Genomic DNA, 144,179 nt, shown 5'->3' with positions numbered 1-144,179 from the left:
CGGCTCGACAACTTTGTCGTTCTGACCCAAGGACAAATTAGCACGTTAAAGATCCCCAGGTGGTCGAAATTATTCCGGACCCCTCCACTACGGCACCTCTTTCTTCCTTTTTTATTCACTCCATCCTTTATCCCTTCCCTTACGGCGCTGTTCAGCTGTCCAACGATATATAAGACAGATACTGCACCATTTCCTTTCCCTCAAAACCAATTATTATTATTATTATTATAACCAGCAGAATTACTTGTCGATGATATACATGTATGCGTACCGCGGCTCGACAACTGTGCCGTTCTGACTCAAGGACAAATTGGTATAAATTCTGGCGGCATTGTCGATCGTTAGCCATGAACAAAGCTCATGAATGCAAATGTTTGCTATGCTCAAGTATACTAGGCTAATATAATTGCTTGTTTGTTCAGTTAGGTGCAGCTGCGTTTGCTACACGCTGATGAAAGATTAAGAGAATTGCTTGTGCTGCCAAGAGGTGCAATCAATCAGGAAAAAGCAAAAAGGCACACAGTGCATAACGAGTTCAAAAGAGTTCAAAACTGTGTGCCTTAAAAACAGCGCTCGAAGTGGCCTTATCTTAGCATGGATGTGAAGAAGCTGGAAAAGGCAAAGAGTTTATAAACAGGTAAGGAAGTAATACAACGAAAAGAGAAATATTGATGCGCATATTTTGTGCAGGAAGTTTCGGCATGCTGCGTACCACCATATTGTCTGGTTAACGTGGAAGAGGCTGGTGGAGAACAACCGACGGATTCTACCAAGCTGTGTGCTGAGCGCTGTTCGAAAGAAGTACCATGCCAAAACTGGTTTACATACAGGCTTCAAGCATTACAGGGAACGCCCGAACGAGAGAAATTAAACGGCACTGGCAGAAGATTACGTTGATCTGTGATTCGCCAAAGCGCGGGCCGCAGCGAAGCAAGCGCAGCCTGGCGGCCGACCGACTCTCCGTGAATGGCGTCACTTCCGCCAGTTCTCCCTCTCTGCCGTCCCCCCACCCGGCGCTTCCGGAAGCGACGAGGGCGTGCCGGCGGCGGGTTTTTAAGAAGCGATTGCAGCAGACAGAATCCGGAAAAAATTTACACACATGATTTACAAGGTCCTTCCTGACCACAGCGTTTCATGCGATTTGAAAACCGTTTCAGCCTCCCTTAAAGTAAAGGCTGCAATAAAGCTTGGCAGTTAGTGAGCGTTGTGTTGGACGTGTTCCATCTCGCAGGACACTCCGCAGACGCATACGGCCTTCCCCCCCACCCTCTTACCCTGGCGGACACTTAAACGACGGTGAAGACGAATAGGGGCATGGGAGCAAATGAAGACGAAGTGTATGATGGTGCTTCGAGCCCAAAGAGCGCCGACAGTCCAAGTTGGTGCATTGCCTCTGAACACCACGACAATATACAAGAAAAAGCTAAAGAAAAATACAAAAACATATCACCCAAACAAAAAGGAAAAGTGAATTGCGAACCGTAAAGTAAACACGCATGGAATCTAGAAATTTAAAGGGAGATGCCCCTAGTGGGTCTCGCCCTTCACAATACAAGGCGGAGTCCCTCAGACCGGGATCCCGTTGGTCCTGACCGCTGCGCAGGTCCGCCGAACCAGGGCCTGTTGGGCCGATAGTTCCTGGCAGCCGAGCAGAGCCGCCTCCCAGGCCTCCCGGCTAGAGGAAGGGGTGATGGGGCGGGGGGAGAGAATTTTGCCTGCATGCCCAAATCATGCGAATGGTGTCGGCCACCTCCCCACAGAATGAGCAGCGGCCGTCAAAAGAAGAGTCAAAGTGCTTGAGAACCGCCGGGCACAGCGGGGTTTTGTAAACAGCCTAAGGAGAGTAAGTTCGCTAGCTTTACCCAGTCCCTTCAGAGGTACCGGGTAGCGCTGGTGTTCGGCACGATAGTGCTCAGTATAATATCTTGAAAAGAAAGAAGCGGGCTGTAATCTCGGTTAAGGTCCTTTCTTTCTTTCTTTCTTTCCTTTTTTCTTTCTTTCTTTCTTTCTTTCTTTCTTTCTTTCTTTCTTTCTTTCTTTCTTTCTTTCTTTCTTTCTTTCTTTCTTTCTTTCTTTCTTTCTTTCTTTCTTTCTTTCTTTCTTCCTTCCTTCCTTTCTTTACTTATTTCTCGCTTTCTTACCTTCTTTCTTTCGTTCTTTATTTCCTTTTCTCTTTCTTTCTTCCTTCTTTTCCTTCTTTCTTTCCCTCTCTCACTCCTCCTTTATCCCTTCCCTTACGGCGCGGTTCAGGCGTCTACCTAGATGTGAGACAGTTACTATGATAATACACTTCTTTTCCATAGGAAGGAAAGGAAGGAAAAAACTTGATTTTATTCAAGTACTGCAGTGCTTTTTCGGCGGCCTCATTTCGATGGAGGAGAAAAGCAAAGGCGCCCGTGTGCTGTGTGATGTCAGTGCACGTTAAAGATCCCCAGGTGGTGGAAATTATTTCGGAGCCCTCCACTATGGCACCTCTTTCTTCCTTTCTTCTTTTACTCCCTCCTTTATTCCTTCCCTCACGGCACGGTTCAGGTGTCGGCCGAGACGTGAGACAGATACTGCGCCATATCCTTTCCAGAAAAAACAATTGAATTTCATTTTTAGTGCCTCTTTCTGTGGTTTTCTAATATCCAGAAATGTTCTCACCTTGCTTGTAACCCCAGGAAACCTCTCTGTCGAAGTCCTTTCCAAAAAATAGATTTTCAAACAGCGTGTACGCTTTGTTTTCTAAATCCCGAATATGATACCTGCTGCGGTTGCTCAGTGGTTAGGACGCTCGGCTACTGATCCGAAATACCCGTGTTCGAACCGGAGCGCGGCGGTCTCATTTCGATGGAGGCGAAACGCAAAAAGCGCCTGTGTAATAATAATAATAATTGGGTTTGGGGGAAAGGAAGTGGCGCAGTATCTGTCTCATATATCGTTGGACACCTGAACCGCGTCGTAAGGGAAGGGGGAAAGGAGGGAGTGAAAGAAGAAAGGAAGAAAGAGGTACTGTAGTGGAGGGCTCCGGGATAAGTTCGATCTCCTGGGGATCTTTAACGTGCACTGACATCGCACAGCACACAAGCGCCTTAACGTTTTTCCTCCATAAAAACGCAGCCGCCGCGGTCGGGTACGAACCCGGCAACTCCGAATCAGTAGTCGAGCGCCCTAACCACTGAGCCACCGCGGCGGGGCGCGTGTGTGCTGTGCGACATCCGTGCACGTTAAAGGTCCCGAAGTGGTCGAAATTCTTCCGAAGACCTTCACTACGGCACCTCTTTCTGCCTTTCTACTTTCGCTGCCTCGATTACGTTACGTTTTTCACGTTATCCCTTCCCTTACCGTGTGCTGTGCGATGTCAGTGCACGTTAAAGATCCCCAGGTGGTCGAAATTATTCCGGAGACCTCCACTACGGCGCCTCTTTCTTCCGTTCTTCTTTCACTCCCTCCTTTATCCCTTCCCTTACGGCGCGATTCAAGTCTCCAACGATATATGAGACAGATACTGCGCCATATCCTTTCCCCAAAAACCAATTATTATTATTATTCCCTTATGGTGCGGTTTAGGTGATCACCGAGATAAACGAGACAGTTACTGCGTCATTCCCCTTCCCCGTAAAAAAAGAAAATGACCACATTTCACGAGCGCGTGGTGGAGGTGGTAGTGTTTTTTTTTTTTATTAAAATAATAGTAAAAAGGAAGGAAAAGATTTTTGCTAGCCCCGGCATCTGCCATCGATGCTGAAGCACCTGAGCTGGGGCAGCGGAAATAAAGGACAGCAGGCAGAATGGAGAAATGAAATTAAAGAGTAGAGGGGACAGGAAGAGAGGATAGGGGGAGAAGTAATATTTACAAACTATTTACACAATAAGAAATGTGTCCAGGTTGTGCGCATGATTAGTTCCTTATAGAGGAATTAAAACAAACGCGCACAGCACTGTGCTGGCTACAACTTGAGTGTGGCGTCCAGTTATTAATCGTTCAAGGTAGAACTCGCTGAGCGTTCGGTCACTGCGTGTAACTACCTGACGGAGAACAGACGGGACATCAAGCCCGTGTGTTCGAGGAATGCACAGAGGCTCACCAAAGTTCGTTCACGAGTGCGCGCACTGCCCTGCGGCCACAATAGCGTCTTGATGGAGTCTGGTAGTATGCCCTGCGCCCAATAGGCCACGAGCATATCGCGACGAGCATCGGCGAACGCGGCACGGTGAAGGAGCAGGTGTTCTAGTGGTTCCACTGCACCGCATCCGTCACACACATCACTCGTCGCGATTTCGTGACGCACCCGTCGTTCCCCTGGCCACACGCAGCCAATGCGCGCACGGAGGACTTACACGGCACGTTGTGACCGTGTAAGTCCGCGACAGCCGGTGATACTGTCGAAGCGTTCACCTCCTGCGATGCGTGGGTCGGGGTGCTGCTCTCGGAGATGGTCGTGGATGGCCGCACGCAAGTCGCACAGCAGAGCACTCCTTGGCGGCGGAGGGCTGAGGGTGAGCAGCAGGTCCAGCCCGAGCCGGATCCCCATCAACTCCGCCGTGGTGGAGGAGCCCAGGAAGGTTGCGTGTTGCTGGCTGTGCAGTCGCAGGGCGGGGATGGTAGCCGCCGCAGCAAGGGAGCAGCTGTCGCGGGCCACTGAGCCGTCGGTGTACACGAGGAGATGGTCCTGGAGCTCCTCCTGTATGACGGCTCTGGCCAGCTGCTGCAGAGCACAGAGGGGTGTGCTCCGCTTGCCCGCAATGCCGACGATCTCTCGCTGTACCTCCGAGGCAGCAGGCCAGGGCGCGCAGGAGCCGTAGGGGGGTGGGCCTTGAGTCAATTGCTCATACTCGAGCAGCGCCGCGCCCATTCGTGAGCGCGGGTGCCAGCGCATACGCTGCAGCAGCGAGCCGTCGTCCGGTGCCCGGTGAAGCCGGTCGATGTGATTCAGTGCCCTGCGCGCTGCTTGGAGCTCAAATGGCCACGCTCCTGCCTCGGCCAACGTTGCGGCACACTGCGAGTTTTTGGGCAGGCCTAGGCACACGCGCAGGGTCTTGCGGTGCTGAAGCTCGAGTTTCTTCCAGCACGGCTTGCGCACCGTGACGAGCGGCAGCGCATAGAGCACCGCCCCCGAAGCTGCGGCATTGTATAGCCGCAGCGCGGCTTGCTAGGAGATGCCCTGGCCTCGAGCGGTGAGCTTGTTCACGGCGGCGGTGATCTTATTCATCTGCAGACAGGCCTTGGTCGCCGCGGGGCGGAAGGAAAGGCGCCAGTCGATGTCTAGGCCAATGTACCGCACCGATTTACGCCAAGGAATTTGAGTCCCGTCCAGTGACAGTGGCGCAAGGTGCGCGCGCGAGCGCGAAACGCAGGCCATGGCCACCGATTTGCCCGCGCTCAGCGACGGACTAAGGCCGCGCAATCTGGCATCGATTGCGGTCAGGGCTCCCTGAAGGCACCCCCGCACGCGGAACGCCTCGCCCGGTGGTCCGCGGCACCACAGAGCTATGTCGTCTGCATATATGGACATGTACACATGGTGTCGCATCAATTGAGTCGCATCTCGGCGGACACCCACCCAAAGAGCGCCGTAAGGGAAGCGATAAAGGAGAGAGTGAAAGAAGAAGGGAAGAGGTGCCGTAGTGGAGGGCTCCGGAATAATTTCGACCACCTTGAGACCTTTAACGTGAACTGACATCGCACAGCACACGGGCGCCTTAGCGTTTTGCCTACATAAAAACGCAGCCGCTGCGGTCGGGTTCGAACGCTTGAACTCCGGATCAGTAGCCGAGGGATCCGAGCACCGAGCCACCGCGGCAAGCTGCAATTAACAGGAAAAGGTTAATTGGCCACCTGACGATGGAGAAAATCGAAGATTGGTTTTGGGGGAAAGGAAATGGCGCAGTATCTGACAAATCGGCGGACACCTGAACCGTGCCGTAAGGGGAGGGGTAAAGGAGGCCCTGAGAGAAGAAAGGAAGGAAGAGGGGCCGCAGTGGAGCGCTCCGGAATGATTTCGACCTCCTATAACGTGTACTGACTTCGCACAGCACACTAGCGCCTTTCTGTTTTGCCTCCATCGAAACGCGAAAGACAAAAGGAGCCCGCGTGCTAGTGTAGCATGTATTGAGTCTGCACCCAGGCTGCGCCTAATCAACCGAGGCCCAATTGCGGGGCCGACTCTCATGGTGCGCAAATGGATTCACTGTCGAAAGTGAATGTATCCAGTATGCAGGAACTAAGCCTCGCTGCCCTGTTCACCCGTTCTGTGCGGGAATAGGTGGGCAGCAGTCAGGTCACTGAAACGCTGCAGTCGGAACGGTGTCAACTTCCTACACCATCCGGTCCCACAATAGAAGGCATAATCAACCGCCAGTGATTGCACCTCTTTAATCGCTTGTCATCTACGAGCAGGACGAAAGAAAAGGGATGGAGACACAGAAGTGGAGAAGACGGGAGCTTTTTTTATTTTCTTTTGTTTTGTCTGACGCTGCCGGAGAGAGAGCCCATCACTCCTGAAGTTCTGCCTACATGTACTGACTGTACCGTGATGACAAACCAAGAGGAACGGTTGCGAAGTGAATTGAAGAGCGTATTGTAATTGCCGCAGTGGACGGTGCTAGGGTCGCGGCAGTGGTCGCCTATTTTTTCAATTTTTCATAACCTACGGTAGGAGTGAAATTTATTGATCACTAGCAGGGAATGTTTCATATGAGTTCAATAGGACAATGGCATGCCATCGCAACAAATACTCGCTCGTAGTCACATCAGCACTCAGAACGCGAGTTATGCTTACCAAAACATTTGTTTGTGCTTATCATTTCCGCTTATCCAATCTGTGAGAATTGTACGAACTTAAGAAAGCGTACGATATATTGTGGGTCGAATAAACACTGTCTTGAACTTATTTTACAACTGCATGTGTAATTTCGATGTTACGTGCATGAGCAATAAAGCCAACATGCAATGGTACTTTTCGTTTCGATTCAGGAAGTCTCAATAACGCTTCCGAAATGATTATTCAACAATTGTTTTCAATAGTACGCTGCTGTTGTTACGGAATGTCAGGAAAAGGTGACAAAAATGTTCTGGGTGACAACCAGTTTGCGATGTCGAAAGCAGCGAATTCCACTGGTCACATGCGGGAAAAAAATTTGAATGTGTTATCATGGAGCCTCTATTCGGTAAGATGCTTTGCAAGTTTCCTTCTAAAGAGGTGTGTACTTTGCTCAAGCAGATATCTGACCTTATAAAGTTTGGCGTTGTCATTCACGAGCAGGAAAATAAACTTAATGCCCAGCAATTCGCCTCGTGTCTAGATCGCACAGTGGGTGGCTTTTTGCAGAAGCTGTGCGGATGATTCATGACTACCATATTTATTGAATATAAATGTAAAGCTTTCAGCTTAACGTTCCCGAACCTATGGATATATTGGTCGGTGTGGTTTATTATACCGTTTAGCAAATATAAAACTGCATGAAGAAGATGGGACGGGAAAGAACACCAAGACGCACACTCAAAGTTCAGGACTTCCAACTTGATTTATTTCGTGAAAATATGGCACTTCTAAGCGTCTTTAACATAACAAGAAACGAACGCAAAGAAATCATGCACGAGGCAGAGACTAATAAAATACCAAGGACACGTGTTCATTGCAACCGATGGAGAGTCTGGATATGCCCGTCAATAATGCTATCGGTGATGTATATGCCTGTTGCAGCCTCTCTGTGAACAGGAGTTCTTTTAGGGTCCTGTTGTTTTTATTACTTGCATACTTGATCGCTGACAAGCTGGTAGGATATCGCTGCGACCTCAGCCAAGAGGGACAGCCGTTTCGTAAGAGACCCGGGTCGGCACTAAGACTGTCTTTAACAGCATTCCTTCGGCCCCACGCGGTTTCAACGCCTTGAATATACCGAATTAACAAAGCCCCCAGCGCATGAGCGTGCTTATCGGATATGTCCCGACTGCCTTTCTCATGAACGCCGTAATGACTGTCGTCAGCGCGGTGCGACCGACCCTCGGGGCTCCTGGTGTTTCTTTTAGTTGCGTCCCGCCGTTTGGGCCTCAGTGAAAAACTGACGCGCTCTGTATGCCCTTACGTGTTACACGCCATGTGACCTACGTGAAGTACGAGATCGCACCGTTGCAACCACAGTTCGCGTCCGCTACACCGCGCATGGGGGGCGGGGGGGGGAAGAGGGGTGCTACGTACGAATCCTAAACCCTTAAAGGACGATAAAATGACTACGTGTTCAAGTCGACGACGACGACGCGCGCTTGCGATTGTGTGAGGTCTACAACTACAACTAGTACATCTCGTGCACCAGGCCATCGGACCTTGGTCTCGCAGAGCAGAGTTGCAGCATAGCGCGATCTGCAATCCGCTACCGTGATCCGCTTCGCTGGTGCGCCATTGAGCATGCACAGTACGCCTGGAGAGCGCCAGTTGTCGCTACGTTCCCGGTCAGCTGGGGCTGCTATGCCCGGCGTGCCTTCCAGCCCAAACGGATTAAGAAGCGGACTCCCTCAACCAGAATTTTGAAGAAAACCAATGTGAAGGCGACTGAGTCTTCTGAAGAAACGCTGCTGCCTGTACTGGCAGAAGCAGCGGCAACAACGGCGGCACCACGTGGCCGAGTCTGCCATCGGGTCGCCGGACGGAGCGTTGCTTTCAACAGTCACGCGGGGGATGACAATTGACGGACGGCTGCGACTTCAAGTTCCCGCGTTTCGGACAACAGGCGTGGAAGTGCAAGGACACGTTCACCCCCCCCCCCCCCCCCCCCTGCTGGGAGGCAGCTGGACATTCTTTTCCCGCGGGGTCGCTGACCTAGCAGCTACTGGTTTGGTACCGAGAGACTCCCGACTGTGGAGAGACCCGCTTGCTGATGGGCCTGTCACACTCTAGGCCAACAGTCGGCCGATTCGGTCTGCCAAAACTGTGTCGTCGGGATGTCTGGCTCTATGTCACACTGCGCCGACTAAAACAGTCGGCTGAGTGTCGGCGCCGGCGCCAGGTTTCTCACAAGACGGCAGTTGGCCGATGGTCCACCGACTCCAATGTCACACTAGAGAGACAACGTGCGAGACCTCCTGCCGACTTGGCCCTTTCTCGTTCTCAATCTTTTTTTGACATTTCCTGCTATGCGAAATTCATGGGCCGGGACGCTTCATTTTTACTCTTTTAAATAAATCACACCATATTAAGACAAACTTCTTAACAATCCTGATTATGAACCCAGATTGAGTGTAGCCCAAACTGAACAGAACTGATTGCTGTGTCAGGAAGGCATGGCTCGAAAACTAATCCAGTCGCTCGCGTGTAAACAAGGCTGGAGAGATTATTAGACTAAAATAGTTAAAAAATTCTCAACCACGAGGATTCGAACTAGGGACCTCCGGATCAAAAACCTACTGCTATACGCATGACGCCATGGAGAACTTTTTGTCTTTATCGCCTCTTTATGACGCCATGGAGAACATAGCGATTAACTGGCTTCAGAAGTGCATATAAAAAACAGTCTGAAGTGTGACACTCGCGACAAAGTAGGCGACACATGTGCGCAAACTCGGCCGGCGCGCTGCACCGCTCGCCGCTTGCCAACTGCATGCAGCCCCATTCCACGCAGGGACACACGGAGCAGTAACCATCGCTGCGCCGCTCGCCTCAAGCACCCGAGCTCAAAGCGTACGCTATGCCACCGCGCAGCAGCGACTGACCACAGCTGCTTGGCTTGGTGTTGAAGTTCGCACCAGAAAAGACAAAATATCGACATTATCAGAAAGACCACCTGCTATACTCGAGCAGCGACAAAGCATGCTTGCGCTAGTAGCGAGCTTTCGGCAACGGCGCCACCCGCGGTCACGGCAGACGACGAACTGCGCTTCTGCATAGCTGCCCTGTTCGTCGCTAGGCCTATACATTGTTCCGCATCGAAGCCGCAGCGGACGCCGCTTCAAAAGTACCCTGCGCTATAATAAAAGGTCCACTATTACTATCGCTTTGCTGTTAACAGCATCATCTCACAATATCAAATTATAGCCAGTTTCCGCGATGCCTTTGGCTGCGGAGCTAGCGGACCGCCGCGGGCGCCAGGCGAGCCGGACCGCGACGGTGGGCCAGCAGCAGCTGCGAGGTGATTCTGGCGAGAAATTTTGCTGATATCAAAGTTGTTACTTCTACCAGAAAATCACTGTTGATCAACGATCCTCAGAAATGATATATTTGTCACATTTTTCTATCCCAGCGATTATGGTTTACGTCAAAAACAATGTCCACTTCATTTTTATTAGGCCGGCAGACGAGATCCAGGCTGGCCGGCCGGTGAGCAGGCTCGGTTTACTTCACGGTCGCACCAAAAAAGACAAAAAAGCCATGCAATCAGAAAGGCTACCTGCTACATTCGAGCAAAGATAGCATGCCTGCGCAATTGCCGCGTTTTCGGCAACGACGCCGCCTGCGGGAACGCCGGGCGACGAACTGCGCTGCTTCCCGGCGGCCCTGGTCGTCGCTAGGCCTAGCTGGTTCGGCTTCGATGCTGCAGCATGTCGGGTGAATGTTTTTTATCTAGGCGACCGACCTCGCGAAGGCACGGTCGACAGACGTATTGTCGGCGTCGCGGGCGCCCGGCTTGAAGACATCTGGTCGTCGGTCGCGCTGGTTTCGTTGTCGGCCTAGTGTGACAGCTTGGTCTGCCACACACGATCGGCCGACCCGGTCGGCCGATAATCGGTGCCGTTGTGTCTGCGTCGGCGCCATACCCGGTTAGCGTGACAGGTCCTTAAGAGACACTCGTTTCCTAAGAGACTCCCGTCCACTAAGAAGCTCCCTTTTAATGAGAGGCACTCTCAGTTACTCTTACTTGTACATTGTGTAAATACTTTGTATAAAGTTTTCTTGCCTTTGCCTTCTTAACCACGTCTTCGATCCTACTCGTCCCTTCTCCGGCCCGACCACGCTATAACCTTAATCTCAACAGCTCACTCCTTGCGCGCAGGGATCAACCACTTCTTGCCCTTTGGCGGGGCGCCGAAGTGGATCACGGCAGCGGATCGCAGCAGGCTGTAACTCTCTAATATCTTTGCCTGTAAATAATCATCGTGTACTATTATCTCACACGCATGCCGCACAATAATCAAAACGTTAATGAAGAAATTGACATTCAGTCGGTAACTAATGCAACACTTTCACTTTCGAGGATGCGAAATAGTAGTCCATTCGCGATGTACTGTCGTCATATATATCGACATGTGTTGAAGCTTGCGCGACTGCCGTTAGACCCGCACGGCAGGCGGGTAGTGAAGGTGCCCTAGTTGCGCAGCAGCGCCATGCATCGTTCGCCGAGCGCGTAGACGCCGCGCGTGCAGCCGAAGTGGCAGTGGAAGAGGACGAACACCGCCTTGGGCGAGAACCAGGTGGTGCGCAGAGCCGGCTTGTATTCGAACGAAAGCTGCTCCCAGGCCAGGTAGGCCAGCTGTGCCGCCATCACGTGCTCCAGCGCCGCGCCCTGCATGCTAGTGTCGTCTAGGCGATCCACCTTGGAATCCTGCAGGCATCATGGAACACACTCTGATTCGGCATTGCAGCACTTGGCCTACAGGTTCTCTTGACGGAAATAATGATGGCCTTTCTCGAGCACGGGCTTGCAGCTCTAAAGCACGCAACCCCCGACACCGCCTCTGAACGGATCTCACTTACGAACATACAGCTCACTCACCACCCCTAGTGAGATCTATAACGTTATAGCTATACATGCATCTCGCAAAGTGTTCGGACCCGAAGCTCCTCATGTAGCGGCTGCCAATATGTTCTCAATAGGCACCAGCGGCAAAGTCAGCCTCACAGATAACATTATCCCTTGAGCTGTTTGTTCTGCTCACCGTACATTCCGGGTAATTTGCCAAGACATCATCGAGGCTACGCTAAATAATAAGTAATAAGCTGTGTCCGAAAAGTTAACGAACATTGAAATGGCAGATCGTGCAATGTGGCTTTTATTCACAAAAACATCTATTTATGTGCTCTCTGGCGTCAGAATAGGAGGCGTCCTCCTTGGCTTAATTTAGGTCGGCATCAGTTAGCTAAATCCACACGGTGGATGGCTCTCTGTGTATACCGTCGGAACGAACGCTGTCTGCAGAACATTTCGCTTGCCAACTCGTTTCTGTTGTTCCCATAGACCTTGTCACCTTACGAATCACGCTGCATCTCTCATGCCTGTTGGTGCGAGAATATGTTAAAAATATAAAGTTATATAAGCGCGCAGCCGTTGAAGTGAAATTTTGTACATTTGTGAGCTCAAAAAGCAGAACAAGTTTCCTCAGTGTAACCGGTGCTATTGAGACATGACTTGATGAAATTCTTAAATTTGGACAGCCATTGGGAGGACCCAGCTCAGGCAGGTGCCGTGAAATTCTGCTTCTTCGGCTAAATTCTTGTGGTGGGACTACTGCCTCCTGGTTTATTTACGGTAGCTATCGAGAGAAGAGGCAGTGCAGCCGTGCCCACGTATCAGCTTGAGTGGCGCGCGCGCTCTCAAAACAAGTGATTGGCTATTCGGCTTCGGGAACTAGAATTCAGTTCACGCAGAAAGTTGGGCGAGTTGGCAGTTCACATTTTAAACATTGCAACAGAAGTTACCGATAGGAATGTATACCGAGATGGGTTACCCCCCTCCCTTCCCATTCTCCCCTCCATTCAAACCGCCCTGCTTACGCAGGAATGCTTTAAGACTCTTACGTCAGACATCCTCGATTACTTAGGCCAGTCGTTCCGAGCAACTTCCCCCTATTGTTTGCTAACTGGCGCTTATATTTCAATTGCGAAAAATGTGATCACTGGTCCACTCCTTTGTCGCCAAGTGTATTTGTTCTATTCGGTACTTGTTCTGTGGCACTGACCGTCACGGGCTACCACATCAGAGCTACCGTTAGCAGTGGATAGAACGAATTTTTTTCTATTTAAGGCTTCACAACCGGAAAGACAGAAATGGATCGCAAAAAGGAGGAAGCATTCAGTATATAGTTAACTCAACCGGTACAAAACAAGCCAGGCTACCCCAGGTGAAGGTTTATTAAAGCACGGTGTGATACACACTTACACAAAACTGCGTAATAAACATCCACGTGCACATACACGAAGTTATTCATAAGGATAACGTAACTACCGAGCCTTTTCACATCTCGAAAGAGCCTTCATTTTATGCATTACTGAGGCCGTGTTAAATGCTCAACCAAGTATGTACTTACATTATTAAGGCTGTGGCTAGAATTCCGATGTATACCCATATCCCGGCCTTCAATGATCTCCGTGACAATGAAAACGGGCCAAATATGAACAACATTCAAGTTCTTCGAGAACAGCGAGCTTTCGGCACGCTGGGGCTCGAGGTTGTTATACTTCGTTCAAGAAATAGTGAGCGCTAAGTGGAGGTAGAAGCAGAACAGATGCGATGGTGGTGTGCCGAGGCAAACGTTTCACCTTTAGCTGGTCAAGAATCTGATAATGTGATGATCCAGACAAGGCGAAACGACGACGAAGAAGACGCTGAAAGATAGCAGGCTGCCCGATAACTTCATTTTGTCTCGATGATCTCGGTCTTGAGCGCCAGCAAAGTTCAGAGATAAGATAGTTAGCCTGGCCGTCAGCATGCTGCAGAACGAAAACCAATGAGACTAGAACATATGGACTAGGCCAAAGGTGTCTTGAGAAATTTTGAAAAGCTCTGTTGGCGCGTGCACACATTCGCGTTTGAAGAATGTCCTTTCGACTAAGCATATTTATGGATCAGAAATATTTCACGCTTACCAACCATGTTTTGTGCCATGCCATCAGCGCCACGTTCTAGATCCTATTATGCGCATGCATGGGACGACGCAGTGCTGAAGGTGTTCAGGCCGCGCTAACCTGTGTTCACAAAATGAAATCGCCCGAAACTCGTCCACATTACCGCGTGTAATGTCATCTGACATGGTCAGTGACGGTAAAATAAGGAACTCGGTATTTAGTGTCCCAAAGCAACACGCTGGCTATTAAGGGACACTGTAGTGGGGGCTAGTGATTAGTCTCGCCTATATGGGGTTCTTTAACGTGCAGACACAACGTACAGTATACGAACATCTCGCATTTCGCCTCCACCGAAACGCGGCCAGCGCTGCCGTAATTATCCCTCGTCTTCAGGCTCTGGTGCTGAACGCTCTCACCACTGAGCTACCGCGGGAGTTTATGAGCAGAAGAAATTCCTGTGAACAAAAGTTTAGCAATACGGTTCGCTCGCCGTATAACTGTGCGAGGATAGCGAGGCTGTTTCCAATTCCTTTTAGTGGTCAGTTTTGAAGGGGAAAGGCTGGGTGAATTCTTTCAGCCTTAATTAAATTCTTATTTCTTGATGTTGTTTCCATGTCCAAAAGAAAAGAGCTCCCTCTCAAAACACGGAAACTAAAGCAAAGGAGTTAGTCCTGGTGTTGACATGTGGCCAAACACTGAAATAAGGGAAGCGATGAGTTGTCAAGCTCGTGGAGTGTTTTTGCCGAGAAATGTTTACACCAGGCATTGAAATTATGCAGGAGTATATAGCTTAAGGAAGGCATTTTCAATAAAAATGTAGCCAGCAGCTAACGTGAGGCTGCTGAGAACGCGTAGAATTTACTTTCACGGGCAATCAGAGAATTTCGGTTCGCGCTCGGCAAAGAAGAAATCTTTATGTACTTTGAGTGCCCCATTAAAAACACTGTAGAAACTATTTTGTTCGTCATCATCATCATCAGCCTGACTATGCCGACTGCAGGGCAAGGGCCTCTCCCATGTCTCTTCAATGAACCCAGTTCTTTGCCAGCTGTGCAAGACTCCTGTAATTCTTCGTCGCATCTCTTACTTTTCCCAACGCCACTTGCCCATGTACAGACTCTGACATAATAAACGAACAATGTCGTTCTGTTACAACTGAAATCACGCCTATTGCAACAGAAAGGATGTAGCAGAGCAGTGTCCTCGAGAAGTCCCATCAGCTACAATCACCAGCTAACAAATTCCATAACTCAGTTTCAACTAGACAGCGCGTAGATAGTGTTAGATGATAATAACGGGCCTCGTTTACCGTTGTCTGCAGCTTTCCCTACTTTCAGCGAACTAAAAATTAACAGTGCCTTAGCTCGGCTATGCCAGGATACACGTAGCGTGAGCTACGCTGAGCCGCTGAGCAGCAATTTCGCTCTCCTTCTCCATGGCTATACCACACTGGCAAACACCCCGCTATTCGTATACCCCCCCCTGATACATCTGTGCATGCGCACAAAAGAAGAGGCGCTATCAAGCGGCTCCGACGCGGCGTCAGACTTGGCTACTGCTCAACGGAGGCGCAAGCTGTGCACGCGCCGGCGCCAGTGCGTCTGCCGCGGCTATAAAGTCACTCCTCTGGAATGCGCAGATCGGCGAAGCGCGCGCGGCGGCGGCTCCGACGCGCCAGCTGTGCGCCGTATGACGTCACTGCTCCTCACGCATGCGTAGCACGGCTCTCCAGGAGCCACGCAAAACTGCTCAACCTCGGCCAGTGTAGCTCACGCTACAATATCTGAGGAAATAATCTCCAACTATGTTGTACCGCTTTGGCGATCTTCACTCTCAGATAAGCAACAGCGGCACTAAGCTGCCTACGTACGTTGCTTTCAGAGTCCAGTATGCAGTAGACGGTGTTGTAGTCCATGAGGCTCTTCCTTCTCCAGAATCTCTGCCATCTGGTGCGTTATTCTCTGTGCTCTGCATCGGCGGCCGCTGCAACCTCTTTCACTACTGCGCTCGCGAGCATCTGGCAGAGAAACAAGCAACAACGGAAAATTATACCAACCGATAAATAAGTCGGAATCGAAAAATGAAAACGGACTCAACGGGTAAATTGCTTCACCAAGTGTGGGTCATTGTATTTCTTTGCATAGATTTATTAAGCGTTCCAAATAATGGCTCTCGTGAAGCTATTCACCGCATGCAAAGGGCGTTTCGTTTTATTCAGTTTAGATTTGATCTCAAACAAATTCTTAGAGTTCAGTTTTGTAAATAAATACGAATTTAAAATGAAATACACGACCTTGCGTACAAACGCACTGCCTGCGTGATCACGTGAAGTATAACTGCATGCAGTCCTTTCCCGACGAACGTTTAGCTCGGAAACGATTGATTCTGAAAGTAACGTTGTGGAATTTCTGAATGCTTGCAAAAGAAACAGTAAAAATGTGTTTGCTTATGGGAAGAACAAAAATGAGGGGTGGAAGCGGTCTGAATTTGGCAGTGTTAGTGAAAGAAGAAAGCAATGGAAGGAGACAAATAACGGTACTAACCCTCACATAACCGTTGCATTAGCCCTTATGCGTGCATTCCTTCGAGCAATGGAGCTTAATCACTGGACTCAGAGGTACCATTCTGTGCAGTGAAGCTACGGGCGCGAGGCGCCGCGTTGCACAAGCGCGCACTTCTCACGCACTCACGAGCCAAATACAAAGACCTGTAAGCTGGCAACGCGCGCTCATTGCTTCAATGACATAGCTGCAGAATGTTGTACCCAAGGATTGTGAAAGAAGCTACGAATGCATAGTATGTTAAAACGCACAAAAAACAGGAAAAGTCCAATGGTTAGAAATACTGTTCGCAGACATTTAAATGTGTTGCAACCGCGATCGGAGGCGCTAGCAAATAGACAACTGCGAAGCAGAAAAAAATGGCTCTCGGTTTAGCATTGCTAAGCATGAAATATTGTGCGAAAGCACGGTGGGCCTCCCAAGCTTTGAGGATGGGCCAAACCTGTTCTGGGGGTGTCCTAGTTCCGAACGTTGATTGACTATTTTCAAATTTTTTAGGGCGGGCCATTAAAACTGCGGGGGATGCCAACCCAATTTTTGGACGTGGGAAAATTCTATTTTGAGACTTGGTCAAGCCTGCCTCCACAAGAGCACACCCGGATTCACCAGTAGGGGATTTCAAGGGTAAATTTCGGGCGGTAGATGCCATATTTGGGCATGGGCCGTGTAAGTGACGGGCCATACTACCTCTCAGAATCCCACTATTCAATATTAGCCGATTTCGACCATGGTTACCTCAAGGTCAAACTTTGGCTGGGCATGGATCATGTCAAGGTATCGCATCATCACATCCCAACGGTTTTCGCCGAGAAATGCAGCTACAAGTACTATCGCATTAAATACGCAAGTTGTGCCAAGATCTTTACTTTGCCATAGATCTGCCCGAAGAGCACTCGTTGCTTCATTATTTTTGATATGTATATACTAATTTGAGTTCAGTAGCAGGTTGTTCAATAATAAAGCTGATGGTCTCGTTTCCAGTCATGCCAAGCACGGACACAATCTTCTAAAAACTTAAAATCTAGTTGGCAGTATTTCTGCCACAGGGCCCATCCCATAGCCTCGTTCCGTTTAAAAGCTGCTCGCTGAGTTGTACTTTGCCTTTCTAGCAGGGGAAGGAACCAACCTGGCACTAGGTGCACTGACAAAACTAGAATGATAGTTATAACATGAGTGCGCCTCACTGGTTAGCCAATCACCAATACCAGGGAGAGAGGCTGAACCGCGTTGCTCTCTGTGTACTGCTCGGGAAGGGGCGCAATTGGCGGCCACAGTTGTTTGGCGATGGGTAGAAAATAAACTAAGCTTAGCCGAGCACGACACTCGCCTGTCCTAGCGTAGCGTAGTTATATGTAGAAGGGCCGAACTTATAATAGTACGGCGGATCGTAGAAATGGACCGGTCCTCGTCCCCCAGCCAAGGCCACCGATCACTGTCAAAGCGGCTCGCAGCAATGGGTCCATCTCGTTGAACCACTTTAAATCTTCGAGCCAATGGTACGGAAATCTCGGCTGTTTGGAGTCACGGTAAAAGTAATGGCTCGCCCAGGGATGTCTGCCGATGTTTGCGGTCCGAGCCGAGGCACGCTGTCTGAGTACATTGTCAGGATGTCTGGACGCTTTCGGGCCGGGCTCGTTGCGCACGACCGAGGCCAACGTGGTCATCAGGTCATTCAATAGGGCAGCTATATTCCAGATCCGTTTGGAGTTGAATCGTTCAGTGACTGCGATGGAAAACAGGAAACGAAAGAGTTAACGGCAAAGCCAGGATGGTGTAGGCAGGACAAGCATCGACAAGCAAATAAAATGACATTAGCCACAGCTCATTTTATTCTCTGCAACTACAGCCTTTGTACGTAAAGTTTCAAACACTGATTTATTTTCTTCTCTAGAAATGATTCCCCAAAACAACTGTTGATTCGTATGCGTAGCGCCATCTTTTCTTGATAACCTGAGCTATTTATGCTAATTGTTGTGGTATCCATTAGATGGCAGTGCATGTAAAAATACGTCACTAGTCGTCTGCGCATTCTACTGCGAGCGAATGTGGGGAGATGGACGCCCACCTCGAACAGCGCGTAAACATAAAATTCTGTGTGAAGCTTGGCAAGACAGCCACACAGACGTATGAGCTCCTTCGTGACGCCTACGGCAACGAGACATTATGGCGCGCGCGAGATTTGGAGTGGCACAAGAGGTTCGTTTCGGGGAGAACGTCGTTGGAAGACGACACAAGGCAGGGGCGCCCTTCAACCTCACGGATTGAAAACAACGTGGCTCGGATCAGGGAGATCGTACAGCAAGACCACACCTTTAAGCCTGGACTCCATGTACGCGAAAACTCACGCGAACGCGAAGGCGACGGCGGGAAGCGACGAGCGACGCCGTCGCGCGAAGCAAAATGCATGTGTCGCTTGCCGTGTCGCTCGGATCTGCACCCACAGAAAATTTCACTCGTCGCCCGGAAGTCCCCCACGCGACTGGCCAATCAGAGCCCCCCAAAGCCGTTTCCGGTTTGTCCATGGTTTCTCACGGGCACATCTCACGAAACCAGCCCGTCGTCTTGGTCATCGCCACCGTCGAGAAAATATTTGGTTTTGTAGCTGAGAGGCAGACCCGCACGATTTAAATAATTAAAACAATCTACTTGTTGGGTGCGGAGGGCTAACAGCATTTGGAGCGGGCTACGCGAGCGGGCGTACTGCAGGGAGAGATGCGTGTCGAGCCGCGGGTACCGGCGCTCGATCCACCGTGCCGCTGCGCTCCAACTGTGCAGAAACACTCGCGGCGCGCATTCTCAGTGGTATATTATAGTTTGCTCACTTACAATCAGTTTATGGGAGTGTTTTTACTAAGCCGGAGTGCACAGGCACCGAACGAAAGCACACCTCCCCCGTGAACCGGTGATGTGACTTCGTCTCCTCAAGCACGCCTTTGGCTATCTCCACTGCCGCTACACCGCTGCCGTAGAGGAAATATTCCTTTGGCCCTGACTATGAGGCACACTCACAAAATTTTAAGAGAGAGAACAGGTTACGGGCGTGTTTCTAAGCTTGAGTGCGCAAAGCACGGAATCCGCTGCGCACGTCGCGGGTTCGCGTCGCCTGCCGGCTTCGCTTGCATGGAGGTTGCCCACAAGCGACAGAGCAAACGCCAGCCGTCGCCACCGCCGTCGCCTTCGCGTTCGCGTGAGTTTTCGAGTACATGGAGTCCAGGCTTTACAGTCCGCATGGCATCAGATGCTCTCGACATTAGTAAGACAACATGCTACCAAATTTTGCTTCAGAACTTGAAAAAGGAAAGCCGAATGCCAGACTTGTGCTGCACTCCCTCGCACAGGACCAGCAGGACACGCAGGCATCAATGAGCGCTGATTGGCTTTCCGAGGCAGAGAAAGATACTACATTCGTCAACAGCATCATTACTGAAGACGAAACAAGGTATTTTCAATACGATCCTCAAACAATGAGGCAGAGCGCCGAGTGGCGGTCCACGAGCTCTCCGGCGTCGGGAAAGGTGCGCCGACAGAAGACAAAAACAAAGACGATGCTTATAGTTTTTTTCGATGCCAGAGGTGTCATACACCACGAGTTGGTCACACAAGGGCAGAGGGTGAATCAGGAGTTTTATATCCGCGTGCTCCAACACATGTGTGATGCACTGCGACGCCGTCGCCCTGACTTATGGGCATCTTAACAATGGAGCATTCTCCACGATAACGCAAGGCCGCACACTGCTCTCAGTGTGACAAAATTTCTCGCCAAGCCCAACATTACTGTACTTCCCCATCCCCCAAAATCGCCTGACCTCTGCCCGTGCGACTTTTTCTTGTTACCTCGTGTGAAGAGAGCCCTAAAAGGTCGCTGGATGGGTAGCGTGGAAGCCACTCAAGACGCCACGACAAAGGAGCTGACAGCGTTTACCAACTGTTTCCAAGACCTCAAGAAGCGTTGGAATCTATGTATAGACTGCAAGAGAGACTATTTTGAAGCGGTGCTGCACAAATCATCTCAATGTTAAACGCACTTTTTTTAATGTACTCAGTCTCGAAACTTTACGTACAAAGGTTGTAAAAGAATAAAATTGGAACACACTGTTTGAGCCTTTCTTGTCACTAGTCCGAATTATATTCCCCTCGCGAGACACGCAATGCTTTGTCTTCAGCCAGGTTCGAAAACTAAAAAGTGTAGCGGTACTTAATTTAAATGATGTATTTCGCGCTCATCCCCACTGGCAGTATTGCACGTTTTAATTCGTTATACAACAGGAGGTTCTTGCAGTCACGTTCAGCAGTTACAAAAGTAATGACTACGGCCGTAAGGACTACCGACTGCGGGACTTATAATGTAGTGCCGCCCGGTGTACCCTCCCAAACGGAAAGAGCCTTTCTTTACAATACATTATTTTCTGAGACAATAAAAGAATGAAAGCTACAAGAACCACATTCTTATTTGACGATTTAGATTATTTTTAAAAGGATAGCTGAGCGTCCTGCCAAACATTGGCGAAAGATATTGATAAGAGGAAAAAAAAAATTTGCACTTACTTTCACGGGCGCTGTACAAGCGCCCCCTTGGTGCGAAGCTCTCTGCGATACGCTGATCGCATGACTCCTTCGCTGTCATCTGCGCGTAAGAAAATTATGGATATAAAGAGTATAAAGAGCAACGAAGCAATTTAAATTTTTTTTCACAGCCATAGCTAAATGGTCATGTGGGCTGGGGCAAGGCCAGGCAGTGCGGACACAGTACGGCCGACGTCCACGGCAGACGCAGGACGCCGATGCTCCAGGACCATGATGGCGATGATTCCCCGCAACTCACATGAAATATTAAGTGACGGAAAGCCGATGAATACAGTACGGCATGACTTGATGTCGGATGGCCTGACATGCGCGCTCTCGCCCGCGCCACTGCTCTCTTCGGCGTCTTTTAGTCCGTCACAATATACTGCATTTTAAATAATACTTCAATGCAGTCATCCTAAACACTGCGTTGGTACTATGGAGGGTTTGCTAAATCTTCGCTGCATCAGCGGCATGCGATACGCTAAACCCGATATCTTGATTGCATTTTGGCGGCTGAAGGTTCTATTTGCGTGAGCTATCCTATATACCAACCTCAGTTTTTTTTTTACCATATCACGATGTTAGGGTGTCGACCAGTATGACAGATCAACGATTTTGGATGTAAATACGACAGATAACCTTCAGCTTATATTACCTTGAGTCGTGAGAGAGAGGTTTCTTATGAAGAACAGAGATTTTAGGCGGCGTTGGAATAGTGCTGACCTGGAATGTTTGAGAGAAAGAAAGAAAGAGGCGGTGAAAGAAGGGCGCAGAAAAATGTGGTCGCAAAAGTCATGTACGTGATGCGAGTTCTCGCTAGTGATATGCGCGCTTGTTTCATTTGCTTTTATTAGTAAAAGTAATGTGACTAAAGAAACCTTGAAAATGGAATCCTTGCGGCTGCGTTTTTATGGAGGAAAAACGCTAAGGCGCCCGTGTGCTGTGCGATGTCAGTGCACGTTAAAGATCCCCAGGTAGTCGGAATTATTCCGGAGCCCTCCACTACTGCACCCCTTTCTTCCTTTCTTCTTTCACTCCCTCCCTTATCCCTTCCCTTACGGCGCGGTTCAGGTGTACAAAGATATATGAGACAGATACTGCGCCTTTTTCTTTCCCCCCCAAACCAATTATTATTATTATTATTACAACTTCTTTTAAAGCGAAGTCTTAGGCGGTACCCCTGCTTCAAAAACGCGTGAAATGTGACGAAAAGAGAGCGCAAAACATGCACAAAAACTACCATTCTGGAAATTCTTGAACTCTTAGCTTCAATAAACTCGATAAACTACAATAATGACAAAAATATTGTTAAAAATCCCACAGGAAAAAAAAATTCACCGGAATACTTATTTCCATCGTGCGTTGGCAATTCGATTTCATTACCAGTTGTCGATGCCTTAACGGGAAGTGGCATCGCTTCCCTCTAGGAAATAGGAATTCTCCGTCCTGGTCTCATTTCCCTCCAACCAATAGACGAATTTTATGACCGGCGAAGAATTCGACCCCACGGGGCTTCAGTGCTATTACATTAGTCACATTTAGCATAACGAATACTGTGTTATTATTACCAGAGTACCAGGAGCCCTTCCACCACCAGTGCTCACGCGCTCTTTGATTCTATAAGACAGGCAAGCGCAAAGCATGATAGGCATGTTAGGTAAGGTATGGCCATGTCGAATTTTGCTTCCTGAATTTGTGCGCGAGATGTGTGATTTACCAGCAGTCGAAGGGCACCTTCTAGGCAATCTGAGCAAACGCACTGGCGACACGCGCGGTCCCGGTACTCCGGTAAAGGTAACGGCAACATGGTAAACGGCATGCTAAAGGTGTCCATTAAATGTAGGAATTTTTCAGAGGGGTGCAGGGATAAAGTGCCCAAAGGAGGGATATCTTAGCCTAAGCAAGGTAATTTTCGTTTCCGGCATAGAAAGTCGCTTCATTACGCATGCGGTTGATTTACCCAGTCTAGGGTGCCTCGATGCCAGCGCCGCCGGGGTGGAGACAACTTCAGCGGCGCCGCCATATTGAATCACACGGGATCAGCGGCGCTAGCGATTGTAACGGCGCCGTTCATGCTCTCGGCGCGCTTCAAAGTGCTTTAACTTGAACGGCCTTTTGCAGCGAGAGCTACACTGGGCTACCAGTCGAGCATTCCGTGGTACATGGGAGAGGCCAGTTGTGATTCAATATGGCGGCGTCGCTTAAGTTGTCTCCCCCCGGGGCGGACATCGAGGCACCCTAACCCAGTCGAGTTTGTCGCGACTACAGCGGCGCTAGTTTGGAGGTGGACAGTTGGTACGTGGAAGCAAAGTGGCCAACGGTACAGCGCGCTCTTGGGAGCCCTGGCATAACGCAGCGCTCCTGGTGAAAAATTGCTCCCTGTAGGCGGTCTTTCCTGCCACAGAACCGGCTTTGCAACGTTTGCATGAACTTTTCCGAACGCATCGGGTTGTACACAGCATGCAGGTTGGAAGACTAAGCGCTATCCATTTATGCTTACGACGGTTCGATAGGCGAACTTCAGCCGTATAAACAGACTCGACTCACTTAAGTCGTGTTTCTCGGCATTGGTGTTCACATTTTCCTTGCTAGCGACGTTGCGAACGCTCTTCACTGACTGTAACAGAGTCCGATATACCGCTCCTTGAGAGAAGCGCTGTCATTGAACTTCACAGTTAATGTTTCAAACGGCAGCTGTTACCTGTGACAAATTACCCGATTAGCCAGCATGGACGGCATGTTAGGTAAGGTATGGACATGTTGAATTTTGCTTCCAGAAGTTGTACGCGGGTCGTGTGACGTACACGCACTCGAGGGGTTCGGAATAATTCCGCCACGCTGAGGTTGTTTACGTGCACTGACACTGCACATCACAGGGGTGTCATAGCATTTAATCTCCATCTTAAATCCGTTGTGTGTACGATTCGATCCAGCGACCTTGGGATGACTAGGCGAACGTGGGAGCCACTGAGCTGTAGTTAGACAGTGGTCGTACAATATGCAGGATGTGCCTAAACAAAAAATAGCGAGGCGGAAAAGCAATTAAAAAAACGGAGCCTCTCCCTACAGCACTAATATTTTGCAGGCTATAAATGTGCCACCAGCGTTAAAGGTGCACAAAAGAGGAATCTGAGCTCGTCTTTTCACCTCGGCAACTCAGGGCACTCTTAGAAACTTCGAATTATTGTGCTGTGCGGCCGATTGCCCTAATTAAATCGGATTACATATCCTGGCTCCCCAATTTTTTTTTTTTAAATCAACGTGGTACGTAGGCAGATTCAACCAACACGTGGAGTGCCTTTCAGCCAGTCCAGTGGCGGCTTCGCGTTCGCTTTTATTCAGTTTTACAAGTTTCTGTGAATAAACAGTTTCAGTCACAGACAACATAGCCGCAAATTAGGCCCACGGAAATAAAAATACACGTGGACTCTGATTTACGTATCACTCCGCCGATGGCAGAGCGGAAAACCGCCACGGGACTGGATGACGCGTTGGTTGACTCCTACCTACCGCGTTGAGTTAAAAAAGAAAAGGCGGGAGCCGGGACGTTTAATCTGATTTAATAAGGGCGATCGGCTGCACAGGACAATAATTCAAAGTTTCTAAGAATGCCCGGAACGTGTGACCGGAAGAATGCCGCCTGCCTACCGCGTTGAGCTAAAGAAAAAGGCGGGAGCCGGGACGATTAATTTGATTTAATGAGTGCAATCGGCAGTACAGAACAATAAATCTCACTTTTTGAAAATGCCCGGAAAATGTAGTGTTCCCGTGGTAAAAAGACGAGTTCAAATTCCTCTTTAGTGCACCTTTAAGGATAGGGAAGTGCAAATGGTCCATTTGAAGCCGCTCCGATGGAGCGGCCAAAAGCGCCTCATCGAGACGCATATAGTGTCTGGTCTTGAGATATAGTTAAGATGGAGCCTGGTCATTCTCACAAAATGCGAGCTTTTGCCGTTGTTTCTTTGAACGAACACATTAATACACGTACGTTTCATTTCTTAGCTGTTAATCAGCCGCCTGCTGATTTAATCCCGTAGTGCACATGTTGTGCGCACAATTTAGTGACGCTACAAGCCAACACCCTTCTCGTTTCTGAAATCCTGAGATTTTTTAGTTCATATTTCTACAATTAGTCATTGACGTAAAAAAAAAGGCTGGTTCTTTCTTTTTAAAAGATTTCCGTGGAACGCTTTGTTAAAGATACACCAATCACGTCGAAATAAAAGCGATGGTTTCTGGTATTTATCACCGCAACGACAATCCACAGGTTAAATAAAGCCAATAGACGATATGCGAAACTGCTTGGATGTCAGGCAACACCGCGCCCACAACTTCCGGTTTCTATCTTTGTTCGATCCAGCTCGTCGAGGTCGTGCTTCGGTTGCTATGCGTACTTTTTTGACACCACGGTGTAGCTATAATGAATTTCGCGAGTGTAATTTCAAAAGCTACGCTTCACCCACCCACTGAATTGCTTGCACTGCTTATCTTTTACTAAATGTAGGACCTTTCAGGTAAAGCCAGCATGCTCGTACCGCGTCCTCAGCTTTGCGTGCAGTTTGGCTTTGATGATGGCGATAATCGGCACTGCAAAGTGAGCTGAAAAGTCAAACACTGTGCCGTTGTTGTTTTAATGCGCATTTTAGAGCACTGGTTCAAGCGTACCGCCTTATCATCGCAATTTTACTTTCAATTTTACAAAAATCATTTTCACAATCATCTGGCAGGGTAGCGAGAGGTTATTTTGCGCTGAACTTGCACAGATGTGTTAACCAACCATTGTGGCAGGGCAAACTAACGTGCGCGCTGACGCTAGCAGCTACGTGCATTGCACTATAATCAAACAAGGCCTTCGGCCAGCTGCGCAATACCATTCCTTTAACTGCGATGTGCAATGCATATCCGCGGTTTTCAGTGTCACCGTTTCAGAGCTCAGCGCCTTCGCTAGTGTTTATTCAGCAAGGAAAACGCCTCGTTGAAAGGCGCATTTGAAGTCTATTTTGAGCGGTTAGCAGTCGATATTAACAAGGAGGAAGATTACGCATATGTAATTCAAAATATTTTAAGCAAAGATGCAGATATCTGCGGCGACAAGCTTTTGTCACCGCGGATATCGATTGCAGTAATCCTGAAAAAATAAAACGTTCAAACCTCACTTTTATCAACAGTGTGTTTTACATCACAAAGGCATATTAGCGCGCATAACATGCTGGCGCGATCGCACGACATTGGAGGAAAACAGCTAGTAGGACCTTGCAACCGCTCAACGGTTGAGAGAGCTTCTAGCCCTTCTAAAAGTAATTGATCATGAGAAAAGTTCGAGAGAATACGTAGAAAACTAAGCAGCAATGGGCATATGATTCTATGAGCGCACTTAGGTCGCCACGGCATGACCGATCGAGGTTTGTAGACGAAACGCGCTGAGTGCCCATGGCCGCGAAACGCCGGTAATTTAATGAATTCGTTTCTTCGTGACTAAACTACAGGCTTGAGCAACACGGCCCTAGGCCGGCAGAAAAAATTTGCCACCTCTACTACGCTGTTCAAGTCGGCGTCGATATCTATAATTTACGTCCGACCGCTGTGCGCTATCGGAAAGTGAGTAAATGCTTGAAATCGGCTTTATATTTGGTAGAAAGAACAAAGACCCTGATCCGTATCTTAGTTGAAAGGCAAATCACCTATAAAGCTTCGTGAAAAAATGAGCGCAGAAACCGAAAGCTATACGCACTGGTAGGCGTGCTGACAGATGTTACTTCGCGTGGGATATTGTACTGGAAACCTTGGCACACACAAAAAATTAAATAAGCGAGAAGCTGAAATGTACCTTGTTCCTACACGCATCGTAGCGTCCTCGCAGAGTGCACAGCGTAGCGCAATAGTGCACTGCCATTTCCCATTGTTGTAGGCGTTACCGAAAAAAAGTATCTAAATACGTTACTCGTTACGCCAAGAAAAAAGGAACTCGTTACTCCCCTACGTTACCTACAAAAAAAAGTACCGCACGTTACTTTGTCTTTACTCCATGGCCATAAATTTTAGTTAGCACGTCTACGCCTTAAGAACTCACGATAACAATTTCATAAAGCTCATATTTCACACAAACCTTCTAGCCAAAACAACAATTTTACGCGAGATCCTGATTTAGCGAGAATATTTTGCATAAATGTGCAGGAGCTTAGCAATATTATAGTGGCCTAAAGTTGCCTGTAGAGTTGTATGTGATGGATTCTAAATTTGTGGCACATGGTGAAGACATTTTCTGAACGTGACATTAAACACAAAATGACACTTCATCATCAATTCTAACTTCACAAAGAAAACATTGCTGAACTCTCAACAAATTTACAGTAATTCTGAAAAATGTCATGTGCAAAAACGCTCGGCATGCTTCCATTCTGTAGAGAGTTGTGTGTGCGAGTGGTTCGGGAAGGGGAGGTAGGTTAAGGCAAGTGCGTGAATGCGCGTTCGTGCACGTGTTACGTGCTTTATGGGTATTCTGTCTCTTTTTTTAGTTGGGTGCGTCGTCAAGAGCAGGTGTTTTCTGGCATGCATGTGAGCCGCAACAGAGGTCGCCGAGGGCACCTGTTTGTTTATTTGCAGCCTCAATTCTCTGCGTTTTTTTCTAAAAAAAGGGGGCAGAGTGGGGGACAACTGGAACAAAAAGTAACTAGTAACGTGACACCTCACGTTACCGAAAAATGTTAACGTAAGTACGTTACCCGTTACAGTTCCCAAATTGTAACGTGGACGTTACTAAGTCATCGAAAAAAGGAACGCGTTACCGGTACCGCCGTTGCTTGTATCGCGTTACCGCCAGCATTGGCATTTCCCATTTTAAACGAATAATAATAATTGTTTTTTTGGGGGGAAAGGAAATGGCGCAGTATCTGTCTCATATATCGTTGGACACCTGAACCGCGCCGTATGGGAAGGGATAAGAGAGGGAGTGAAGGAAGAAAGGAATAAATAGGTGCCGTAGTGGAGGGCTCCGGATTAATTTCGACCACCTGGGGATCTTTAACGTGCACTGACATCGCACAGCACACGGGCGCCATAGCGTTTTTCCTCCATAAAAACGCAGCCGCCGCGGTCGGGTTCGAACCCGGGAAATCCGGCTCAGTAGTCGAGCGCCCTAACCACTGAGCCACCGCGGCGGGTATCATTTTAAACGAAGCGCAGCCGTTTTAACCGAACGCTGGGCAGCGGTTTCGTTTTCTCCACCGAACCAACATGGCGAGCATAGTTCTCGGAGCGCCAAGCGATGGCGCTGCGCCTTTCGCATATCGTCTATTGACATAATTATTTTGGAACCGACCTCACTTTGCACTCGGTGCTCATACAAATATACATTAGGGGTGCAGAAATCTATTAAAGAACAAAGGAAAACAAACCATTATGCGTGCTGATGCCGGCATTGTCCAATGGGAAAGCCACATTTAGGAGCTCGCTCTCACACTTTAGGTCTCAATCGTTCTTTCATATTTGCCTCAGTTGAGCACTGGCTTAGTTTCCGAATACTCTCCAGGTAAGGTAAAATGAGTTAATAGCCAAACTGAGCGTTGTACGCACGTACTGGACGATAACCCTGGAGTTTTTGTACGCCTTCAAGTGCCGTTTCCAAGGCCCTAATTATTTCTTCTGTGAACCTGATTAAAAAGAACACCACAATAAAATCATCAGCACGCGACCGCTCATGAGCATTTATTTTTCATGCATCTCTTAGAGAATGGTTGCATAAGAATAAACAATCCCAGAAAAGTAAAAAAAAAGACAGTCATAAAGTCAAGACAGCGTTACCAAATCGAGGAACGCTGCAAATGATTTTACATTTTTTAGCGGTAACCATATCTTACTTACCACACAACACCAACACATTCAGACGTGCCATAGCATTGCACGTAGTTGTGGTGCCATTACAGCTGTGAAATTAAAGTAACGACCACCATTCGACAGTAGGTGAATCAGGAAGATGGCATTAATAATAATAATTGGTTTTTTGGGGAAAGGAAATGGCGCATTATCTGTCTCATATATCGTTCGACACCTGAACCGCGCCGTAAGGGAAGGGATAAGGGAGAGAGTGAAAGAAGAAAGGAAGAAGGAGGTGCCGTAGTGGAGGGCTCCGGAATAATTTCGACCACCTGGGGATCTTTAACGTGCACTGACATCGCACAGCCCACGGGTGCATTAGCGTTTTTCCTCCATAAAAACGCAGCCACCGCGGTCGGGTTCGAACCCGGGAACTCCGGATCAGTAGTCGAGCGCCCTAACCACTGAGTCACCACGGCGGGTCAATGGCATTGAGAAAAATAAAATTAACAAGGCTCGCGAAGGGAGCCTCAGTTCGCTAGCGAATGTTTCGACAAGAGGACTTGCCTAAAGTGAGGTAATCATTGGCAGTGTTTGTTTGATTGGCAGTGTTTGAGGTCCCTTACTCCGAGTAAGGACCGGTGGGCGGGGGAGATGAGGACGTGGAAAAGGGAAAGTTCCCTTTCGGCTTCATTTCCACTCCCCTTTCTTCGCCCTTTCTTTTTATGTTCTTGCTTCCCTTTCCGTGCCTGCTTTAGAGTCTACGCCGCTCTTTCAGATCATCTTTGTTTGCTACGAGAACTGGGCGGCGGGAACCCAATGGGCACTGGAACTCCATTGGGCGTCCTGCGGACATCATCAACGTCCACAGGATGTCTGTGGAAGTTGTGATGCCTATTGGGATGAACGCGAGCCGGGAAGTTAGCTTCGAGGAAGTCGATGCGGGCAGACGTGCGTGACGCCAGCCAGGTATGTGGCTGGTAAGTGAGCCTCTAGCCGGAGTCTGATACATTGAGTACGGTCTCGGCAACTCCGAAGACGCGTGGCTCAAGCTGTCCCGCATCGGCGACACTCTATGGATCGGCTGGCAGCGAGCATCTGCAACCCGGTGATCCCTGGTACCGGACCTTGCCTCTCCGTAGATAAGCCATTTTTCCCTACCCCGCTCTCTCTGAGTCCTTTGTCCTCGCAGGTTGCCCTGTTTCTCGTTTCATAGTTATGCATCATCTTCCTTTAATCGCGTAACAATGTTGTTGACTCTTGTGGTAAGCCTGCTGTATCGTTAATACCGAGCTCTGACTCGTACGTATACTCTATCCCAGTACTTTCTTGCAGTATTACTAAAACTGGGATGAGTGTGCAGACGATGTCTGACGCTGCAGAATGTAGTGCCAGTATAAAATAGGCACATGTTTATATGGTATAGCGTTCTTTACAGTGCGCATGCGCCAAACACTATTTTATGGCAGCGATGGCGTAGAGGGAGAGCGCCCGCCTCGTGTGCAAGAGGACCGGGGTTCAAATAATAGTGCCGCGCAATTCTCCACTGGTTTTTTAGAAAAAAAACGCGTGTCGATGGAATTGCATTACGAGGCCTGGGGTGCGGCCTGATCTCGGTGACCAGAACCGACAACGCACTCCCTCACCAGAACAGGACTTGACCACCCTGGTGTAGTACTTCGCAACAACCTTCTATGAAAAAAACACTATTTCATATCGAGCCTTAAAGGGACACTGAGGAGAAATTGAAGTTGGCTTGTATCGTTAGAATACCAGCTCCTGATCACCAAAACGCCGCTCTTACTGAAAACAAAGCTCTTGTAAGGTAGAAAATAGCAAGAACTAAAATACAGGTATCGCCGCCACAGGCCAATCTCGCAACTACAAGCGTGGTGACGCCATAGGACAAGAGACGCCATCTTGGAGGAATTTTCCTTCTTACATGTAACGCAAATCTCTGAGGCTAACAAAGGTAGGTTGCGCGGTTCAATATTGAAGTAAGTTTTGTTTTAAAACCAAAAGTGCACTTTTATCACACAAGGAAGGTAGGCAAAAGACAACCTGAATGTTGGAAGCAAAGAAAACCGATGCTTGGCGGCGCCACAGGCAGCCAGGAGTTTCGATTTTTTTCTGGCGCTTCGCGTCTATGAGCTTTGCGTGCCCCGTGGTTTTGTTTTTGACGCGCCTCTATTTACAAGCGCCGAACAGCAGAGGAACTCCAAGTGCCGCTTCAAGTGCTAGTTAACCTTTGAAGGAGCCTGTTAAGGCTCGATAAAAAGCTATGATGGCACGATGGTCGGTGATCGTACAAGGCAGCACTTGTGTATTCGCACGCTTGCCCGGCGAAACATTCCCGGCTGTGCCAGTCAACTTCAAACTACTTAACGGAAATCGTTTATTAGGGACGGCAGACAAGGTACAAGGCAGTTCAAAAAATTGCTGATGGCCTAGCTCTGTTAGGCCAGAATACACCTAGCGAAAGCGCGGAGATTTCTGCATCAGAAGAGTTCATTCACTAGATGCGCCTTTATTGATGGCTGCAATTTGAGCCGTCGTGACGGAATGTTAGCGTCTCCGCCTCGAACGCCGAAGGCCCTGGTTCGATTCCGAACATCGGTACGGGAGTTCTTTTTTTTTATTCAGTGAGTGGGCGGGGGGTTTCAGTGGCTCCCATAGATGCCGCCGCAGAATACGTTGGTTAGCGTTTAAGCGCAGGCTCTGTTAAGGCGCGTTTATGCTGCGGCGAGGCGCGCGCGGGCGCTGCACGGCGAAGTCACGTCGGTTAAAGCGAGACCCTCTATACTCCAACTGCGCTTGACCGCCGACGCGTTCGGCGGCTTCGGCGCACTCTGACCGCACTGGCGGGGAGACTTGGAGCATGTCTCTATTTCGCGCCGAGTGCGCCAGCCGCCGGCGGCCCGGCCAGACTGATTCGGCTCCGCGGCGAGGTGCACGTTTTGACGTAATTCAATAGCTTCGGCAGTTGGGCGGAGCTGTTCTGTTCGAGCTCGTCTAATTTCATCCATTCACAGTACATATCTGAAGGTACATGCAAGTGGGCGAGAGAGCCCGATCCAGTGGACCCGTTGGATCTAGCGGAAGCCGTTGAAGCGTCGTGCGCCGGCTTTAGTTTCAAGCCGCCAACTTTAAACCTGACCGCCCTTGAGCACCCATCCGTTTTTTGTGGCAAAAAAAAAATAACTTGGCCCTTGCAACCGTAGGAAACCTCGACGCCGCCTGCTGCGCCGTGCAACCGCACCGGTCAAGGAATCGCAATCCTTTGGCCCCAAAGCCCCGGCCAGCCTCCGATGGGCGCAAGGCGCCAACCTTGTCCTGGCCCCTCGCGACTCCCCGCACTGGGGTTATGACATTTAGTTTGCAACGGCTGCTCACTGAGGAAGGGGGAAACGACCCGCCGGCGCCTAACCTAACCGTGCTCCCTCAAAAGCATCGCACGCTCTGTGGGGCTGAGGTCGCTGAAATTCAGGCAGTAGTCTTTGCGAAACTACGTCGCCGGGTTCGGGAACGGGATCCATCGTAACGCTGGCAAAACGCCGGTGCAAACGTAAACGAAGCGACGGTAGCGACCCCCGATAGATGCATTCAACGTGCGGCGGCGGTAGCTTTCATTTCGGCAGTTGCTAGACCGCACCGCTAGCCACCAGAAATCACGCAGTCTCCGTTTACGTCACGTTTCACGTCACTCCGCCCTGTTCCGTCATAAGAGTTCTCCGTGTCGTCATAAGAGTTCTCGAGTTTGAATCGGAGCGGCGGGAAAAACTTTTTCAACTTCGAATCCAAATTTCTTGGAAATAAATGCATCTTTCGCTCCCGGACAAGTGGCAACAAAGCCATGAAATGCCGAAATCTCAGATTTTGCTAACAAAAAAAATTGATCGGGTTCTCCTCAGTGTCCCTTTAACGTACGCCCTCGTTGCGTACGTAATTTAACAGTTCAGTCTGCGCGACTATTGCGTATGCTCAAACATCGTTTCCAAAATGGCGACCTGGCCCCTTTCGAAGCAGGACTCCTTGCCTCGGACATAATTCGTCGTTGTTACTGCAGTTTTCAACACGTTTACCGGCTGTAGATGGGCCACTGGGCTTTCGCTTCGTCTCATTTTGACCGTTACAGAACATATTAGCGATAAATTCGATTTATTTTTTTTCTAGTCCTAAGGGGAGTGTCAGTTCGTTGAAAAAAAATGGTTACCGTTCTGAAAACCAGAGGTTGCCATTGAGCTGAGCTTATCGTTGCTTATTCGTTTGCATGCGTTGAATTAAAAATACGAATGGGAAAAGTGCTTGCGTTCAGCCTAGTTGAGCGTGCATACGTTTATGGTACATTGTCAGTGCAGATTTAGGCTATTTTCTATACATACCTGCGTACGCCGCGAGCAAACGGCACGTCCCGGAGGAACACGTTTAAAGCAGTCTCCAGATGGGCTGAGGAGGTCTCTGCCTTCCATAGCGCTGCAAGCAGCTTATGAGATACAGTGTACATGACGCTATTTCTTGCTAGGTTTTGCGCTGCGTTATTTATTTGTTGCTATTTACTGAGAGGAAATTGCTTGCTTTCTATAATCGGTCTGCACCTCATGCCTCCGGTCAACGGCAAACGAACTATGGTCCCTTTCGCCAGTCAGCATTCCTAATCTTCTTCTTCCGAATGTGAAGTGGACTAGATTGTCGCTCCACCCCCTCAAAAATTATGGGCTGTGCGGCGGCGGGCAGGTTGGCCCGAATAATTACACGTTCGGCGCTAATAAACCTCTTATTCTCCCCAAGCACTACCAATGCACTGCTTAAAACATACACCATTAAAGTATGCAGCGAAAGTGTTATATCTTATTCTTCTTGAACAAATGAACTTTTGCAATGTGCATTGTTGCAGGTCTTGGTTAGCAGTTACGAGTGAAAAGAACCCCTGAAACATACGCCAATTTTTGCTATCAATCAGTCCTTTTAATTTTCCGCGTGCGCATCGCAGCTTTGAAGGACTGTTTCTACCGTTACCACAACCACTGAACTGGTCAACGCACCTATTGCACCCTCTGAAATAAATATTTTACCTGTTTGGTGTACACTGGCTCAGCGTAATTATTATTTTTTTATGAAGAAAAGCAGGATTGAGGCACGATGTCTCTATGTGAGGACGCGGCCGCATCTGCATAATAATTGTTCTGGAGCGATGCAACGTTTTTTTTCACCTACAGACACTTCAAACTTCAAAACCTGTAAGTATAGCATTTTTCTCCAGAGAACATCATAATTCGTGACTGAAAGGGGTAGAGTCGAAGACATGCAAATAAACCAGAGTACTTTAAACACACTTGTGACTAAACTGTGGACCAGGTTATAATAAATAAGTGACACAAAGAACCACTTATTTCACTGCTGCAGGTACAGGAACGCACAAGGAATCCACCGCACAAACTGAATTGCACAATAATATAGACACTAATACTATATTACATAATAGACACTACAACAATAGTACAATAATAGACACTGCACAAGAAGAGCACATACAGACAAAAGGCGTGACAATTAAGTCATTCACCTACCACAGCAGGCACTGTCTGAGGTTCAGCTCAGTAAAAAACAACAATGCACTTAATTGCAAAATATTTTAAAATTTCAGATTAAAAACAAAGAACTGTCATTTAAACTCTGGGCTAGAAAGCATGCATGACGCAAACAAAAGAAGGCTCATTGCACTACAACAGGCAGAAATTCGCCAATGAAATCACATGAGGAAACTGCAATAAAATACCTGCAGTGAAAATTTAAAGTAATTAAATGTGTGGTGTACAAGTTATGTAAAATTACTTTTCAAGAAAGATTTGGACTTTTCTGTTTTCTGCCTTCTGTTCTTTTATAATATGAAGTTGATCATTCCTTTGTTTGCATAAATTGTTAAGCATTGTTTGCTGCACAGTTTGCAACAAGTGTAACAAGGATCTCGTAGGCATGCCCGTTTTCACATGCATCTATGTCCTGAAGCCTCGGTAGAGAGTTGAGCGTCAGTTGCAGAACGACATTCCTTTGGTTGGGCCCATGGAGAAATTGTGCATAGGCACTTTGTGTCCCAAGCTTTGTAACTACTACCTCCGTGTACATGACTATTGTAATCACAAAGGCAGAGGGAAACTTGAGTCCACCTCGGTCCAGTTGTGCGATTAAGGAATGGGTGTCTTCTTCCATTTCCGTCTCACTTCCGGTAACAACCAAGTGTCCTCGGCAACTTTCACACTTTCATTGTAGCATGCGCACAATACCTTCCAACATAACCAATAACTGGCATTCGTTCTCTGAGTGCATCAAGGTCCTACATCTCTGACACTGTTTGTCTCTTCGATGTTTCTGAAGTCATCAGTGCTCATCTTTGGCACGGCATTTTGAAGGCGAATCCTGCTATCTGTCTCACAAAGCTGTCGAACAGATATGTGGTACTGCCCACCAGCCATTTGCCGGTACTGTCCAAAACGACTCTTGAGAGGGTCCGTTTGAACTTTCCCGAGTAGGACGTACTTAAAATGAAGCTTACTTATGCAGTACTTTGCCAATGCCAGTAAGGATTGAGCAGGTAGCCTTAGGGCACTCAATGTGTCCTGGGTACTGACCCCAGTGTCATGACCATAAAATTCCCAGACATCAAGCCAGGTAATGAAACCATTCAGAAAATCTACTTTTGGGTCATCTGTACTGCAAGACATGGGTTCTTCATAAACAGTACGATGATGGAAGCCTTTATTTGGCGTTTTTACGTTGACAATACTCCACCAGCGAAGAATAATTTTGATGAAATCTGCTGTTGCTGCCGCATGTTGAAAATCAGCTTCACCACTGCGAGCTGCCAGGGCTGTGGCTACGTGCGGATTAAAAACCTGCAGTAGCAGCTTCACATTTTGCCGTTCCATGTAGCTCGGATTTAGTGCCTTGGATGTCAAGCCATACCCAGACTTTATCAGTAGAGATGTCTCCTCTTTTTGTAAATCTCTCAAATTCTTAAATGAGGCAGTCATTTTGCATTCAAGACGAACATTATTGTTTGAAAGCTCAAAGCGTGGGTAGAAAAAGCAAGTCCCCGCAGTTTTCTGATTCAGTCAATTGTTTCTGATACACTTCAAAAGATGTACAGCATCTACCACATAAAATAATGGCCGATCTGGATCTGCCGGATGTGGATAAACATGAGGAAGCATTGGCTTTTGCAGAAACGTCATTACCTTTTGTTTAGGGAGCTATTGTCACAAACAACGGCTATGACCCTCTACCCAATCTCTTCTAAGCGTATGATCACCTTCTTCAGTATGGCATGAAGTTGGTCGCCCTGTATGGTTTTTACCGGAAGAATGTGTGCTACCTCCTTGAGTGAGCTCAGCAGACTTTGTATCATAAGCACGCGTAGAGATGTGGCTGCCTCGCTGGAATTCACTGCTGCACCACATATGCTGCACCCCTTGTAATCAAAACAAGGATTGTTATAAATTTCGTCAGGCATCAACGTCACTGTGTTTTCATGTGGCTGCAGATGTGTAAATCTCTGGGAAACATACTGAAGAAAAGTTTCATCACAAGAATCAATTTCTGGGCACATTTGTACAGATGAGCACACTTTTCTAATAGTGCTCGGATGGGGCAAGACTAGTGTACTTGTTTTTCTCAAATACTTGTAGGCATGCACCGATATTGTGTGGAGAATGCATACAAACACCATTACCTGTGTGCTGTACTGAACACGCTCGGCAGAGAGCAGTGTTAGCTGTTCCTTTAAAAATTTCACAGCCCCTTTTTTGTTTTCATTAATGCTTGCTTCCAATTTGTCTAGAAGAGAATTTACTGCAAGCGACAGCTGGCGAGAACTACAACGCTCGCCAGACTCGTCAGACAGCATGCACAGGTTGTTCAAAATTTTCAACAAGGAGCTAACTTTGCAAACCGAGTCTGGTACAACAGCGCTACCAAGATTCATGATCGCGTACCCTTTGCAGCAGGCTGTGACTTCGAGGTTTTCGAACACTGTCAATGACGCCTTCAACCAAGGTTCACGATCGTTGGTGATGTTCAAGAACATCGTACACTTTTCTTTATGAATCGCAGTCCACTGCACTGACACTGAGGCCACTTGCAGGCACGCCTTTAGTTCTTCGAGTGACGAAAATTGGTCTCTCTCCTGCTCCGCTTCATATGACGCCAGTGATCCTTTGACCGCTCGGGCGAGTTGGGAAGCTTCTAGTCGGCTTCTCTTAGCATCAGGTGCTTCTCTCTTGCTGTTGTCTTGTGCTGAAAGGTACGAAGGGCAGTTGGGAAATACGGTAGGCACCGATCCACGGCGAAACCGCGGTACTGGCAATCGAACTGTAAGAACATTTCCTGTTCCTTGATCCGTGTACGATGTCGTCATCTCGATGCATGAAGCGTCGAAATGATCGACGCAAACCTGCACAAACGTACAAACGTTTCGTAAACATCTCAGAATTCACTTATTAAAATAGCCTAATGCTAGCCCCATTGTCTATAAGCGTGTTTGCAGCAAAGAAATGTGGCCACAATCAATCCATCTGGGCTTCGGAAGTATCACAATACACGTGCTGATTAATTAAAAGCAACCAGGAGCACATAGCAGTACCATAAACATTACTCACCTTGGTTTACGAAGTGGGCACGTAGTCCTTCCTTGGAATGGCGCGTAACCACTTTTTGAAAGTGTCGTCATCTTTTGGGAAAGAAAACACTTGTTTCTTCCTGCCCGTATCGTAATTGCCGGTACACCCCGGCACACAACACTTGTTCAACATTTTAGTATCCATTGCACATCGCACACGGAAACAATTTCCGCAAAACAAAGACGAGAGACGACCAACGCGACCACGCCGCTGCAACCAACCAGCCCGCGCGGCGCAGGGAGCGTGAAAGAAAGAACAGCAGGGACTAAAATCATGTCGCTGGCGATACGGCTTCCGCAAGTGTCAGCCTGCCGGATGTGACGTAAAAGTTTTGGGCGCAGGCCTAGAAGCTGTTCAGGGGGTAATGCCTCAACTCGATTTTCGTGCAGCTTCCCATTCCCATTTCACTCTCCCAATGACGACATTCAGGGCGACCAATCAAAACAGCCTATCTTAGCATGTAGTAGAAGTATAGTGCCTAGAATATCTTACTAGTGTGTCGAGCGGAGCGCTCTCCTAAAGGTGTATCCAGACGACGGACCACGGACGTGTTTTGACCCGCGGACTAGCGGTCACGTGGAGTTTCGCTTCCGGTCTGCGAGGTCCGCTCATGGTCCGCGGGCCGGATCGCGCGAGAAATGCGAGAGCATTTTTTCTGGCGGCGGACCACGGACTTTTTAGCCTACTCGCACACATCGAGTCTGGCAACTACACCACACTGGTCTTTGCCGGCTCGGTGCTCCCGGCAGTCGAGGCGGCACCAGCGAAAGTCGTTTTGTTTCCACTGTTAACATGTCAACGTGGTCGGACGACGCTACGTTTTACTTTTTAGCCTTAGTACAGCTTGATGGCTCGATCATAATTGGGTATTCGGCGGCGAGAGTGAGCGAAATTAGTAGCAACGTCGGCGCTTGCGACGTGCACAGATATGGTTAGAAAAGAAAAATTGACGCTGCCTACGAGCCATAAGCGTATGCACTATCATGTACGCTAAACGCAGGTATTTTTCGGGACGTTACAGCACTTCTCACATTTCCCACTTTTAGCTCAGCGTATGCAAACCCAGACGGAAGGATATGCTCAGCCTTGTGGCGCCATCTAGTTGTCAGGCCGGGTAACTATTTCTGTCAACAAACGTACGCTCCGCTTAAGCCTAGAAGGGGTACAATCGTCACTCTAAATAAAAAATGAAACAAATATTTCACTCATATGTCTTCTTATTGGCGAGGTGAGACCAAGCGAGAAATGGGTGCGCCTTTTATTGCCAGTGAACGCAACAAAAAAGGCAGCAACAACGATGAATCCAGTCCGAAGCGAGCGGTCCTGCTTGGAAGCGCGCCGCCATGTTTGCCGCCGTGGGATTGCAACTTTCTCCTCACCGCGGCAGAAATCTGTCCCGTACCGATCGAGCTTTCCGCTGGTTATTTAGGCGGATCTCTGCCGCGGATTCCGCTTGTTCTCGCCGCCGAATGTCGAAGCGTGAGGCGAGCGTTCCTGCAGGCTGATCACGAGGCTTGGCCCGCCTTGTCGTCTGCTCTTCTGGTCTGTCGTGTGGACGCTGTCGCCGGCCAGACCCGGCCGGGCCTCGCGCGGTCGATCCCACGTGACCGGTCCGCAGGCCAGTCCGTGGCCCGCAGTCTGGATACACATTTAAGGGTGGCAGCGTGAGCAATGCCTTCCAACTTTGGCCGCGAGGGGCGCTGCTCGTCGTAAAGGTGCCGTCGCTGCCGGACATGCCGCAGTCGCTGCAGTTGCATCGGTCGTGCGCGGTGTGGATTATAGCATTTTGGTCGGATCTACGCTTTCTTCTGTTGTTTTCTCCGTGCTGTTCCACGTGAGGGAAAACCACAGCGACTAATGATGGTAAAGTCGAAGCATCAAGGCCAGGAACAAAACATATTTCGTGCCGCTCTGTCGGAGTGGCTACCCGTCGAATCCGGGCAAGGTTTCCATGTTCCGTGTGTCCTCGGACCCAACACGGCTTGCACGGAGCGGCTGATCAAAAGAGAGGACCGCAAGTTTACTCCAGCGTGTGTTGTCTGCGAGGAACATTTTGAAGACTGCCACATCGAGAGACGGTGAACGGTGTCGTCAGCGAGCTCGCCAGGGATAGACCACGCCTCATGCCCGATGTCATGCCAGCAGTATTCGACAACTATCCGAAATACCTTCTGCCTAAGAAGACATCGAAAAGAAAAGTGAGGAGCCTGTGTGACCAACCTGCCGCTAAAGGGCACACACGCAGTGCCGGTGCAGGCGTCAGCCATGGACCGTCAAGCACGCTCGACGATGTTTCCGACGAGCCGGCAGCAATAGAGGAGCCGACTGAGAGCTCATGCCCGCAGCAGCAGATGGGCTGTATTGCTGTTGATGATCAGCATACGTTGGACTCAATTTGTATCCCTGCAACCTGGACCAAAATATCTGAAACACCTGCTGCCTCTGTAGACTACGCACGTTATGGAGCAGAGAAAAACAACTTTGCCACTTTTTATATAGAAAGAATGCTAACATTTGGAAGCTTGATGCCAGAACGCAGCCTTGTAGTCGCTACAATGTATTTTCTCGGAAACGAACAAAGCAAGCGCGTGCTTACAACAAGCTCTGTTTTTTATCTGTTTTTATTGTATTCAAGATTTGTAAATAAGAATCAATATGGTACAATCACCATTTTCGTTTGTTCTGTTACAAAGGGAAGCGCAAGCTCATACACACCTGCATAAGTTGTATGAAGCAAGCTGTGATTAGCAAATCAAACACATCAATAGTGAGACCTATTCCAACTGCTTGTGTTGATCGTCGCATGCGATCTTTGAAGACGGAACCCGTGGTGGGAAAGAGCGAGAGTGCCCTGCTTTTCTTTTACCTATATTCGACGCCATTCCGGGTTTGATGTTCTGCTCGCCATTGTCAATGGGGGCCACGACTCGGTCTTTCCACCTGGACAGAGGTAGCCGAGCGCTCACTCAGCATGATGGTGTATACGATATCCTTCACCCGCGATCGCGATGCGTGGATCGCAATCGACTGGCCTCTAGTGGAATAAAATCTCGATTGGAAGTTTCCATGTAGCAACAATGAGTCCGAACCATACTCGATCGTTCAATCACAACAACGTAATGCGGCCAACGCATCAACTTTCGTTGCTTATTTCAAGTTGGATACCTCACTGAACATTAGGCAGTCAATATGACATCTGCTCAAGTCCTTCCGCGGTTCACCACAAAGAATAAACGAATAAAAATCGAGCAGACTGGACCTGGTGGTACGTGTGAAACGCTTCGGCGAGCGCTGTTACAGTCCAGGATTTTCTCCTGGTAATGCCAGGCCGGTTAGATTGTCTGAAGCCAGTAGTGTTTTTATGCAAAAAGTGCTCTCAAAGCGTTCAGAGACAGGCTTCCGTAGCGAAAAGCGCAGCGCAATTACGCAGCCTCGGCAGCGAACGCGGCGTGGTGGCACCTTAGCGAATGGCAGCGCCGCCACGCGGTGGCCGCAGGAAGGCATCACCGCAGCGGCCACGCGAGCGCGCTCCCTCGGCACACTAGCAAGTATATTCAAGGCACTATAGTAGAAGTTTGCACTCCATGGTTGCCTGTTCTCTGTAACTCGTTCATTCCAAGGCTGGCAGCGCCGTTTGCGTGGTTACAACAACCATGTGAACGCCCAGCTGACCCAGCGATGCTTCACCGTCACGTCGACGGCGCAGAAGGCAACACTGATCAATGACGTTCCCTTACTTATGGATCCGAACTCGAGCGCGAGGTACTGCGACGGTGTGACAGCCTGCGCAAGATATCAGACACATTTTGCATAGCACGTACCGCTACTGCTTACCGCCAACCATCGTCTGTCGCTCCTAGCGCGCTGGTTGGCCACGGCGAGCAAGGTGCGCGCGCTGTTGACGGGAACGTGGCGCCATCTTGCGCCGCCGCCCAGTGATCCTCCACAAGCTGACGATACACACTGCCAGCTAAATGTGAAACGAATGCATCCTTCCTTGGGACCGAAACGAACGCTTATAGAGTGCAATGGCTCGATCGGATCGATTCTGCAAAGAAGTTCTCAGATACATAGAGAGTAGCCATAAGTGTTTAGAGCAAGGTAGTAGGATGTTTACAGAGAGGCGCAACCTCCTTCGATGCAAAAAGTAGCCAGTGCCTCTGGTGGCGTGTTTTTATTTTACTGGATTTAGTGATTTTATCTAGGGCAAACAAGTTGGTTTTGTTAATGTAAGATAAAATACAAAAACTTGACAAAACATATCTCTAGTTATTAACGCAATTTGCAGTATATTTACTCTTTGTCCAATCAACAAGCTCGGACAAAGTGATGTCATATCCGCTGCTAAAAACCTCCACTATATGGTGACACCGTCAGCGCCACGAATTTGTTTTTGCGAGCTAATTAATATATTAAAAACCACAGTATACTCGGTACGACCGATGCTAATAGCATCACTATAACTCATTCTATGCAACCAACAGGCAAAACAATGCACTGAAAATGTGTTTCGGGCCCAATTTAGGAGGGAATGATCTCAGCCTTGAAAAAACACGCAAGTGCTCCTGAAATATGTCTCCACTTTAAGGGTGCATGTTTATCACTTTTTCATAAACTTTATCATCCCTCAGCAGTTGATAAAGACTTCTTTTGTTTGCCCTAAATTTTCGACCAACGTGGCAATCCTTAAAAATTTAAGGGCGTGCATATCATTCATTTACCTACGCCCATTCATTCATACCGGGCTTTATAACTGATTGGAACTTTCTGCCTTCACGTGTCGCGACTGCCACTGATCCGAATAAATTTTACAATCTAATGTCTGCCATCACTACGGTTAACTTCTGGCGTTTATTGTTTGAAATGAATGCATTGGGTCTTTTTGCTTTGTATTTTTATTTATGATGGTGGTTTGTGGTTTTTGGGGGTTTAACGTCCCAAAGCAACTCGGGCTATAAGGGACGCCGTAGTGAAAGGCTCCGGAGATTTCGACCACCTAGGGCTCTTTAACGTGCACGGACATCGCGCAGTACACGGGCCTCTAGAATTTCGCCTCCATAGAAATTCGACCGACGCGGCCGGTATCGAACCCGCATCTTTCGGTTCAGCAGCCGAGCGCCATAACCACTGAGCCGCCGCGACGGCTTTTAATAATGATGATTCACATTGTTTGATTTTAATGGCGTGATTTCCACGAAGTTGTATACTTTTTATAGGAGGTAATAATATTTCACTGTCTGCTGGTCTGTTCATTTTTCTCCCTTTCTTTATCTTGATTTCAAATTTCGCTAGAATGATGAATTATCACCACTGTGTATTTTATTGCAATATCCTATAATGTGTTTTTGTTTGTTTTTCTCGTTTATCTGTGGTATATTTTGCATATTTGATCAATTGCCTGTACCCCCCTGTGTAATACTCTCAGCCGTGAGGGCCTTTTTGTGTTTTTGAAATGAATGAATGAATAAATGAATGAATAAATAAATAAATAAATAAATAAATAAATAAATAAATAAATAAATAAATAAATAAATAAATAAATAAATAAACGTGTCCCCTCAAATATTTTACAGCCTAGAGATGTTTGTACCAGAGGTCTGGCCGTTCTGAAAAAAGAAAAAAAGTCTCTTCCAGCCGAGCAAGTGTTGTCCCCACCCTAAAATGACTCGCTGACAAGAAGGCAGCTAGCCTCCGCGAGCCAGCACTGAACCCGTTGGGACGCAGAACGCAGGGGAGGCTGGAGGCTTCTTCCGGTATTGTGGCTTGGAATTTTGACGGTGCGAAACCTGAAGGCACGCATAGTTGGTTTCTGCGCCAGATGGTTAAGCGCATCGCTTAACCGCTGCACCACTGCGCCAGGAGTGGCATGAAGACTCCCAAGGATCTATGAACGTTAAGTACAGAATGACCATTTCTGCATATATATGCATTCAGCCGTTACGCTATCGCGTCATACCCTTACGGCGGAGTTTAAGTGTACCCTCCAATTTTTATCTTCCGCTGGAGCTACTCGGAACTGCGAGACCTCTATTTGCTTGGAGAGATGCTCTAATTTATTCTGCTTTTTGTTTCGAAAATATTATGCGTGTCTGACTTAAGGTTTCATTCGGCAAACTGTACAGACGGCACCATTGCCAAAGGGGAAAGGAAGAATACCATTCTCAATGGAAAAATGTTATACATCAAGGTAGCGGGTTACTGTTCTCCCCTAAGCTGTACTATACGACGCAACGTCATGGCGCGCCTCCGCTTACGGTGTCAGTGGTGAAGGCCAGGTAGAAGATGGAGCTGGCCAGGAGTCCCATGACGACGCCCGAGATGAGGCAGTGCAGCGAACTGAAGCCCTCCTGCATGACGCTCGCGTTGCTGCCGCTCGTAGTCAGCCATGCCTTTCGTTTTGGTGTCGGAGGGAGACGCGGCCGGCTCTGGTCAACAAGGGTGGGAGACCTGCGCCAATCACGCAGCTGGCCTTCACGGATCTGGAGCTGCGAGCGTCAAACCTCCTAGATGCTAGATTAAGGATGCCTTTCGTCAAACAGGAAATATGTTGCAGTTACGTGATGTCTCGGTCTTGTGACGCAGAATGGCGCAAGTTGGTGCGGAGGAATACTGACCAAGCACTTTTCAAATATGAATGTACGACGGTTAGCGATCTTTTTCGGTAAAACTACGACTTGTTTCTGTTTTACATTGCAGCGACGGTTGTAGCCACCAGGTTTGGACTTTAGGCTTCGTGTGGATACTGGGTAACAAGTAGCAGCCAGATGAACTGAGAAATAAGTGCTTGCACATCGGTTCAAAATAGTTTTCTGTAGTGAAACGCTCGAACCTGTGACTAGAGAGGTTTAATTTTGATTTATTGATTTGGATTTAGAGACTCAAGTATAGAGCGCATGGAGTTTGGTTTTCGCAGTTTTACTTATTTTGGCCATGAATGCACGTGTCGATGTGCGCATTTATTCGTGAGCATTTTTGCATATATATGAGAAGCGGGTGCACGACGTTTGCTGTAAATTTACAACATTGGTAGCTGAAAAAAATGTTCTGGCTCTAACGTAGCCGTACCGAAAAAGCGACCATAAATACTGCGTCAGGATACCTGTAAAAACGAAGCGAGGCAGGCAAAAAACAAATTACGTCTCCTCAGAAATAGCATGGTAAAGTATATAGGATTTAACGTCCTAAAGCGGCATTGGCTAAGCGAATTGGGTTCTTTAACGAGACCTCCAGCCAGGGACTCCGTAACATTTACATGTATTTTATTTATTTATCAGTACCTAAATGCCCACTAGGGGAATTACATGAGAGGTGGGGTAGCATATCATTTAATTAGGCTAGTGATGAATGATTTGAAGGATTCCAGGCCAGGACGGATTTGTGTGGGGCGGGGGCAAGACTTTGAGCTTATTTTGTTATTTATTTAATGCTTTTTAGGTAATAAAATTTATATCGTTAATATTTTTTATTTTTAAATGTTCCAATGTTGATGCACGCTGTCACGTTGTGGTGACGACACTCCAGCAGTCAGGAAGACAAGAAAAGCTTTCACAAGATAGTGTTTAAAGGAGTATAGACACCTAAATTTCGTGGCATGTTTTCTTCTCTACAATGATATGAAAGACTCTACTACACATGAATCACAATGAGATGTTTGCCTACGACCGCTAAATCATTTATAACCGATTTTTTTCTGTCGTGCTCGTTCGGTTTAAACAGCCGAGCGATGGCTGTGACGTCAAAGAGTACTTTTGTGTCGCGTGAGACATGGAAAAGCATCCGTGTAATCGCTGCTTCATCGCTTTAATTTACTGCAGTGCTGAAGCCAGCCTTCCTCAAGAGCCAGAATGACAACTAATTAGGAAACAGCGATTATATGGACGTTTTTTCATGTCTCACGGGACCTGTAAGTACATGTTGACGTCAAAGGGCTCATTCGGCTGTTGAAACCGAACCGAAACAGCACGAGAAAGAAATGTGAGTATAAATTATTCACCGGTCGCTGGAGAATACCAGGTGGTAATCCATGTATAATAATGTTTTACGCATCATTACAAACAAGAATACACGCACCCAAAATTTAGGTGTCTATACTCCTTTAAGGTGCTGACTCGCGCCCACTAAGGACTGAATGACTCGGCGGCCGCGATAGCCACAAGTGTGCCCGGCGGTCATCGAGCTGAATGCCAGCAGCTTTTGACCGCTCTCAATTTAAAGTTAACATGGAACCTTCGAGATAAAGAACCAAAAGCAACTATGACAATCCGGAAAACTGTCGAAGCATATGCACGTGGCCACGATCAATGGAGAAAAGTCTGGTCGAATCTCGCATTACAAAGCAAAATGATAAAGAATGGGAAGTTTTACGCACGAGGTGTGATCAATTGCAATAAAAAAAGTTCGCGCGTAGTTTGTTTAAATTCTGCCAATCATGATCATGTAGACGGGTCAGACTGTCGACTTCCGTTGGGACATGACTGGTTTAGGTTACTCGCGTACGAAATGCTTTACAACTGGCCACGAAACCAAGTAGCTCAGTCTCATTGTGTTTTGCAATAAGAGTCCTAGAACTGAAGTGCTCAAGTGTCAGAAATCTGATCCAAGTGCAAGCAATTGGAGACATAAAACGGGGGGGGGGGGGGCACTTCCCTTTCTGGAAAAATGTTGGGGGTGGGAGAGGGCGACCACTTCCTCGCCTCGCCCCGCCCCCCTCCCTGTTCTTGGGTCCCTGCCTCCAGCAAACGGGCCTCCAGGAAATCCGCCGCCGCTGTAATTCTGCTTGATTACAGGAACATGGTAAGGAAAACTGTTTGTCTCTCCTCACGCACTATGCTTCAAGTAAAGGTGCCGTGGGCAGTCATTCCTTCATGTGAATAAAAGGCAAATCATAACAAGTGATGGACGTGGCCACAAGGTAACTGCGAGCCAAGGCTGAAGGCAGAAGGTTGCAGAAACCAATGCTCTTTAACGCGGCCCGTTTGCTCGCATTTCACATGGCCTATCGTTGCTTTTTGAAGGAGGTAACGGGAAAAAAATAAATAATCTTAAATGAGCCTTCGCTGAGAGGCGGCCATCGCTGCTGCGTTTTTCTTCTTCTTCTTCTGCTTCGATCCACGCGCTAGCGTGGAGACAGTCTTCTTCATTTTTCTTATCAAGGCGTACTCGGTAAAATCAATTTCAATAAAAGTAGTCATAATTTCTATTGCCCACAGAAAATAAGATGCAAGATACCACGGGTCAGTTCAATAAAACATTTTGCTGGGCGAGTTGGCTTATTTTGCTTGAGGGATGCTTGTAGTGCGACAAAAAACAGACAAGGGACAGAAGATGAACGGAACAAGCGATTGAACAACAACAACATCAAGCCCTCATGAACAGGAAGCGCTTGTCCCGTTAATGCTAGCAAATTGCTGGCATGTTTCCCATGCCTTTCCATCCAAGATCAAATGAACCTGCTACAGAGTTTCGAAATAAATCTCGACGGTATACAAATAGAGCTTCAGAAGCATGCCGAATTTTAATTAAAAGGTTTAATCATGCTACGCACCACCTTATAAACGTATGAGCAAAATGATTAAAAAATTAATGAATTAATGAAATTCGACATCAGGAAAGGCTGACTTGATATAGGCTTAGCAAGGTGTGGGTGCGGGTTAGTTGGTAATGCATTGTAAGATGAAAAGCGCGAAAAAAAAAACACATCGACGCAAAGAAAGACGAAGGACAGGCGCTAACTTCCAAGGGACGTTTATTAGAAGCATTGAAAGATATATAGGCACATGAAAGGGGGAAGACAAAAACTAACAATGACAGCAGCGTACAGAAAGTCGTGTCGCTCGATACCTGCTCAGATACATCATCTCCTTTTTTGAAAGGCCGATTGATGGCGTGCTTACGCAGCCACTGCCCATCCTATCAATCTCTAGCGCCTCCAATATCTCCCTTGTGATTTGCGAAGGATGCCGGTCGGCAATTACAGATTGTGAGAAATCCGGAGCACAATGGCCGCCACCATCATATTCACAGTCACGGCAGTGAATTGCCAAAGTTTCCCGCATTTGTTTCACATTGTTGGCATGTTCTCAGAAACGCTCGTTCACGCATCGTCCACTCTGCCCGACGTAGAAACGGCCGCATGTCAGTGGTATCTTATAAATGATGCCGTCAGTAAAAGCGGCATCCCTGTTGGCATGTCGTATTCGGCAGCCTGAATCTTGTTCTCCCGATGGCTTCGTCAGCCTACAGAGCCTGCTTAGTTTATGGGGCGCTGAAAGCACAACGTTGATATTCATTCTCCGAGCAATCTTCTTGAGATTGTGGGATAAAGTGTGAATATACGGCAATGCATAGACACTCTTTTTATATGGTTTTTCTTTTTCTTTTGCAAATTCACCACTGTAATCCTTGTGCTTCTTGAGGATGCCCTCCGCCACACAGCACAGAGCAGATGGGAGGGATAGCCGCTCGCCCTTAGGAGATGATGTATCTGAGCGGGTATCGAGTGACATGACTTTTTGTATGCTGCTGTCATTGTTAGTTTTTGTCTTCCCCCCTTTCATGTGCCTATATATCTTTCGATGTTTCTAATAAACGTCAGTTTGAAGTTCGCGCTTGTCATTGCGTCCGTGTGTTTGTTGCGCGCTTTTCGTCTTACAATTGATATAAGGTCTCTGCATAAGACATTTAATTAGGCCTAAAATGCTTGTTACCGAAGTGGTTATTCCCATTGTGCTTTCGGCAGACTTCCGCCGCGATGGCTAAGTGGTTATTGTGTTCGGCTACTGACCCGGAGTACGCGCGTCCAACCCGGCCGCTGTGGTCGCGTTTCGATGTGGCGAAACGCGAAAAGAGCCCGTGTGCTGCGGTCGAAATTATCCCGGTGTCCTCCACTACGGCACCTCTTTATTTCTTCACTCCCATCTTGCTCCCTCTTTTTATGGCGCGGTTGACGTGACTACCGAGAAATGAGGCAGTAACTGCGACGTTTCCTTTTCTCAAAACCAATAATCTCTCTTAGGATCATGCATTGTAAGTCAAGCTGATGTTTTTGAGTTCCAACGGAAGCTACAGGTGAAATAACCACGTATCCCTAGCTGGCTTCTCATAGCACATACAGTCGAGCCTAATTATAACAGACCTCATGGCGGCGGGGATCGCGTTCGTTGTATCCGAGGTCTGTAGTAAGTGGACTTCGCATACAGCGGCGAAAAATGTCAAGAGCGGCAAAAGTGGCGTGTCTTTCATGAAAAGGTGCGTTATTCACGTCCGCTTCTTCATGCTGGGCCTATCAAAGCGCTTTCTAAGCTCTCCAGAGTTGTCATGCGCTTATTGCCGAAATCATTTCTGCCGTCAAGCTGGTTTAGGAGCCAAGTAGAACTAACGGTGGTGTGAGCGTTACTGGCAACTGCTGGTTGGTCGGCCTCCGCGTCTCCGACCGCGGACAGATTTGTACGGATGGTAGTCGTGGTGGTGGCAAAACTTTATTGAGCAAGAGAATTTGAGGCTCGCAGGCCCCCTGGGCCTTCACAAGACATCACTCACGATATAAACGACCGTCCATGACGTATGCGGCCCGGCTGACGGCTATCTTTTGCCTGGCCGCATCCGCTGACTGCACTGAGGTCTCCCAGTCCTCTCAGGTTCGGAGAGGAACAGGGCGGGGGGCGGGGGAGGGGGGGGGGGGGAGCGGACGCCGGGCATGACAGGAGGATGTAAGAGTGGCCTTGGGGTGGGAGCACAAGCTGCATACTAGGAGGGTACCGGCATAATTTTAGAAAGATTGGCTGGTGTAGGCAGCGTTCGCGTCTGCAGGCGACGTCAAATTGCCTGTTCTCTGGTAGTGAGGGATGGATGGGGTGGTGGGTAGATGAGGCGCGTAGCGCGGGAGTTTGTGGTGAGCTCAACAAACGACTGAATACGCTCCTTTGATTCTCAATGGACTGCGGGCCGCGTGGGCGGCGCGCTGAGGATGCATGTTAGTGTGGAGTGCTTTTCATTTCTGCCTGACTTGCTCTGCCACGTAACGGATGTACATTTGTCAAAAGATCAGAAGCCAGGGGGCCTGCTTCTTAGCCTCGTAGTGGGGTTTCTGTAGCATTCGTGGAAGTTCTACACATTGAAGGAGACACGACCAAAAATCTTCTACCCTTCAGAAGATTTTGATCACTACGAATGCATTACAAGCAGCATGGTGTGGCTAAAAAGCAAACACCCTGGCCTCTAAACTTTTGACAAAGGATGTACGTGTCTGCTATGCATCACTACTTGCATTTTCGCTCGATCAGAGAGTACTAGAGTTATTTGACACAAATTGTTACTCGTTTACATGATATCCGAGGGTAGTCGATCAGACAGGTTACAAATTGGAAACTGACATTTGCAAGCAGAATCCTGCGCTCATTGGTCGTTTGTTGCTGTCTTCTGCGTAGGCTTCCGTATTTTATACGTTTGTTTTTATCACCTGTTGACAATTTTATGCACCAAGGGTGTAGATAGATTTATTGATTTGACTCGTGATGAATGAATGAATGAATGAATGAATGAATGAATGAATGAATGAATGAATGAAGGATGAAAGCTTTATTCGTCCACCGAGAAGGAGTCCCCAAATCCCCGGTCCCGGCACGCAGGCCTGATATGCGGGTAGGGGATGTTTCGCAGACTAAGGACTAGTAAAGTTACATTATTTCTTCATGGCCTCAGTCGCCAGGTTGGTGGCTTGCTGCTGGATGGCGGGACCCTCGCTCCGTAGTGAAACTTGCCGGGCTTCTTTACTGTTTATGTTTAAGCCGTCGCCTGGGGAATCGGCGCATTCACAAATTATGTGAACAAGAGTGCCTTTTATAACGCAATTTTCACATTTTAAATCGTTTTCATCCCCGGTCTGTGTCAGGTAGACCCAGACTGGGCAGATGTAACCGCCTCCAATTGCGCACCTCAATGCTGCAGAGAGACTGATCTGGGAGTGGAAATATCCTTCTATGTAATTTATAGCGTTCGGTAAGTGATGTGCAAATTGTACTTGGGCCGATGAGGTGCGCAATAGCTTATTCGGGCTAAACGAGCGCCTGAATAACCTAGGGTTTGCCTTCGTCATCCAAGCGATAAGCTTGGTATTGCTTGCATTGAGCACAGTTTGTGCAATAGAAGCCCAAGCTGCCAGTTCAATATGTTGCTTCCGCATGTCTAATAGCAGTCGGCGCGACAAAGGGCTGACGCTGTGCCTTTTTGCTTTTTGATATTTGCCTGAACTGCGGTGAAATATACACGATTTTATTACGTTCTATGAGACAGACGGTCTCAAACGGCAACGTAACGATGTCACATGCACCGAGAGCTTGCGAATAAAATAAACTCTTCGTTTGCCTGTAATAGTCGTGAAAGCTCACTCTGCTAACATGTGTGGAAGTTTTGGTGAAATGAAATGAGCACATGTTCGCTCTTATGCGCCAGCTGGCACCCTTTATTTGCACTTTTTGTTGGACTGTGCGGCAAAGTAAATTATGAGGAAAGATGTAGACCTTTCTGTACCTGACAAAGAAATTCAGCTAGGATAGGTTTGCCAGTGCAGCTTCGCTTTCCGTCGGTGTCCTGGTTATGCGAAAACTTTTACTGCGCTCGCTGGTTTCCTGACGCTCTAATCTTTCCGCCTCCAGTTTACATAGGTTACCATATTCAACCTTTCAGTTTTAACTTCAAACCACGCAAAATACGACTTCGTGTGGCTATTCAAAACATATAAGAACAAGTGTTTTAAAATTTCAACCGCTGCACTATACAATTCGCTTAATTGCTAAACCCCAATTAAACTCGAAGAAAAATGCTGTTTAAGCTCGACGAAAACTCAGTATTGGGGTCAGTGCTCCTAAAAAAATGAAAACGAAGCTTGGTTTGTGAGGAACAGAAATGACGCAGTAACTGTCTGACAAATGACACCCGAACCACGCCGTAAGAGAAGAAACACTGGAGGGATTGAAAGAAGAAAGGAAGAAAGAGGTGCCATAGTGGAGGTCTCCGAAATAATTTCGACCACCTGGGGATCTTCAACGTGCACTGGCATCGCACAGCACACGGGCGCCGTTTGCGTTTCGCCTCCATCGAAACACGGCCGCCGAAACACGGTACTCCGGCTCAGTAGACGGGCCGGTGTACCCGAGTTCGAAGTCGACCGCGGTGGCCGCTTTTAAATGGAGGCGAAACGCAATGCTGTCGGAGTGCTGTGAGATGTGAGCGCAAGTCAAATATCTCCAGGTGGTCGAAATTATCCGGAGCCCTCCACTATGACACCTAATAATAATTATAATTGGTTTTGGGGAGAAAGGAAATGGCGCTGTATCTGTCTCATATATCGTTGGACACCTGAACCGCGCCGTAAGGGAAGGGTAAAGGAGGGAGTGAAAGAAGAAAAGAAGAGAGAGGTGCCGTAGTGGAGGGATCCGGAATAATTTCGACCACCTGGGGATCTTTAACGTGCACTGACATCGCACAGCACACGGGCGCCTTAGCGTTTTTCCTCCATAAAAACGCAGTCGCCGCGGTCGGGTTCGAACCCGGGAACTCCGGATCAGTAGTCGAGCGCTCTAACCACTGAGCCACCGCGGCGGAGGAACCACTATGGCACCTCTTTCTTCATTTCTTCTTTCACTCCCTCCTTTACTGACTTCAACCTTTTGAATAAATTTTATAAATCGCCCAGTTAATTAACATGAAGGAGACGCGCACTGGCACAAGTTAGAGAGAAGCGCACGAATTCGGTCCTCTCCGTTTAGCGCTCCATGCAGCGGCACTGAACGCGCACGCTGCAAAACTGTAGTTCACGCTTGCCACCATCATAATCTCGACCGTCTCAATACAGCCTGCGTGCGGCCTCGCAGCTCTCGTTAATCATATTCCCGTTTTCATCTTGCACGAACACACCGAGTGACGTACATAACTGTGCAGCATTTACCACGGCGGAGAAGACCGGCTTATTAAATCCATCGGCCCTAACTATGACGTGCGCCGAAAGAGCGATACGTTTGCAGCAGTGGCTCCCTGGGTATGAAAAATTGTTTTGAGGCAAGGAAAGGAAACTGTCTCACTTCTTGGTGGACTCCTCAACCATGCCGTCAAAGAAGGGAAGGAATGAGTGAAATAAGAAAGAGACGCTGTAGTGAAGGGCTGCGGATAAATTCGCCCAGCTGGGTTTCTTTAACCTGCACTGACAACGCACAGCACACTGTCTTCTGGCAGTTCTGCTCCTTCGAAATGCGACCGCCGCGTCCGGGATCGAACCCGCGTCTTTGAGATCAACAGTCGAGCGCCATTTCTAGTGAGCCAACTCGGCAGCTAAGTAACGAAAGTAAATTTCTTGCTCATGTTTACTGATAGTAAGTGCTAAACAGCTACGAAGCCGGGGTTGAAATCTTCATTACCTCATCGCTGTTTGAGGTTTTCGACGCGTCTTTCGTGTTAAGCAGTACCTTTATCTGCTGCAGGTTTTAATTTCGGTTGCTTCATATTACATATCCATATTTTTGCACACAAGCTCTTCCCTTTCTTGGTTTTCCTATCTTTTGCCTCTTGCAAAAAATGCGTATGGAAAATCTAATTTCTGCGTATATTTGTCTCGCTATTTTGAACTATGGCTCAAGGAATTTTGCTGCGAGAATGGTCCCTCTACCATGTCCCAAAGCCAACATGGCTCCTTTTTGGTCTCGCTGATATCACAAAAATTTACACGGCTGTTAGTGTGAAAGTATTCCAAACCAAGCCACGTCTTCTCGTTTTATCTTGGCGAAGAGAGGAGTCGAACGCCACCGAAAAAAAAAAGTGACAAAGTCCCCACTTTTTTTATTCAAGTGCATTCTCTGTTGCATGAAAAATGTCCAACTTTTTTCTTAAGTTCTTTTATGCTTCGCTTTGGGATAAAGCAGCCGCATTTGTGTAAAGCTGTGTACTGAGAGACGGGGTGGCATGACGTGATAGGTTACCGCACAATTGTAGTGAACCAGAGAGGCATTACTTTGCCCAGAAGTGTTATCGTTGTCTTTACGATATGGCGACAGCGACCCTGACGGCCAGCCCAATCGCTTTTAGCAATATTATAGTCAATTACCTTCCTCAACTTGAATTCCCGCAGCATAACTAATAGGGCACCTGAAATGGAGGCTACTTTGATGGCTATTGAGCCTGACATCGTAACCATCACTGAAACATGGTTGCCTTGGCATTTCAGACTGTGAATTTGTCCCACCAGGATATACAGTTATACGCAAGGATAGACAATCTAGAGGTGGGGGCGTGGCAATTCTTCTTAAACAAGTAATAGTATACTCCATCATGCCGGAAGTGGCAGGTGTTGAGGCTGTATGGTGCAAGATCCATTTAACGGTGGCGTTGTTCACGTTGGAGCTGTCTACAGGCCTCCAAATGCCGATGCAATGTATCTAGACCCTTTGTTCGACTACATGCTTAGACATACCTCCGGCGGGAAAATTGTCATGGCTGGGGACTTTAATCTGCCAGATATTAACTGGAAATCTCTTAACCACGGAAATGCTACAAATAACCTGATGATAGACTTCTTGTTCACGTTCAACCTTACGCCGACTCGTGTCCATAACCAAACCAGTTCTATTCTAGACATATTTTTCGTTAGCGATCACTTTCCACGCAGTGCCATAGCAATAAACACTTCAAGGGCTATCAGACCATGAATTAATACTGAGTAAATTGCCTATAACTAACCTTGTTAGCCCGGATCGTACTGGAAAACGTGTCTTCGCATTTAATACAGCCAATGATGATGCTGTTATGACTTATTTCGTCCATGAATACGTGAACTTTTCCCGTTTTTGTCTCGGTAAGCAGTCAAGTAATGACAGCGTCTGGCAGTTTTTAAAAAATCTTGTTATGCATTGCATGGAATGCTTCATCCCTACAGTTCGAAAAGTCAAAACCAGAATTCCTGGATCACGCGTGAAAGCGGAACAAATTTCGCACCATCCCTGACTACCACTTTCGCTTTAATTCAATAAATAGGCAACCTAAACATGCAACTCGAATTGCAAAAGAACATTTCTGCAACACTACATTACAAAACCTTATTAAAACAGCACCAAGCAAAGTTTTACGTTACTTGAGCACAACTAAAAAGATAAGTCTTCCGATGTCATCTCTGGACGGCAAACGTAAAGCAGAATCGTTCAACAAATGATTCAGTCAGTCTGCACTGTTGTTAAAAACCACATTGGCCAGATGGCTCCACAACAATATAGCCACAAGCATATCGTCGGTACGCCTACAATTTCTGAGGCTGGTGTGCTATCCTTGCTTCTAAATATTGATGAAAAGAAAAGTAGTGGCCCAGATGACAATTGTAATGGTTTGCTAAAACGTTTTGCCGAGCCTTGTAGCAAATATCTTTGTCTCCTTTTTCCAGAAATCAATTCGTGAATGTCGTATTCTCTGTGAATGGAAAATCGCGAAAGTAATCCCTGTCCACAAATCAGGTGACGAACACTGCCAGAATAATTATCGAGCGATATCTATGACATGTACATGTCGGAAAATTCTGGAACAAATTATCCTAAAATTTCTGACTTAATACGTGGAGGCTAAAAAGCTAATCCACCTTTGCCAGCACGGGTTTAGAAATGGGCTATCCACTATAACACAACTTGTTGAATTCGTGCATGATCTTGCGCAAGCTATTAACAATCAGTGGCAATTTAACATAATTTTCCTTGACTTTTCCAAAGCGTCCGGGTTTCGCACCAAAAATTGATGTACAAACTCAAGTATTTAATTAGTGATGGTCCCGTCACACAATGGATCAGCAGTTTTTTATCTGAACGTTACCTATTTTTCCAATTCGACGGACATACCTCCGACATTATTCCCGTGGTACCTGGTGTCCCCCAAGGATCTGTACTGGCGGCTCTCTTTTTTTGCTGTTTATTAATGATATAACCAACCAAAATGATGTACAAATGAGATTGTTTGCACACGATTGCGTTCTTTATTATGAAATTAAATATCAGACTGACCAGATCAAACTAAATAGCGCTTTGAATAAAGTTTTCAGTGGTGTCATGATTGGAGTATGGTCATTAAGAAAGACAACACTGTTTCTATGTCCGTCACAAAGAAAAAAAATTCCGCTTAAGTTCACTTATGGTTCTGATAACACTGCGCTACGAACTGTTACGAAATACGGATATCTGGACATCCTTATCACATCCGACCTGAACTGGACAACGCACGTTCAGTATGTAGTAAATAAGGCGATGAACAAACTGTTTTTCTTCAAGCGTTCCTTGAATAACTCGCCTCTCGAAATAAAGCTTCTGGCAAACACCACGCTTATACGCCCGGTATTAGAATATGCTAACACACATGGTTCCCTCACACAGGTACTAGCGTAGCCGCACTGGAAAGTGTGCAGCGAAAAGCTGCGCGATTTATCTATAACCAGTACAGGCGCACAGATTCACCTGCTGAACTTTTGCTTCGCGCAGGGCTTCAGCCTTTATCTATCCGATCGAAACTGCAGCGCTTGAAATTCCTATACCTACTTTAGCACAATGCATTTAAGCTTAACACTGAAGACTTCGTCAATATAAACCACTCTACAATCACCCGCCACAAACACCCTATCACAATTGAAGAATTTTTTTTGTTGCAATAACTCAATCTATTTTTCCGTTTCTCCGCGAGCAGTGCGCGAATGGAATGCACTTGACGCTTCGATTGTAATGCAGCCGACAGTCCTCAAATTTTTGGATGTTGCCGAGCTGAGTATATTGCGACAAAACTGACTAAATATTGTTAAAATGTTTGTGATATATACTTTGTGCTGTATAACTGATTACCTCGAATTTGTTTGTTCTTGTCTTGCTTTAACTGAACCCATCCTTTTTATTGTACAACTGCTTAATGTTGTGAACCTGTTTTATCTGGAAGCTGTGTATTTTTTGAAGTGCGTCCACCCCTGTAAAAACCCCGGTTGGGGCTGACACTATATCGAAATAAAAAAAATGAAAAATAAAAAAATTACCGCGCATAAGAGCTTGACCAGACTTGACACCGCGATGTCGCTGCGTCGCTTTCTATCGTTCTTTCCTAACTATCACTTCCTTCCTCGTGCTGTTCAAACTGACCGTTTATCTTTTGGCGTTAACTCGGCGGTGTGATTTTGGCACGAAAGAAAGGCTTAAGCGACTAGGACTGACCTATGACTTCCCTTTTTCCACCCAACATATATATCTTTGTTGGCACCTTGCTGATCTTGTAACCGATTACGGGGGCCGCAAAATGCCATTTCAACTTCGGCACTTGCTACTCAAGACCACCGTTTTTGCTAAAAATTCTTGACATGCGCAGCAGATTTCATCTCACCGCTGGGGGGTGGGAGCGTCCAGGCAGTGGCTTCTTCCGGCCTTGATTCAACATTCAGGGAGAGCAGCTATAATGGACTTGTATTGCCCCGAGTCTTCTCGAATGGCTGCAACCGATAAGCCACCTTCAGAGACCAGCGTTCCAGACCGTCTTCTAGATTTCACTCAAGGACCTCAAGCAGCTGACAACAAAACCCCGGGACAGGAACATCAGTTGCAGGCAGCATCGTCGGATGTATGGGATCTCGAAGACGACGACATCGAGATTATCATCGAAGGCAACCAATCAGCAGCCTTGAAAGCAAAAAACAACGTAGCCGCCGTGAATTTGGCGCCGGCCGCGCCTATTTCCCCGATATACTTCGCCGACTCACCGCATTTCCAGCTCTATTATCCACCACCATCCGAGAGGCGCTCGAATGTACAGAACAGTTCTAGTGCCGTTTACGAAGAACCAGGCGTAGATCTACGAAGCCGCCGACAGGTACCATTCGACTCAGGTTTACAGGCCGCGTCCTCGGCTTCCAGTCCGAAGGAAGTGAGCGTTGCGGGGCAATTACCAGTATTCGCTGCGCCCACAATGCCTCGGCCCCACCAGGCCGAAAAGTCCCCGCACTCGCATAGAGGTCAAGGAATAAAATCTACTGCATCCCAGCTCCCAACTGCGAACGTTGCTGCTGTATTCTCAGTACCGGGTACACCGAAAGAATCCTTGTCCTACAATGAGTCCAAATCCTCGCCCTCGCAAAAAAGACAACGAACCGAATCCACCGCATCCCTGCTAGCACACAGGCAAGATGCTGGTCCATCCTTGGCGCCCTGTGCACGGGAAGAATTACGGTCTCACAACGTCGTCAACCAGCCGAACTTTCAGCCAAAACAAAGTGCTGAACCCGCAGCATCTCTACTACCGGCCACCAAGGTTTACACCCCACATTTGCCGTTGGGTACACTGGAAAATCCCCAGTACCACAACGTCGGCAATACTCCGCACCCGCAACGGAAACAAGGAACTGAATCCACCGCATCTAAGCTAGCAGCCAGGCAACTTGCTGGTCCATTTTTGGTGCCCGGTGCTCGAGAAGAATTCCGGTCTCACAACGTCGTCAACCAGCCGCACTTGCAGCCAAAAGAAAGTGTCCAACCCACAGCATCTCTACTACCAGCCACCAAGGTTTACACCCCACATTTGCCGTTGGGTATACTGGAAAATCCCCAGTACCACAACGTCGGCGATACCCCGCACACGCAATGGAAACAAGGAACCGAATCCACCGCATCTCAGCTAGCAGCCAGGCAACTTGCTTGTCCATTCTTGGTGCCCGGTGCACGAGAAGAATTCCGGTCTCACAATGTCGTCAACCAGCCGCACTTGCAGCCAAAAGAAAGTGCCGGACCCACAGCTTCTCTACTACCAGCCACGAAGGTTTCCACCCCATATTTGCCATTGAGAATGCTGGAAAAACGCCAGTGCAACAACTTCGGTGATCTTCCGCACCCGCAACGGAAACAAAGAACCGAATCCACCACATCTCAGCTAACAGCCAGGCAAGTTGCTGGTCCAATCTTAGCGCCAGGTGCACGGGAAGAATTCCGGTCTCACAACGTCGTCAACCAGCTGCACTTGCAGCCAAAACAAAGTGTCGAACCCACAGCATCTCTGCTACCAGCCACCAAGGTTTACACCCCACATTTGCCGTTGGGAACACTGGAAAATTCCCAGTACCACAACGTCGGCGATACTCCGCAGCCGCAATGGAAACAAGGAACGGAATCCACCGCATCTCAGCTAGCAGCCAGGCAAGTAGCTGGTCCATTCCTTGCACCCGGTGCACGGGAACAATTCTGGTCTCACAACGTCGTCAACCAGCCGCACTTGAAGCCAAAACAAAGTGCCGTACCCACAGCTTCTCTACTACCAGCCACAAAGGTTTCCACCGCACATTTGCCGTTGGAAACACTGGAAAAACACCAGTACCATAATTTCGGTGATCTTCCGCACCCGCAATGGAAACAAGGAATCGAAACCACCGCATCTCAGCTAGCAGCCAGGCAACTTGCTGGTCCATTCTTGGCGCCAGGTGCACGGGAAGAATTCTGGTCTCACAACGTTAACCAGCCGCACCTGCAGCCAAAACAAAGTGCCGAACCCACAGCCTCTCTACTACTAGCCACGAAGGTTTCCACCCCACATCTGGCGTTGGGAACACTGAAAAAACCCCAGTACAACGTCGGCGATCTTCCGCACTCGCAACAGAAAAGACAAACCGAATCCACCTCATACAAGCTACCAGCCACGGACGCTTCTGTCCGACTGTTGTCACCGGGTGCACAGGCAGAAAGCCGGTACCACCACTTCGGAGACGGGTCGCACGTGCAACTTAAGCAGGCATACTATGTACCAGCCACGAACGCTTCTGCGCAATTCTTGGCACCGGGTGCATCGACAGGAGCCAGGTACCAGAACATCGGCCACCTGCCGCACACGCAACAAAAGCAGTGAACGGAATCCACTGTGTTGCAGCTTTCAGCCACGATCGTTGACCACCCATCGGCGGCGCCTAATCGACCGGGTCACCCAGCCGCAGGCACACAAAGGTGAAAGCCAACCAAACGCAAAGTTGCTCGGCAAGTTTTTGCGCTGAATGGGCCGAATGATCCCGAGAACCGCCCCGTCGCCGGTTGCATGGTTGCCCTCTCTGTACACGGCGGCTGGAGTGTCGATCTCTCGCGGTATGGTAGCCGTAAAGACTGCTGTCCAAATCTTCTCATCGGCCGCGAGAACGAACGAAGGCCCAATTACGATGCTTACTCTCCTTGCTCGCAGTGCGATCTATGCTTTCGGACGGGGCTGTACCGAGCCAGCCGACACTTTACTTTCCTGGTCAACCCCTACTGTGCCGAACTAATCATGGGAAAGCCACATTGAGGAGTGGCTGGAAGAGCAGTGAAATAAACTTGCTATGCAATCCAATACCGTGACTAAAGGCACCATTAGTGGCCAGCACCATCCAGAGATGACCTAGGGTGAACCTTCTAAGGGTATCAAAGCGGATATCCTGACCATAGCCAAGCAAATGGCGTCTGTAACCTTTCGTCTCGTGAAGTCGGACTAAGCAGCGCGGATTATCACCAACTGGTGCCATCAATACCAAATGTAAGATGCAATAGCACGGTGAGAGTGGCGAAAACTGATGTGAATATGTTGGCATTGTATAGCAGGAAACGATATGAAAACGTTGTTTTGAATTCGCCGGCGTATCTTATATTACAGCCTATCGTTTATTTTTCATAGCAGACGACAAATTACTGTTTTCATTAAGGCGCAAGCCTTACATGGCTTATTAGCAACAGAACCTGGTGTTGTCAGCGTCCAGAAAAAGTGTTTCGCAAAACGCCCACCGACGTCATTGCAAATAAAGAAATTACTTCCGTAGGTGCTGGGTACTGAAAAAAAACGACCTCAAGATTGCGAGGCGAACACGGAACCCATAGACTAGAAAACTTAGTTGCTTCTGGAGAAATAAAGGTGAGCCTAGCGTATGCGTTTCCTTACGACTCTATGCTAATGAGTAGGTGTGTCATTGGAAAGGTATAAATGAAAAAAAAAATGGTTTTGCCTTCAATACCCGCAAGTAGTGTTCAGTGCCCTCCGTCATTTCTTGTGTGCATGTTCTCCAGTGCGCAGGCGTGCTAAAGATTTGATATGGCGCGTTTTTTTAGCTTTGTTTTTAAGCATTTACAGCGTCTCTCATGAGATAGCGTCCTGGTCCAGTCTCATTTTCTTCTAGCCCATTATTTCGCACATGCCTTGCGGTAGGCACTATTGTTTGATATATATAGAATAAAGTCAAATATGAAAGTGCGCCCTGTGCACATTCACCTATTCCTCCAGTTGGTACTTCATTTGCTTTGGGTGCTACTTCGTAGCGCATGACAGCACATGGTGTCAAAATACATGCGCTTTTGAAAAGCATGATGACAAAGCAACCCCTCCAGAACACGTAACTAGTAGATATAGATAAATTTTGTCGAGCCAAAGCGGCGCGGGTAATGGCGTTTTCAAAATTCTAAATACTGATATGACTATCTCTAGCGACCGGCTTACAAATCTCATCTCTAATTACTACCAGTCTGTAACTAACAATTGGAAAAGTCATTTATTTGAAATTAACCAAACGGCTAACTAGTTACCTTTATTCACCTCCCTAATGAAAAATGTATATAGGTTTGAATGGGTCAGCGAATAGGATTATGGCACATTTGGTTTGGCTTTATAGGATGGACTTTCCAAAGCTGCTCAGTCTATGTGGGACGCCGTAGTATAGGGCTCCGGATAATTTCGACCACCTGGGGTTCTTAACGAGCGCTAACAACGCACAGTACACGGACCTTTCACATTTTTCCTCCATCGAAGTGCTACCGTAGCGGGCGGGTTCGAACTCACGACTTGCATGCACTATGTGATGTGAGTGCATGGTAATTAACCACGGGTAATCGAAGTTATACGGAGCCCTCCACTAAGGAGTCTCTCAAAGGCTGAATCGCTTTGGAAGCTTCATCCTATAATGTTAAACGAAATGTGCCATAATCCTTTTTGCCTACCTATTCAAACCTGTACACATTTTTCAATAGGGCTGTTTTCTGATGTCCGCCGGCACTGGTACAGTGTCGGCTTCTACGAGGCTGCAAATTTCCAGGAGTGCCGGGTAGCGCGAAACTTAACAGTTACGGAGCAGCTTTCGGAAAACAGAGGGCACCGACGCCGTGCGTGAGCTGATAGATGATATGGGACGAGCTCGCCATAGCGATTACCTGCGTCATCCAACGAAACTAAGAACGTGCGGTGATGGTTGTTTTTCTGTGTTTCGCTTCCAGCTTTTCTCTTTTTGGAGTTCTGTTTTCCATTCAAGTAGAAGGATGTGTGTTTCCTCATTGTCTTGATTACAATGTATGATATTATTTTTATTAAGATTAAAAATAAGATAAGACATTACAAAGTTTCCTCTTGTTATTACATTGCGTACACAATTCCGAAGTCGGTTAATACGCCCCCCAGTTTGTGCCGTAACACGAGGCTTATGACAGCCGTTGCAATGCACAGCTTTCACATGTTGGCAGCTTTGTAGGTTTTATCAGGTACTCTAGCATTACACTGAATGCATGTTACACAGTGCTCGTTGGAGTGCTTTCAATAAACACCATCGTATTTGCAGTATTTCTCCTAATCTTGAAAGTTACAGTAGAGTGCGGCTATGCGCTGAAAACTCGGCTGCTAGTGCCAGCAATTAAGCGGTGACTAAGGCCGCCTCGACTCCAACTATAGCCGTGAATGTGATCATAATAAAGGGACGTCCCTCCAACCAAGAAGAGTCGTTTCAAGAAGGCGAACATAATCTAGCACCCGTGCTCGAAATCTGGCGCCCGTGCCAGGCTCGTGCATAGAAGCTCCAGCAAAACAAGCGGCAAGAAAGGCCTTAAGTAGCAGTGCTGACCCATGCGACCGCGGCGTGCTTTAAAATCGCACGAACTGTCTGCGCCTCGCGCTGCCGTCGGATCATCATTCTCTATGCCACCGTGCTCGCGAGGTATACGTGCCCAGCGGTGGTTTTAAGGAACAATGTCACCGCATTTTTTTCATTTTGAACTGTAATGAAGGTTTTGAAGATATCACTTTTTTTCGGAGACATTCGCTCCCCAAGTTCCTTTTCCGTTGCCGCCGACAGCGAGAGGCATTTCTAAACGATGAAACTCGGAAACAAGATTTTGTTAATTTCAGAGATATTATATAGTTATCTGTCATTAAAATAATGACAATGTCATGAATAATGGTGGGGCTGTTGTTATATGCGAAAGATACTGAGGCGGCTGTCAAAAATTTAGGCAGTATATAACCATGCCTACAACGACGTATTTCAGCAATGGCTCAAGCCAAATTGGGAAGCTGCCATCGTGTCTTGCACGCTCAGTTATGATTGGACATCGATTATAATCCAAATTGGCCAAGAACAAATTCGGCAGTAGGGCGGGCCAAATATGGGGACTACAGTGAATGTTTACTACATTCTAATCAGTGCGAAAGCATGGATTTCTGCTGCGTAGAAAACGACGATGAGCGGGCAATGCCGCCGGCGGAGTAGATGGAAGATGATGAAGACGGTGGTCTGCAGTGCACAGAGCGAGAGTGTGGGGCAGTTTAAGACAATGCCTGTCCTGCTGTGGCGACAGCGTGATGGTCTCGCGCAGCGTCCTGGGAAGCTGATCTGTCCGCGCCGCCGTCAGTTCGTGTCACAGTCGTAGATGTGATTCGCTTCTCTGTGTTTTATTTTCTATTTAGGCAGATTTTGGCCTTGGCTAGGCTCAGAGTCAAATTCAGAAAGCGGAGAGATCACGCGGTATTCAGCCGGGTTGGTGAATCGAGTAGAGCTATCGTCCTCAAAAGATGTGTTGGCGGAAATTCTAGCAGACTTTCAAGGATGCGTCGAGGGGTCGTTTCGATGACGCCTGCTGATGAAGATACTTATAGAGAATAAATCTAACGGTTTTAATTTGCTTTGCGAAATGTGGAAAAAGTGCGCCACGCTTTGAGTGAGTTTCAGGTGTGATTTTCAGTCCCGATTGAGTGCGTCGCACGAATTTCAATTTGTGGAGATTGTAGCTAGCGAAAGTATTCCTTTTCAGAGCAGACTAAAACATGTCGATTGATTCGGCGTGCTCTCCTGAAGATAGGCGGATTGGAAATCGTGGTGTAAAAATGTCACTTTCGTAGGAAAATTGTCGAAAAGATAACGATGTTTGGAACAAGGATAGTCTGATTTCTATCCCTATTGAGTGTGCTAGCAGGCGTGTCGCTTAGAAAGAATTCCCTAGACGAGTCCACATTTCTTGTAGGCGATGGAAGTTGAGGGCAGAGCACAAAACATTGAACAGTTTTGATTGCGTTATGTTTGTAGATGCTCTTCATGCGGTGTTTAATGACGTTCTAGAAACGGTACGCGTCAAGCTCTATTGATTTTCTGGTAATCACGGATTTCTCGCTGCCGATACTGTACGAAGAGTCCGGCCAGACAGCGGTGATTTTTTTGTTTGTTTCTTTTTTCGACTCCCCGCGAAGCTTTATATACTTTTCCCGCAATCACTGCGTTGGGAAAAGAATTTTCCTTGAAGCTAGCTTTACTGCAATGCGAGATTTAATTCTGATGTCCTTAGGAGTGCACACGTTTAGAGGGCGAATTAAAAAAAAACGTAAGGTCTACCTTCAGTTACCGGTCGGCAAGTGTCTTGAGGTAAAAAATTGGTTCATTTTACCAAACACTGAGCCTTGATAAGCGAAAAACTAATTAAAGTTAGAAGAAAATTTATATAATCGTAAAATAGTTTTAAATTAATTAACTACACACTGGTAAGTGAGTGCTGCTTGCACTGGCTACTACAGAACGTCACTTGCCTTTCTTGAGGGCTGCTTGGTTCTCGTGAATGCGTCTTCACCCTAGCAAATGTAGAAAGGCCAGCTGTCGCAGGCATTTACACAATGTAGCGTTCCTCCGGGCGGTGGGTCAAGCGCTTTCGCTTTCGTTCGATACTAGAAATCTGATACATTTTCCCGTCTTTCGGTGCAATTACATTATTAAGAAAAACGCCTCTTTTTTCTTTCGTTTTTTAATCTTTAATGTTGAAAATTTTCATAGGGAAGAAGTAACGATCCTAAGCGATTGCAAAAAAAATTAAGAACGTTCATGTTCTGTTAAACAGTGGAGCACACAGGATCCAAGGGTGCCGAGCTAAGCGTCCTAGTTAGAAGACAGAGCTTCTTAAACGCGCTTGAGCAGCCCGCTCGCTTCAGATGAAAGGCACCACGCGGTGTGTCGAAGGCAGGGTAAATGGAATGACCTGACGACAAGTCCACAGCTTCGCTGTGAACTGAACTTTAGGCTTAGCCGGCTGCCGCCTGTAAGGCGCTGTCCGCAGGCTATAATAGTATCGTCGTCATCATAGTAGTCGCTGTCTTTATAATGAGAAGCACCACTACCCCAGCGATGTGAGATCAAGCTGCATGCATCAAATGCCCAGTAGAGCTCTTATTGCTGGAATGTTAAGAAGGTTCTCTGGCCTGATTTTAATAATCGGGTGCAGAGATAAGGTTCGTTGGGACGAGAATGTCTGAAAAAAAAAGCTCGTCAGATGCTTCAGTCCGTGCCTGGGCTTTTTTGTTTTTATTTTTCATTGCAGTTTGCTCGTTTCGAGGCGCTTTTTCGCTCTAAAAATGATCCGCATTGCATTTCGAGCCAGTAGATGCAGGTATACAGTGAAAATAATACCTGGCAAAAAATTAATACCTTCTGCACACTCACTGTATTTACAAGGCTGCACACTACGACTTAACTCTAGGGGAGATAGAGGTTTAGCCCGTTAAGAACACAAAGGGAAACACGGTTTCACATAATCATGAGTTATTAATTGGTATAAGGTTCTAGCTATACGCGTATCATTTTGTAGCGATAGCTACATTACGGTAGCATTTCGAGCTTTCAGCGTGGCGGTGGCTGCGCCGCCACGCTTTAACGTGGTTGGTCACGTGGTGCGGAGGAGCTGTCGGCGGCTCGGTGCCATAGCTGGTCACGTGGTTTGGCACGTGGCTGGTCACGTGATGCGGAGCAGCCGCTGCTGCCTGCCGCGCTACCGAGCTGCAACGGCTGTGCGCATGCGCCGTGTCAAGTGGGACGAAGATGAATAAGGAACGCCCCGAGAAACGGAGCGGCGATATGGGGGGGGGGGGGGGCAGATTTTGTAATTCAACTCAGCAAGTTCCACTAGGCCAGCCGTACCTATCGCGTCATTACAGGTTGAACCGGAGCTAAACCACCACCAATTTTTTGAAGTGTTTGGTATTAGGATTTCTAGTTTTAACTCAATCATTATTCTTTATATCTTAATCATTTTTATAACTGGCATACAGTTTCATTTATTTAAGTGATAATTTTTCAGAGTTCCGCTTAAGTTCCATGCACCTACTTCTATTAACTTTTAACCCTTTTTAAAGCCTAATAATTTCCAAAGCGTTAAGGATATGAGGTCCGCCGCTAGGGGGCTTCTAGTTAGGATAGCAGTTGCCACGGCCGTCAAAAATCTTTTCCTTCCTTCGAGTCACATTTTGCTTTTGTAAAAGTGAACAACCATTAATAATAATAATAATAATAATAATAATAATAATAATAATAATAATAATAATAATAATAATAATAATAATAATAATAATAATAATAATAATAATAATAATAATATAATAATAATAATAATAATGTGAGCCTTCCAGGGATCATCTTCTTTCTCTTGTACATACCATCATCATCATCCCGCGGCTGCGCTTGTGGTACGCGCCTCGTGTCCGCCATTAGAAGAACGCCAGGCACAGCCATCTTGCCGTCTCGGCCTATCCTTCTTTCACAAACGTCTTGCCGTCGCGGCCTGGCCTTCCTTCACAATCAATCAATCAATCAATCAATCAATCAATCAATCATTATTTTTCGGTGCCCAGGAACAACCCAAAGGTCTTGGTGCTGGTACACCATTCACACGCACAAAATGTAAATTTATTTCACCACAAAGGAAGACACTCAGGGGAGGTAATGCAGCAGTCAAGGCGATAGAAAAAAAAAGACACATAAACTAGGCGTGACAGCAAGCATGAGGCAAAAAAGCGAAAACAAGAAAACAGCGGTAAATGAAAACAGCTAGAACAGGCAACAGATATATAAATAACTAATGAAACAATAAACAAAAAGAATGAACACAAGAACGACCGATAACAGCCAAGTACAGCATATAGCAAAATACAAACAAGAATAACGCCAATACCAATATGAACGAATAAGAAACCTCTGAAATACAAGCTAGGAATACAATCATACACAATAAGAAATGTAATTAGTGAACGCGTTACAGACAATCAGGCGTGAGTACACAGTATTGAAGAAATAACATTAATGAAAACAAGTAGACGTGATGAACAATTAAGGAGAAAAAACAACAGCATAACACCGGTGCAAATGCACAAGTGTAGTAAAGACAAAATGCATGAAAGGGGAAGTTATGTAAGAGAAAAAGAATGCTCAAAGTGGAACGTCACGAACATCCAATATAAAGGAAGAGAGAGAATTTTCGAATATATCAAGGTGAGGACAAAGAGAATTAAACAACTTTTGCATTCTGTCCAGAGGGGAGAGGGAGTGTAGGAGCGCAGAAACTTGGAATGGTCTGAATTCCCTTATGCTCTTTCGCGGTACACGCAAAAGGATACGCGCTAGGAGCTGAGGGCATAGAATGTGACCATGAAGAATTTTATACAAGAAAATTATATCTGCCCTCACGCGACGGCAGCTAAGAGAAGGAAGCTGCAGTGAGTTACTCCGTCTGGGACGAGAGCTGGAAGTTTTGCAAGAAAACCTATGTTGAAGTATGCGTAAAAACTTGTGCTGAACTCTGTCGATTTTTTCACAGTTTGACTGGCAAGTGCTGTTCCAAACAACAGACGCATATTCCAAAAGCGGCAAGCATATGGAGAGGTAGAGCTTTAAGAAAGGAAGTGGGGCTCGCAACTCTCTCGAAAGCCTGCAAATGAAGCCGAGTGTACGCATAGCCCGTAGAGCAATGCGTTTTGTATGAGAGGAGAAGCTGAGGCTACGGTCGAAAAGTACGCCGAGGTCATTAATTTCATCAACCCTGGGCAGCGGCTTACCATTCACAGAATAAGAGTAGAGAAGACTGTGCGTTTTACGCGTAAATGAGACAACCTTGGTTTTAGATGAATTGAGAGTGAGTCCATTCTTCAAGCACCAATCAGAGAAGGCGGATATGTCCGATTGCAATGACAAGCAATCATGAAGAGTATGTATTGCCTTGAACATTTTTATATCGTCCGCATAAAGGAGAAACGAGGAGTTTTTGACCACGGAGGAAACGTCATTGATAAAAACAGAGAACAGAAGCGGGCCTAATACCGAGCCCTGAGGAACTCCGCTGGTTGGAGTGTAAACAAATGAGGTCTGTCCATTTACACTGACAAAGCAGGACCGATCAAGAAGATGGTTGCGTAGGAGGGCTACAATTGAAACGTCGATCTCAAGAAGCAGAAGCTTTTGAAGAAGTAGTGAGTGAGTAACAACATCGAAAGCTTTGCTCAAATCACAGTACACAGCGTCTACCTGACTCCTCTGAAGGACTTCAGCTGATGTATACGTCATAAAAGTCACAAGGTTAGTTGTAGTAGAACGACCTTTTATGAAACCGTGCTGATTATGTATGATTACATGTTTGAGGTGGAAGGAAAGTACTTTGTGCAAAGCTAGTTCAAAAAGCTTAGAGGTTGCACAAAGAAGAGAAATGGGGCGGTAGTTCGAAACATCAGATTTGTTTCGTGATTTGAAGACAGGGAAAACACGCGCCGTTTTCCACACGAAGGGGAAAGGCAGAATTTTTCAAACAGTTATTAAATATCGTGGTTAAAACAGGGACGAAGGTACTATTGAAGGCTTTTATTATGGCGGCTGGAATGCCATCAGGTCCAGGAAACAAAGATGGTTTCAAACACTTAAGACTCTCACTTACTAACTTCTCGTCAAGAAGAACGGAATTAGGTGCGCCAGCTGGAAGGCATACGGAATCGCAACGTGGAGATTTGTACACGGAGGAAAAGTGTTGAGCAAAGCCGTCAGCGACATTCCGAATTTCATAACCATGAGAGTCAACTAAGTGAATATGACTATCAGATTTATTCAGAACGCTTGCGAACGTATCGCCAGAATTCAGTAGGACGATTAGAGGCACTATTCTCTAAATATTCAAGATATGACTCATGATCCCGCTTGTACAGGCGTTTGCAAAGGGAACGCAAGCGGCGAAATTCATCTGCCCATGTATCCAGCCCAGGGCGTTTCGCTTTATGGTGGGCCCGCTCCTTATGTTTCAGCGCTGTTCTAAGTTCCTTGGAAAACCAGAACGGAAACTTGCTGCGAGTAGGAGTGTGCAGAGGTATGTACTGGCGCATACCATTGAGAACTATTTCAGTGAAGCGACTGACTTGTTCGTCAACATCGCTGATTTCGCTTAAAACAGACCAGTCGACAGAAGAGAAGAAACCGAAGAGACCAACATAGTCGCCAAGTGCGTAAGCGAAACGGGGGGAATTCCCCGCACGATTTGAATTAGCAGAAGGTGGGACAGAAACCGAAGCCGTTATTAGAATTGGAGGATGAAATTTGTCACAGGGAGTAAGTGAGATGTCAGATGTCGAGACTCGAACATTTTCAAAATTAGATAAACAAATGTCATGAACATTACCACAACAGTTTTCAATTAAATTGTGTTGCTGCAAGGTGTTAAAAGCTGTGAAATCTAAAAGCCGGTTGCACTTACTAACTACATAATGATTGTTGTGAGAATATGTAAAGGTATTCCAGTTAATACCTGGAGTATTAAAATCCCCTAAAATGAGTAGTTTGTGCTTGCTATGAGAAGTGATAGCATATTCGATAGAATGTAGTACATCATCGTAGGCAGAAGGAGGCAGATTAGGGGAAATGTAGAAAGCTGCCAATAAAAGTTTTTGATGTCGAGTTAAAGTAAGCTCTAACCAGACAGATTCTTCAATGGTTTCCAGGTCGGAACGCCGAACGCACTGCACGGAACTGTCAATAGCAATGTGCACGCCCCCTCCCTTTTGTTTAGAAGCTGATTCAGGGCGGTCACTTCGAAAAACAGAATAGTTATCAGGAAAGAAGTCACCAGAGTTAACTTCGCTAGACAGCCAAGTCTCAGTAATTACAACAGCCGAATAACAAGAGGCTAAAACATTGAAAAAAAAAATACAGGTCCCTTAGTCCGAAGACCTCGGGCATTTTGGTAATATATATCCATGTTAGGGTTGACTGCGATCAACCGTCAGCTCGGAAGGATGCAACATACCATCCAGGAGCTTTCCACGAAAAGCCTTGAAGATGCAGCCCGTAGGCCACACCGAAGGGTCAACAAGCTGATCGTAAAATTCCGCGCTGACTGTGAGGTAGAAGGACGAGTAAGAGTCATATTTCGTCTTCAACTGCCGGCAGGAAAGAGGGGTGACGTTCACAGACTTGAGATGGTTCGTCAGATCAGCCGACGTTGTCTCAGGGCACAGCTTGGAGACGAAAATAGCCTTCGGGCGCTTCTGAGGTCTGGCGACGTTCAGACTGGATGAGCTCGACGAGCCAGTGATGGCTGGGCTTCGGTGCTTCTTCTGTGCCTCAGGCGAATTAACTAGAAGTGGGGGAACAGATACAGATGTCGGGCAGGTGGCCAAATCAGCGGGTGCCATCCCACAGTGAAGGGCAGCAGAGTAGCTCTTGGATGGCTGGAACATACGGGAAGGACTGCTCGCGGACAGGGGCTCGACGAAAGGCGGATCACGCTGCGATGAAGCAGGGCGCCTCGCAAGCTCCTCGCGTAAGCTGCGAACATCAGCCCGCAGAGAGGCAACGACCTCGGCCTGGAGAGCGAGCGCCCGCGAGTTGTCACCAGGAAGGCGCTCATTCTCCTCCCGCAGCTGGGCGACCTCGTCGCTCAGAAACGAGATTCCTTCAAGTGCGTCGAGGAGGAGAGCCCGAAGGGAGGCAAGCGCACCGTCAGGTTCGCCCGTCGGGGAGGAAGTGAGGGAACCGGTCGGGTCGGTCGGGTGATGGGGCTGGTGGGCCGTGGAAGAAAGGAATGCAGCCGCTGACTCGCCACCGTCGCTAGGCTTAGCACCGCCGCAAGACGACAAACACAGATTGCACATGAATGGTCGCGAGCCGGACTTCAAAAGCTGCAGCTCGTCGTCACAATAATAATAATAATAATAATAATAATAATAATAATAATAATAATAATAATAATAATAATAATAATAATAATAATAATAATAATAATAATAATAATAATAATAATAATAATAATAATAATAATTGGCTTTTGGGGAAAAAAGGGCGCAGTATCTGCCTCATATGTCGTTGGACACCAGAACATCGCCGGCTGCGGAATAATTTCTACCACCTGGGGATCTTTAACGTGCACTGACATCGCACAGCACATGGGCGCCTTTGCGTTTTGCCTCCATAAAGACGCAGTCGCCGCGGTCGGGTCGAGCCCGGGAACTACGGATCAGCAGCCGAACGCTCTAACCACAGAGTCACCGCGGCGGGTGCGACTGATAATGATAATCATAATAATTACAAATATATTAACAGTGAGGGCTTCACCCGAGAAGGCGGCCATTGAGGGAGGGGGCCGGTGTCCCTTACGGCACCTCGCTCCTGTTGACGGACCCGTCACCGGCGTCTTTTCTTTAGGCTATGAAGATATAACAATGGTGGGTAGTGATATGGTAACTAAAAAGCAAACACGTGCATGCAGCATATGCACGTTGTTGCAAAAACCACGTAACGTGTAACGCGGTGCACGCGCATCTAAGTCGTGTTCCGTAAACGAACACACGTTCGTTTCATGTCGGCTGCCGCGAAGCGCACATCCGTCGAGACTTGTTAATGGCAACACTCCGGTTTGATGTGCTATTAAAAATTTCTTCATGTGGTTTGCAATGTTGGCAGCCGTGGAGGTGGGTAGCACACAGAGCTGGCTGCAATTTGTTCGCGGCTTGCAGACAACCAGGCTTGCACTCGACCATTCCTTTTGGATGCAGCCAGTGCCGAGCTTCACTTCAATTGCCGAAACTGGCACTGCACGCTCACGGGACAGCTGCAGAACTTTACAGAACCAATGGAGCCTGTGCAAGCGAATTGAAAGGACCTGTAAAGACTCTGTCGTTGAAGACTTGTGTTATGAAGCGGGAAACGCTTAGTGAAGAGTAGGGTGGCGTCAGTGTGATCCTCTGCTTCCATCTCCTGGTCCGCCACTGTGGCTTAGTGGCGATGTCGTTCAGCTGCGAATCTAAGGTGAACCACAACACCCGCGGCTCCATTTCGATGGAGCAGGTACGCGAAAACTCTTGTGTCCTTCGCAATGTCTCTTCATGTTAGCGAATTCCAAGTTGCGGAAATTAATTCAAAGCCCCCCACCTTAGTTCCTCATAGTGCATGTGCAGATTTGCGGTGATCGCGCCCACGTACCATACTATGCCATACCATACCATACCATACCATACCATACCACCTATTCATTTTATTTCATTTCCAGGTGCACTTTTAAATCTTCACCACGAAAACTGAGCACAGTATGCGCCGTGCGCACTAAATTACAGTTTAAGAGACGACTTTGGCGCTCTAGTACCCTGTGAACGTGACCGTTACCGGAGTACCAGGAGCCCGCGCGCCGTCAATGCGTGTCCGCAGGTCATATGGAAGTCACCAGATGGCGCCAGGTCTCCGGCATCTGCGGGCAAGTCTGCCGCATCGAGGCAATTAGCGCGTGCGCACTGGAGTGGGCTGGATCCTGGAACCAGGTATCGGTAACGGTGACACAGGACATGGTATTTTAAAGATGTGTTATGTCCAATATTATTTTGCCGTTAATCTTTCCTTATATTTACTCTTGCAGGGCGCGAGGAACAGTTATCCGACCGTGCCCATCGCTACCGCTATCGTGAAGGCGATATCGACGTCGTCGTTCACAACGACACGGGACCGCTATACGGTACAATAAAGTCACTGTAACTGGGAAAATGTTGCATTCATTTCCTCTGCGCCGCCGCTTCTCTGATTCGCTACCCGCGGTTCCAAAACAATGCACCGCCGCAATATTTCTGGGGTTTTCCGGGCGCTGCTGCTGCAGTTGGAAGACTTCGTGTGAGACGTGCTGCAGAGCTTGTTATGTCGCGTTTAGAGTTTTGAAAAATCCTAGCAAGTGAATGTGAATCGAGGTATTGCCTGGTAGCGGCACCTTCGAGCGAAGCAACCGCGAGAAATCCGGGAAGGCCTTTTTAGAGCGGAAAGCTCTACTTCTTCGATGTTGAGCTTGAAGGTCTTCTGGCTCTTAGATTTGACCTCGAACGGGAGATGCGTCCATGTGCAAAATGGCGCGTGGCAGGTGTCTTGATCTTCTTCATCGACGCCATAGCTGCGCGCTTGGCAGTCTGGTCCGCCGCTGCGCTGGCTGCTGCTCGGCCGCTCCTCCTCGCCAATTTTGGCAGGTGTTGTGTCACGTGATTCGCTCTGGCTCTTGGCAGTCACGTCTGCCGCTGCGCAGACTGCCGCTTTGGACGCCTGCTCTTACACCTCCGAAGAGAGCTTGAATGAACTGCTGCAGAAGCAGAAGACAGCTCAGGAAACTCTTGTTAACTGGGCCTTGGAGATTACCCCTGCTTGGGGGTCACATTGAGGTACAGTCGCCCATGATCTACAAATAATTGGCAATAAAATTTTCTCCCTTGTTGTACATGATACATCACGTGATTTGTTCTCGCTGAAACAATTTGCTCTCGCTGAAGTCTTGCAAAAATAAATGTGAACCAAATCTAAACCCTGGCTAACATCTTGAACAAAACTTTCGCCCTGTATATCCTGTCTTAGGTGAGTTGAGCCACATCCGCTTTTTTTTCAACTCCAAGCGCAAAAGTGAAGGCAAGCGATGAACAATTTGACTAAGCAAGGAACTGCGCAGCATAGACATGGATGTGAAAAGCGGAAGGACAGGCGCAAACACTTGACTCTTCATGTATATGTTCGTTTGGTGCAGTCTCTCGCTTAACAATATAAAAACAACTTGGTAAACAACTTGTATTCTTGAACTACGCTATTTGGCTGCATATAATAAATTAGGACCAATCCGCACCCACGAGCAACACAAGACTCTGCAAGACAAGTTTCGGTCAGAACTGGTGCTTCGTGGCACTCTGCATGTGTCAGTAAGGGACGTAATACAGGCGAGGTCATTGGGAGCTGCGTGGGAAGCTATGAACGTAAGGCATGCCTTGCCCCAAAAGAAAACATCCAACATAGTGGTGTCAGGTTGGGGAAGCCCTAATAAATGACGGCGGGAGCGCCAACGAAATTCTTTCGAAGTGATTGGACGTTTTCTAATTTACATTGTTACTTTCTTGTGGCTCACGTGCAGCGTAGATATAGCTAAACTTACGAACAGCGGAACTTCTGTGACTGCCGCGTCACTGAGCCTGATGAAGCATCCGGAGGGAGCTATGAACTTTCGTCCGCGTCTGCTGAACAGTTCGACAAATGTAGCAACATTTTAGCGGGTTTGGCTTCATTTACAGCACAATAGCCCCGTTAAAGTAGCTCTTTTGGTCGCATGCTTCCTAATGTTCGGCTACCGCGCTTCGACAGATTTTGGTTGTGTGCTTTTTCATAGATACCTCCAAACGTCCTCAGGACGTTCTCAAATGGTCAAAACCACACGATCCATCCACGCTGTTTCCCTCCGAGGAAATACTCAGCAACCCTCCAGTGCGTTAATATCTGTAGAAACGCTGCCTCATACGCATCTTTTTCCCAATACCAATGGAATAAGAGCTGACATATCCCAATTATTTGACCTCACACATTTACTAGACGGGACTGAACCAGACAACAAAGTTCGTTGTCTTGTATTCCAGTTATTCTACACTAAATTTCTTTCCCTATTAGCATCGCCTGCGTGAATTAAAAAGAGGCACTGAAAAAAGTACTCGACTTTAAACTCACTGAAAAATGGCGCGCATTGACAAGAGATCTGCAAGCGCGATGCCCGCCAGGCACGGAGCGTCTCATAAGTAGTCAGTGACTTTCATAGTTGTCGAAAGTGCAGTATTCGTTCACAGGGGTCAGAATATCTCTTCTTGACTTGACAAACTACAGCTCATCTATTACATAATTTAGAGAATTTGGTGAACAACGTTCCTAGGCTGATAAAAATATCACACAGCTTCTTAGCGCGATAAACCCAGATATGAAGTTTTCTTTTCTTTTTTTTTAAATGGTTAGCGTCTCTACGAGTTATCTGCTGATAAAAAGGTCAAGTAATGCTGAAATTACAGTACCCCTCCTTCATGGCGGCAATACCGGTAATATCTTCTATTGATCACAGACGCATAAACGCGCAAAAATGGTCACAAGCCATAGGAGTTCTTGCCATCTGTAGTTCGGAAAGTAAAACTGAGAAATAAACAACAAAGAGCCAAGCTACGTTCCTAGTGGTTATATGTGTATGAAATGCAATCCAGGGATGTATGGCTATTTCTACCTCGAGCTTCCGTTGGATCCTCGACATAGGCTTGACATGTAGTCCTTCTATGGGAAGACAATGAAGATAGCAAGCTTACGGGGCCGAAATAAGTCTTGTGTGGGGAGTGCAGCCAATCAATCTTTTCCCATCGCTAATTTCAATTTGTTATTAAAGCAGTTTGCTCCTACCTTTGTGGTGATACGCAACATTGTGAAATTTTTTGTTCTGCAATTCGGAATGGCTCTGAGCCTGTGTTTGGATATTCTTGAGAAGATATTGAGAAAGTTTTCCGCTAGTTCTTTCAACCCTTGATTGAGAGGAAAGGGGAATGTGTCAGCAAATTGTTGGCATTGACAGGCTTAGTGGCGCAAGGTCTTGCAAGTTTCAATTTGCCCGCATCATCTTGCATTATATTTCCTGTTGGCGATCAAAATTATCATTACTTTTATATTGGTATTGGATTTACGGAATACGTCTTGCTAAGAATGGGGCAGAAGATGATAATGATGATGAGGATGATGATAATGATGACCTCAGACTTAGTGGCACAAACGGCGGGGGATTGGCCAGGGTGCATTGCGGATAGGACTGTGTCCATGCTTGTGCATTGAACGAAGAAAAAGTGACGCTTGTTATCCAAGCCACAATCTGGCTTGGAGCTCTTCCATTTGTATACCTGATTATACTGCCACATTCTCTGCATAGATTTTGGCAATTGGTTTGGTATTCTCAAAATTCTGAGGCATGTAGCAGGGATTCATATCCTTGCAGACTGCCTCTCAGTCTTATTCTCTCTCCAAATTTCCCGAAAATCTCTATTGAATTGCTCCCTTAGGTTTTTGTTCCGTGTACAGTGCGTGAAGTGCACTTTGTCTGAGTACCTGGTCATTCGGGTGTCTATTTCAAGGAGGTGGCTGATTTACTAGAAAAGTCAGCTCTCAGTGTCGATGTAACATGTCCCATAAAAAGAGAGTAATTATTAATTGGCACCCATCTAAGCGCAGCCATACGGCTACAAAGGAAAGCTAACATCTTTCTCAGAAGCTTCGTTTGTAAAAGAAAAATTAGTCCTCGTCTGGGGTTCGAACCCTGGACCACCCTTTCATCAGAGCAGTCGCTTTACCAACTTAGCTAACCGGGACGGTACGCTTATGGTGGGGAGAGAGCGAATTGATCAATAACCAGGAGTGGGAACAGTGTTCGTCAAATGTTTTAGGGTAATTCCCCAAGGTGTAGAAGATTTTGTAATAAGGCAGTAATTAGTTTTTGGCATCCGCCCAAGCGCAGCCACACGTCTACAAGAGAAAGCTAACAGCTTTCTCAGAAATTTCGTAGTAAAATCTACAAATCAACTCTATTACTACTCTATTAGATCTATTACATATCTACTCCACCTTGTGGGATTCCCCTAACAGATTTGACCAACGCTCTTCCCAATTGGAGTTATTGATCAATGCGATCTCGCCGTACCATGATCTTGCCGTCCCGGTTAGCTCAGTTTGTAGAGCGACTTCTCCGGTGAAGCGGGGTCTGGGGTTTGAACCCCGGACATGTACGAATTTTCTTTTAACTACGAAGTTTCTGAGAAAGCGGTTAGCTTTCATTTCTAGCCGTATGGTTCCGCTTGGGTGGATGCCAAAGAGTAATTACTCCATTATTAGAAATCTGCTCCACATTGGGGGATTCCCCTAAAACATCTGAGTCATCTATCCCGTTCCTCGCCTGATTCTGTTAGAGACTTCCTTTTTCTAGCGGTTCCAAAATATCTCAGCTAGCTTGAGTGATCCGTTGCTCAATACCGTGGATTTTGAACACTTAAAGTACCCACGGAATGTCCTGTGGTGTAAACCAAGGCTGTGTGAGGTGTTTAGGACGCTTCTGTGATGGAGAATCCGCCACCTAAACTTGTACTTAGGTAGATAGGGGTCCGCTACGACAAACCTTTGTGTCTCGTGCGGTTAAGTTAAAACAAGCGAACATTTTCTCCTCTTTAGCCGGCGGTTCGCAGTTCAGAGAAAGCAGTATTTGGAGGTCCCTTTTTTAAAGATAGGACTCCCTCTGTCTCTTCCAATTCTTCTCTCGTACGGTGTGAGGGACAAGGGATTCTCGTTAAGAAGTGTTTACGGCTACCTTCATGACTACATTACTGCAATTGGTCGGCTACCTTGTTATATGTATATAAATTTCTGCCGCATGTCCTAAATTATGTTTTATTCAATTCCTGGTTCTTCTATTGTATTTTATTCGAACGTTTAGAAATTTTTTTTTAGATTCAGTCTTCTACTTTGCCGCCTCACGTCTTTTTTTCCTTGGCCAATCCCCCGCGTGTGCATGTGCTATGATTACAGAGGGGAAGAAGAAGAAGAAGTAGAATAAAAACGCAACACCGATGGCCCCCTCTAAGCGGCAGCTCAAGTAAGAATCGCTCATTACGTTCGTCTTATCTCGTCGAAGAAGATCTGAGAGGTCGTGGGAAATACCAGCAAAGAGATAGCGTTGAAGGACATTAATATCAGCAGTCTTCTTCTTTGTGCTGTGCCTTGTAGTTTCCTTGCGGTCAGGTCTGTTAGTTGCTTTTGCCTTTGTGTGATGAAATGGTTGCCTATGGGTCCTTTACTTAAAAGGTATCGCCTGAGGAAAATCGGCACATGTAGTCGCCCTTGTGTCCAAGAATCCAAGGCCATTAGCGGCATTGGCGGCCGCTCATCAGTTGAGATGGAACGCAGGGCGATCGGGAAGTGTGCGATATCAGTGCTTGTAACACTGTGCCATGCTCCAAGCTGGTTCTCTGGTGATGGATTTTGAAAGTGCTAGCATCATGTAATTGGTTTCTTACTGTCACGTGACCTAGATGACGTCACAATTTTGCCAGTCCCTGATTTTCGTGGCAAAGAACTCCTGGGTTGTGCCTCGACGGCAGCTTACATGATATCGCATATAGGAACGCACCCATGGATGCGTACACCCTTGTCCAAAATAAACAAGTGTATGTGTAAATATGAATATATGCGCTCTAAACCTAAATATTTAAGCCTAAACGATTCGATTAAAAGCAAAGAGCTGTTGTAGTAGGCGTCAACATTGCTCTACTGAGAATTTGGTATTTTTTTTTTTGGGGGGGGGGGGCGGGGGTAGAAGGAAATGGCGCACTATCTGTCTCACATATCGGCGGACTCACCTGAACTGCGCGGCAAGGGTAGGGATAAAGGAGGGAGTGAAAGAAGAATGGAAGGAAGAAATAGCGTAGTGGAGGGCTCCGAATAATTGAGACCACTTGGGGATCTTTAACGTGCACTGACCTCGCACAGCGTTTCGCCTTAGCGTTTCGCCTCCATCGAAACGAAGCCGCCATGGTCGGGTTCGAACCCGGGAACTCCGCATCAGTAGCCGTGCTCTACGGAGAACTGCACTGTTTCTAAATTCAAGCGGCCATTTCCTTGTGCAGCTCGCTGCTGCTTATTTCCTTCAATATTACTCAGACGCCTTTAAGCGATTTATATGTGAGGAGATAGACTGCTGCTTCGAGCTCCAGGGCGGTGCAGGCTTACTTCGTTGTTGGCGCAGGTCTCCCACCCTCCTCGAAGCGGACGGACTGCGCCTCCCCCGCGGGCCACAACCATGGAGGGCTTCATCGAGTACGACCGCTAGCAGTGCGGACGTCATGCAGGAGGGCTTCAGCCCGTTGCACTGCCTTGTCTTAGGCGTCTTCATGGGGCTCGTGGCCAGCTCCATCATCTACCTGGCCTTCACCACTGACACGGTACGCGGAGGCTGCAAGCCGGCGTGTACCGTTGCACAGCTTTGGGGACAAGTGTAACTCAGAAATTTGCTGTATAACAATTTTCCATCGGAAAAGTATTTATTCTTTCTTCTTTTATTATTCAGTAATTATTCCCTCTGAACAATTTACCGAATGAAGCTTTCAATCAGACACGTGTAAGCGTTTGGAAACAAAATTATGATTCTTTTATAGTTTTCAAGCAAATGCAGGCTGCGCCGTTCTGAGTGGTTGCAGCGGAAAATAAAATGGGGAATAAAATGAAAGCTGGAATTGATGGAAGCAAAGGGCACAGTAGCTGTCAAACATATCTCTGTTTACACCCGAACAGTGCCGTAAGGTAAAGGAGGAAGGTGGGAGTGAAAGAAAAAAGGCGGAAAGGGGTGCCGTTGTGGAGAGGCCCCGGAAAATTTTCGAGCACGTGGGGTTTTTCAATGTGCACTGATATCCCACAGCAGACGGGCGCCTTGTGCGTTTCGCCTCCACCGAAATGCGACCGCCGCAGTCGGGTTCGAATCCGGGGAAATGAGCCGAAGGGTGGCTTCAGGTAGGCCGTTCAACTATCAGGAACAAGAGAAGACGTCCTTGTGGTTCCCATATCCGAACATGACAATTCACTCCGCTTGGGCCTCATGTTTCGCGCTGCCGAAGAGCTTAGTGACAATACTGGAATAAATTTAAAGCGTACTCTTTGCTCTGTTTTCCAAAGGTAAGCGCTGGCTCGCAAAGGCTTATTGCCAGCAACTCATTTTGAGGTTGTGATACGAGTTTCTTGGTTGGGAGCCGCCATTTTGTTGATGTTTATCAAGAATGGCCAGAGCTCTGGTGTGAACATGTAGTTGTAAATACCTACCTTTTGTTTACTTCGTGGCTGATGGTGAGGCAGTGGTTTCAAATTTGCCGAAACAGTGGGAGTTAATGGCCTATAAGCACCGTAGCGCTTCTGCAATCGGGTAGTTCCCTTCTCCGGCTTTGCGGCAATATTAGAGGAGCATAAACGGAGGGGTATTGCGTCTCGGCGGTTTCACCTTGACAGACATCTGCAAGCTCACTTGTTATATGAAGGTAGAGAACTACCATCATGCTACTCTTTCGGTCAGCACCATCCCGCCGCTCCAGCGTGGCGTCGCTTTCAGCTCCTGTCACCTAGGTGCCTCGATGATCAGCGGCGGCGAGCGGACATCAAGGCACCCTACTGTCAGCATCAGAGGGGTCAGTGTTCACGTGTGCTTAGAACCCTCTGACAGAAGGGAAGATTTGCCTGTTTGCGGCTCCACCTGTAACTTCTCGCGTCAACATTTATTTACAGAGGCACGAAGACCTCATTGCTTCTGCTTTGCCCAGGCTACACGTCATTATGCCCAGATTTCTGCGCGGATGGAAATATTGGAGATGTCCGCCAGCCAATGCTGTAATTTCATGAGAGCGGTCAATGCCTGCGATAGAATCTTGCTGTGTTCCAGCCTATATGCTGAGAAAGCAAGCTATACTTTATACTGGCTTATGAAATGCTTGGCTTCCTCGAAATGCTCCTCCCTCGAAGTAATGCCCTCGGTTTTGACTCCCCGATCACTCAATGGGCATATAGCACTACATGTGCGAAGGATCACTGATGATGGGGACAACCACGAAGATGCTCACTCGTGAAGACGGGGGAAGAAAGGCCGCCTGTTGTGACCGGAAGGGAACGCCACCGCTAGGGGCAGCACGTGTTTAGGAACAATCCTATTCGCCGATTCTGTTGGCGTTTCTATCATAGAAAAAAAAAACTCTTCCGTTGTGTCCTTGGAGCAGCTAATGATGAGCAGAACATTTGCGACCTCAGTCAACATTGAAACGCCAAAAACGTTATATGCGCAATGTTTTATTTATTGAACCGCCTAATTATGAGCAGGCAGAAGCTCTCATACTGCTTACTGTTCGAGAACTTCGATTTTCTACCAGAGAGACGGGCCCTCTGCTCGAGCAGACAACGCGCGGCGCTAGGCTCCTCGGCGCCTTGGAGTGGGCACAGTAGGCGCCCAGTGATTTGTTACTTCATTCCGCCTAATGAAGGCCCGTTTCATGACGTCGTGCCGCGGATAGCAATGCCGATCGGGTGACTGGCAGCTGAGCTTATAGGTGCATACGACGATGTGCAAAACCGTCTGAGGCGCTCCCATCCACTGCGAGTACAGAGACATGCTTAGACCAGCTGTCTTGAATTTCTTGTGCTTTTGGCTACTGCGAGAAATTCATAATTATGCCTTAATAAGAGCAAAAAGTTACTTGTGCCTGTCTGCAATGGCGGCTATGTCACCTGCAAGGAGCAGGTATCGCTCTTCAATGCTCCCAGAAGGAGAACTTGCCTCGTAGCGTGGCCAAAGGCCGTTCTCTGTACCGGTCGTGTTCTCGCAGAAATCAGCGAAAATTGGTTGTTGGGGAAAGGAAATGGCGCAGTATCTGTCTGAAATGGATAAAGGACGGATTGAAAGAAAAAAAAATCTAGAAAGAGGTGCCGTATTGGAGAGCTGCGGAATAATTTCAACCACCTGGGGATCTTTAACGTGCACTGACATCGCACAGCACATAGGCGCATTTTGTGTTTTGCCTCCACCTGAACGTTGCCGCCGCGGTCGGTTTCGAACCCTGATACTCAGGCTCAGTAGATGGGCGCCTTAGCAACTGAGCTACCGCGGCGGGTTAGAAATCCGTGCATAAGGTATTTCCACAATGGGTACGTCAGGTGAAGCATTTTTTCGAAAACATCCTGCAAACCCTTACGCGCACAACCTCACCATCGAAGAAATGCTTGAATAGCATTCCATTCGCTGCGCGTAATATACATCCTTTAAATCACTTGGTTTTAATCAGGATGTGAAAATCCAGCAAATAAAAATTGGCGGTGGTTTAGCTCTGGTTAAACCTGGAGTGACGCGATATAGCTACAGCTGGCCTAATGGAACTTGGTCACGTCACCAACCACGTGATCAGCCATAGTGCCGCCGAAAGCTGCTCCGTACCACGCTCTGATTGTTGATGCGGCACAAGCTTGCGCATAACCAACAATTTTGGACAAGAGCATTTTTGAGCGGGCACCCGGTTATGAGCGCAGTGTTTTACATATAAAGTAATATTTTCCTTTAACAGACAATATATCCAAAGATCACCCGGCGGCAGTCTTAAATTCTGTTTTCAATTAACGTTTTTGGTATCGCAAAAAGCGTCCCCATTCGTCTTTTATGGCAACCTTAACTATTCGATGCCATCGATGGAAACACTTTAAAAGAAAGAGTTTGCTACATGCTAGAAGAATGAACCATTGCCTTCAGTATTTCTATAACAGTGCCTTTAATTTTCAAATTTTCGATATTTATTTTTCCAAAAAGTTCAACATGATGTGTAGTGAATTCCTGGGGCGTGCAAAGAAACTAAGAATATGCGATGCTGGTTGTGTTTTTGTGTTTCGCTTCTATCTTTTCTGTTTTTGAAGTTTTGTATTGGCCATTCAAATAGACGGATGCCTGTCTCGTCAGTAACCTGTTTATAATCTTTGGCATTACTTTTCTTCGGAAGAAAAATAATAAATAGCAACTGCAAAGTTTTCTTCCGTCATTACATCGCATATACAATTCCGAAGTAAATGGATACAACCTTTAGTTTGCGCCGTTGAATGAGACAGGCGACTGCCGCACCGATTTAAAAGGACAGCTTGCATATGTTGGCAGCTGTGTCAGCTTTTATCTGGTGCGCTCGCACTACTTTGAACATATGATACAGAGCTATAACGGGAGTGCTTTCAATAAATGACATATATTTCAATGTTTCTCCTAAACTTCAAAGTTACACCTGAATGCAGCTATGCGCTGAGAGCATAGCTAATATTACCAGCAATTAAGCGGTTAATCATGAGTCCTCGAGTCCAACTACAGCCCGGAATGTGGGCAGGGGTACAAAGGGCTGCACCTCCAACCAAGAAGAGTCGTTTCAAAGCAGGCCAACCTGCTATATGCTTCCAAATCAAGCGCCCGTGTCAGGTTCGCCCATAGAGGCGCCAGTGGTGCCCCTAGCGGGCTGCACCGTGCTTAAAAGACACGCTATCTGGCCGCGCCTCGGGCCGCTGTCGGATCACCTCTCTTTATTCCACCATGCTCGCGAATTTTACGTGACCTGCGGTAGTTTTCAGAAACATTGTCACCGCATTTTTTTCTTTTTTGAGCCTTAGGAGTTCGACGAGATCGATTTTTTTTTTCGGAGACCTTCTCCCTCCAAGTTTCTTTTCCTTTGCCACAGAAGGCGAGACGCATTTCCAATCGATCAAATTCATTGATTAAAGGTCTAGAATGAGTTCACCCTTTGGCGGTTAGCCATTTATTGAAACTGCGGTAACTTACACCATAAATGAGGTCTAACACGAGCTCTTCGCAAGCAGATCACTTTGAGGAACGCTTTTATATTAGGTGCTAGATTGAAAGCAAGATAATATCGAGATTTTGTTAACTTCAAAGATATTACGTAGTTATCTCTCAATTATATAAGGACAGTGTGAAGCATAGCGGCCGGGCTTATTTTTTAGAAGAGAGATAGTGAGGCTGCTGTGAAAAAATAAATGTTGGTGGAAATTCTAGCGGGCTTTCAAGAGTGCGTCAAGGGGTGGAACAGTTTTCATGACATCTAATGAAGAAGATGCTTTATGAGATTAAACCGATCGATTTTAATTTGCTTTGTGAAAGGTGGACACACTGTGCCAAGCTTTGTGCGGATTATGACGTGATTTTTAGTCAGGGTGGAGTGCCTCCCAGGCATCTCGGTTTGTGCCCATGATAGCTACCCGGAGTATTACTTCTCATAGCAGACCGAAATATGTCGTTGAAGACGGCGTGGGCTACAGACCGTAGGTGAAAAGGAAGTAGCAGTATAATTACGTAGCTTTTTCAGAGATGTTATCGAAAATTTAACGATATACAGCAGTGATGATAGTCTGATTTCCAAACCTCCTTCAGTGCGCGTTGCGGGAGTGTCATTTAGAAAGAATTCCCAAGACGACTCCGCATTTATTGTAGGCGGGGATGACGACGGTATAGCGCAAATCACTGAACACTTTTGATTTGGTTGTGTTTGTAGAAGAGCCTGATGTGGTTTTTAATCTTTTTCCAGAAACGGGACGGATCAAGCTCTATTGATCCTCAGGGAATCACCGATTTCACGCTGCCTACGGGACGAACCCGCACAAAGGAATCCGGCGAGACAACGGTGATTTTTTTTGTGGTTTTTTCTTCATTTTGAAGGCTCTGGGGGGTTTTGTATATTTTCTCGCTGTATTATTACATTGAGAAACGAATTGGCTATCTGAAGCTATCTTTACTAGGATGGGAGATTTGCTTCTGGTGTCCATAGAAATCCACACGTTTGGATGGTGATCAGAATAAGACATAAGGTCTACCTGTAATCATCGTTGGAAAGGGTATTGAGATAAAAAATTTTTCAACTTTGCAGAGAACAAACCTTTGATAAGCGGAAAAACTACGTAAAAGTAGAAAGCGTTTTATTTACTTGTTTGTCTAATGACAAATTAAGTTCAGACTGCTAGCCACATTGCAGAGGCTGTTGAAATATATATCGTGAACATTAATTATCATAAATTCTGCAACTGCGGCCGGTAAAGCGCGTTCATCACCGACCACAACGGTTCAGTGAGTGCTGCTTGCACCCGCGATGCAGAGCGTCGCTTGGGTTGCATGCCGGCCACTCCGACCACGCGAATCCGTCCTAAACAGACCAAATTTAGAAACGCCAGCTGTCATCGTAATTTAATGAATGCGGCTTCCATTGATACGACGGAACAAGGGATTTCGCATTTGCTCTATCTGGGATATGACCTGCATTATCTTGTCTTCCCGTGCACTTGACTTGAAAACTTCCCAGTATGTTTCTAAACCCAAGCCAAAAAAGAAATGTAACAAAAAAAAACGCTCGAACATCTATTTATGTAACGCAGGAACGCACAGGATCCACAGAGGCCATAGGTAGGTGCTGGTTGGAAGGCAGAGTTTCTTGAGCGCGTTTGAGCAGCCCGTTCGCTTCAGAGGAAAGGCACCGCCATTTGATGCAGTCGGGCTAAATAGAGCCACATGACTACGAACCAAATGCTTCCTTGTTAACTGAGCTTTAGGCTTAGCCGGCTGTCGACTGTAAGGTGCTGTCGTAAGTAGCATAATAGTATTATCCTCGGCACCATAGTCACCGTAGTCGTCATAATCAGCAGCACCATTTCCCCAGCGATGCGAGATTAAGCAGCATACAGGCTTTGCCTTGTAGGGTAGCAATAGCTGAGTTTTAAACAAGCTTTTTCGGCCAGCGTTCCATAACCGAGAGCATAGACATAGTTCGTTTTGAGGAGAATGGCACAACAAGCTTAGCACGGCTAGCGGGAAACTTCCCTGTTTATAATGTTCGCCCCCCCCGCCCCCCCCCCCCCCTCCCCCAAGTGTGATATGTTGCCAAATGCGGAACCATTTATTGACATCAAATGCTGAAATGTCTGCTGCCCACACTTATAAATCTTGTATTAAAAGAAACTAAAGGTGCCATATCTGGTATATCACCAAAAGAAGTGCCTGAAATGTTTGTATAATGAAGCCATACACTGACTGTTTTTTCTTTGCCTGGTACTTTCCTGTTCGAGCGATTTTGCTTAACTCACGTACGTGTTATGTCCAAGTGTATTGTACTTTCTTAGCTGCACGCTTCTATGCTGCCCCGAGTGTTAGGTGGTCAGGGATCCTCAAGCTGATTCTCACAGCTCTTACCTGCCCTCCTCGTAACTTTTGTTCCGGAATAAAAATTTGATTTGATTTGATAAAAGCCTGTCGCGAACTGTCGTCGACGTCCAGTCTCTATATTTTATTTTTCAGTGCAATGTTAGTGTATCTATCCACTTTTCGGCATTCCAAATGATGCCCCTTGCATTTCCAGCCGATAGATGAAGATAAGCAGCGAGCGCCTGGCAAGAAATGATACTTTTACACACTGAGGGCACGCACGCGGCCGCACACATCGAGACTTGACTCTAGGTTATAGACAGCCTCAGCCCGTTAAGAACGCAACGTAAAACATGGTTCCACGTAATAATTATCTGTCATAGACGGAATAGGGTTCTAGGTATGCCCTTTTTTTTTTTCAACACTGTTCCGCATATGGATTCCTAATTTTAACCCCGTCGTTATGCTATATATCTAATTCATTTTTCCATGTAGCAATATAATCGCACTTATTTAGGTCCTATTTTTTTTTTAAAAACTTCCAATTAAACTTCTAGCTAGTCGCATGAACTCATGAGTAGCCCTTTTAAGAGCGTATCATTTCCAAAGAGTTCAAGGTCCGCGGTCCGTTCGATTCGCCTGCACTATATGAACTGGTTCCCGCAATGCTGCACTTCGCGATTCGTTTCAGTTGCGTACCATGCCACCCTCTGCACCACGCCATTCGTTTAAAAAAAAGGTGCACACCTCGTGTAGATATAGTTCAGGAAAACTATTCACCTGCTCAATGCTCAGTGCCGAAATATTGCACATCGTGCAGGTCTAGATTAGATTAGTTTATTAGTTTATTAGGGTTTACCGTGCCAAAGGGACTCAGGCTATGAGGCACGCTGTAGTGAAGGGCTCCGGAAATTTCGACCACCTGAGATTCTAACGTGCCCTGACATCGCACAGTGCACGGACCTTGAGAATTTCGCCTTCATAGAAATTCGGCCGCCGCGGCCGGGATCGAACCCTCGCCTTTCGGGTCAGCAGCCGAGCTGCATAAACACTGAGCCATCGCGGCGGGGCCACATCGTGTAGGTGCAGCCGTTTACTGGGCACGCTTGCGGTGGCAAAGCCTATGTGTATGCGTGTAAATAATTCTGCGCTGAATGGTATGCTCTCCCGCTGCGAACTATTCCTGCTTGACAGACGCGAACGGGTGCTTTAGAAACGAAAGGAATGGGCCTCTAAACCAATATGAATATAACTTACAGGTCAATATTTCATGGTTTACAGTGCTGAAAGCTTTCTTAACATCGAGGAATAAACCAATTAGCACTTTGTTGTTGTCTCAGCTGCAATGAAGTGAATGCGGCAGTTTTTATAGAACATGTTTTGTTCCAGTGCCCGATACCTCTCCATGTTGTTATTTACTTAATATATTATGCTTCATTACAAATGCATTCATAACACTTGACACATGTTTCTCTATTACTTGCAATATACAGGAAGCAATGGAAATCGGACGGTAGTTGGAAATTTGGTTTTCAGATCCCGCTTTATAAAGCGGAATGACACGTGCTTGCCTCAAACAGCGCGGCCGTGTGCGACTCTCAGTTTTGCCGTTTACTATATATTTGGAGGAGGGGTCGGAAACCCATATTGCAATGCGGACCGCATTGCGAATATTTCGTATTCATTGGACCAGAAGCCGGGAAACAGCGAAAAAAAAGGGGGGGTCAATCACAATTTTTTTTTATTAACAGGGAGGGGGGGGGGGGGAAGCGTCTGTCTCGCAGCGTATTAATGAAAAGGAACTACGAAGATATTTAACCTTGATAAGAAGATGTTTTATTTTTTAATCAAATATATTATCTTTCAGTGCGATGCGTGCTGCTAGCTTGAGGACTGACGACGCTTAGCAGTGACAAGGAATGCAATAGTTGATGCGAATAGAAGCTGCGCGAAGTTGACGGGGCAAGAGGAGACACAAAGACGCACACATAAATCGCTTTGTGTGCGCGTCTTTGTGTCTCCTCTTGATCCGTCGACGTCGCGCAGTTTTTATTCGCATCAACTATGAACCGACTAGCCCAGCCGACTAGCCGACTAGCCCAATGCAATATTTGGCATTAGGCCTTGAATGCAGGCGACTCGCGTGGTGGCTGTTAGTGCTCGTCTGTTATCCTTAAACGCAGAGGAGATTTGTGGATATTCAACAAAGAGAACAAATGCTCACACAAGTATGTACTACTCAACATGGCAATCATCTTTGTAGCTTGGTGCAGCAGTGCTGGAAAAATTGCCTATTTCCGGAACACCTACGATTTCGAACGTCTATCGTCACTTGGTTCTCAATTGTTCAGTGAGCTTCACTTGATACTCGGGCTCAACATCGTCGACTCGCAACAGTGATGGGTACAGAGAAAATTTAGAACTCTTTGGAGAGGCTGCGGATATGTCTTGAAACCGAATTTTGAATTCTTTCTCGACATCGTGGAGCAAATCGGCGAAAACATCGCATGGTTCATAGGCTACGTGTCCTAGTGATTTGATAGTTGGAAACTGCAGTCCAGCTTTTTGCTTTTATGTGGCACTGCCACACTTGCAATTCGGCTTGGAATGCATGAACGTCCTCGTTCATTTTCGTGGTTATTTTAGTTTCGCCTGAAGCTTATACGTTCAAGATGTTCACGTGATCACATATGTCAGCGAGAAGAGCAAGGAAATGAAGCAACTTCTCATATGACAGATTATGCAATCGGCTTATTTCTTTCTTTCAAGGAACTGTAGAGTTCTGATCTGGGTGAATTGACGGCGGTTGAGTGTCTTGAACAATGGAGCTCACTGCGCCAAACAAAATGTCCATGACAGATATTATATTCATCGTCTTGCTGCATAGTGCTTATTGGCGAGATACAGTGCACTCCCACGAAATGCTCAATGGCTGTGAGCCTTTTAAGCTTTGTTCGCAAACGTCCTGAAAGACCGCGCCTACTTCCCACCACTGAATTTATCAACTCCTTCAAGCACAGACATGATGTCCACTGCTCTAGTGGCGTCTTTCATCGGGACAATATCCAGTACTGTACGCCCCTAATGAAGATTGTACGCTGGGCGTTTCTGTAATGTCAGTGCTGTCGTCAATGGCAAGAGGAATATTTTCGAAGTCCCGACATTGCTTCATTGAGGCGCTTGCAGCGTCGTTGCCTATCTCAGTAATTCTCTCCGAAACCGTATTATTTGAAAGGGTTATCTTTTCAAATTCCTTGTTCATGCAATGAGTGATAGCACCTGCGGCTTCAATTAGGCAGTTTTGCATATATGATTGACGCGTAAAAGATTCTGCAGATTTTTCAATTCATCGTCATTATCATCAGCCTGGCTACACCCACTGCAGGGCAAAGGCCTTTCCCATTTCTCTCAAATTAACCCTCTCCTTTGCCAGCTGCGTCACCCTATGCCTGCGAACTTCCTAATCTCATCCGCCCACCTAACCTTCTGCCGCTCTCTGATACGCTTGCCTTCTCTTGGAATCCACTCCGTTACCGTTAAGGACCAGCAGTTATCTTGCTTCGCATTACACGTATGTCCTGTGCAAGCCCATTTCTTCCTCTTGATTTTCACAAAAATGTCATTAACACTTGCTTCGTTCCTCACCTATTCTGCCTGCTTCCCGTCTCTTAACGTTACACCTATAATTTTTGTTTCCATGGCTCGCTGTGTTTTGCTTAACTTAAGCTGAACCCTTTTCGTTAGCCTCCACGTTTCTGCCTCGTAGGTGAGTACCGATAAGATACAGCTGTTCTACACTTTTTTCTTGAGGGATATTAGCAACTTGCTGTTCATGATATTAGACAACTTGCCATATGCGCTCCACCCCATTATTATCCTTCTAGTTATTTCCCTCTCAGCTGTCACTACGTTGAGGAAGGAAACCAGCGCAAAAGACGAAGACACAGGAACAAGGAACACAGGACAGCGCTGGATTTAGTAGGGTGGAGAGCTGGGCGAGTCGGTACATGATTGAAGAAGGAAACCAGCGCAAAAGACGAAGACACAGGAACAAGGAACACAGGACACCGCTGGGTTTAGTAGAATGGAGAGCTGGGCGAGTCGGTACATGATTGAAGAAGGAAACCAGCGCAAAAGACGAAGACACAGGAACAAGGAACACAGGACACCGCTGGGTTTAGTAGAATGGAGAGCTGGGCGAGTCGGTACATGATTGAAGAAGGAAACCAGCGCAAAAGACGAAGACACAGGAACAAGGAACACATGACACCGCTGGATTTAGTAGAGTAAAGAGCTGGGCGAGTCGGTACATGATTGAAGAAGGAAACCAGCGCAAAAGACGAAGACACAGAAACAAGGAACACAGGACACCGCTGGAGCGCAAAAGACGAAGACACAGGAACAAGGAACACAGGACACCACTGGGTTTCCTTCTTCAATCATGTACCGACTCGCCCAGCTCTCCACTCTACTATGTCACTACGTGCCCTAAGTAGACGTATTCATTCCTTTACCACTTCCAACACCTCGCTGCCAATTGTGAACTGCGGTTCCCTTGCTAGATTATTGAACAATACTTTGGTTTTCTGCACGTTAGTTTTTAGCCCCTGCATTCTGCTCTGGCTGTCTAACTCATTGATCATGATCTGCAGTTCACCTTCGGAATGACTCAACAAGGCAATGTCGTCAGCGAATCGCAGATTTCTTACGTATTCTCCATTAACTCTTATTTCCAACTGTTCCCAATCCAGGCCTCGGAATACCTCCTGTAAACAGTCGGTGAATAGCATTGGAGAGATCGTGTCTCCTGGCCTGACGCCCTTCCTTATTGAAATTTTATTGCTGACTTTATGGAGGATTGTGGTAGCTGTGCATTTCCTATATATATCTTCCAGTATTTTGAAATAAGGCTCTTCTACCCCCTGATTCCGCAATGCCTGTATGACTGCAGAGGTTTCCACTGAGTCAAATGCTTTCCAATTAGATGGGAAATAATGTAGGTTGCTCTCAGCGTTTCTACTGCTGTTTTGGTAGGCTTTTGGAAAATTCTTGCTGCTATCCGAGTGACGCCTTCAGTTGATCCACTTTGTCGTCACACATCTTTCCAGTTAATGCACTGTACTTTTCACGATGACAAGACATGAAGTGGTGTCTCACGTGGTACTTCTTCGGCATAGACGCAGTGTGACGACCTTTTAAACACACCACCTTGTCGCGCGACTTAGTGAACAAATACGACTGATCCCAAAAAGGTTGGAAAATGCTTTTTACTAACTTTCCGTTGCGTTGAAGCTTTGGCAGGGACATTTGAACACTGAAATTTCACTGTAAAAAGCTTATGTTCTTACTGCCACGAGGGCTGTAGAAAATATTGAAATAGGTTTGGCAGAAGTGAAACGCAAGTTTGAGCAGGCTACCGCCGAGTGGCGTTTGGCGCGGTGACGTACCTAATATAGCTTCCAAACAAGGTCGCAAAGGGTAAGAAAAAATGGGAAACACGCTCACCAAGAAAGCGGGTGCGTGTGTGTGCCGTAAGTGGATTTCAAAGTCTCCAAGCGAAGTTGCGCTGTCGGGCGTGCAAAAAGTACTTTTGGCTAAGAGGGACATTACTCAACCAAACTTTGCCTTTGTAGATGTGTTTGTATGCATGGCAGTGCGGTTATCGGCACTCACTGAAAGCGCTGAAGGAAACAAAGAAAGGTGGTGGCCAGCCTAAGTTTGTCTTTGTTCTGCGTGCCTTACCTGGAACTTCTTGATCTCCAAGTGCTGAAATTGGTAGATGATAATGTCCACCAGCTAAACGTGCAGCGTTTCATACTTGTAGCCTTTCTCACCTCGGATGTTCTGGTATTCCGAGCCTCAATTTCGCTGCTAAACTAATTTAAACGGGGAAATGTGCGTGAGGCTGAGAGCAGGGATTCAGGAATGATAGAGGACAAGACTTTCGTAGGGTTGGTGGAATTCAGGAAATCCGTGGCTTGATCCAGCGGCAATAGTAAATGGTAAATGGGCGTCCTTTGTACTCCTTAAAGTAAGCAGGTTAGAACTTAACAAAGGGTGCAGGCACTACTCATCGCCTCCCCTTCCCTCCCCCCCCTTCCCCCCAAAATAAGCAAACCACGCAGCTCTTCCGGTCTGCTCAAATAGTGCTGCTTTGTGTGCTATCCGAGGTGTTCCCTCAGGGTCTTCAGATCTTTCATTAGTTGTCTGTAGTTGCCTGTCTCGTCTTCTAAATGGTATTTAACCAAATTAACAAAACGGAATTGTTGCTGGAGTGCTCCGGGAAACGGGTAATTGGCTAATTAACGGATTACATGTGCCGCGGCTACTGGGAAGTGTTCGTCCGCGTCTATTATTAGACAACTTTAGCATACCGCGTACCGTGTCACCGTTACGGCTACTGGAGTACCAGTAGCCCGCCCGCAGCTAATGCGCATGCGCAAAGCGCCTTGACGGCGCCAGGGGGTGCTTGGTACTTAACAGGTGCGCGCGCGCCAGCAGCATTGCGGCCAATCAGCGCGTGCTCATCGGCGGTGCTCGGGCTCCCAGCACTCCAGTAGCGGTAACGGTAACAGGATACGCGGTATGCTAGATGTGTCTATTACCACAACAACAGTTTCGTCTCGTACAGGATAGATGGTAGCGGCTCACAGTCAGGAATAAAGGCAAAGGACAGAAGTTACTACCCTCCATTTTCCGCAGAGACATGCGCTCTGGTATGAAAATTGTTCCCTCCCGAACAACTTTCTGTGGTGCTGCAGCGAAGTGTACGGAAGATGCAAAGAAAGCAGGCCTTTGTCCCCTTGCCATAGGAAGTGGGGGAACGTTTTTGGGTTTACGGGTGCAGAGCGGCGACTGTGAGGGAGACATTTGTCCGACGCCTGCCTTCTTCTGTGATACTGAAGGCAGCTGACGTGCGCCTGAAGGTAACGCAGATTAAGGGGCTCCTGCCTCAAGTGCCTTTCGGCGAAGAATAAGTACACTGTCTACAGACGTAACTTTTTGGGCTAATTCAGTTAGAAAACAAGCCTGGTGTTGAAGCTGACTCCTGAAGCTGGCACGAGCTTTCGTAATAAATAGACGATACCTTAAGGGGCAGCTGGGCCGCGTGCGGTCCCCAGTCTGCGTGTTTGAGATCCTTGATATAGAGCATGACATGCTTCAATGGTCAGAAATTTCTCTAAAGGTCGTCTATATAGAGCATGACATGCTTCAATGGTCAGAAATTTCTCTAAAGGTCGTCTATTTATAAACCATCTATCCCACCGCACATTTTAGTGCTTAGCAACGATATCATTCCGTAAAACACGATAGCTCACCATACCATACCTTACCATTCCATGCCATATTATAACATACCATACCATGCCATGCCATACCATATATCATGCCATTGAGTACCGTACTGTGAAATCTTATACCATATCATACCATGCCATACCTACCATGCTGTATAAAAACTGTAGCCTACAACATACCATACCATACCCATACCATGCCATGCCATATACCATTCCATTGAGTACCATACTTTGAAATATACCACACCATACCATACCATGCTGTATAAATACAATAGCATACAACATACCACACCATACTGCATAAATGCCATAGCATACCATTTCTTTTCATTTTCAGATGGGCGTTTAATGCTTAACCATGGAAAGGTAACATAGTACGGCCCCCGCGTGCCAATTTACAATTTTATTACCAATATTAGCTCGCCGCTCTTCTTTTACGCCACAGCGTATACAGCTCGTTCGATTGAAGAGGCGTCGGCGTCATAGTAGTCGTAGTTGTAGGCACCGCGCGGCGGAAAAAAATTGGAGGACGCTTAAGCTTCGCCTTTAAGAGTGGAACGCGGTAGCGTGTTGCAGCACTACCAGGGAGTCCACGGAACGCCATCTACCGTTCAGCGCGACGCCTTGCCCGTTAGACAAGTCGCTCTGCTACGTACGGTGAAACGGACGCGTGGAACGGCAAACCATGCACGTAGAAGCGCTGTCAGGCGCCTTGCCGAAACAAGCGGGACTGCAATTGCAGTCGTAGTTCGTCGGCACATCGTTCTCGGAAAACCCGATGCCATGAACGCCAGCATAGCTACCGCGCCGAACGAACGGGCAGCAAGCCGCAAGCTTCGTAATGAACTCGCTTTGGGTGTGCGCTGCGTTGTTTGCCGCTCACTGCGTGATTGCTGCGCGCCCGCACGGGCCCACTGCGCCAGATAGAGACGAGCGGGAGGCGCTGCCGTCGCGCGCTATCTATTGGGGCAGTGGCGTACATTGCGAAGAGGAGGAGGCATTTTTCGCTCACGGCCGACGCCGACGACACTGGCTTTTCTGCGACACGGGGCCCTTAACGCTAGCGCGTTAATATTCGGGGGCTGCGTAAAATGAGAGGGTACGCACATTTAATGAGTAAAAAAAAACCGGGGAATATGCCGGGAATCGAATCAGGGCCTTTGGCGTTCGAGACGGCGTCGCTTTTACTGCGCTGCGACGGCTCGACGTTTGAACATGAATAATGGCGCGTGTAGTGAATGCACGGGTTTCTCAGAAACGTATCTTCGAGATCTGTACTGAAGCGTACATGAGCAATTATGAGCGTGTAAATTACAAATTTCGGAATTAAGCGAGTACCATGCGCTTCTAGTAAATTACCTTCGTGGTTGGCGTGCAGTCGTAACGCTGTCGTGTGGCGCCGACTGAAAACCCGCTTCACCGTGGACGGCGCTGGCCCGACAGATGGCGTGCGATTAGGTGACCCTTCTGCGACGGAACAGTGTCGTTAGTTTCTGAACAGGCGTGATGGAACTGCCGCCGTCTATGAGTGCTAGTGTGGAACAGCGTCTGCGTTGTTTTCAGGGGCCTCCTAGAGATTCTAAGTGATTTCTCCAACGGGCAAGGCAATGGCGTTCCGTTGACTCCCTCGCAGTTTCGCAACACGCTGTCGCGTTCCGCTCTTAAAGGCGAAGCGTAAGCGTCCTCCACTTTCCCCTTTTCCTCTCGCTTGCAGGATAAGAGCAACAGTTATCCAACCGTGCCCATCACTACCGCTACCAAGGAGGTGCCGTCGAAGCTGACGTCGGAGCCGATGCCGGACCCGACGAAGGAGACGACGACGGCAGAGGACCGCTACCCAGTCCCCTCCCATGAGCCTGACCGTGAGGTGTTCACGTGGCTCGACACCTGCCACCATGAGTATGCAAACTGTTCAGTTATGGGGGACAGCCTGATCGCCTTCCTCAGGGATCAGCTGGATCCGTGCCGCGACTTCAACAAGTTCGTTTGTCAAGTCACTCCGCGGCCTCGCCATCGCACAAGGCCGGCTGCATTCCAACAGGGGGTAAGCAGTCGGTTAATAATTAAAATTTCCAGTCCACATTAAGCATGGATATACGAACCAGGGAAGATGATGGTCTTCAAAAGACTGACTTGGCTATGGCCAGTGTTTTGGTGAGGAGACTTGCCCTTCTCAAGAGTAGGCGTCGATAGGCCTTGTCTCCGTCTTACGCAGACGAAGGTGAATCCTCTCTTGGAAACATTGGTAAGCGAGCATTTTGTTTTCCATCGCTTGTTGTTCAAGTTGCGGCAGTGCACAGCTAGGATATTTCGCGGTGCAGGCACGCCTTTCTATGTCACTGCTTCTGCTGAAGCTGGAGCTCAAAGCATGTGCGAACGCTTGTGCAGCTGCAGCATACGCTGCTGGCCATAGCCAAAGGCGCACGCAGTTTGGCCTTTGCAATGTCGGCTGCACATTTTGAGGAAGCCGTTTCTTGGTCTTCTGGTATTGTGGCATGAACCGCAGTTTAAGCTTGTTTATAGATGCACTGTGCCAGCACATTTACTGCCAGACAGTGTGCAGACTACAAGCGCAATATAAAGTTCTGCCGAGAGAAATAATTTACAAGCATCGTCAGTTTATACTGTTGTATTCACCTTCTATGAAATGACGGGAGCAAGGAAGCTTTTCCAAGTTATGCTGAAATATCGCATATATCCTCTCTCTACTGGATCTGAAGTTCGGTGTCCTAGCGTTATTGAAAAAAAATATTTCACAGCTTATGGTGTTCCCTTGAGTGTAGACAAAAATTTCCAGCCGTATGCCCAAAAATTTTTCTCCGTACCACCTAGCTTGTGTAAACGACATATGCATGCTTGCTTTCCTGTCTACATGGTCTGAGGCATGGAGCCCTGTGCCTTCGGGAACACGCAAGGAAGTCTCGTTGCACAAGTGCATCTAAATATATACGCGGCCGAATGTAATTAAAAAAAGAAATTAAAAATATTCACAAGGCGAAGCAGTTAAAATTTTGGACTAATTCTTCCAGCAAGAGTAGGAAGCTTAGAGCAACCAATTTTCAAGGTTGCAGACAGCGCCCCCACTGCTACGCAGTTCTTGAAGAGAGCACTATGTGCGAGTAAATTCAGTAGTTTTTGACTTCAGACGGAACATTGAATGCAGAACTTGTGCGCTTTTTAAACGCCATAAAAAACAGACCTGCAATGTATGCGAGGCCGTAAGATGTTGCCGAATGAAAGTGACAGCCAGCATGCACGGATGGTGCCTTATGCTGGTAGCCGAAGCGTGGAAGTGCGACTCAACTGATGTCCGGACAGGGAAGACATGTCTCGGCTTCTACGTTGTGATGTCGGTTAATAAACGCTTCTAATATTCCCACGCCGAGTCCTTACTGCTCGGCAGAGGTGGGCATTTGACCTCAAAAATCTGGACCTCACCTCAACTTTTAAAAAAAATTGCCGACCTCCCTCAACCGCACCTCATCAGTTGAATTTGAGGTCTTCTTAGACGCCCTCACCTCCCTTTTCATGACACCACTGCTGGCCTCACTCAACCTCACCTCATCCTAAAATTGTGAGGTTCAGGTCGGCTGCTCTACATCAGAAAACAAACGAAATACAAAATAAAAAGCGATTAAGAAGATTTTCAGTTAAAAACAATTCTGAGAATCCTGTGAGACAGAAAAGTCAAAATGATGGTGGTACTATTTTTTGATAAGGTGTGTACAGCCACTATTGATGTGCACGTAATCGGAGAAGCTTATAATCTGGTATGAACCCTCAGAGAGTATATGGCCTGCGGGCAGGGGTGTCCCATACGCGGTTACCACCAGTACGTCGGTGAGTATTTTATATGTGTCAATATTTGGCAACCTGCTTTGTGTATACTTGTTCGTATTGGAACCGGTAATTGACAAACACAGCCCTTCTACACCATCTACCAGAAATTGGGAGGAGGGGGGAGGTATTCACGATACTCTTTTTAAGCTTGAGAATAGTTACCGATTATAAAGAGACTGGTCCTAGATGTACTTTCCAATGCGACGGTACTTTCCAATGCACTCCAGCATATTCATTGTATCGCATTCCACATAAACTCTTCCTTTTTGCTGCTTCAAAGCACTATGTGATGGCAAACCGCTGTTTTGGAGGTAGTGATTCTATTTTTGCTCCCAATGCTTCTTCAGTACTAGCAGAAGATTTTTTCAGTCTGAATGTGTTCTTAAAGGCTTCCCAGCTTTAACAAGAACCTCTTGGTTCTGCGCTCACATATCTCCAGCTTCAGCTCGGCGCGTTTATACTCCGACACAACGCGCGCGCGCGGTACGGCGACGTCACGTCAGCCAAAGCGAGACCCTCTATACTCCAACTGCGCTTGACCGCCGACGCGTTCGGCGGCTTCGGCGCACTGTGACCGCGCTGACGGAGACCTGGGGTATGTCTCTTATTTCGTGCCGAGTGCGCCAGCCGCCGCCGGCCCGGCCAGACCGATTCCACGTGCTCCTCGGGGCGGCATGGCTTCGCGAACCTACGAGAGATGGCGCGTCGTACATTCTGCGCAGTCTGCGCATGCGCTACTCCTGGCGCAGCCGCTGAGCGGCGTCGGAGCGGCCGGACTGTAGGAGGGCCGAATTCGCGCCTGGCGTGGGGTCGCCAACCTGACGTGACTGACCCCCGCCGGCGCTCGCTCGCGTGCCGAGGAAGTCGGAGTATAAACGCACCTTTAGCCGTTAGTTTCCTACGCTTGTTCAGTCGCGACTGCCGCGTGAGAAGGGCCTTTCTTAAATACTTGCAGCTGATGCAAGGCGTTCCCTCCTTCTTCGCGCTTCCAAGGCACTTAATGCTGAAAACAGACCCACACATGAACTGTATTTGGTCTTGTAAGGTTGTAGTCAGGCTGCTCAACAAGGAATCGGGATGAGGAGCTGCTCCTTTGCACAAATGCAGTGCGCATGCTTGATCCAGAACTGTTTCCACATACCGCATTGTAACTACTGCCGCCTCTTTTACAAGCTTCCCGAGCACAATCGTTCTTGAGTTCAAAACATCAATGCTGTTTACAGTGAAAAACACTGCCTATTCCACGCTGACGTCCCCTGTGCCGGCGTTCAGGGAGCAAGACGTAAAACACGCACCCTCAGCGTTACGTAGCTCATGAACCGTCCAGCACTTATCAGGCAGTATCGCTTCTTTCAAGGAGGCAACTGCTACAACGACGCCTTCGCTTGACGTGGGCTCGTTCAGGACATCAGGCTCGTCTGTAGTAGACAGTCGTGGCTTTTTCCTGGGCACGGCATCCTCTGCAGATTTCCTGTTCCTTTCATTTCTTTTAGCAGGTGTGAGCTTCGGGATCCCGCGTTGGAATTCACACCTTCCTGCCGTTAATATAAGGAACATAGTCATTGATGATAAAATGCTTCTCAAAATACAACTCACAAACAGCGCAATCAGGTGTGAGTTTCCTGTCGTCTCTGCAAAGGTTGCGCTCCCACACGCTTCTTCTCTCTGGGTCGGCGGGTGCTTTGAATAACGAGAGTTTGGCCGTTTGCTTGATCCGGGAGTATCCTGTGTTACACGTCGGTGCGAAACAATAGTTCACACGTTGCTTAATTCTGTGCCAGTCTCTCTCTCTCTCTCTCTCTCTCACACACACACACACACACACACACACACACACACACACACACACACACACACACACACACACACACACACACACACACACACACACACACACACACACACACACACACACACACACACACACACACACACACACACACACACACACACACACACACACACACACACACACACACACACACACACACACACACACACACACACACACACACACACACACACACACACACACACACACACACACACACACACACACACACACACACACACACACACACACACACACACACACACACACACACACACACACACACACACACACACACACACACACACACACACACACACACACACACACACACACACACACACACACACACACACACACACACACACACACACACACACACACACACACACACACACACACACACACACACACACACACACACACACACACACACACACACACACACACACACACACACACACACACACACACACACACACACACACACACACACACACACACACACACACACACACACACACACACACACACACACACACACACACACACACACTGTGATGACCCCCATAATGCGCAGGTCCACACGGGACGGAGAGGCAAAGAGATACCGTATGGCTCAGTTTAAACAAACAGGTATATTCAATAATTACACATGGTTAAGGTTATACATCAGAGGCTGGGGCGTCCGAGCTTACGTGCCGACGACTTCATGGGGGCGATGGAGTGGCTCCGGAGTTGGGCTCGAGCGGTTGCTGGCAGAAGCTGCACGCCGTCGGGCTTCGGCACTGAAGGCTCTCTTGGCGAACGATGTCGTCCTCAGCGTGTATGCAGTAGAATTTCAATAGTCGTCCGTTTCTTCGAGGATGGTTCACAAACCCTTCCTCTAGTGTCGTTCGGCTTGGAAGATGAACAGGAGGCGAGCTTGTAGATGATGACAGCAGAGCATAATTTTACAACATACATATACAGAGAGTTAAACTGGAAAAAGCAGAACTGAATTTACAAAAGAACAAACTTTGCACTACTTTACTCATCGACCGGGCAGGTTAGTGCCTAAGTAGCATCACATTACATGCTAAGCATGGAGCCCCAGCTCAGACTGGACTGCATCCGTTTACATGTGCTTTTAAGCACTTGATTAACAAAGGACTAAGGGCGGTCATTTTCAGTGGTCCGCCCAAAGCATCAATTCTCCAATCCAAAATAACATGCGAGATGGGGACCACCCCCTGGGTTGGGCTTAGCCTCGAACCCAGAGTCTGTTAACAATACAAACTAAATAAACAACAAAAACGCCACCACTCTCTCTCAAGTGAGAGTATACACAGGCTCTCTCTTCGGAGCTAATTCACTAGCGCCTGTCTTTCCACATTCTTGGCGAGTACTGCCTGTCCGCCATGACAGGTGTCCGTCACGGCCCTTCTGGGAAGCTGTGGGTGCCTTCCCGGCGATAGCCCACGACAAAGGGGGGGGGGGGGGAGGGAAAGAATGTTGTCTTCGCGGTAACGCATAGCGTCGGCTGTGGTACGGCGCGCTCTGGCCCGCTGACAGCTCCCTTGTCCTGGAATGTGCCCGGAAATTGGGGAGGATAAAGCCTGTTTCCCCGGGGCGGCGGCGGGTCCGGTTTTTCTGGTCGTCACTCAAAGAGCATGGCTGGGTAATTGATGATGCCGCTGTCACGGGTCTCCGTCTACGCCGCGCCGTCGAACGTGGATCCTCGTAGCACACACGGAATGTCACACTCGCTCACCCTCCAGAAGAATGTTCTCCGAACATTGGAGTCCACGCAGCTCCCCTTGTCTTTCTGAATCGCCTCGCACAGTGCGTCCGACAAAACACTTTTCGCTGCACTCAACACCACTGCACAACACCATATGCCTCCGCTGTCAATACTGGCGTCTCCAGGGGCAGCACTGATCTTTTTTTTACAGATAAACATGAAACTCAGCACCCAAGCCTCTCCTTTCTAGTCCAAACTGGACGAAATAAATTTACCACAGTTACAAAGGAGCTCCCACTTCTAGCACGATCACGGCACAGACAAAAATATAGATAACGAAAGGAAGTAGGGCAGGTTCTGCATGTGCTCTGCATGCTCTCCTGTGAAGGTGTTACTTAATGACAGAAAGGTTTAACTACCAACTCCGATAACTTAACACATAAGCACATAGCAATGTTATGAGCTGTGGCATTACACAATTCTAACCAGTTCAAAACTCCGCTCTGTTTACGCCATTAGTCCGACTTAGCTTTCCGATTTCGCAGCGGATATCCGCCTTCATGAGTCATACTAAGTAAGTCTGTGCCCCTTTGTCTGCTTTGGGACTCGCGAGGGCTCGTGGCAGGAGCCTCTCCTGGCGTTATCTGCGCGGCAACTTCGCGCGCTTCTTCTTCTAGCAATGCATGAAGTAAATCCGGTGGCATTCTGGCCGTCACCTCTGGCGCCTGCCGAACAGATGCAGGAGAGGGCGTTTCTTGCGAACTATCTGCGCGCTCCGCTTCACTTCTGTCCCCATCAAAATCCGCGCTTTCCCTTCCCTCATTTCGTGAATACTGAACCGGTGCCGACTTGAGGCGATTTGCGTGTATCCTTATCAAGCGCCGGTTCACATCTCGGACTCTGAAGTTTACCGGAGAAAGCTTCTCGACAACCTCGCACGGTCCTCTCCACTTCGTCTGGAACTTACGAGCTAGCCCAATCTGCCTTTGGCAGTTTTCAATGTACACGCTGTCCCCCACATTAAACGGCGCGTCTCTAGCACTGCGATCGTGCACCTCCTTCCTGCGCTTCGCCGCTTTCTTTAAGGCCTCCTTTGCGATGTCCCTCGCCACTTGCAAGCGCGATTCTAGCTCCACCTTATAGTCGTCCAGTGAAGCGTATGGGACACGACGGGGGCCCTCTGGCACTTCACTAGGCTGGTCCGGGTCTCGGCCGTAGAGAAGAAGGAATGGCGATTCGCCCGTGCTCTCGTGTGCTGCGGAATTGTAGGCAAACATTGCATACGGGAGCCACAAGTCCCAGTCCCGCTGGTCGCGCGAAACAAAATGCGACAGGAACCCGGCCACGGTTTGGTTCAGTCGCTCCACCGCGCCGTTGCAAGCCGGATGGTACGGTGTTGTCTGCTTCTTAGCGATCTTAAGCAGCTCGCAAACTCTCCTCATTAGCTGCGACACGAAGTTCGTTCCCCGATCTGTCAAGAGTTGCCTCGGGGGTCCATGTCGGAGCACGATCTGTTCGACAAATGCTCTTGCAACCGTGTCTGCCTTCTGATCTGGGAGTGCTACCGCTTCCGCGTATTTTGAAAGGTGGTCGACAAATACTAAAATGTACTTGTTTCCGGAAGTGGTCGTGGGCAATGGGCCCATTATGTCCATACCTGTCCGCTCGAAGGGAGCCGAAACCTCAGGGAACGGCTGAATTGGAGCTGGTCTTCGTCCCTTGGGTGTTTTTCTTTCGAGACAGGAATGACACTTCGCACAGTAGTCTCTAACATCCTGTCGCATGCCACTCCAAAAGTACAAACGCTCCACACGCCTGCGTGTCTTCGCTACGCCAAAATGACAGGCGCATGGCGCATCGTGAAACGCGCGAAGAACACTTTCTGTCCACGACCGAGGTATGACGACTCTCTCCCAAGCGGTTTTCTCTGGTCTCCCTTTCCTGGTTGGCCTCGTGCGCCGACACAGGGTGCCGTCTTTGCCAATGAAATAACCTAGCTGTTCGGGGTGAGACGGTGCGTCCTCTAAGCTTTCGATTATTCGCTTCAGGTCCGGATCTTTGCACTGCTCTGTGCGTAATTCGGCGGGGTCGACTACGGGGACAAACTCATCTATAGCTGCCACGGCAGCTGTGCGGCTGAGTGCATCAGCATTCAGATGCGTCTTTCCTGACTTGTGCTCAACTTCAAAGCAGTATTCCTGCAGGTGTAGATTCCATCTAGCGAGTCGCGAGCTAGGGTCCCTGACACTCATCACCCATTTCAGAGGACGGCAGTCTGTGACTAGCTTGAATTTGCGGCCGTAAAGGTAGCATCTGAAGTGCTTTACTGCCCAGACAACGGCGAGGCACTCCCTTTCCGTAGCTCCGTACTTTTGCTCTGTGGGGCTCAGCTGTCGGCTAGCAAAAGCAACGGGATGTTCTTTGCCCTCGATAACCTGAGAGAGCACGGCACCAACTGCGAACTTTGACGCATCTGTGGCTATAACGAAGGGCAAATTAAAATCCGGGTGGCGCAACAGCGGTGCACTCATTAGCTTCCTTTTCAGGGCCCCAAAGGCATTCTCCGCGTTTTCGTCCCAGCGAAAGGCGACATTTTTGGCTGTTAAGGCGGTGATCGTGCTAGAAGTGGGAGCTCCTTTGTAACTGTGGTAAATTTATTTCGTCCAGTTTGGACTAGAAAGGAGAGGCTTGGGTGCTGAGTTTCATGTTTATCTGTAAAAAAAAGATCAGTGCTGCCCCTGGAGACGCCAGTATTGACAGCGGAGGCATATGGTGTTGTGCAGTGGTGTTGAGTGCAGCGAAAAGTGTTTTGTCGGACGCACTGTGCGAGGCGATTCAGAAAGATAAGGGGAGCTGCGTGGACTCCAATGTTCGGAGAACATTCTTCTGGAGGGTGAGCGAGTGTGACATTCCGTGTGTGCTACGAGGATCCACGTTCGACGGCGCGGCGTAGACGGAGACCCGTGACAGCGGCATCATCAATTACCCAGCCATGCTCTTTGAGTGACGACCAGAAAAACCGGACCCGCCGCCGCCCCGGGGAAACAGGCTTTATCCTCCCCAATTTCCGGGCACATTCCAGGACAAGGGAGCTGTCAGCGGGCCAGAGCGCGCCGTACCACAGCCGACGCTATGCGTTACCGCGAAGACAACATTCTTTCCCTCCCCCCCCCTTTGTCGTGGGCTATCGCCGGGAAGGCACCCACAGCTTCCCAGAAGGGCCGTGACGGACACCTGTCATGGCGGACAGGCAGTACTCGCCAAGAATGTGGAAAGACAGGCGCTAGTGAATTAGCTCCGAAGAGAGAGCCTGTGTATACTCTCACTTGAGAGAGAGTGGTGGCGTTTTTGTTGTTTATTTAGTTTGTATTGTTAACAGACTCTGGGTTCGAGGCTAAGCCCAACCCAGGGGGTGGTCCCCATCTCGCATGTTATTTTGGATTGGAGAATTGATGCTTTGGGCGGACCACTGAAAATGACCGCCCTTAGTCCTTTGTTAATCAAGTGCTTAAAAGCACATGTAAACGGATGCAGTCCAGTCTGAGCTGGGGCTCCATGCTTAGCATGTAATGTGATGCTACTTAGGCACTAACCTGCCCGGTCGATGAGTAAAGTAGTGCAAAGTTTGTTCTTTTGTAAATTCAGTTCTGCTTTTTCCAGTTTAACTCTCTGTATATGTATGTTGTAAAATTATGCTCTGCTGTCATCATCTACAAGCTCGCCTCCTGTTCATCTTCCAAGCCGAACGACACTAGAGGAAGGGTTTGTGAACCATCCTCGAAGAAACGGACGACTATTGAAATTCTACTGCATACACGCTGAGGACGACACCGTTCGCCAAGAGAGCCTTCAGTGCCGAAGCCCGACGGCGTGCAGCTTCTGCCAGCAACCGCTCGAGCCCAACTCCGGAGCCACTCCATCGCCCCCATGAAGTCGTCGGCACGTAAGCTCGGACGCCCCAGCCTCTGATGTATAACCTTAACCATGTGTAATTATTGAATATACCTGTTTGTTTAAACTGAGCCATACGGTATCTCTTTGCCTCTCCGTCCCGTGTGGACCAGTGTGATGACCCCCATAATGCGCAGGTCCACACGGGACGGAGAGGCAAAGAGATACCGTATGGCTCAGTTTAAACAAACAGGTATATTCAATAATTACACATGGTTAAGGTTATACATCAGAGGCTGGGGCGTCCGAGCTTACGTGCCGACGACTTCATGGGGGCGATGGAGTGGCTCCGGAGTTGGGCTCGAGCGGTTGCTGGCAGAAGCTGCACGCCGTCGGGCTTCGGCACTGAAGGCTCTCTTGGCGAACGATGTCGTCCTCAGCGTGTATGCAGTAGAATTTCAATAGTCGTCCGTTTCTTCGAGGATGGTTCACAAACCCTTCCTCTAGTGTCGTTCGGCTTGCAAGATGAACAGGAGGCGAGCTTGTAGATGATGACAGCAGAGCATAATTTTACAACATACATATACAGAGAGTTAAACTGGAAAAAGCAGAACTGAATTTACAAAAGAACAAACTTTGCACTACTTTACTCATCGACCGGGCAGGTTAGTGCCTAAGTAGCATCACATTACATGCTAAGCATGGAGCCCCAGCTCAGACTGGACTGCATCCGTTTACATGTGCTTTTAAGCACTTGATTAACAAAGGACTAAGGGCGGTCATTTTCAGTGGTCCGCCCAAAGCATCAATTCTCCAATCCAAAATAACATGCGAGATGGGGACCACCCCCTGGGTTGGGCTTAGCCTCGAACCCAGAGTCTGTTAACAATACAAACTAAATAAACAACAAAAACGCCACCACTCTCTCTCAAGTGAGAGTATACACAGGCTCTCTCTTCGGAGCTAATTCACTAGCGCCTGTCTTTCCACATTCTTGGCGAGTACTGCCTGTCCGCCATGACAGGTGTCCGTCACGGCCCTTCTGGGAAGCTGTGGGTGCCTTCCCGGCGATAGCCCACGACAAAGGGGGGGGAGGGAAAGAATGTTGTCTTCGCGGTAACGCATAGCGTCGGCTGTGGTACGGCGCGCTCTGGCCCGCTGACAGCTCCCTTGTCCTGGAATGTGCCCGGAAATTGGGGAGGATAAAGCCTGTTTCCCCGGGGCGGCGGCGGGTCCGGTTTTTCTGGTCGTCCCTCAAAGAGCATGGCTGGGTAATTGATGATGCCGCTGTCACGGGTCTCCGTCTACGCCGCGCCGTCGAACGTGGATCCTCGTAGCACACACGGAATGTCACAACACACACACACACACACACACACACACACACACACACACACACACACACACACACACACACACACACACACACACACACACACACACACACACACACACACACACACACACACACACACACACACACACACACACACACACACACACACACACACACACACACACACACACACACACACACACACACACACACACACACACACACACACACACACACACACACACACACACACACACACACACACACACACACACACACACACACACACACACACACACACACACACACACACACACACACACACACACACACACACACACACACACACACACACACACACACACACACACACACACACACACACACACACACACACACACACACACACACACACACACACACACACACACACACACACACACACACACACACACACACACACACACACACACACACACACACACACACACACACACACACACACACACACACACACACACACACACACACACACACACACACACACACACACACACACACACACACACACACACACACACACACACACACACACACACACACACACACACACACACACACACACACACACACACACACACACACACACACACACACACACACACACACACACACACACACACACACACACACACACACACACACACACACACACACACACACACACACACACACACACACACACAGTGTACCCGCACGGCACCACTGCTCCCGAACGAGACGAGCGGGAGGCGCTAAATCCCCTTGATAACATGAAAGTACCGCCAACCATTGAACTTTGCCGCCGCCGCGCGACCTCCTCGCCTTCTCCTCGCCCCTTGCTCGCCCCTTCCGAGGGTGGGCTCTCCGCCCGATTTCCTGAACGACGATTGGTCTCCATGCCGTTGCCCTTGGAAAAGCGCAGGTCCGGCGTATTGCTTGCGTTTTAATTTTTCCTCTGCTCCATTTTGCTCCTACGGTCGGCGAGCGAATATTACAGCGCCGTGCTTTTATTGCAGTGTGAAAACGCTATGGCGTGCTGTTGCGCGTACAACAGCAGCAAGCGGCCTGATAATGGTTATGCGGTATTAATGATACCATATATATTCTCGTTGGGGGATTTTCACGTTGTTGAGGTCGGTACTTTGTGGTGTCTCCCCTCGTGTCCGTGTTCGTCTTTGCGCTGTGAATGTAAGCATGGAATACCAACTCGCCCGGCAACTCATTTTAAGGATTAACCACGACGTCCTAAAAAGTGGTTGACACCGTTGTTTGGAAGGCATCATTCGAGGGTAGTTTGCTGCTTCGTTTTTAGGTTATTTTGCATGCGAGGCCAGAACGGAACGAATCTCCAAAGCATCCGCGCATTGCATCTTCTCTGGAAATGGCGACTGGGCTCAAAGCGTGCTAGTTCTTGCACCTGTAGCGCCGTATTTATAACAACAAATAGGCAATTTTTAACAGACAGTCTTTTAGCCTAAGATCCCATTGTCAATTAACTTTCGCTTGCATGAAACTGCTGCATAGATGTACAAAGTGATGTTGATTTGGGCTATGATATACACCACTGTTGTATTTCCTTGATTATGTTTTTCTCAACTGTCATCAATGCTGCATAGCACATATATCTACACTAGCGTGGATGCTGAATATTTTGTGATACTGCCGTCTTTTACGCGTATCTTGTCAATCAAGGTTCTTTTGCGTGCGCGAAAATAAATCATCCTGCTGACCATGCTCTCATTTTCTTTAATGATACATTTTAGATGATGCCTAATCAAAATACCAGCTTTAGATCCCCTACTACATATTGGAACGAAATTTCAGTGTCAATTATAATATTACATTATCGAGAGGCATTCATCTTGCCTAGAGATAACAATGTGTTCTCTCATAGGTATACCAAGTATACTCTTACGCTTCCTTGGCACCAGTGCCTAATAATGTTCGATGAATGGTTTTCCGCGCTCCTTGATCGCATTGAAAGTGCGCAATTAAATGCAAAAGCAAAGAAAAACATTTCGAAGCAGTTCGTGTTAAGCCTAGTTAGAATGTTAGCTCTGTTTTTATGAGGTTTTTCTTTAAGTTTGGCCAGCTAGCATAACGCGTTTACGCTTGCCCTTAGTTTTTCATCTATAGTGCAAATTTAGGATTTAACTGCAGTTAAATATTCAGCACTAATTAATTTGGGCCGATAACTAGCACACCTCATTTGCACTGAACCTAAGCTTTCGAAAGGTATATGGCTCGATACTACAATGCAAAGGGTGGTTTTGTTTGCATATAGCTCAATAACGCTAATTAATAGGTATCGCAAACTAATTCAGAGCATTTGCATTCATCCTAAGCTTTTCAACGGTATATGACTTTAGCAAGGTGGAAAGTTGGGCTGGTTGGTGCATGGTTTTACGGCAGGAAGAGCGCAGCACGAGACAAAGCGTCGTGTCTCTCCTGTCCCTTCTTTGTCTTGTGCTGCGCTGTTCCTGTCGCAAGGTATACGACTTCATCGTCTAGCTCATTGTTTGGTTTTGTTGCAAATTAACTAGTTAACGCAGATTAATGTGGATCGCTGACTAGCACGGTGCCATTACAGTTGGCCTAAGTTTTCCAACTGTATATGACTCGATGCTGCAGCGCAAATTTGGGTTGTAATTGCAATTTACTAAATATCAATTAATTTGGCTTCCAGTAATTAGCCATAATAAGTATATAATTAACCAGTGATCAATACTCACGGTTTACCACTTGATATATACTATGCCTAGACTCATAGCTTGACAGTAGCGAAACAGACTAAGTCCCGCTTTGACCTCTGATCTTGAAGTTCAGAGCACCAGCCCGGGTCGTTTTCCGAAGTTTTACTGCATCGACAGAGTTCACGCTCTAAAAAAATAAACACAAAGTCAGAGGCAGTACAAAATAGGAGCACAAACTAAAACACCATATCATGTGACTTAAATGTCTGCAGTACCGAGCTCGCCTGATGGCTTTGTATACGTCAGTATTTCCCATTCACACAGTTCTAAGAACAAAACCATTTTCTTCATGAACGTTACTTTCGGCATTCTCAATGTTTTTCTTGCAATTTTTCAAAGATTTTGTGCGCTCCTGGAGCACAGAGCTAGGCCAAAAATACGCGCTTCGCTCACTGCTGCGGTCGGCCGGCGGGCGCCAAGGAGAAAAAGCGTGTCGTGCGCAGAGCTCACAGCCGCCGCGCGAGGATAATCGAGGAGGAAAGCGCGGCGCGGAGGAGAGTGTCGCTGCTTTCAAATTATCAAGGGGTTTTAGGAGGCGCTGCAGTCGCGCGCCATCTGTTGGGGCAGTGGCGTACATTGCGAGTAGGAGGAGGAGGAGGGAGAGGAGGAGGGAGAGGAGGGATTTTTCGCTCACGGCGAACGGCGCCGAGGCCGACGACACCGGCTTTTCAGCGACACGAGGACCCTTAACGCTGTCGCGTGAAAACAAAAGGGAACAACAGTGTGCCCCATTAAACGTCATATCAGAAGGTTTGGAACAGTGACTCCGCAGCACAGCGAGAGCTAGTAATCAGTTGCATCCGCACATCTTCATTTAAAATAAAGGGAATGGAATCCGCTACCACATCGCCGTACATTCATTATAGTTTGCATATTTTACGGCTGTAACACCGCGATGCTGGTACGCTCGCCCCGTGCTGCGGTATTCTGACATCATATGTCGATTTCTGAGAAGGAACAGGGAACCGGAGAACAAAAGAGAGGTTATTCGAAAGGATAAAATATTGAAATTATATGGACATCTGCTTGCATTACGGAACGGGAATATACAGAATTAGTGTGAGATTTAAAAGGGAAAGTCACCGATGAAAAGCTTCGACGGTGTACAGGTTTTTTTGGCTTCGTGCTTTTTTAATCAAATCAGCAGGTGTCCTTGTTAGGAACCACCTGAATCACATTTTCTCGCCTGTGCTGACCCCTCCAGTTTCTGTTAAGACAGCTTGTAATGTACAGCGGGATCTCATTAATTCGACTTCAAGGCAAGAGCCATGACGTCAGCGCCGGCAACAAGCATGAACATGAAGCAGTCTTGCTTGGGGCCATCTGCGCTGCGACGAATTTATTGTGTGCTCGTTGGACTGAACTTATTTGTTTGCGGCATCAAACAAAGCTACCGCGGGTCAACGTGAGCTACGTTCTTTGCGCGCTCCCGGGAGTTTGAGCCGACCGGAAGGCAGCCGGGTGCTACGTCAGCGGGGCAAGGGAGAGAGGGAGCGGCGTGCTGTGACAGTAACACTCCTTCCGGGAAGACCAGAGGGGTGCGTCTTCCTGTAGGCTTGGGCTGAACGAACGTAACGGCGCAGCACCAAAAGCTGAAAGGGTACTGTGGCATCCGGTTGTCCAAACAGGGCAAACCGAACACCAAGCGTCATTGCATGAACACTGCGGTGATTCGCTGCAACTCCGCTTTGTAAGCGACACTCATCAGAGTAAGACCTGCAATTGCCAAAAGTCTCGACCTCAAAATTTCGACCCCACTGTATGGCGACCTCTCTCAACCCAAAACTCACTCGTGGGGTTGAGGTCTGATTTGCTGACCTCACTCACAAAATTTCGAGCCGTCACCGACCTCACCTCAACCTCACCTCACGACGTGTGGCTGAGGTCATTTTTCGGTTGAGGTCGACCTCATGAGGTTGAAACCTCATGAGGCTGCCCAATTCTGCTGCTCGGATGCGAGAGAACGGCTGCGCCAAATATCTGCCGGTGTAGAAAGCACTACATTTTTTCATCAGGTCAGTTCTAGTTCCAAATTTAACAGCATTGTAAGAGTGCTTGCGTAGATCCGCCTTCGACAGTGCAGATGTAGAGTGGTAACGTAGCTTCCATAGAAGTTCATACGGTCAAAATAATGTTACTTATGGTGCGGAGCGAGCGCCTTCTTACAAAATAATGACGTCATAATTGAAAAAACAAGGTGAAGTAATAATCATGTGATTTTTGGCGGAAGAGTCAATTCCTCGAACGTTTCGACGTTCAACCCGGCGCACGAGACGAAGACGAAGACGAAGAAAGATGATACTATGAGCGGAGACTCCCGACGCTATCTTAAGAAGATCGTGCTCGTTGTGTCTTCTCCTTTCTTTTGTGCCTTGTGTGTCGCACTGAAGTTCAGGGTGTTAACGTAACAACAGGCTCAAGTATTTGTCTTTATGCACCAGAATTGCAGTTATAGCTTCTTGTCTAAGAACCGTGCTTGAGCACACGAGTTTGCTACCAATTGGCTTTACAGAGTTGCGCCGATTGAGCTTAGCTGAAAAAAAAAGAGAGAATAGTATAAATTTTTAACTAAAGTAATGATTTATTGTTTGGAAACCACAAAACACACGACTCGGAATAGTTGCACAACAAACGGTTTGTGAACACGAGAGAAGTTTTAACTCAGCACGAGCATAGAATTAGCTAGTTGCACGCTGTAAATTGCGCTTCTTCTTGCGGTGAAATTAGGGCTGCCTTTTAGAACACATGAACGACAGATATATTCGTCAATACAGGCAAAAGCTATGCAGACCAGATGAAACGAAATCAAGCGCTCATAGAATCAGAAAGCAAAGGAAGGCACCGGCGAATAAACAAATGCAGTCGCAGGAAACGTTCAAGGAAACACTAGCTCCAGGAGATAACCCCGGAAGATTTGAGAACAAGTACTTGCCTCATTGAAGACTGCTCTGTCCCTAACACAAATAGAAATAACATGTAGGCATGCGATATTTTTCCAAGGGAATTTTGCAAACACCATTACATGTGACACACAGCACTCTCTAGTGTTATGTATGACAATAAGATGGTGGTATCACATCATCGTAACATATGAAAAGCTCAATGAGCACAAAACAATCTTCAGTCAACGTTTTTATAACTCAGTGACGTGTAAGTTGCGCTAACGTTCCAGGCAGCATTCGCTTCGTATTTGCAAGGGACAGGGCTAGACACGTCTCTATTATGAAAGCAGTGGCCAATATTTAGAGAGATATGAGAATCTTCATACCTCAAACCACTGCCAAAGGCACGGCGATTATAGCGTTTCTTCACAATGAACACAAATAGTTCTCATGCAGTATTGTACTAATTACAGTGAACCCAAGGCACAATCATTCAGTGTCATTGCAGGTAGCAAAAAATTAACATATATCACATTCGTACGAACTACTAAGCGATCATCCGATAGCCACATCTCACACTTCCCACACAGACGTTATAAGACACCTTCTGGCGTGTAGAGGAGCTTAGTGGCAAAGTCACACCAGTGTACCAAAGCGGCTGTAGCACCCTATCGTTGCCATGCGATGCCAGCTGAGCAGTTCTCACTTCAAAACGTTTCTACAGAGTAGAATTTCTACGTTTACTTCGCGCTATTCATCTCGAACCACACCGTCTTTCCGAAGGCGGCAGCGTCAAAACCGTAGGACTTCAACTGCGGCTAGTATGGCAACAAACAAGCGCGCACACGCAGCTAATGAGAACCTAGCAGCAGGACAAAAAGTGAAGGAGCAGTCGAAATTAACGCTGATAATAGGCGAGCATAAGAGAACTTCTTGTTGGGCTAGTTGGCGATTGATCATTGTACTTTTCACGGCGCCAAAACCACACACACGCACACACGCGCTCTGTCTCGTACTCTTCTCTTGTGCGTGTGTGTGTGCGTGTGCGCGTGTGGTTTTGGGGCCTTAAAAAGTAAAAAGGTGAGCAGCCACATGGAACGAAGTCACGACATGGTGAGATCGTAGAGTTTCTAAATATTACATTGAGGGAACGATGCCTCCGTATACGCGAGTTTCTTAAAGAGCACTGCGTCCACCGCGGGAATGCCGGGAAAACGAGCCTTTGTTTTTGGTTTGGCTAGTGTTAGGCTGAATGTGTAGATTGTACCTCAAAATTGATAGCTGCACCGCGATGTAGTCCTCTGTGCGCAGATTAAGTTTCTGATACTGCGTTTCTCACTTCAATAGAGTTAACGCAAATGGGAGTTCCGTGTTATGCTGTTATGGAATCTTTCACAGCATTTCTTCGGTGCTCCACAAGAGTCGCATTTTGACGACAGGGTGCGCACATTCTGCGAAAAGTTACGGATGTCGCTAGCCGCAGTCACTGGACTCGGCCATGTCATCATTCTCTTGCTTTTTTTTTCGTACTTTACTACATATTCGGCCGCCTTTGCTTACTGCCGGTTAAGGGCACTGAATCGCATTCCAGCTCAGGCTCCTCATCTCGAAGTCCACTGCTTGCTTTCCAATGATGTCCCGTCTTCAAAGTGGACGACTACTGCTGTCTAGTACTCTTGGCCGCGCAGAGCGAACGTTGCATGAAGTGCGACCGATAAGGAAGCTAAAGATAGAAATCCATCCTTGCAACTTTATGTAAGTGCGAAAGGCGCCGCTAGGCTGTCCTGCTGAGCATTCTCTGATATGAATGCATGGGAAGAGAGAGAGAGTCTTGCTGGATACGGGGCTGTGGTTGTTTACATCGGGCCTCAAAAATTTTATAACTTCAAGTTCCTCCTTTGTTAAAGCAAAATGTTCAAATAACTTTCGGTTGTGCCGAATGCGGCTTCTAAAATTCTTCCTTAATCAATTCTGCTTCATTTTAAGCCATGACCTTCTAACCGTTTTTATTGCGGACATTACCGCGGACGCACTAATGCTGCCTTCATTATTCTTCAAGACTAAGAAAGTATGTATACAGACAAAATACGTTCCTCTCTGGAAGCTCACCACACACTGCACATTAGTCAGTGCGTGGTGCTTGTTTTTATAATTCCATTTCAACGCTACAAAGACAGCTCTATCTAGCTTGAAGCAGCAGGACACTTCCTTTGGAGTTTTCATAGAGCGATTTTTTTCGGATTTCACTTTTACCTATCACAGAGTAGTCCACAGTCGGCCTCATTCCTATGAAAATTGTCAATTTTTGTAGATGACGCACTCTCCCTACCACCTAACGTTTCGTCTACTTTCTGGTTTCCTATTCTGGTTATCAGCATGCTCACCAGTATTTTTATTCCAGTACCTGAGTGTCAGACAACGCTACTTCTTCATTTTCCTTTGCTGTTCCTATGCAAGATTTTACTCTACATTGATGAATTCAATCGGAATCGCTTTGAATGTGGACTCTGGCTGGCATCACTTTAATTGGGCATATTTAGGCTATTAATTAATACCCGTGCACAGGTACCAGAGAACACGGCAGGAAAATTCTTATACATTCCTTGTCCAATCCTGATTGTCCCTTTATCGGGCAGCGTATATTTTCTCAAAAATAATGAAATTTGCAACTGCAGATAAAGTGCACATCAATAGTACTCAACAAATTTAACAAATTTATTACGAATAGTACAATATAAAAAATTGGGACATATTTGTTTTATTGGCACTAGATGGGGCAAGGAAAGCGGAATGTGGTTGTCCCATTGACTCACACGGGTTACCAGACTCGGTTAGTTTCCATTGACTTCATGAACTTGTTCGCTTGATGTTAAGTAGTTCGCACAAGTTTCTCCGTCACGGAACACCAGCGGCATTTGCGCCTTTGTTTAACTTTCACAGGGGTGTGGTTTTGCTGGTGAACGGAACTTGATCTGAGAAGCCTATAATTTTTGGCCACTTTTTATTTCTTTACCCTCCTTCTTAATTCAGAAGGGCTTGTTACTACAGATGGTTCTGAATGGCTGGCCATTGATGAGGTGGCTCCGGAGAACAAACTCAACATACGATATTTGAAAATTACCGGTCACAAATCAGCCATTACGCTTATCTAAATGTGAAAGTATTATCATGCTTGGTGAAAAAGAAGTGATACCTTATTATTATTTTTCTTTTCAATGCAAGCTGTGATCAAGAGTTGCGGTTCCCTATGCAAAAAAAAAAGGAATAACTTAGCGGGCTTGTTGGTTCGCTTTTTGCGCGGTCGCATATAAGCTTGAACTAGCAACGTGTATAGAAAAAAAAACGAAGTTTCAAAGTTCCTACTCACTACATCATCTAATCGACACGGCTGAAAGGATTTTTGAATTGAGTATCGAAACCTTAAGATAGGTGGCAGCACATCATATGTGGGACTGCTTCATATGTGGAACGCCTGTGCCCCATTTGCCCACAAACTGCTATATTCGAATACAACTCCAGACCGCTGTGGCGAATGCTCCTCAGAGGAAACCATCCAGCCAACTACGGCTACCGGTTTTCATTAAGTCGCGGTCAATTCCCTATAGCCTGAAAACATTTATGACTGGCAGGTGCCTTCGTGAAATGAGCTTAATCACCACATCATGACAATTTGTCGACGCCATCGGCAGGATAGCCTTCTTTGAGGGGTATTTGCCGCAACTTTTCTTGAGTTGTAGTTAACTAATCAGTTTTCGTTAAGGTTCTGAGCTGTTGCAACCTCATGTATTTCATACTCTTTTAGTGCGTTAGAAGCATTAGAAACTTCGCCTCCGCACGGAGGTGTGTGAGGAGTCAAAAATAGGCATGTGAAGCCGCGGCGAATGAAGCCTGCACCCTCGAGGAGGAGCCCCCAACACCCACCTCGCCATGCAGCCCCGTAGCCACGGAACTGCCCACCTTCCCTCTTCCAGCCGCATCTCCACCGCACCTCGTCCCTCCACCGCCCATCCACGGACTCCAGAAGCCCACACAGCGGTAGAGGGAATAAGCAACGCATAAACTGAATTCGAAGAATAAATCAGAACAAAACAAGCTTGCAGCCCGGCCTCGCAACGGCCTTGACCTCTGCTGACCTCGATCTGCGAACACTGATTCGAGTGATCATCCGCGAAGAGCTCCAAGTCCTCAGCCCTTTCTGCCGCCACGGGTGCTATCATTCTGCCGCTCCTTCTAATGACGCTGGTCTCCCTAACATCATCAAAGAAGAGTTGGCAACAATAACCTGCCCTATCGCATCCGACCCTCCTGCTCCCCGCCCAGCGCCGACTTACGCTCAAGTCGCTGCATCATCCCCTCCCTTGGTCCAGCCACCCCGACCGGCACCGACATACAACCACATCAACGCAATGGCGACGCCTCAAGCTGCGCCATCCTATTACGCACCTTGGCGCTCCTCCCGGCCACTGTGCTACTACTGTGGAATCAGAGGACATATCTTCCGCTTTTGTCGTCGACGCCTTCAGAACGAGCGCCGTGGTTACGCCGCCTTCGAGAGTGAGCTATCACTTTCTTCCTATTATCAACGGCGGCCTTCTTCCAGCCCGCCTCGCCGATTCTCTCCGTCGCCTTTACCCTCGTCTGCACCTAGTGGGGCCCATGTTTCCCGACGCCGGTTCCCATCTCCATATCGCCGGTCCGTGTCCCCACTCCGACCCGCAACAGCCCTCCCTGTCCGTCACTCGGAAAACTGGGTGATGAGTTTCTGGGGGTGAAACTGCACATTGCGAACTCACCAAAAGTCCTCCAGACCTCCCGTTCAATATGATTTCTGTTTTAGTGCAAGGATTACCTGTCGAAGCTTTCATTGACACAGGGGCTGCAATTTTGGTTATTCACGCTGATTTGTGCTGCCATTTGCGGAAAGTATCGACATCATATAGTGGGCATAAACTTCGTGGAGCAAATGATGCCACACTGTGCCCTTCCGCGAAGTGCACTGTGCGCGTTGTTATTGACGGTGTCCGCCACCTTTTGTAGTTTGCTATGCTCTCACCTTGTGCGCATCTGATGATTTTTGGATGGAATTTCTTGTCATCAGCTTCAGCGTTAATTTCTTGTGGCGACCGTGTCATCCATATGACAAACAGTGATTTTTCATTTGATTCTTCCGACCGACATCATCCCCTCACTGCCGCAGCTGATAGTTTTGCCTCCTCAGTGCGAAAAACTCCTTACCGTTGTTTCCGACCGCATCACTGATGGGGACGTACTCATCGCACCATCTCATCGTTATTTTGCGCGCGGAATTGCCTTCCCGTCAAGTATTGTCCGGTGCTGCGGCGGCTCAGCCATCGTAGCAGCCATGAGCGCTTCACGCGAATCCCTCGTGCTGCCTAAACGAACTTCCCTCCCTTGCGTAGGGGATGCTCAACCTATGTCCCTGATGGTGCTCACCACCCCTCTGCATCAGCAACCTGTTTCCTCAGATTTCTCTCCCACTGTTCTATCAAAGAAAATTAATCCGAACCTCCCGCCGCATCAACGCCAAGAATTGCTCACGTTGCTTCGCAATCACCAAGCCATTTTCGATGCAACTTCCCCACCACTGGGACGGACTACTGTTGCACAACACCGCATCTTTACCGAAGGAAACTCGATCGTACGGCGATGGCCTTATCGGGTTTCTCTCTCCGAGTCATTGAAGAAAATATCCATGATATGCTACACCGCAATATTATCCGTCCCTAAACAAGCCCATGGTCCTCACCAGTAGTGTTGGTTATAAAAAAAGACGGCTCGGTACTATTTTGTGTTGACTACCGTGCGCTCAAAAAAATTTCCCGCAAAGATGTCGACCCCATGCCACGAATTGATGACACCCTTGACTCTCTCCAAGACGCCAATTATTTCTCGACCTTGGATTTACGCTCAGGTTATTGACAAATACCTATGCACGAAGCCAACAAAGGAAAGACTGCTTTCACAACTGCCGATGGACTTTACGAATTTAATGTTATGCCCTTCGGCCTCTGTAACGCACCAGCCACATTTGAAAGAATGATCGATACTGTACTTCGTGGTCTGAAGTGGAGAACCTGCTTGTGTTACTTGGATGACATTGTTATCTTTTCCTCAACTTTTCAAGACCATCTCACACGCCTGAAAGAGGTTCTCACGTGCCTCGCTTCAGCGGGCCTTCAGCTGAACACCAAGAGTGCCACTTTCACCAAGAGTGCCACTTTGCACAGAAAGAAATTAAAATTTTGGACACCTCGTTAGCCATGACTGCATTCGTTTAGACCCTGAAAAAATCATCGTGGTCCTGAACTTTGCTCGTCCTCAACGGACTGCGGATTTTCGCAGCTTTCTTGGCCAGGCGTCCTATTTCCGGCGTTTTATTAGAAATTTCGCAACTATTGCTGTTCCACTTCATAAACTACTTAAAGCGCACAGCACTTTCGTGTGGACTGACCAGTGCGACACTGCTTTTAACAACCTCAAGCACGCCCTCACATCGGACCCTGTCCTTGGCCACTTCAATGACACCGCTCCAACTATCCTGCATACCGATGCCAGTGGTCACGGTCTCGGCGCTGTACTTCTGCAGCGCGACGCAACTTCGCATGAGAAAGTGATTGCGTTCGCCAGTCGAACCCTGACTCCAGCAGAAAAAAGTTATACCATTACCGAGCAAGAATGTTTAGCAGTCAGAGGTCTGGGCAGTCCAAAAATTCCGCCGTTACCTGTACGGTCGCCACTTCACAGTTGTGACCGATCACCATGCTCTTTGGTGGCTGGTTTCGCTAAAAAATTTGACAGGACGACTTGGCCGTTGGATTCCACGCCTATAAAAGTACCACTTCGACATCCTTTATAAACCGGGCTGCCACCACCAGGACGCTGACGCGCTTTCTCGCTGCCCACTTTCGGAATCAGCCTGCTGTTTTTCGACGAAATGCCTTTCCTCCTCTGACCAGAGCCGACCGTCTCCAACGCACATCACATCAGTTTGTTTTGATGACTCCGACAACAACCACGCTCTCCGCTCGCAGCAACTAGCTGACGCCTACTGCCGATCCATCATCGACCGCCAAATGCCCGGCTTCGCCGACAGCTACGCAACTTCAAGCTCGAAGATGGCATTCTACGCCGCTGCTTATATTGCCTCGATGGAACGCGCTGAATCCCAGTCGTGCCGCGGGTGCTTCGCTCCCGTATCCTTGCGGCTCTCCACGATGACGCTACTGCCGGTCACCCGGGTTTCCGAAAAACCTACGACCGCGTGAAGCGACGTTTCTTTTGGCCTGGCCTATCCTGCAGCGTTGCTAAATACGTCGCTTCCTGCCTCCTGTGTCAACGTCGCAAACGGCCGACTTCTCCACCTGCTGGCCTACTACAACCGCTTCACTGTCCCTCCACGTCGTTCGAAGTCGTCGGCATCGACATATATGGTCCCCTGCCTCTCTCCGATCGAGGTTAACATTGGGTCATCACAGATGTCAACCACCTTACGCGATACGCCGAGACAGAACCCGTGCCCACTGGCTCGGATCAAGAGGTTGCAAATTTGTTTTTGCGATCTATTGCATTTCGGCAGGGTGCTTCCCGGCTGCTCCGAAGTGGCTGCGGGAAGACTGTCTTATCGACAGCCGTTGCCGAAGTTCTTCACGCATCATCCACCCTTCATAAGACAATCTCAAGCTACCATCCCCAAACAAACGGTCTAACTGAGCGTTTTCGTCGCACTCTTTCGGATAGGATCTCCATGTACGTGACACTGAATCATCGCAATTGGGGCACTATTCTACCGTTCGTCACTTTCGCCTATAATACAGAAATGCAGCGGACTACCCGTTACTCTCCGTTCTTTCTCGTTTACGGCCGTCCTCCCACCACAATTCTGGTCAGTTCTTTCTTCTTTACGCCTGAGTATGCCTCCACTTCGGTACCTGCCCAGTTCGTATCCTGTGTGGCCAGATGCCGTCACCTTAATCGCCTCAACACTGAAGCCTGCCAGGAAGACCGCAAGAGTCGCTACGATTCTACTCATCGTGTGGTCTCTTTCCGACCAGGTGACGAAGTACTCCTTTTCACACCACTTCGCACACCTGGCTTTAGTGACAAATTTCTCCACCACTACCTTGGTTCCTGGTAATCAATCGAACTTACCCAGTGATTACAGTGTTACACCAGTTGTTCCCTCCGCCTATTGACGCCACCGTCTTGCTGAAATTGTCTACATTTTCCGTTTGAAATCGATTGTGTGCCACGCAGCATCGGTTGCTTAGAAGCGGCAAGGATGGCCGCTTTCGACCACCCGGGTAGATTGTGTGCGCGAGCCTTCCAGGGATCGTCTTCTTTCACTTGTACATACCATCATGATCCCGCGGCTCCGCCTATGGCACGCGCCTCGGGTCCGCCATTGGAATAAACGCCAGGCACGGCCGTCTTGCCGTCTCGGCCCAGCCTTCATCCACATAACTTAGGAGGGTAGATGTGTAGGCCAGTTGGTGAGACATGAAGAAGGTAGACACCGCAGCGGACACGGACACCGCTCTGTCCCGTGTCCTCTGCGGTGTCTAGCTCCTTCATGCTTCATCCACAAACGTCCTGCCATCTCGGCCTGGCCTTCCTTCACAATATTATTTCTGTGACCGTTCGTGCAATTTTTCTGTTCTCTCCTTACGCCGCCAGACCGGCAGACTTGTCTTTTTGGTCTGTACTGTTCTGTTAATCTGGACTTTACAAGCCCGAAATCCAAGACATCCATGAGGACTGTCAAGTCTTTCTGGACAGACGGATGTACAGGCCTTTATTTTTTATCAGAATATGTGTATCTACACTGCTCCCGCACATTGACTGGTCGTAAGTCTGCCTGACATGGCCTCAGAAAAGACGCTGTCGATATTGTGGTGCTTGACCGGTAAAGTTCCTTGGAATCCTCTGGTCATGGCGACTGTACCATTTTTTTTTCACAGGCTTTATTTTGCGCAACGAAATGTAAATTCGAAAGGCCGCATTTTCGACTGTCTGAAAAAGAAATCATCCATCAGAATTGTCTGCCATATAAGTATCCTTTCAGCCGAAAATTTACCGGCTCTGCGCACATACGAGAGGACTGGCCATTGATAGGAAACAAAATAGCGTCTCCTTACCGGATAACGGTTGTCACCGCGTGTTCCCTGAGTGTTCTACACGGCGCTTCGCGTAAGTATTTCACTCTCGAGTTTGTTTCGACGAGTTCGCTTAGTTATTATTTAAATGTTGCCGCACGCTTTCCTGTCTTTTTGTCGTAACCGCCGAGAGAAAAGATACAAAACAAACCCGTGTCATGAATCTGTCAAAATATCCAGGCCGTGTCAACGGCTCTTGAATGTGGTTATCCGTCAACAACCGCAGGAGGCAGCGAGCAATATGACGGGGTCACCTGAGCTCGGAACCCCTTCCGGAGCAGCGTCATTGTGGAGTCAACAGAGTCCAGCCGGCGGCCACTTGCTGAGCGCGAAACGGTACTCGGGGACAGACAAGCTGAAGCAGGCCTGCTACCGGTATGCAGCGTCGCTCGAGGAGGGCCAAACGTACCTCGCTGACTTGCTGCACGGCTTTAAGCTGCATCCGGTTGACACGGTGTACGACGCGGAAGAAGATCCTGTCGATCGGCTGCTGCACATCGCCTTCATATTCCGCCTACAGCCGCTGGTGACTTTCGAGCGCAGGCTCGTGCTTACGCGGCACCCTTCGGAGTTTTACGATGTGTGGGTAGGTGCTAGCAAAGTACAGTACTCCGCGTCCGAGATTTCTGGCTGTCGGCAGGCGCAACTTCGACGCACGAGCAAACCGGCCAAAGAAGTTGAGAGCGTGATGAACATAAGCTACTTTATGTACACTATTTACAGGAAAAAGGCGCACAAATACGGCATGGCGAACCGACAGCATTACGGTTTCTGGAGATAGGGTTTCCTATGTGGCGGATTGGGATCACATCCTCCGTACGAAACTCCTCCTCTTCTCCCGTGTCTCTGGCTCCCGCGCTTGCTTTTGCACACGCAGGTGGTATCCCAACATGCCCGATTCCCTCCGTCTTGTGTCAGTGCCCATGTGGCCATCACGCTCCGACAAGGCCCGGGCACTGGCCGGAAGGGGAATTGCAGGGTGCTGCCGCATTTCACCACACAGCTGCACGATGGTAGTAGCGCTTCACGCCCGCCCTGGCACACCTGAATCTGTTTTCGGCGCTCTTATGTTGACGTTGCGGGTACCACTGTAATGGATTGTCAGGACGCTTTTTTTCAACAGGGGGCCAGCTGAAGGAACTTTTGTTGCTGTACTTCCTGGCACACCATTGAGAATGATATTCCAAAACTGAGATATAATTATTAAGCCAAGGGAACAGTAATGCAGGCTATCGGAAGGACTAAAAAATCCCGCATTCATTCGCAAAGGGTGATAGTGAGTGTGAATGAATACACAGCAGTGCTTTCATTGCAGTGCAACAGCAATCAACATGTAGTTGCAACTTGCAGAAATTTGCAGTATTCCCAATCGCTTCTGGGGTCTTGTCCTGGGATCGATTATTCTGCGCGTCATTGCACAACTGAAAAAAAAAACAAACATGCCAGCAGCTGCACAGTTAGAGCGGGCTATTTTGATAGAACGTATGTTTCCGGAATCCATACACGAGCAAAAACAGAAAGCTAGCTGATAACTCTGAGAGGAACGCCTCTCACATAATCTCTTACGGCGGGGAATGCCTACACGGTCATATTACACGAAGGTCACCGGATGAACAACCGTTTCATAGCCTGGAACAGGAGGCTGAGAAACGTGGTAGGTTACAGCTGCCCAACACTGTGGAAGGCGATAGATGCCTTGCGTTTTGGAGAAGCAATGTTCACAGCAACAGCAACCGTGCTGCTCAGCCGTCGAACGCCGTCTCCAGAATTCATGTATCTAGCCCATTAGTGGAGCAGCAGCAACTGAATGTTTTCGTTTCGCTTTTTGAACACAACTTGGTTTTCACTCTTGTCCCTATCTTGTGAACTTGAGTTTATTTTTTCTCTTGGGGCCATTGTTTACTGCAAGCTTTTTTTTTCTGGATTTAACACCAACTGGAGGTTTTCTTCGCACTGTTTTAATACAATTCGGTTTTCACTCTTTGCACTGTCTTATGAAGTAGAGTTTAGTTTTTCTCTTGGGCCACTTTTTACTGCAAGCTGTTCCCTCTGGGGCCTTTTTTCCGTTGTCGCTTTTCCGAGGACATTTTTTTATACAGTGTAGCGTGCAGGCGTCCAATGGGGCATCCGGACGTGGTTAGGGTGACCTCAACAATGCGTGAAGCTGGGGGCTGACTAGGCTAAAGAAGGTGGAGCCTTAAAGTTCACCTTAAGTGTGCAGTTGTGTTGAACACCCAGGTGGAGTGGTGCGAAATGCCGGCGTCTTTAGGAGTGTTTAGTAACTTGGTACATGCTTACCTTTTAATGCTGATGTGTTTGCAGCCGGTTGTAGTAACTTGTTATGAAGTGTGGAGTTGTTTTTTGGGAGTGGTTGTATTGGCTGCGGTCTGCCTCAACGCTTGTCTCTCTCTCCCGCGTTGGCGGAAGAAATGCGAAATGAAATGTCTACATTTTCTAATAACAGTGAACCGGACACTAAACGTCGCAGAACTGTACCCTGAGCTAAGTGAGGAATCGACCGTATCTTGACGTACTCTTAGCTGATTGAAAAATTGGGCCCTATTTTATAAGGTGGTAATATTACAAAGCTGAAATATTAGAACTCAGTGTTGCAGTTAATGAGGTCAGTGGGCGTTCATCTTAAATTGCAGAAATAAATCACATCTACTGCGCTCACATAACGATTTAGCGAGTTTCCTAACCATGATCTGATTCTTTTTTTTTTTTTCGTGGGAACATGAAGACTACCCTCGAACCTCATTGCCAGAGAATTCTCTCTTTGCCACTCGTGAGCATGTTTTACTTCGTTGCGTCGCTTGGTACTATTGATTTTTATTCTCTTTTCTTGTGTTCCCATCTTTGCATTTCTGCTGACTGCAGCCTCATGACTGGCTGTACTATTCAGCTAAACCTCGTGGCAGTCATCGAATCAAACCATCTCATTCCGCCTATATAGTGCAGGGTGGCGCTTAACAAATCACTTTTTAGAGCTTGCTTGTTCGACATCCGCCAATGTTCGCCACTAACACGTGTACGTTTCAAGCCTAATTTGCTTTAGCTTAGAAAGGAGTGCTTACCTGGTGTGCTGAAGGGTGTTTCTACATTTTTTAACCTTAAGAAACATTACTGAGCTGTAGACGTCGCTAGGAAGCTAAAAATATTCGATATCACGTATGAAGCATTTCACCATCGGTAACACAAACTAGCTGGACGCTGTCGGATCGCTCTCGGAAAATTTTCAGTGAGAAGTCTGCAACAGGTGTCTGACCAAAGGACAGACGGAATTCAACACTCGCGTTTATATGAAAGAGGACAGACGAGACCTTACAATGAGAGCGAAAATTCGTCTTAATGCCACAGCGACCACAGAACTTAGTACAACACTTCTGTTCGACGACGCTGGTTGATCGTAACTTCTCTCTGAAAGCTTTGGTCCGTGAAACAAATGAGGAATATTAAGAGCCAACCGCATTGGCCCGCCAGCTCTGTTAAAAGTCCGCATCTTAAAAAAACAAATGAGAGAGGAGGGCAGGATGAATGAAAAATTTCTTTTTCTACTGCCAGCACCTAAGGTTTTTTAGATGCTGGGTGTCCGAAAAGTGCTTGTTGTGTGATCAGTGTGGCCGTTGTAGGATAGATCCCCTTTTCCGCGCCGGCACAGTCAGTTGAGTTGTTTTGAGTCCAGATAATGTCACGTGATCTGTGAGTGCCCTGGCAGGCGTCATGCGTTGCTTATTCCCCAAGGCCGTTTTGGGTGGCGGCATGTTGGAGTGATCGCATGGTCAATTCCACGTATAGTCGTTTCCCTCGTTACCACCTCCTAGAAAAATAACAAAAACTGCCACTCATCCATAATCTCATACGTATCGGGCTCCACTCCGCGAAACCTGTAGCCCTGTTGCTGCTCGTCTTCTGCTAATGCCTAAGGCCTACATTAAAGTAAGATCCTGCAGATCTTTTGGACACGTGGGACCCATATCGAAATGGCCTATAGGCTCTTTATGGACTTATTACATGCTGTATTGCACCCCAATAGATATTTCTTTTCGTGTATTCATAGTCTCTGTACGCAGTATAAAAAAGTCTATTAGAGTGTATGGCCTTAAATCTATAGTTTGTCTACATGTCTACAGAATTTGTATTGCCTGTAGACTAGTCTATATTTTCGCGAAGTGGTGACTGCAGTGCATAGAGCAGAAAGACGGCTAAAAAGGTGTCTAAAAATTCTTCATTTGGGCTGAATTGCGCCCACAGTGGACTGAATCACTTCAAGGCGGCGTAGCAACAATCGTGCTCTGCGGCCGTCGAACAGAATTGCGCCGCCAACGTCCGTGCTCAATTTAAAGCTGATAGCGAACTTTCGAGATAAAGATTGCAAAGTTAAAAGAACATTTTGGAACGAGTTAGAATCGGCCCCGCCTAGATGCGATCAATAGAGATAAATCTGGTCGCATCTTGCATCCAGGAAGTGAGAAAGGGCCCTGGCGGCAGCTTAAAAGAAAGAACAAGCGCTACAAAGACTGGTGGCATTTGTCCCCTTTCAAATAAGCATCGACCCGGTGCTTAAAACATAAGGCGACTAGAAACAAAACGGATTGTGCAAAATAAAACCGAATGTTGAAACACAGCGTCCTTAATTTTTAGCGCGCATAATATGGCTTTAGACGGACGACATGCACAACTTCTGGCCATACACGGCGTCGCTAGGATGCAGTCATTTCGTCAGGAACGACTTCATAGCCCAGTTCGCCTTGCCGACGGGGAAACTTGTACGGGCCGAAATAGCGGCGCAAAAGCTTCTCACTCTTTCCGCGGCGGAGAATGGGAGTCCATGCAAACGCAGACTTTGTCGCCTGGCTTGTATGCTGCGTTGCGTCTTCGTAGGGTCTAGCCCTTGGCGTCGGTCCGCTGCTGGCCTTTGATCCTTAATCGGGCATGTCTTCAGGCTGCTTCTGCGCGTTGAAGGTAGGCGGCGACGTCGACGTTCTCTTCTTAAACAACGTTGGGCAGCATGGCGTCTAGCGTGGTCGTGGCCTCCCTGCCATGGACGAGCCTAAAAGGCGTCATCTGGGTGGTCTCCGGCACTGCGGTGTTGTATTCGAAGACGACGTAAGGCAGGATGACGTCCCAGGCCTTGTGTTCGGCATCGACATACATGGCGAGCATATCTGCGATGGTTTTGATCGGGTTCTCGGTCAGTCCTTTGGTCAGCGGATGGTAATCAGTTGTCCTTCGGTGGCTGGTATGGCTTGCGTCAGTTCCGCAGTGAATGCTGTTGCTCTGTCCGTGATCGGGGTGCCGTGTCGTAGAAGAATGTACGCTACGGAAAACTTGGCGGCTTCTGCTGCTGTTCCGTTCGGTAGGGCTTTTGCCTCGGCGTTGCGGGTCAGGTAGTCAGTCGCTATGATGAGCCACTTATTTCGAGACGTTGACTTCGGGAAAGAGCTAAGCAAGTCCATGACGATCTGTTGAAAGGGCTTAGAGGGGGGTTCAGTGTGTTTTTGGTGGAAGGAGTCTTTCGTCGCTGACAATCGCAGCAGGTTTTCACATAATGTGCGACATCGGCCGACAGTCGGGGACAGTAATACTTGTCTCGAATACGGCGGATGGTGAGAGAAAATCTGAGATGTCCTGCTGTCGGCAGATCATGCGAAGCCTGAAGAACTTCCCGCAGACTTGCAGGTACAACAAACAGCAAGGTTGTTTTGTTCGCTGGGGTTCTTCATGAGGACACCATTCTGTACACATAACGAAGACATTCCTCGTTTGAACTAAGCGTGGAGTGAAGAAAGTTTGCCTTCCAAGTACTCGATGCGGCGTTTTTGGTCGGGGTCTGAGCTTTGCTGCTGTGCAAAAGAGCTAGAGTTGATGTGTCTCAGGAAGGCGTCCTCATCGTGGTCCGGCGGTGGTGCATCTACGGGGTCTTGTGACAGGCAGTCGGCGTCAGAGTGCTTGCGTCCGGATTTGTAAACGACGGTGACGTCAAACTCCCGCAGGCGTCGACTCGATGAAGCGAGGCGGCCGGATCGGTCCTTCAAACTGACTAGCCAGCTCAGTGCGTGCTGATCGCTGACCACCTTGAACGGTCCTCCGTACAGGTAGGGGCGGAATGTTGACGTGGCCCAGATGATGACAAAACATTCCTTCTCAGTTGTCGAATAGTTAGTCTCGGCCTTGGACAAGGAACGGCCAGCGTATGCGATTACTTCCCATTTAAGTGGCACGTTTCTCTTTATGAGGTTGGTGAGAGTCTCGGAGATGCACAAAAAGTTCTTGACAAATCGTCGGTAATACGGGCACAGTGAAATGAATCTAGGCAGAGCTTTCTTATCGGCCGCCGGTGGAAACTGTTCAAAGGCAGCTGTTTTATTCGAAGATGGGCGTAATCCCTCCAAACGGTGTGGCCTAGAAACAGCAGCTCTTCATGCGCAAAGTGGCACTTTTCTGCTTTCAAGGTTAGGCCGGACGATTTGAGGGCGTCTAGTACTGTTCGAAGTGTTTTGAGGTGCTCTTCATAGTTCGAGGCATAACAACGACTTCTGCGAAGTATATCAGACAAATTTGCTACTTCAGGCATGCCAGAACTATATCCATTACTCGCTGAAACGTCGCCGGTGCGGAACAGAGACCAAATGGCATCACCTTGAACTCGGATTCCATCCTGAGTGATGAATGCGGTCTTCGCGCAATCTCTTTCATCGACCTGAATTTTCCATTAGCCGCCCTTGAGGTACATCGATGATAAAAACAATGGCGTTGCAGAGCCGGTCCAGTGTGTCGTCGATGCGGGGGAGGGGGTAGACGTCTTTCTTTGTTACGTTGTTCAAGCGGCGGGAATCAACGTAGAATAGAAGTGCGCAGCCTTTCTTTCTCAATAGAACTGTGGTGCCACCCATGGGCTCATTGAAGGCTGGATGATGTTGTGTCAAAGCATTTCTTCCACTTTGTCCCAGCTGGCTTGTCGTTCTCGCGGAGACACACGGTAGGACCTTTTGCGGAGAGGTCGGGTGTGTTGGTCGGTTATAACGCGATGCTTGGCAATCGCCGTCTGTCGGACCTTCGGCCATGAGGAAAAACACTCGCTCTAGCTTCGAAGCAGATTGCGGATCTGGTTTTGTCTCTTCCTGGGCAGGGTTGTGTTGGTGTCGAAAGTGGGCGAATTCTCTTGATCAGGAGAATCTTCTGCGGATGTGTCGGAGAGGGCGAAGGAGTCTCGTTGATCGGATATTTCGTCGAAGCAAATAATCGTCGTTCTTTTGTTAATGTGCCAGTATTCTTCACTCAAGTTAGTCAGCAGTACTTCGGCTTGTCCACTGCGGAAATATGCAATGCCTCTTTTGATGCTGGTTCCTCGGTCTAGAAGCAAATGCATGTTCCCCTCTATGATGGCTTCAGTGTTACTGGCGTTCGTGGCGCCTACGCTCACGATGACGCTTGAAAGGGTTGGGACGCTCACTTACTTGAATAAAGATGTAGCGCAAAAGAGACGAGCACGGGAGGGAGACACGACAAAGACGAACGCTACGTTCGGCGGCTGGTGCAAGACAAACGTTACGTTAGTCTTTGTCGTGTCTCCCTCCCGTGCTCGTCTCTTTTGCGCTACATCTTTATTCATGTATGTGTCACCAACTAGCCCAGCAACAAGTTTTATTGGACGCTCACTTCTTTCAGGACACTCAGGGCAACGTGATTTTCTTGAGTTCTCATCGAAGGAATGGCTTCGTCGGTTGAAAGCGTAATCAGCTTGGATCGTAGATCGATGACCACCTAATGCTCATTAAGGGAACCTATGCCAAAGATGAGGGAACATAGGCGTAGCACATTAAAGGTCGCAGGGTAGGTATTTCGTTTACAGTCACTCGCGCAGTGCATCATCCTGATGGCGTAATGAGGTGCCCCTTGCTGTGTGAATTCGTGGGCCGTCCCAAGCGGTCGTTACTTTCCTCAGCTGCGCCGCGAATGTTCCCTTCAGTATCGAGTAACCGGCTACTGTGTCGACTAGAGCGCTATCTTTCCGGCTGTCGATACCACTTCTAAGTCGGATATCCTGGCTCTTGATTTGCACGTCGTCCTGTGCACTGCGTTACGGCTTCGTCGAGTGTGTGGATCAGTGATAAAGGGTTTCGTTGAAGATTTTTATCGGTAGCGGCGTCGTTTTCAAGGCTGTTCGCATCGTGGTCTAGGTTGTCATTGTATGCGGCGTCGGCGTTTCGGAGGCGCCGTCTTCGTGCGGCATGGACGTTGGAGGATCTTCGGTGTTTCGCTCGTGAGCAACTTTACCTCCAGAGGCTGCCGTCTTTAGTTTCCTCTACGTGGGCTGGGAGACCTTCCTCGTGCCGGGGCTGCGTAGCTGTGGCGTGGCGGCGCAATACGCGTGGCTGACGGTGATGTTGAGCGTGAAAGGCGGTTCGGCGAGTGCCCCTCTCGATGCGGGTACTCGTCGATTTCTTCCTTACGTTGGCCGAAGCGTGGTCGTGGTGTGTCAATGGCAATGCATGAGACCAATACGCCGATATGGACAGTGACGAAAAATATGGCTGGCATCACCGCAATAGAAGCACAGCGGTCGGCTGTCGGAAGTCCTCCAGGCGTCGCATTTCCTGGGGCTTGAACGTCACTCGTAGGCTGGGTGGGCGGGGGCAGAGAGGCGGAGTAAAGGAACAAGTGGCTCATCTGAGACAGGACCTAGTGGGTGTCGTTGTGGCTGAGGAGTGCGTATTGCAGCGGCGTAGGTTATGGCCTACGCTCTCGTTCGGAATCTCGATCCTGGACTTGGGGAGTCATTCGGCTCTTTCTTACCTCATGGCACTGGTGAATGTCTTCAAACGTTCTCTTGAACAGCCCCGATGTCGTAAGAAAGACTCGTGGTTTTCATGCCACGTGCGTGCTGAGCCTTCTAGTGCGAAAAAGACGAGCCCGATTTTCGGCGCATCATCCCAATTGTTGAATGATGCCACGCGCTCAAGTTGGTCCAACCATTCTTCGAGGTCTTCGCCTAGGGATCCATTGAGAGCTGGCGGCACCCGCGGCTGGCGCAGTATGATCGAGGTCGACATCGCTGGCGAGGTTGCGGTGCTCGTAGCACGTCTCTTGGCTGTGTGGTGCGGTCCGGTAGCGTCCCGAACTCAGGCTCCTCTCTCTGTAGACGTCGGCTGGCTTGGTGAACTGCTGGCTCGTCCTCGGATGCGAAGCGCTGAGGTCTGGCATCACACTTGAAGTGGATGTCGGGTATATCGAAGTCTACGCCGCACCTACAGCAGATGCCACGAAGTGGTGAGTGCAGTCAGGAGAGCAGAAAGACGGCGAAAATGGTGTCTAAACGAAACTCTTTATTTCGGATGATTTGCGCCCACAATGGAATGAATCACTGAGCGGCGGCGTAGCAAGAAGCGTTCTCGGCGGTCGTCAAACAGAATGGCCGCCCCTCCCGGCCGTGCTAAATTTAAAGCTGATAGAGAACATTCGAGATAAAACGTACAAAGTTACTACAACATTCTGGAACGAAGCAGACTCTTCTCCGCTTGAATTCGATCGATAGAGAGAAATATGGTCGCGTCTTGCATCCACAAAGCGATAAACCGGCGTGGCGGCAGCTTTGAAGAATGAACCAACACTACAAAGGTTCGCGGCAATATGATCTGGGCCTTAAAGACAAAAGTCTGTGCACAGTCTAAAAAACTTTGTAAGTGTAGAAACACCTTCTGGAAATCACTGTACAGTAACGTTCCAGGAGTCAGTGAGGTGGGCGCTCATGACGAGATTACACTTGATTCTCAAATGACCCGATGCTCATGGTCTGCTTCTTAGGAATCTGTCGGGCAGGGCTCCACATAACACCTTTCGCTGTAAACATCCCTACTGAAAAATGTATATAGTTTTGAATGGGTCAGCAAATAGGATTATGGCACATTTGGTTTGGCTTTATAGGATGGACGTCCCAAAGCGGCTAAGTTTATGAGGGACGCCGTAGTGGAGGGCTCCGGATAATTTCGACCAACTGGAGTTTTTAACGAGCACTAACAACGCAGAGTACACGGACCATTCACATTTTTCCTCCATCCAAGTGCTACCGTAGCGGGCGGGTTCAAACTCACGACTTGCATGCACTGTGTGACCTTAGTGCACGGTAATTAACCACAGGTAATTGAAGTTATACGGAGCCCTCTACTAAGGAGTCTCTCAAAGGCTGAATCGCTTTGGAAGCTTCATTCTGTGTTGTTGAACGAAATGTGCCATAATCCTATTTGTAGACCTATTCGAACCTGTACACATTTTTCAATAGGGATACCTGCCAGGACAGGCACCTGGATTTCTCCCTGGTTCCGAAATACGAAAGAGTAACAGCGTAGAATAAAACGCGCCCAGCTTAAGACAAATAAACCATAATATAAATGCACTACAGGATCGTTGCAAGACTGCTCGTTGGAAGGTTAGTGTGCATGAGCGGAAGTCAATGTGCTCTTGGTAGCTCGATACTTCCTCTGTATGTTCTGAACCAACTGGAGAACACGTTAGACAAGTCGTTTGCGCAATTGTCGATGTCTACGTGCATTCAAGTAGGGGTTGTTTGGGTACACCACTACTCAGTACCGCTTAAAAAGGCGAGTTGATCTGAGTGCCGCATAATTTAATGACCTCTTTCTGCGCGTTCACAGATCGACGTAGCCGAAGAGCTGAGGGAGTTTGTCACACTTTGGCCCCTTGTGGAAAAAGACGCCTGGAAGCCTTTCTACGACGCCTGCCTCACTAACTCCGGCGCAAATTTGAGTGGATTGGAGCTGACTAGCCTTCGTGAGAAGCTTTATTCGGCAGATGGAAAACGTGCGTGCTGATACTTTGAACTGCTCATTTCGCATATGCAGCCGCCGCGGTTGCCACGTGGTTATGGTGATCGGCTCCTGATACGAAAGATGCGGCTTCGATCCCGGCCGCGGTACTCATATTCGATGGAGGCGAAATTCGAGAGGCCTCCTTATTGTACTATGTCAGTGCACGTTAAAGAACCGTAGGTGGTCGAAATTATCCGCAGCCGTCCAATACGGCGTCCCTCCTAGCCTTTGTCGCTTTGGGACGTTGAACCTCATAGAAGCAAAACCAAATCGTTTCGAATATTCGTTTTCCAGGATGTTGAGCCAAACACCGAAATTTAACAAGATAAAGGAAGAGAGAGTAAATTTTTTTATTGTGAGCGCAATGCGCAGTACTCAGCATGCTGGCGTCTTTTCGTATTACCGCTAGCGGCTCGCCCTGATGTGACGACGGCAGCCTTGTACGTCTTGAGGATGGCGAGGGGATGACGAAGAAGGGTATGAACAGCTACTGGGCAGGAGAAAAACACCGTTCCAAAGAGGCTTATAGCGAACGGCATTTGGCACATAATGGGTCTGACCGTAGGCGGTACAGGTACTCACTGCTAGCATTAGGGAGTGCACAGTAGAAGTAGGCAGTAGGATTGTTCAACAGGATATTGGCAAGCTATATGAGGAGACCAAAAATCTGATTAATGAACACATAAGCATGAAAGCGTCTAACCCTAGCAACTGAATAGAACTTGCAGAGCTATCAAAATTAATAAATAAGCGCGAGGTAGCGGACATCAGGAAGCTTATAATGGAGGGAATAGAACGTGCTCTAAATGATGGAAATAGCCGAAAAGCAGTGAAGAGGAAACTATGCATAGATAAAAACGAGGTGTATGCGTTAACAGACAAAGAGGGCAATGCCATTAGCAACATTGATACGATAGTTAAAGTTGCCGAAGGCTTCTACACAAATCCATATAGTTGCAGTGTATTCAGAACGCTAATGAGAGAGGCAGTCGCGTACGTCAATAGGACATCCCACCAGTAAAAGAAAAAGAAGTAAATAAAGCCTTAGGACCAATGCAAAGTGGAAAAGCAACTGATGGGGATCAGGTAAAAGCAGATCTGTTGAAGGGAGCAGGAGAATTTGGTAGAAAATCTAGCCACCTTTTATACATAATGCCGTATGACCTCGAGTGTTAAACAAGCTTGGAAGAATGCTAACATTATCCTAATTCATATGAAGTGATGCGTCGAGTACTTGATAAATTACAGACCAATCAGCATACAGTGCGTTGCTTACAAGGTCTTTACTAAGGCAATCGCTAAAAGATTCAGGACAATCTTAGACCTTCGTAAAGGATACTCGACAATAGATCATATTCACACGATCACTCTGGTGATAGAGAAATGCGCAGAATATATCCATTCCTTATTTATAGCCTTCATTGATTACGAGAAAGCATTTGGCACAGTGGAAACCTCAGCCGTCGTGCAGGCACTGCGTAATCATGGTGTAGAATAGTCTTATCTGAAAATAATGGAAAATGTCTGTAACGACTGCACAGCTACCATAGTCCTTCATACAGTCAGCAACTAAATTCCCATGAGGAAGCGTGTTAGCCAGGGAGACACGCCGCCGATTCACCGCCTGTTCACAGGAGGTGTTCAGAGACTCCGATTGGGAACAATTGGTGGCAAGAGATAATAGAGAATATTAGGTAATTTGAGATTCGCTGAAGACATTGCCTTGCTATATCACTCAGGAGATGCAGTGCAAAGCATGATCAATGAGTTTGGCAAAATAGAATGATTGGTCTAAAAGTTAACATGTAGAAAACGAAATTAATCTTATACAATCTCACATGGGAACAGCAGTTCGCAATTGGTAGCGAGGTGCTGGAAGTAGTAAGAGAATACGTCTGTTTAGGGCAAGTAGTGACCACTGATCCCGATCATGAGAGGGAATTAACTAGACGAATAAGAATGGGGTAGAGCGCATATGCTAGATTCTTTCAGATCATGAATAGCAGTTTACCAAAATCTCTGAAGAGAAAAGTATACAACAGCTTTGTCTTACTGGCACTGACCTATGGCGAAGAAACGTGGAGGCTAACTCAAAGTGTTTAGCTTAAATTAAGGACAACGCAGTGAGCTATGGGAAAAACTGATAGGTGTAATATTAAGAGACAGGAAAAGAGGGGACTGGGTCAGAGAGCAAACGCGTGTTAAAGACATCCTAGTTCAAATCAAGAGAAAGAAATGGGCTAGGGGAGGGCATGTAATGCGAAGGCGAGATAACCGCTAGTCCTTCACGGTGGCGGAGTGGATTCCAAGAAAGGAGAGAGAGAGAATAAACAGTTAACTGCAAAAAGAAGGTCGCAGAGGATTGTAGTGGGCTCCTCAGTCCACGACTGAAGATCGCAGAGGATTGTAGTGGGCTCCTCAGTCCACGACTCCAGTGGCTTCCGCCGACGCTTTGGCAATGGCGACTAGCGCCTCTTGGTCTTCCAGGGTGCCGCTGGCCATCGGCACCTGCCACTGCTCCAGCGCCGCGTTGTGTGGCTTTAAGTGGTTCGGTTTAGCTTAGCATGTCCATGTAATGTGGGTGAATGTGGGAATTTTGCTACATCAAGGACATTCATGTGCATATAATGTTAGATAAATGCGATGTAGATGGTGAAGATTGGAGGAAGTAAGTGTTTGGATGCGTCTAAGGTGGTAGGAGTCCTCCGGGGAAAGTTTCTTATGTGGAGGGGGGTAGAGACGCCTATTTAGGCGGAGGGCCTCTAGGCGGGTTGAAAAATGGGTTGAGAAGGGGTAGAGAGTAGTCAGTGTGCCCCGCTCGGTTGGTGTAATCTCGAGCTAGGGCATCTGCCCTAATATTGCCATCGAGACCTGCATAACCTGGGACCCAGGTGATGGCGTGGTCATACTGGAGATGGCCGCCCAGTTCGAGGAGAGACGAGCGAGGGACACGTCCACTCGTATAGGCTCTACAGGCGGCTTGGGAGTCTGTAAAAATGTGAGTGCCGTGGTGCTGCGTGTCGCTCATTTTGATGGTGATGGCTATTGCGATGGCTTCTGGGCCGCTGGATCCTGTGACGTGAAGGACGCTCCAAGAAAAAGGGTGTTGGCGTGTTGGCCGTATTGTCTATGGAGGCTGCGAAGACGGGCCTGGCGGCGCGGTGCCTGTGACTCGTGGTTCATATGGCGAGGAATGGGGTCCATGTAAAGGCGTGAGCGGACAGCATTTGGAAGAACTCCCGTCAGGGCCAAGGTCCTGGTGGCTTGCGGTTCACCTCTCCTTCAAAGGATGGCCCTACCCAACGAGGTGGTGAGGAGACGAGTCTGTTGGGAGTTCAGAACAGCATCCTGGATTTCCGCAAACGTGTTGTGAATCCCAAGTGCAAGCAGTATAGCGGTGGATGTACTCGTGGGAAGGCCCAGATCTTTTTTAAAGAGGGTACGGATAAAGATATCGATCCTACTCTCGGCGGTGTGATCAATATTGTGGTGTAAGGGAGACGATACTGGATTCGACTCATGGCCAGGGCTGTGACGAGGCGGATGGTGTCGTCCTCACGCATGCCCTTGCAATGTCCAGCGATGCGTCATACCAGAAGTGCGACATTGAGCACAGACGTGCGTAGAGTGTCAATGGTTGTGGGTGGGCTTGCCGTCATGCTGGACCTAGAGGCCAGTCACTCGGAGGAGTGTTTTTTTCTATAGGGTGGTTGTGAATTTTGAGCATGATTGCCGGGGAAACGATAGCGGGGCCATAAATACGGATGATTTCCGATTTGTCCGTTGCACGCTGCATACATTAATTATGAAAAATCCAGGCGCTAACAAACAACGACACAGAAGGGACACAGCGCTTGCTCGCAACTACATGAATTTTTATTTAGAAGCTTCTGTATATACACCAAAAACCAAAACAAACCCAGAGTAAACGCATGCCACATGCCGACCGATGTGCAGGAAAAGCCTAACACGCGGTTTTCAATTGCTCTTTCAAAAAACGTATCTCTCCACCAGAAAAGCCAACTGAAGGGTCAATAACACATGTATGCCTCGTTTCCGAGATGTGATAGGCTTCAACTCTCTCCCGCGTTACACGATCTCGGTGAATAAATGAACACACCTCTGTCTAGCTTGTCTGGCTTATGTTGGCTTGTCTGGTGGAGAGATAAATTTTTGAAAGTGGGATTGAAAACCGCGTGTTAATCTTTTCCTGCACATCGGTCGGCATGTGGCGTGCGTTTGCTGTGGGTTTGTTTTGGTTTTTGGTGTTTATACAGAAGTCTCTGAATAAAAATGGTTGTAGTTGCGATTAAGCGCGGTCTCCCTTCTGTGTCGTTGTTTGTTAGCGCCTAGATTTCTCATAATGAACATGTACCAAGTAACTCAGTTCTCTGCCCTGTTGATGCTCCATACCGCTAGTCTGAACAAAATGCTCGACCGCACCGATGGCTCTTTGTAAAGCTTGCTCATTGGCGGCGAGGGATCCTCCGGTTGACCAGACGGTGATGTCATCCGCATAGATGCTGTATCCGATGTCGGAGAGTGTAGAGATATGGTGGGCGAGAGGGGCCATGGCTATGTTGAGTAGTAGTGTTGACTGGATGGCACCTTGTGGAGTGCCCTTGTATGGTGTTTGGTAGGGAGACGATCTGGTAGATCAGATACCTATCGTGGCTGTGCGGGCAGTGAGGCAGGTGGAGATATATTGGAAGATGCGAGATCCATAGTGTATCTGATTTAGACATTCTAGGATTGCAGCATGGGTAATGTTGTCGAAGTGCCAAGTGTTAGAAGCAGGTGCTCTCCACCAGGAGTTATCCCCGTGAGGACTTCGTGTTTGATAAGAATAAAGGCGTCTTGTGTAGAAAGACCTGGTCGAAAACCGAGGATGAAAAGGGGAAATAGATTATGGTCTTCAATATAGTTTTGCAGGCAATATAATTTTGGATTCCAAGAGAAGGCAAGCTTAGTAGGCGGTGACAGAAGGTTAGGTGGGCGGATGAGATTAGGAAGTTTGCAGGCATAGGGTAGGCGCAGCTGGCGAAGGACAGGGTGACATCGATAAACGAGAGGCCTTTACCCTGCAGTGGGCGTATGGGACGGAGCCACTTTACTTGGGTCGCCTGGTAAGTTATCAGAATGCGATGATGATGAATGTTTATGGCCCAAGGGCAGCTTCGTCCAAAGAGCGCCATGACACAAGGTAGTTTTCATTTCACAAGATAGGGTCAAAGACCCATTTCCAAGCATTTAACTCTAAAGAAGCCGAGCACCAGGCAGGGGAAAGTTTATACCCATTGTATCACCAGTGCGCACCCGGCGGCAATGGGGATCGAAGCCCACACCTCCCGTTTGCGAGGGGGATGATCAAACCACTAGACCACCGCTGCAGTCAGAATGTCAATGCCATGGGGCATCGAGGCTTGCTGATCCCGTCTAGACGACATGAGAGAAGCGCGCTTGGGTAGGAAGCAACTTATGCGGGAGTTCGCCACAGTTAAAATAGTTAACGATTTATGACTGACATTGGATGTAGTCACGTTTAGGCACATAGAGTTAGATGACGTATATAGTAAACTATTTGTCATTACCCAGCAACTCACGCCGGATGAGCCGAATACCGGGCAAAGGGAACGCTTGCATACAAAAGCCTGCTGGGTACCCGGCGGAACTAGGCACCGAACTGAATGCCTCCCGCAAATAAGGCAGATGTTCAAACCACTAGGCCTCCTCTGTGGTGTGTGCATCTTGTGTTTAAGTGAGCGAAGTGTTAGCTTGTATAAATAAATGTGTTTGCATAGCTTGTGGCTTATTAGTCGGTTTAAGCACTGGGGAGCAACAATGACTGTGTAGCTATGAAACGTTAAAAAAGATGCAATGACCGACAACAACATGTCGGCAAAGGCAAACTATTTCACAGAAGACCGACCCACCACACTCACTGCAGCTGCAACTCCGGCGGTAGCCATGATCTTGGGCTTTCTGTTCGGCATGTCGCCCTAGTACCAGTTGTCCCACGGGTGACACGGGGACAATTTTCCATGCCAGTCCAGTAAAAATTCCGAGGGGCACTTTGAACACTCCAAACTGCGTGAATCGAGAGCCTTTTCGCACGACTTTGGCTGTTACTATTGTTGCCGCTGTGAATTGTCAGTAAAGACGAATAATTGGTATGGTTCTGTTTATTTTTTCGACTGAACCACTTGACGCTTGCTGTTATTGACGTTGCTTCTGAACTTCTAATGTTCCGTTGGGTTTTTATTATTTTTTCGACTGAACCACTTAACGCTTACTCTTGTTGACGCTTACTCTACAGTCATCAAACTTGGCTTTGAAGTTCATTTTTTTCTCCTCTTTCCGATGCAACCATTATTTTTATCATACCTTTATTAGTTCCCGAGTTATTGCACTTTGCTTTGACGATTTTCGGTGGATGTGTAGTCATATTGTTTTCGTGCCTATATCGACGTCCGCGTTATTTCCACGCAATTTTGACATTTTTTGGCTATGATTAATTAAGTAATAAATCTACAATCATCAAACTTGGCTTTCAATTTTTCTCTTCTATCTGATGCAAATGTTCTTTTTCTCCAATTTTTTTTTTCTTTCCGAGTTCTTCGAGTTACAAAGCGTTACGGACGGACGGACGGACACGATCCTGGCCGCGAGCATGAGCCATTAAAGGCTTTCGCCTTAAAAGCTACATGATTGCGAGTGATCTCTTGTAGACTTCTATAGTAGGGTTATCCTGACTTCCTTGGCCCTTATCCTAAACTCAAACACTGCCTTTGCATCACAGCAGTGTACACGCCCCTCCCCCTCCCCTCCGCCTCTATGCAAACCCAACGTATTGCCTGCTGGTTTGCGGTCGGCTGGAGTGGCTGGCGAATTAGGCCTAATGAAACATGCAAAATTGTTTGGCGCCTTATTTGACACAGAATAAAAATACCTCTCTCTGTCTCAAGCTGGGCCTTGAGGGCATAGGAGGAGCACGCTTGTGGAAGCCGTTGCTTTACGGTCGCAGCTTCTGCTTAAGTCAGGAAGAAAGCAGGTCCAGGCTACAGGCACATCATGCTTCACAACGGACAGTTTACATTTCGGCGTTTCGCTTTTCTTGTCAAGGTCTGAAGGGCTGCCCTTTAAAGAAAAACGAACGAGTAATTCTGAGACACATCACACTGCTGCGCCGGAATAAGAAGGCTACTGCTTCCACATCTCTCGATTCATTGTCGATGGTAGAGCGCAACACAGATGAAATGGAAAGAATGCCAACACAAAGACGACCGCTTCTTCCTATTTCTGCTTATTGTGCCCCGCTCTACTATCCCCAATGAATTCTTACCAACTCGCCCAGCTGCCCATCCTGCTTTTTGAGTATGCTGTCATCCTCCTACAATATCAGGCAAACGGCTGTACGGCGATTTGCCTTTTTGATATGCGGGTTTGCATCATCAGTGCTCAGAGTGATGCGATGTATATTGAGTTACTTTTGGGTCTCTATATCCACAGTCCTTATTCAATTAGGGTAAATTGCGATTACAGGCATTTCAAACACGTGACTGCATTGGCGTGCTGAGACCCGTGAGAGGATGGGTGCACTCTCTTAATAAAGAAAATGGCTTTGGTTTATTTAATGCGTCGTATTCGGCACATGTTGCCGAACGTAAGTAAAAATTGTAACCAAGCCTAAGAATATCAAATCACCTAGTAAAGTCTTGCCTTTTTCCTTCAGCTGGGCAGTAACATACAAATTAATGTCTTGAGATGGAAGAAAAGAAATTTACCTAACTGCTAAATATAATAATAAATGGTACTTATTTGATACTCTTGGCTATTTCTTCCAAAATAAACTTTCAAAGACTTCTAGAAGAGCAGTGAGCGAAATGCGCTTACAAGACAGAATACTGCAACAGCTGCCACTCCCCAATTGTTCCGATTTATTTAGAGGAGGGTTCGACCTCTTAGCGACTCAACCGCATGCAGACCGAGCTGGCTGATAACCTTGGCAGTACGGGCTGCACTAACTTGTGTTAAGTTAGCGCAGCCCAAGGGGAAAAGGGGATTCATCCTGGAAGTGATCCACAACTCTGAAACTAGGAGATAAGCGCTTGTAACAACGAGCCGAAATGTTACGTGAAAGCAACTTTAAAACGCTGAAAATTACTGCTGGTCACTCGCAATTAGAAGCTTTCTTTTAGTCAGGTTGCTGCACCCCTGGCAGCAGATAAAAAGCTTATGCTAACCTAACATTAAATTTGTGCGTTGTGTATGCGCCTAAATATGTTAGCATTCAAATTCATAACACAGGAGTGTTCTCGAGGTTTATTCAAGATGCTCATTAGTCGGTCTGCTGAACAGATGGCGTTCAAAGTCCTATTTCTTTGGTTGATACCACCGTCACATTGTGGAAGCTTTTTCATCAGCTGCAGTCATGACAATAGACTTCGGAACAGCTTAGGTTCGAGAGACATTTGCGAAGCGATACCTTTCATGGTCCCAGAGAAGGCTAGTCACCTGCGTTGCTCACCAACGCCACTTCAACAAAGAGCCCGCGGTACCACATGACATTTGCGCATTTGACATGGGTCTGGTGCCACGAGGTTCGAAAACACACACACACACACACACACACACACACACACACACACACACACACACACACACACACACACACACACACACACACACACACACACACACACACACACACACACACACACACACACACACACACACACACACACACACACACACACACACACACACACACACACACGCACGCACGCACGCACGCACGCACGCACGCACACACACACACACACACACACACACACACACACACACGCACACGCACACGCACACGCACGCACACACACACACGCACGCACGCGCGCACACGCACATGCACATGCACATGCACACGCACACGAACTGTGCATAATGCTCACTACTCTGATAACCTGTGGTTTTGTTTGTTCATATTGAGTACGCCAATTCTGAGACGGACGCTCGCATGCCTCATCTGTCTGAAAAGTATGTAAACTATTAGACGAATGCCCGCAGCAGTCACCGAGGCATGCGGTCAACCTTTGGTAGCGGCGACACTTTGGCACTTTTAACAAGCTGGACTATGTTGTTTTTCTAGTGTGGGATTATCTGCGCCTTCGCTCCGCGGGAGTTCTGAATTGCTGACAAATGAGCAGAAACCTGCATCTTGTGTTTAGCTCTGGTGTGACAGATCTGGGTCTTTGGCTCTAGGTAGCGTTAGTCTACATGCCCATTGGCTTACTTCATGAGGGTAGTGTGTTTTCTAATGCCTTGAATGCATTTTTATCTTTCAGTGGCGGAATTCCTTCTTAACGATACTGATCCAGTGACGAAGAGCCAATATCAAGAGTCATTTCTACAGTTTGACCCTACCTCTATGGCGAAATATACTGGTGGTATATGACTTTTTCTCTCACAGTCAAGTGAATGTTTCTGCAAGAGTAGGTTGAAATAAAACTTGGCACTTATCTGTATACGTGACAAAGAACAGCGTCCGCGCAATAGAATTATATTTTCACGGAGTGGTGACTGATACCCGGGGAGCAGAAAGACAGAGAAAATGTCGTCTAAACAAAGCTCTTTATATGAGCTTACTTCCGCCCACAATGAACTGAATAACTCGGCGGCGGCGTAGCAGCAAGCTTGCTCGGCGGTCATAGAACAGAATGCCCGCCGTTGCCGGCCGTGCTAAATTTAAAGCTGATAGCGAACATTGAGATAAAGCGCGCAAAGTTAATAGAACATTCTGGAACAACGTAGAGTCACCTTTGCCTGAATGTGATCAACCGAGATAAATCTGGTAGCGTCTTGCATCGCAAACTAAGTGATAAATCGGCGTGCCGGCAGCTCTGAAGAATGAACAAACACTGCGAAGATCCGCAGAAATATAAACAGCAGATGTTCTTTTAATAAGCTTCGCTTATGCAGTACGGTTTCTTTGAAATCGTGAAAGCACCTCAATACAATCTGCGTGTCAGTTGAGTTTATAACGAGCATTTTTCACGACCTAAGAAAAATTCCCAGCCAATATAACTTACGTGTATCATGTGCCCCGCAATTATTTGCTGCAAGCCTAAGTGGATATAAATGGCTTGGCCTGTAGTCGTGCTGCCGTCTGAGCATACCTGATGGATATGATGATGAGATCAGATTTAAAAATGGGCAGGAACAGCTGAAGGAATGAAACATTTAAAGACGCTGAATAAAACTTGAAGAACGTCTTGCTTAGAACTTACTTGTGGTTTATACTACGAATAAGGCTAGACTGCCAATTTTTTTTTTATTCAAGCGGGTCCAGGTGAAACGAGGTGGCATAAAAAATGATGTGCATATTCCGGCTGTGGCTGTACATAAGGTCTACTTTTTAGCATCCTCTGTAGTGCCGAAAATAAGGACAGAATGTAGCCACATGCATTCATTTGTCCTTCTTCGTGGAGGACATTGCTTATTTTCATTGCTTAACACTGCGGCGCATTTCCACACCTCACATCTCCATAAACTGTTCCACAAAATTGTTGAAAAATGGTACGAGAGGCGTGTTAGTAGGAACCTCTATGCTAGCCTTGACTGTGACCAAGGCTAGTCTGCAAATGGGCCTAGGTGAAACAAGGTAGCATAGCAAGACGATGCGCATTCTTCTGAACGTACTGTATACGTAACGTCTAATAGCTAGAAGCGTCTGTAATGCCGAACAAAAAAGGATGGAATGCAAGCACATGAATTCATTCCTACTGCTATCGCTGAGTGCTGCCGCGCATTTTTTCGCGCCCCGTCTTCAGAAACTCTGCCATAGAACTGTTGAAAAATGCAAGGGGAGGTATATTAATAAATACCTACACGACAAACCTGCTACTCCCTCTAAGCGCCTGTCATATACCGTTGGCGCAGATAAATTGAAGGAAAAGCTGGCCGAGAAAGGCGAGTTGCCCCTGAAGCTCTACGACAAGGTGAACGCCAAAGGGCGCGCCCTGGCACTCATTGGGTTTCTTGGCAGACCCTCTCAACGCATCGCTATGCTGAGGCTGCTGGGGTGGCGAGTGCTTGTCTACCTGTTGCGGTGAGCGAAATGCGCTTCCTTAACAGGCCGCGAGAGCCGGAGTTTGATAGATTGGCATGCAAGAAACTGCTCTCTGTGTGGCGACGTCTGTGCGCGTTGCGAAATCGTAGTTGGCCGGTCAAGCCCGGGGCTACTCTCTGTGCCAAATACTAGGAGGTCTCAGCAAGAGGACGTGTAGTACTAATACTTGTAGAATTTGTAGTTGCAGTGCTTTGAATAGTAGTAGTAGTAGTAGCAGTAGTAGTAGAAGCAGTAGTAGCACTACTACTGTTACTAATACTACTATAGTAGTAGTAGTGTGCTCGCAGTGGTAGAAGCTGTAGCGGTAGTAGTTGTGGTGGTGGCAGTAGTAGAAGTGGTGGTATTGGTTGTAGGACTGGTTGTGGTAGTTTGTCGGAAATAAATGGAAGGACTGATTTGGAGTCGGCGGTAATACTAGAGTTGGTGGGGGGATATGTGAGGCAAAAAGTAATCCGGATGCGAGAGAGCGAAGACAGCTAGAACCGATCACCATGTTTTATGCCGCAATCAGAGGAGGAAGGTACTGGTACGTTACCAGCATTTCCAAGTCCAATCGTGAACTCGCACTTTTCCGAGGTGCTGATGCCATGCGACGAAACGTTTCACTGGTAACTGCTTTATACAACAGCAGTTATATGTGGACTGTATATTTTTAACAGTGGTCAGAGATTGTTCAAGTCTATTAATTTTAATGAGCTCACTAGAGTTTCCTCCCAGCCGCTGAGCCGTTTTCTATGCGGTTCCTCTGCTTGGGCCGTTTGTGATGACGTCACAAGGTCAAGTGACCTAGCGGCCCACCTGCCGCCTAGTTTGCTTTCTCTGAGGCGTTTAGTGCGCTAGTTCGAGGGCGCCCACTCGCCGATGACGCCGTTGTTTATCCTTTCCTCTTTTCGACCTTGAAGAGGCGGATGGCTGGGTGCCAAACGGCTTGGTGCAAGGCGGGCTACCTAGGTAACATGACCTTGTGATGACATCACAAGCTGCCCACAAGATTGTGAGAAAACTGCCCACCGTGGCAAAATGCAGATAAAAAGATGAAAAGACGTTTCGGGAGCACTACGGCTCCCTTGTTCACTATGAAGCAATCGGCGCACGGATTCGTCCTTTTGTAGCACCCAGCAGCGTTTTTAATGATTTAGCATAGATAGGATGTAGAGTTCCGTCGTTCCTGTTTAATGTGTTAGACGATGTCTGTATGATAAGGGACTCAAGATTCTGCCGTGCTGATGTGTTCTTTTCTGTTGTCAATATCTTTACTTGATCCCAGTTAATCTCGTGGCCGGATTCTTGCACATGCTCGGCGATGGCGTTAGATGCTGCTTTCCGGTTTCGGACGTCGTTCTGGTGCTCTCTCAGGCGTCTCCTGAAGTCCTTTGTTTCACCGATATATATTGATGAGCAATCGGCGCAGTCTATCTCATATACAACGCCTGGAAATCTTTCACGAGGGAGCTTGTCCTTCACATTCACCAGTTCTGTTCGCACCTTGCCAGCGGGGACGTGCGCGATGTTAACGCCATGCTTGCGGAAAATACGTGCAAGCGCTTCGCTAATTCCCGCCACGTATGGGACAGCAGCTCGTTTTTCTTTTGTTTTTTCTGTGCTCCCGCGTTCTTCGGAGGTAGGCTGATTCGCTGTCATCCGCTGTCAGAAGAATGACAGCGAATCAGCCTACCTCCGAAGAACGCGGGAGCACAGAAAAAACAAAAGAAAAACGAGCTGCTGTCCCATACGTGGCGGGAATTAGCGAAGCGCTTGCACGTATTTTCCGCAAGCATGGCGTTAACATCGCGCACGTCCCCGCTGGCAAGGTGCGAACAGAACTGGTGAATGTGAAGGACAAGCTGCCTCGTGAAAGATTTCCAGGTGTTGTATATGAGATAGACTGCGCCGATTGCTCATCAATATATATCGGTGAAACAAAGGACTTCAGGAGACGCCTGAGAGAGCACCAGAACGACGTCCGAAACCGGAAGCAGCATCTAACGCCATCGCCGAGCATGTGCAA

General features: G+C 47.7%; 1 protein-coding gene, 1 non-coding gene and 1 pseudogene across 2 annotated transcripts; 1 reads left to right on the top strand and 2 right to left on the bottom strand.

The window, feature by feature from the left end:
* Positions 1-36,208: 36,208 nt before the first annotated feature.
* LOC144119871 (uncharacterized) lies at positions 36,209-37,500 on the bottom strand (annotated as a pseudogene).
* Positions 37,501-51,894: 14,394 nt separating this feature from the next.
* Positions 51,895-51,966, bottom strand: TRNAS-ACU (transfer RNA serine (anticodon ACU)). Its single transcript has one exon. It is a non-coding gene; the product is annotated as a tRNA-Ser (tRNA).
* Positions 51,967-77,298: 25,332 nt separating this feature from the next.
* On the top strand, positions 77,299-142,154 carry LOC144119870 (uncharacterized). The gene is made up of 7 exons (XM_077652390.1): positions 77,299-77,339; positions 78,489-78,684; positions 83,839-83,934; positions 94,461-94,790; positions 120,444-120,803; positions 130,873-131,038; positions 141,982-142,154. Exons 1-7 carry the CDS (start codon positions 77,314-77,316, stop codon positions 142,152-142,154), a joined length of 1,347 nt encoding a protein of 448 aa, XP_077508516.1. The 5' UTR covers positions 77,299-77,313.
* Positions 142,155-144,179: the final 2,025 nt, after the last annotated feature.

Source organism: Amblyomma americanum, chromosome 2, assembly GCF_052857255.1.
Source record: "Amblyomma americanum isolate KBUSLIRL-KWMA chromosome 2, ASM5285725v1, whole genome shotgun sequence".
Classification (NCBI taxonomy): Eukaryota; Metazoa; Arthropoda; class Arachnida; order Ixodida; family Ixodidae; genus Amblyomma; species Amblyomma americanum.
The sequence above is the reverse complement of the archived record's forward strand: the minus strand, read 5'-3'. Positions and strand labels throughout refer to the sequence as shown.

Coding starts and splice junctions, on each gene's coding strand:
- LOC144119870 (XM_077652390.1), top strand. CDS start 77,314: ATGGCCCCCTCTAAGCGGCAGCTCAA. Junction 83,935..94,460: donor AGGAATCCGGCGAGACAACG/GTGATTTTTTTT, acceptor TCTCGCTTGCAG/GATAAGAGCAACAGTTATCC. Junction 120,804..130,872: donor CGGAGTTTTACGATGTGTGG/GTAGGTGCTAGC, acceptor GCGCGTTCACAG/ATCGACGTAGCCGAAGAGCT.